Genomic DNA, 123,327 nt, shown 5'->3' on the forward strand with positions numbered 1-123,327 from the left:
TAAAATACAGGTAAAAATATGCGTGAACTTTCTCAGATATTTGTAAATCATGACATGATGTCAAGATTTCGGATGTCATGATTTCGGATGTCATGAAAATATCAAAATATTCGCAAAATTTTTTCAAGAAATTTTTTCGAAAAAATTTTTTTAAAAAGGAATTCTGTAATCAACTATTTGTGAAATTAAATTAATTTGTAACAAAATTTAACAATAATTTTGTTATGTCGTGGTTTTCCTTCGAAATATGTCGTATATTAATATGCGAAATATGTAATGATATTGACCTGGGAAAATTGGTTGACTGAAATACCTTAAATGGAACAAACGAAAATTGCCCCGACCTTGCCTTGGTCTATCTTCACAACCTAAAATTGAAAAGGCCAGTTCAAAAAGGGACGAGGTATCCTCCCCTTTCCTCAAATGGTAAAATCGCCAAATAACATAATCATTCGGCCTCCCCAATTCTATTATAATTCCATTTAAAACTTATGATGCAAAATCGTAAACAAATCAATCGTTGACTAGCAACCTCATTCTTATCATTTAATTACACATTATTAAGAGATTCACATTTAAAAGAAATTTTAAAATTAGGTCTAAACCATGCCTAGTAAAAGACCATGCCGGTACAAAATCGATGCCAACTTAAATTCGACTCAACACACTATTTATGTACATTCCACTTGGTGTTTTCTCATTCCAGACTCTCTCGATTTGAACAACACTATACACAGGGTACACGGTACACAAATACATCCACCAGGCACTTGGTGCATGAACACTGAATGATTACTGCAGTTCCGCCTCCTCGAAGGCGGTGTAGGCGTCGTTTAGCTCAGTTTGTATTGCTACAGATAAGTCTTCGTGGTCTGTTCCGATTTGCTGATATGGAAGAAGAAAGTTAAAATCGGTAGTACTACAAAATACCTCTTACAATCTGTGAAGAAAGGGAACAACTGCGGTAAATCGAGACTAGGTAAATCGAGACTAGGTAAATCGAGACTTGCAGTGTAGTATTAATTGGGGTGTACTATAACTTAAATTAAGCAATATTGATAACTACATAATAATATAAAACAAATATTTATTTATAAGAAAGGGAAGATTGGATAGCAATGAATACTTGTAGAACAATAAATCAAACAGAACAATAAATAAAACAGAACGAACCTTGTCAGGGTGAACAACCCGGCTGGCGTTTCTGTACATTTTCTTAACTTGATTTGGTTCTATCATGAGATGCATGCCCGGTTTAGGCCACCTATCTTCACCGTCCCATAACACATCACCCAGCGTAGATAGGAGAGCTCGGATATTACCTTCTTTTCCTCGCAACCAGTCCATTATCTGCCAAGAGAATACGTTAGAGAATACTGTTTTTATAGGCCAAATAGATAGAATTTCTGGGTAATTAACAGCTATTGACCTCCATTTTGGGCCGTGGTCCTGTGCAAAAACCATAAGCAAATTTGTATCCCAGCCCTAATGTGAAATCACAAATTGTACCTTAAAACATGAAACTCGCACTAGATGTAAACGTAAGCTCAATGAAGATGAGTACGGAACGTAACCCTACCTTTAGCTTGACCGGGTCTGTCGTCCTCTCCAGTTCTTCTCTCCTTTGTTCCATGAGAGTTGCTTTAGGAGCGGCGGCGTGGGAGGTGAACTTCTGTCCTGATAACAGGTCTCCAAAAGCATCTTTTGAAGCAGATGAAGTGTGCTGTTGCCAGGGCTTTTCGTTACCGAATACTGAACCTATGAGGAACATTCTTCAGCTTGATTGTCTAAACAAATGTGTACTTATCTTATTGCATGTGTAAATTATTTAGTTATTTGTTGTGAACCTGAATAAAGATTCCATTACTAAGCTGCTTGAAAATGTAAGCCGTAAATCTGAAAAATGTAAAGTCCAATATTACTGCATCTGGTGGTTTGATTTTGTATGCGAAATAAGATATACTTGTGTGTATCATGGACAGTTGAAGTGTTCTTTAAGCCCACACACCAGTTTTTCGTTAAATAACCTGTGATGTGATAAAACTAAACAAGAGTATAAACTTGAACCATACCCCCTGACAAACAAAACATAAACTGACAGTCTTCTTCAACACTCAACAGTGTCAAACTAAATTAGTGGAGTTCGGTACTCGGTAGATCAATCATTTGATTCGATTTGACTGCAGCAATATATGTATAATACACATTTGTATTGAAATATTTCTACCACTACCACTACTACATGTACAGTAACTTATTTTCTGTTTTATGGCTCACGCATCTCCTTGAGTCAGCAAAATCAAAAGGCAAGGACAAGGCTATGTCAAATTTTCCAAACAACGTTGGTTGTGAATACTTTAATCATCACAGCCACGGGAACATAGAGATAATACTGGAGGATGGGGAGAAACTGAAGGTGAACTCAATCGTGCTGGCTATGAACAGTCCAGTCCTAAAGGCAATGATAGAGGAAAACCATCGAACCACGATAGAAATGGACGATTTCGGATCGACTGCCTGCCGAATTTTCATAAGAGGATTTTATGTCAGACTGAAAGGATTTTATGGGGGAGTTAAGTCTATTACGAGGGAAACATTCAGAGATTTGAGCAAGATGGCATATACCCTTACAGTTTACTGGGTTCAAGAAGAGTGCTTTGAATTCTTTTTGGAATTAACCAAATCACTCAAAACCGCTGAAGACGAAAAGTACTTATTGGAAGAAGCAATAGCTGCCAAGATTTACGACAAGGATTCCAGATATTTGGAAACTCTGGTCGAAAAGAAGGCGTCTTTGCTTGCGCAGAGCTCACAAAATTTCGAAGGAATGCTTGAAAATCTGGAGAATTTGTCTTTAGATCATCTCGATTTCCTCATAAGGGTTGCCAATAAAAGTCACGGAAATTACGTCCATATTGTAAGATACCAAGGGTACAAAGAATATCGTCTGTTTATTGTAGAGAAGGTCACAGAGCACATAAAGAAACTAGAAGAAATGGATAAAAACACAAGATATACGTTAAAACATCTTAAATTTACTGAGTGTGACAACTCTAAAACTGAAGTTGAAAGACATTTCCATTATAGCAATAAGGAAGGTTATACCGAGGAGTGGCCTCCATTAGAAAGCTCTAACATAAATCAAGGTGGACCAGAGAGAGATCGATCAAATGTTTTCAAAGAGGCTGTAAGAAAGATGTTTACAAGACTGATGGAGATGAGTGATATATCAGCAGAAGATCTCAAGTTGGTCCTGAGACTATCCTTAACGTCTGGTATTTAAGCGTGAAATATTAAAGATATGCAATTCAAGTGATCACAAAGAATATGTGGATTGGTTAGTTTTTACATGAGTCTGCGACTCTGCATTTCGGTAACATTTTTTTTCATTAAAAAAAAATAATTTAAAAAGCTTTTAATAAAAAGCTTTTAACGTTAATTGTTATTCATTATTATTATAGGCTGTTAAACATATTATAAGTTGTAAACATAAGCTTTAAAAAGCTACTTAGCATTAAAATTGCTTTTTACTCGTTAAAAATATGAAAGTATGCATTCGTAGATGCAGCTGCATGATAAATCTTGCAGAACAGAGTGTAGTAGTTCAATAACAAAGTTTAAAGTTAACTTCATGTCAAATTATTGCGGTCCAGAATGATTGGACACAAGCTGCGCGCGACTAAGAAACATATTACCACATACCAGAAGCATGAGTTGAAGCGAAATAATTAGGACGAGAGGAATAGGAAGGCTGATGTGATTGGGTGGTGGGTCTGGGTTGTTGGTAGGGTGTTGGGTTCGGAGCCATTGGTGTGGTTGAGGCCGCTGGCTTGTCGAAATGTATCTGTAGTTTAGTAAGGTTTAGAAACGTGAACAAATTGAATAAATTGAAACATTTTACAATAGTTGCGATGTATTGTTAATTCAAAACAAGTTCGATCATATAAACCTTTAAACATTACGGTTGTGAGATGGTACCTGGGCAGTCTTAGAATCCAGACGGAAGTCTGAGAAAGGGTCGTTAGTCTTGCGGTTGAGACTGGGTGAGTTACGGGGGGAGACGTTACGAGATCTGCTTCCGACCGGACTGCTGCTCCCACTTAATGATGTAGCACCTGCAGGGTGGAGAGAACGTGTAAATTAACTTTTAGAGCTCAACTTGTTATTACTGAATAAGCATTAAGCAGAAAAGCGGCGATATTTGATGTTAGATTAACGGTTCTTGGTTAAAATCTATCAATAATATCGATGGAAAACTTGATACTTGATACTGCAACTGTACTGGAGTCTGAACTAACCGAGTTTCTGAGGGCGAATAGGAGAAGGAATGTGGTTAGATGTGAAGCTCTGAGACTTTGGTTGAGCGGGGGTTAAGAAGGGGTCTTGTGGTTGCATGGTTGGTTGTGGGGGTGCCGAGGCCATCGGTAAACTGGCTCCGAACGGATCAAACATTTGCATAGTTGGTGCGGCCTGTGGGGAACAAAACAAATCAGATGTAAATGAGACAGTGATTAATTAATCGTCATCGCTGTTCGTGCAGCTATAAATCATTAATACGGGGAGTGCTTCAAGCCTGTCAAACTGAAAGGAAAAACTGTTGGCAGTGTTCGAGCAAAACGTACGGCGGGTGTAGGTTTCGATTCTTGAGCGGCTACTTTAGGCCTTCCGAGCATATCAAAGCTGTCGATCAAATCGTCAGCATCACCCTTTATATCCATGAGATTAATGCTCTGGTTACGTTGGTGCCCGGGACTTGGGGCGGCTTTAGGTGCTGAGGGTACTGGAGCTGGAGCTGGAGCTGCGGCGAAGAAGTTCGAGAAATCGTCATTATTAGACGAGACAGTTTGCGCTGAAAATTGTTTTGTTATAGCAACTGGTGGGGAACGTCCTCAAGAATAAATCAGTCGACGAAGTCCACATAAATCTTTGATTTTAAATTATATAATAAATATAACAGTAATTGAACAGTGTTCAATTACACCCGAAGACTGAATTTACTGACTCAGATTTCAAAAAAATAGGAGAAACCACGAAATATACTCAGTCCTTACCAGGTGCAGATGGTCTGGCCGGAGCTTTACCTCCCATCTCAGCTAAGTTTGGGGCACTGTTACTCTGAACCATACTGGTAGTTGCAGAGGGAGCGAGGAAGTCCAGTAAAACGTTATTCTCGTGTTTGCTGGGAGATTTTCTTGAAATTGGATCAGACATTGGGGTTGGTTTGTCTTCGGCTACACTTCCCATCAGGTTGATCAATTTGTCTTCACTGTAATTTTTGAAGGATTGGAGTTCATAGATTTTTGAGTTTTATTTGTATACTTTATCAAATAATTTGACGTATCAATCATAAAATATTAATATAATATAATTATTATATTAATAATTAGTTGTTGCTTGGTTTCCCAAGGAATGCTCAACTGCAAATAAACAGGAGCATTATATTTCAAACAAAGAGATACACTCAAATAGGCGGGTATACGAGCTGTTTCATGATAAAATGTAGAAAACAATACCTATCATCAATGATGATTGGTATTGTTTTCTACAATTCTACAATTCATGAAACGGTTCATATGCCCGCCTATTTAATTATTATATTATAAATATAAAAGGAGTACACGAATATTTGAATATACATCTTATATTTAAATGCAATCTTGGACTCAGAATGCAAGGACTCACGTTTGACTATTTTCATATTCATCGAAAGAATCTTCCAGTTCATCTTCATAGACGATATCCTTAGGTTTTGTCTTAGCATTTACACTTGACACGCTGGAATGTCGAGAGTCCGCCTTTTTAAATCCTGCAAAAATAACCGACAATGTCACATAATTCTATTAATACATTTTTGAATCCAGCGACAAATATCATACAACTTTATTTGCTATCTATAATAAATTGGGGTCCTTTAAAGGTATAAATGGTGGGCACGAATAACAAAAACATGAAACAAAACAAAACCACTAGATCTCCCCGATTATAATGCAAAAATCAGGTATGGTGGTGGTCTGATCAGGGAGAATCTTCATAAATAAAATATCTTAAATACTGTAGGAAACAAACTAAGGAACAGTATTGTGATATATTTGAAAATTTACCTTTGTCGGCTGTCTTGCTCATGATCCTATTGAATTCCTCATTATTGCTACAACACACCGGCGGTTTTATACCCAGGGACGAGGTGTTTATATTGTACGGTTTGTCACGTGACGGGCTGTTCCCTTGAACTGATAACGATATTGAAACGACGAAGGTTTCCTCAAATTTAGATTCGTTTCGTCCTATTCCATCCAGTCGGGACCTGAAAAGAGTTGCATAGTTTCTACATTCCATTTTATATCCGAAACATTCCTCATCAAAAACCTGTCAAATGTTTACAGGAAATTCCAAAATAACAATGAAAGGAGACATACTTAGGCAGTCTCAAAGAAGCGCACTCCGGATCCAAAAAGGAAGTATTGAAACAGATTTGGAACATCTTGATGGCAGACATTTTTCCTCCGATAAAGTTGCGCGCGTGGTACACGACTACTCTGATATCTCCACTAACTCCCATGTTTATAGACAAGTCTATCACCCCGTCTTCTGGTGAGTACGTCCTGGAATAAGTGATGTGTAGTTACTTGTAAACAATAAACATCTTTATATTATAATCAGTTATTCTTCACCCGGAAGCTCGATCTTACTAATTTCATACAATCGACCATCGTGAACAACTCATCATGCCAATATAATTATACCAATCACCATTTTGCAGGTCTATTTACCTCATGACATCAGGTTCTCGCAGAGTTGATAAAATCTTCTTTCCGTTTTCAAACACCTCCAGAAAGGGTTTGCAGTTCGACCTGTAAATAAAAAGTGGACATTACCGAATCAATTTGAGAGCGGCACTGGATATGTAGCCTGTGAGGTCATCAGGTGGCTGAATCTATTTTGGGACTAATAGTCGGTTGTGCTCCTACCTTTCATTCGGCTCCTGGAGCCGCCGTCTAATATAGTTAGAGCAGCACAATCTTTAAAGGGATAAACCATTACATATTTTGTAACATATTATTACGGTCCCCTCACAATATAATATACTGTTAAATACTGTACCTGTTTACACTGAAGAGAGGGACGGAGGAAAGGGAGAGGTCAACAAGTATAACAGTGCTGGTGTGAGTTTGAAGAGTGGTGTTGTACAGCATTGACTCTACGTACTCCACGTACCTGGAATATCACAAAGGTTTACTAATATTTCATTTAATTTCTAGCTCGAAACTTGAACTTAAAATGTACCTAGAGTACAAAATTGTCAGGACCAACTTTTATTAATTGAACTTCTACCTCGACAATTATAGACGGAGCTTTTAAAATGGAGTGATAATAATAATTTTGTTGAACATGCTCAAATGCTCAATATGTAATTACGTATAAATATAAGATTGCCAGTACCCACCGTTTCTGACTAGCACTGATGATACCCCCAGAGCTGGGATTAGCCATGTAGCGGCAGTTAGCGTAGTACTGAAGAGCCGACACAGACGATTTGTACAGACCACATGCCAGGAAATATGTTGCTAGTAGTAGGGCGGTGTTTCCAGTTCCATTCTGGAAAATAAATTTGCCTATCAATTACCGTAGGTGACGAAATAGAAGCACAAAATGTTCCAACTACATTTCCCGTGCCCGTTATTAAGAGTCGTGCATATGGGATTTCAAAACACTCATTAATAGTTGGTACACCAATGAAGAATATTATTCAACCATGCCCTTTGCAGCTATTTCGGCCAATCGATTTTATCCCTAATTTATTATGGTAGCGATTAACATAATGAGTTTTAACTTTTATCGAGAATTGAAAGAAAGAAATCTTACTGGACAATGAACGATGACAATGTTCTCAGGAGCAACAAGAAGCCATCTGTCCATGACATCAACCACGTGACACAAGGCCTTCATGGCTGGTGGGAATTGTGGGTTCCATCCAGCGTTCAGCATCTGAACGGAGATTAAGTCTTAAATTTCAAACTATTTGGTACAATAAGAAGTTATTGTGGGCTTATTATCATACGATTAAGGAAACACAAAAGGGGTTTTTATTGGTTGTAAATAAATGTAAAATTTAGTACTGACCCTTCCGCCGAAACTCTCTTTCATATAATCGTTTTCAGTGAGATTAATAAAGTAAGCAGAGTTTGCATATCTTTGCCTGACCATCTCCTCTACAGTCTCAATGGTACTAGGATCAGGGAACGAGATAGCCATGACTCGACTCGTTACTTGGGTAACTATGAGCTGTCCCTCGTCTATCTTATCGCTATTATACATACTGCGGCACCAGGTCATTAGTTTTCACTGACTTCGGGCTATTGGCCCAGTTGGTTTTAAGATTTAAAGTTATATGTCACGCTGAAGTTTTGTGAACTTAATACAATTGCTGAACAAACCTTGAAGCTTGCACAACTGCTCCAACGACTTTTTCTGATGCGGACTTTGCTTCCTTCAAAATGTTTTCCGCCCCACCTTTCAGATATCCAATCCAGGATGACTTGTTGTTTCCTGGAAATAATAACTTTCGTGTTATTGTGCAAAAAGTATCTTTGTTGTTTTATATTGTTAGAAAGTTTACATTACATAATCAGCCACTAATGACGAATCGTGCTTTGAATCGATCATTGAAGGGTCACTTGTATTGATATTTCAAGTGCCGACAGCATCTATTTGGAATGCGGAAACTAAGTAAGATCGCCTTTATTCGGTAATCCCCACTTTCCAACCAGTGCTGGGTATACCGACTTAGCCAATAATAATTTCATGTATGTTCACTGCGCGCGCGCGTATTTGTGACAAGCAAAGCGCCACATGGATGTTGCTCTTGATGCTGAAGATAAATCAAAACTAGCAATAGCTTAAGTAGACCCCGTGGGCCATCTGTTCACATAATCTTACATGGTGTGGTATTATTTTACCGATAAGTAAAGATTATAAATACCAACACATTGCTTCCTATCACAAATTCACTTTATCAGTACACTCTCTAATTCTTAAATGCTTGTAGCAACAAGGATTTCGCTAATACAAGATAATTAAAAATATGCCATATGGTTGTGAAAATACCATAAACATACCCTGTTGGATCGGTTCAGTTGGGATGGTCGGGGCTGCGCTTACTGATATTCTGCGTCTGAAATCTTCCTGAAATTGTTTTGCAGCCTGGTTAACTAGTTGCTACGATCTTTACTATCGATTTTTCTATTGACGGATACTAACTAGTAACTATTGCAAAAATAAGTTGTAAGTAATCAAAACACTAATAAATATTATAAACGGAAGTACGACTTACGAAGGGTGGTTTGTTAGGATCGAGTCCTTTATCTTTGCCAATATTATCCAGCAGACATATTATCTGCGACACGGACGGTCTGGCATCAGGATTTGTTTTAAAAACACTTCCTGGAATTAAAGGAGAGTTAATTTAGCAAAATCATTCCGGTGAATCGAACTAAAAGATAGATTTGACACGTTGCAACGCTTTAATAATAATAATGTTAAAAGCTTGTAACTTAATCTCTAACTTACGAATGACCGGGAGGAAGGGAGCGAACATCAACAAATGTTCGTTGGGTGTCTTATACTTGGCATTCACAATCGCCAGCTTATTATCATCATACGGCAGGTCAAAGTAACATATGAAGTAAAGAAAACACCCCAGGGCCCATACGTCTGATTTTGTACCAATCTCGTGGTTGGAGTAGTAGTCGATCATCTCGGGAGCGCGGTAACAGGGGGTTGTGCTGCATTGCACCTGGGTTATTTGATACTGTCTTAATGTTAGTTAACAGTGATGCTGTGTATCATGTTGTATAATGTGGTATGTAAATAAAGAGTGTTAACTTTTTAACAGTGAAGTGGAACTTCAATTACATATTATGTTAGATGCCAAGGAAGTATAACAAAGTTAATTAAAACTTATTGTGTTATTTTCTAAATCTCGAGTACTCGTACCATTTACATCACGTACAAAAATATCTGAAACTATGAGATCACGTACTGTCATTCTGCTTTCAAGGAAAAACAATAAAATAAAAAGAGCGGTTATCAATTGCTCGAGAATTCAGCCAGAACTGAACAGATTTAGTCGAGGTTAGACGGACCAGAAATTTGTTTTTGCGGAGGCCGGAGAGTCCGTTTGTTGAAATCTAACTAATAACAGTTCATACTTCATACTATTTTGCACATGTTAAATTGTAACTCGATATTTGATACCGTAATCTAGCAGTTACAATACTGCATCTGTAGTCTGTACCCATGTTACTTGTGTTACTATCTATCATTTTTTACATCTTACTCGTTAACTTATAAAACAGTGTGGGCTGTGTTTTTCAGCGGTTGTTAACAAAATATAAGTACACTAAAACCCAGATTTACCGTTAACCCCGATTCACCACGGCCATTTCTTTCCACCAAAAGAGGGCTTAACAATCATTATGCGAACAAACATTTACCGCGGATGTGTTCATTCCCCAAACCCCGCGGTTACGAACAGTTTCTTAAATAAACATTTTTTCGGCAGTTTCCAAGTAAAGGTAAGAGGCAGAAAACTTTCTGTATTGAAAAACATCTGTCAGTAAACAGATTAAAAAAAAGTTTTAAACGAACAACCATTATAAGAAGATCATATGAAAATGGTCTTAAAATTGGAGCGGGTATCACAGTCATCCAGTTTCTAAGGAATAATGTTTCCTGATACAAGTAGATAGTATCGTGTAAAGAAATAAAACTGATTGGAAAAATCAGACGATTAAAAAAAGGGTTAATTATTATAATATAAACCTCATCCTCGAGAATGGCTCGCTGTTGATGCGACCAATCCTCGGTGGGCCGCACAGCTTTGGTAGTCGCACTGCCGTAGTCGCACAGCTTTACCACCCCACTGGACGATAGGATAACGTTCTCTGCCTGCAAATATTAACCAGGTTATTTTTATTGAGACAATTCAATTATCATCATCAATGTTATACAGGTAACAATACAGGTAACTAACTATGTAACAAAATAAGGACTGAGAAGACCTGTATATTCCTTGTTATGTGACGGATGGTAACAATCAGCGCCCCCCCCCCCCCCCCCATCAGGGGACATTAATACACCCACATCATCAGAGGACTAATCGGGCAATAACATTGAACACTATAATAGTTAGTTATTAAGTTATTATAATTAATTACTTGTTAGTTTGTTAATAGTCGTATCAGTTGTTCAACGGTCTATCTGCTAAAAGACATAATAAACATAGGACATATTCTATGCGGCTAATATTACGAACAATCGTCATTTCATTCAACTTCATAGTTAATTGTATCACGCTATATTGTGCTATATTACGCTATATTGAGCTATAATACGCTATAATATTGCGTGACCTGTAACAATTTATATGAAGTACAACAGTCGGGTGCTTTTATTCTCTTTTATACAAATTACACTTTTCTGGAAATATTTCCGCGTTTATCTAAATAAACTCAGACTTATTCAGATATATATTTGATAAATATTCATTTACAAAGATATCAAAATTTGATCATCGTAAGTCAAATATGGTACACGTACTTGAGTTTGACACGCGCTAAAGTTTGACACGCCCTGAAGTTCGATTCTGTAGAATCAGACTCTAGGCTACCTGGACTCACGGTATCTGCATAGTGCATTGTGTCCACTACAAACTCATTTGCTACCCATTCTTTAACAAAGTTGTCCGAGAACACTCTCTAGAGAACACTCTCTAGAGAACACTCTCTAGAGAACACTCTCTAGAGAACACTCTCTAGAGAACACTCTCTAGAGAAACACTCCCCCCACTGAGAGAAACAAAACTTCCTCTAGAGGGCCCGCCCTTGCTTCCCCCCCCGCCTTTTTTTTGGATTTTTAATAATCAATTTATTACAGTATTATTAATCCCCGGAATCCCGTTATAATTTTTTTCCCCCTATCTAAGGCCCCCTACCCTTATAAAATAAAATTCCCCTTGTAAGACACCAGAACCCCTTTCCCTAAATGGTCCCATAGAACAAATACCGCCCCTGGAAAAGTTATACCCCCCAAGGTATGCTCAAAAAATGGTAGGAGAAAGATTCAAGATTTTTTAGACTCGATTTTCCAGTTTGCCGCGATTGGGAAAAATTTCGGTATTCGCGCAATAACAAATTTTACACATTATAGAAGCGCCTGAACTTTTTGACCCGGCCAAAATAATGTCGGCACTAGAAAACAATTTCAAAATTTTTTTTCCCAATGGACCCAAAAACCCAGCCAGCTGATTAGATATCAACTCCCACTTCCCCCTTCCCTATCAAAAACAACTACTTAAAAAAGTAAATATCCGAGATAATATTTTTTTTTCATAAAGAACCCCCCCCCCATATCCCCTCCCCCATTCCCAGAAAACCTGTTTCTGATTTGAAACCCTTATTCTTAACCTTAGTGGGGTGTCCCGCAAAAATCCAGCAAAATTAATAACAAAGGTAAGAAATGACCCTAGAAAAAAAAATTTTATCAAAAGCCGCATCATTGTCCCCCCCCACCCCCCCCCCACCAAGGGATTCACATATAGCAATGGTCCCAAGAATGTACACCTCCCTGTCCCCCAGAAGATTTTTGGATTTGGGATTGATTAATAATAAAATACCAAGGGGTTCCCCCCACAAAACTTTTTCAAGCAAGATTAGAAAATAAAGGATTGCTAACCGCTTCCGAGCCTTTTCCAAAAATCCTCCCCACCCCCGAGCACACATAAAATATTGCCCAAATTCCAACACCCAGCCTTGCGGTTGCTGCCGCCGTTAAAAATTTGTTTTCTTTACGGGGTCACAATCAAATAATTTTGTTTTAACTTTATAATCCGACCCGTTTTAACGAAACCCTTTTTCCCCCTTTTTCCTTTTATAACTAGTAATTCCTCCTATAAACTAAAACTGAAAAAAATGTTATGTAATATATAATTCAAAAACAGATAATGGCAAAACTATGTTTGCCGCACTGTGGGAAACCGTTTAAAATCCAAAAATCCGCTATTTATATAATAGCGCCAACTAAGAACTACTTTGATGAACCCCCCAGATTTTTGAACCACCCGTAGTGGCTATGTCATGCGGGTTCATCTCCCGCCTTTTTCCAAATCTAAAAGGCAAGGGTGTACACACCCCCGATTTTATTTATTCAACATTTTAATAATAAACTAATCGGTGCCCGAGAGGGGAGGGGGTTTATTTCCCCAAATGGCTTTTTTTAGTTAAACCCCCTCTTTTTAGCGTAGAAAATACTAACAATTTGACAAATTATTTAATTAAAATTCAAATTCCACCCAATTTCACTCTGATAGTGAAATAAAAAATTTTAAGAAAAAATTTTTTTCATCGATTATCCGACTAATTGAGTAAAATCTAGTTTTTTTAGAAGAGGCTGTGGGGGATTGGCACCGGAATATCAAATCATAAATTATATTTAATTTCCCCCATGAAAAAATTCCTCGAGGGGAGGCCTAGGTCCCCACCTGAAAAAATATTATTTCGGCCTAATAAAATGAATCCAGGGTTGAAACCCCCCCCCCACTCATGAACTTTTTTTATGATGAAGAAAAAAAGTAAGTTATCCAGAAAAAATTTTATCGGCACCCCGGAGTTTTGTTTCCTCGATTACTAAAACATTGAAGGCCCAAGAGATCACCCCTCCTACCCCCGCCTTCCGAAACTCCGTAAAATGCTTAAAAAAAAAACCAATAAGCATCCCCCCTCATACAAAAATCCCCGTTATTCCCCCCCCCCCGGTATTTGTACATTGCGTTCCCTTACAATACAAAAATAGGTAAGGATAATAAAATAATAAGATAACATATATAGCTAAGAAATAATTATAGCAAAATAAGTAAAAATATTAAAAAGATAAGAAATGATTAATATGATAATATATTAATTAAATTAGAGTATTACCATCAAAAGAATGTAATTTAAATTTTAAATATATATAATAAAATTAAAATAGAAAGATTAATAAGATAATTTCTAGTTAAATCTTTAACATTCCATAACTTTATAATACTTTTGGGGACACAAATTTAGTTATGTTTAAAGTACACACCCCAAGCCAGCAATTTAACAAAACAATACCACGGAATAGCACGACAAAAATATTTTTAGCACTTACAGGCTTTTGTTTTCCTGAACCCCCTCCCTTAAAAACGACCCCCCCTATAAAATCTTTATTTTTTGATCCCCCAACCCAGATAACAACCACCCTCTGGTGATTCGAAAACCCCCTTATATCCAACCAATCGAACCCTTATTTTAGGGTAAACACTCCGGGAAAGATTTGTTAAAAGGAAATAAAAACCAAAATGGCACTTTTTTTCCCATTTTGAAAAATTTTTTATTTTTCCTTTTCACATCCCTATTTTGAAAAAAGGGCGCCCCGAATAAGTTGAAAAAAGGTTACGAAAAATGGAGGTTTTTTTTTTGCAGAAAAACGTTGGAATTTAATTTTATTGAGAAACCGAATATAGGTGGGTTTAAATAAGTCCGGTGGGGGTGTCCTTTTCCTCCGTTATTCGCCCACCAATGCTAAAACGAATAAGGTTAGGGCCGGGCCGCCGCCCCCGCGAGGAATTGCATGCGGAATTGTTTGGGAAGGGTAATAAATTACCCCTTGTGGATCCAAATGAAAACTGCCTGCGGGGGCGCGAACTTTGTTTTATTTAAATGTATAAATTAAGCCAAGATATAATTATAAATTATTAACTAAAATTTAATCACCAAATCCCAATTTGTACGTAGGCCCCACGCTGTAGAGGTAAATGAGACATACAAGAAACAGAATACAATTAAGTTATATATAACGAAGCAAAATTTGAAACTGAAAAAAAATTTTCAAAGTGGTTTCCCCCGTAATTTTGAAAAAATGCATATTATTAACAAAATTATTAAAATCAATGAAAGAATTTGAACTAGTGAACTGGATTTGGATCTTAATACCTTTAAATTTATAGTAAAATGGTTGAAAATGGTAAAAATCTTAATAAGCGGGTCCCCCCCCCCCGCCCATAACTACGAAAACAACGGTGGCGCAATATACCCCTTGTTTTGAAATTCCAAAGTGGGATTTAAGGGGTTTTTTTCGTCCCGCCTCCCCTAGATAATATATCTTAAAAGATAATCATTTAAATTCCCTATTTAATTGAAAACAATTTTGGCCCAACAAAAAATTTATCCTTATGGAATAACTTGAGCCAAGTGGGAAGCGTAAAAAAAAATTTTCGTAAAAAGCATAACAAAAAAAAGGCACCCAATTGAACATCCCAGCTAGATATTTCCAGCTTTCCAAAAATTTATCAGTTCAACTAAAATAATCCTACAAACCTTAGTATTTGTCCCCCAGATAGTTTTAGGGGAAAAAATTACTTAAGTTAAAATATAATTTGTCCCCCCCCCAATTCTACACCAGTACAAATTCCCCATAGTATTTAGGCAAAATATATAAAATGCTTAACAAATAATGGTGTGGTTAAAAATAACAGAGTAATAAATAACCAATAATTGAACCCAAAAACGGAGTTTTAATGTAATTTGAAAGTACAAACCCTGATTAATTAACAATAATCGGACCAATCTTAAAACTATATAATAAAGCGGAGGACGATATAATAAATGGTTTATATTCCCCCGGTGCCCATTTTTTTACTGATAACCCAATGGCAAATTCCAACATAAAAACGCGACTTTTTCCGCAAAAAAACCGTTAAAAAAAAACCCCAACTGAAACTTTTCGACCTTGAGGGTCCAAAAATGCTTTAATAAAAAATTGGCTTTTTTTCAAATACAGCAAATTGAAAAAAGTAAAAAAAATTCGTTGGCCAAGAATAAGAAAGTTTTTAAGTGGCCCAACAAATTTATTTTTGGACCATCTCCCAAGGTGGGGTTTTGTCCAAAAACCGCCAAATTAAAATAGGTCATAATTAAAAGTTTAGTCCTTCTCCGGAGACCCCCCATGACCCAAACCCACTTTAGGGTAAAGAAAATACGGTTATATTAATCCCTGCTAGGTGTTTTAGATAATGCCATTTGGACAAAGAATAGATAATCAATAATTTTTTTTATATTGCCTTAATTGGCCGTTGAAATAATCCATAAATTCCACCCAAATTTAGTTATTAAACGTTCAGGGTGGCCCGCCGTGTCACCCCCCATAAGAAAAATCACGTAACGGGTCCACCCAACTCGTATTCGCGGACCCACTCATTCGCAAGTCCCCCCCCACAACATAGGAAACCAAACACCGGCACTATATTTTCAAAGCCCAATCATAACCCCCCGATCCCCTACTTTTTGGCATTTGCCCAGTATCTGTATTTTCGCCTGTTTTAATGTCTGATTGTAGTGTCTTTAAGAAATCTTTTGGGTACAATGGTTGGCCAAATGTAAAAAGTGTTGCTGGGGTGGGATCCCTGAAAACATCAAAGCCTGAATAAAATTTTTGCAATTTCCAAAACAGCGAATTGTTATAAACTTGCTGATTGTGGCCAAACAAATTCCCCAATTGTTGGATTCATAAAGGAATAAACTACTTAACCTGTGGCCCAACGTTTCAAGAACATATAACTTTTATAATGAAACATATGCCTACAAGAACAACGGTCTTGAACACAACCTAAACCGCCTGTTCAACTGAGAGCTAAAGTAAAATTTTAACCTGGAGAAATTCCCTTGCCCACATAACATATCATACATTTACAGGAAAACTAATTAAAAAAAATTCACGCTGAAAATTTTGGATGTCCCCCCAACCAAAATAATAAGGATTCTATTTTTCAAAATTTCTACTATCCCTGGCCCCAAAAATGGATAAACTTTGTCCTGTACAAATCGACTCCCCCCCCGTTGCATGTGGTTATTAGAAATTATAATCCCCACAGAACTTTCCTGTAACTCCTCTAACGACAAATTTTGGAAATGAAAATTCCTACATCCCCCCCATTTTATTCGAAAATTAAATTGATGCCTAGAAAGATGGGAATAATAAACTTGCGAGCGCACTCCGGGATCTTCCCAAAAATTTTCCAGACTTTTTAATTCAGCCCAACAAAGTTATCCATTAAAAATTTCCCCAACCATAAAAAAGCACTATTGCTTAATCCCTTCCCTCCCAAAATCCGAGGATGACCCCCTAAAAACCATGGTAACTAATTTTTAATTATATCTCAAATTCCACCCTTTACATCCGGTAAAAATAACGGAGCCTTCAGCCGCTCATGATATTCCCTTTCCCTCCCGTCCCTCATCCCTCCTCTTACCTCCCCCCCCTCTCTCTCCCTCCTCCCCCCTCCTCACCCACCCACCTCTACCACTCCCCCCAACTCCTCTCTCTCTCTCCCTCCACACCACTCCCTTCACCCACCCTCCCCCTCGACTCACTATCCCCTTCTCTCCTCGCCTCCTCTTCACCACTGCTCCATCCCCTCTCCCTTCTCCTCTCTCCTCTCTCTTCACTCGTCTTTCCTCTCTTCTCCCCTCCCTCCTCCCGATCCTCTCCGCCTCACCTCTCTCTCTCTCTCTCTTCCATCCCTCTCCCTCTCCCCTCCACCCCCTCCTCTCCTCCCTCCCCCTCTCCCTCCTCCCCTCCTCCCACTCCTTCTCTCTCTCACTCCTTCTCCCTCCTCTCTCTCTCCTCTCATCTCTCCTCACCTCTTCTTCGTTCACTCCATCCCTTTCCTATCCCCCCCCCAAGAGAATCCTCCCCCCCCTCTCTCCCTTCTTCACACCCTCTCCTTTCTTCTTCCTCTCCTCCATACCCCTCTCTTCTCTACCTCTCCTCTTACTCTCCTTCCTCACTCCTCCTCCCCCCTCTCTCTCCTTCCCCTCTCTCTCCCCCCATCTCACTCTCTCCTCTCTCTCTCTCAAAGCATAAGCAGTGGCCTCGGCACTTGAAACAAAACCTCCTCAAATACCCGCCCCCCCCTGATTTTTAATAACAATATTGAATATGGTTTTGAATCTGAGGGCTGCCCGGTAAAAAAAATAAATATTTGTTTTAAATAAAATAATATTGTTATATATTGTAACTAACTTTCGAAAATCTGTCATTTATCCTAAATACTGGAGAACAATAAAATTATTCCCCCTGTGTTGTTGATATAGAAAATTGCTGCCTATAAACTGGGGGAGTAAAGGTGATTGCTAGTTTTTTTATGAACCCCTAACCACGTCATGTGCCAAGCCCCAAATGTGACAGTCCAAGTACCAACCAACAAATAACACTTCTGGAAGGAAACCAACCCTCACAGAATATAAAAAAACGACACGATTATTTTGGAATGGAAGTGTCCGAAAAAGTGAAACAATCCCGGAAAAAAATGTATTCTATAGAAAAAAAATGGTGGGGGCTGGTGACTTGAAGGTATAAGAACCAACCAAGAGTCTACATCCCCGGGACGTAGGGACATCTTAAACGGTATCTTTGAAACCCCATTCTAACAACACCCACAAGTTCCCATACCCTTCCCCAAACAAAAAACAAACACTTTATTCCCGAGAAATTGAAAATCAGCCTCATTTGCTGTCAACTCGAATATTACTGACACAGAATGCCTGTCCGTTAGATCGTGACCAAAATAATAAATATGGGAGAAAAAAGATAAATCGAATAGGGATGAAAAATCAGAAAATGAAAAATCCTATGGTGAAAATACCTAATCTTTTAATCAACCGAAAACCCTCATATTTAGAACCGAAGATGCCGGGATAAAAAAGATAAATGGGGGATCGAAATCTAAAAGCTTGGGGAAGGTTAACAAAACACTAACGGGTTTTATTTAATTTAAATAAAAATTGGTTAAAAAACTTTAATGATAACAACCATGAATTTTGAATATTTATGAAAAACTTTTTACAAAACTAAGCAAGAATACAAATGTAACAAGCACTACGAAAAAAACCAAAACATAAATAAAAATGGGCCCCCGAAATGTAATAAAATGCCTAAAAGAAAGGCGTGGTATCCAAAGTGAAACACACGTAAAAAAGAAATGAAAGTGGACAACATTCAGAACCAGGATATAATTTTTTTTTGGGGCGCCCGCCCCAAAAGGGTCCTCAATAACATCAACGTCCACCCTAGTTAATCATAATAGGACACCAAAAAAATTTGATTGAAAATAATCGAAATATACACGGTAAGGTGTATCAAGTACTTTGGGTGGCTAGTGGGAATCAGAATCCCTTATTGGCAATGTTAAAAAAACCATTGATAAACACATCTGGGGAACCAAATTTTGAAGTTTGATTTTGGGAACCATATTTGTACCCTGAAAACTTTGTCCGAAAAATAAAAGACCAATGAAATTCAGTTTTCCTTAATATTATGAAAAGCGTTATTTTATTATTTATTTATAAGTAAAGTATTATTAACCAGTAAACGACCCTTCCACATCTCCCCCCACAGATTTTCGGAAATAGTCTTTGCCGTTATGTTAAGGTGGCCCAGTCAATCTTACAAATAAATAAACCGCGCTAAATACCCGCATCCAAGGAGCCTTTTCAACACGAAAAAGAGCCAATAATAACGAGTTGTCCCACATCGCAGGAGGAAAAGAATAAACTAGAAATGGTTTCCCCCCCCCTGAAAAACGTGAATCGTACCAGAAAACAATGTGGTTTTTTGGGGAGTTGGACGAAACCTTGATGATCGTAAAATAGATACCATGATGCTGTAGGAGTTGTTAAAAATGGAAGGAAGAAAAAAACCTCCTAGTGAAAGAAAAACCGAAAAGGTGTAGTTTTTAAAAATTTCATATACAAACCATTAATCAAAATCTAATTCATAAAAATGTTATCAGCAAAGGTTAATAAATTCTCGAGCAGAAATTTATTTCCCCCCATGATGGAAGCGGACACAGGAGGAGGTAACCCTTTTAAGAAATAATCCCAACTTTTTCAGAAAAGCTCGTATTGCACAGAAATTAGCATGAATCAGCAATAAAACGTAAAAAAATTCCCCTAAAAACATCTATCCCCCCATCCATGGGTCCAATTGGTTTCCATCATTGAAACCTATTTAATTTTACTTTCTAAGTTTGGGGTGACAAGCGGGTAAAGCTATGTCCCCCTCTGTATGACCTCCCCTTAAAAATGTATACCCCCCCAACTCCATCCAGCTCAAATCTCTTGGAATCGTTAAAAACCTTTATCTAAAAACTTTCCCTATTTAAAACTTATACCACCCTTTTTACGTAAATTGGAAGAAACTTTAAATAATACTACCAATTTTTTTTTAAGTCCCCCCCCGCCCATAAATTGTTAGTATGACAAACTAAATGAAATAATATTGGGTTTCCATAACTAAAATATGCCCATACAGTAAATTACCTGAGATCTTTTAAGGGGGCCTTAAGCATGTTATCATTATTAACCTATTAAAATTCGGGGAATGTATTTAAATTAAAACCCACTGCTTCCATTCATTTTTTAAAAGTATTAATTTAATAAAACTTCCATTATTAAAATATAATCAAATTTACCAATGTCAAGATTGGGCTCCCATAAAATGTTTATTAATCATCAATATAAATGGTTTTTTGAAAATTTTTTGAACATTTGGTTTTTCAGCATCTTATAGACCTTTTTTATATATGTACGTTTTTTTTTTTTAGCGCATATTTTTTTAGAGTTTTTTCCCCATATACCTTTTGGAATACTAGTTTTGGAAAGAGTTTGCCAATTTAATTTGACAATTATGACACGTAAAAAACATTTAAATAAAATAAATTTTTTGATTGGTTATTTTTCATCACCTAATTTTAATAACTTCCATAAAAAAAAAATTTTGGCAATTTCCCATTTTATTTTTTTCAATAATACGAGCAGTTACCTGCCGGCACTTCAAAATTATTAACAACCCTCCTATGTAAAAAAGCACTCCCATTGGAACATATAATGTTAATTTGATAATCATTATTTAAAACAATAAAAGTTATTTTTTCGAAATTGGAAGCCCGAGGGGTAACCATGAAAAAATATATAGTGTTATAAATAAACTTTTCACGACGTATATAAAATGGGCCCAGAATTTTAGAGTAGGCAATGGCTCAAAATCTGCCACTAAAACGTAATGTATAAATGAAGTAATGGAATGAGGGAACCCCACTAAGTAATATGTACTTTGGGCCAAAGTTTTTAAACAGCATTTCAAAAAACTGTTTAAAAATACCAATATGTAAATAACAAAAAATCCATTTTTCATAATTTCCCATAAAAGGAAAATCGATGAATCATAAAGACATTTTCCCTCCAACAAAGTAAATACTAATGTTAGAAAAAAAAACTAAACATTGGTACGTTTATAAGATACCATCACGGCTTTGTAAGTAACAACAAATTGATGAAATGAAAAAAACCGTAAAACTGCTGTTTTATTTAAAATCAAAAACCTTCAACTTACAAAAACCACTTTACACGGTTAACAACTTTGGACAAAACAATAACGTTTAGAAAAGGGGGTGAAACTGTGTCCAGTAAACAATTTTATTGCACTCTAAGTTGATAATATATCCTCTAAATAAACAGTATTCACCAACACCGATGCTCGAAATATTGTTTAAAACAGTAAGTTTTTTAAAAATATAAATTCCCGTGTGAAATAAAATAAAATGAACCTGAATTATGTTGTAACACTCCTCAATCTCCCACTTTTTGAAATTAAACCTATTTTAAATTATAAAAACAACTGATGGAAATCACAGTAAAAACTTGGTCCCAATTCGAATATGGTAAAAAGATGATAAATTTGTTAAAACACTATTCACTAGTATAAACTTTGTTACGTTTATAGAAATACCTAAATGGGAACGTTTAATACCCACAAGCTATTAAAATATTATTATTTTAATATAAATAATAGTATTAAGTTGTATTGTTGTAAAACTGTAAAACTATTTTGGGTTTTAAAACACTCCCCAAAAGGTGGGGCAACCTTAAAATGACACCCCTCCCGCCTATGGTTAAATAACAGGAGGAGATGAAACTGGGTGGAGGAAATTTTTTGCCAGCCCCTGGAAACAAAACCTCCAATGAACTAGCCCAGGACCTTCCCAAAGAGAGGAAAAAAACGTTTTTTCGGGCCCCCAGCCTTATGCCATGGAAATATACTAGAAAGAGGGAACATGAAAGGTGAGAAATAAAAGTTGTTTTTAGCTCACAAATTGGTATAATTGCAGAGTTTTTTTAGTTTTAACTGTGTATGATAATGGTTAAAACATAAATTTAGTAACTAAGACCAAAACCAAAAGATCCAAGATCCCGTTGAATTAAAAGAACTTTTTATAACATGAAATAGTTCAAATAAAGTAAAAATAAACAGAGTGAAAAAAATAAATAATAATAAAATCCAAATTATGTTCAATATAAGCATAAAAATACCAATGCGGCAGTTAATTCAAGAAAAATTAGGTATTCAGCCAAAAAAAGCCTCCACTTACCTTCCGGTTTTTTCCTGGGTAAAAATAAGAAAATGAGCAGCAAAACCGGCTTGAAATGAAAACGACATAACATTATGGGTAACCAGAAAACCTTCCCCCTCTTGAAAATGAAATGATCACCACCTTGGCCAGAAATTCCCCCTCTTGATAAGCACTCCCCCTGCAGGTATACCCAAAACCAGAACGCAGGAAAAAAGATATGGGTATGAAGTCATTTGAATTGCATTAAAAGAACTATAGTTTCATAAATTGATTATTACAATTAATACCATTTTTGTGGGGGAATCAAAAAAAATTCTCTTCCAATAAATAAAAAAAAAATAAAATGTTTACCATTCATATTTTACCTTAAGCAAAAAATTCCATAAATCCCCATCCTTTGAGGCCCCTTTAGTACAAACCCATAGACATTTAACCACCAAAACACCACCTGCAATGAAAATGTTGTATTTATTTTTTCCCTTATTAAAATTAAATCAAAACTGATCACTGAAAAAACATGAAAATAATATAACAAAATAGTAAAGCTAATTAAAAAGGTATAATAACGGGTGTTTTTTTTCTTGGGTTTTTAAAAATTTTTCCTATTTGATCCACGTTATATTGGATGGATGACAAGGAAAAAAGGCTTCATAAATCCCACGGAAGGAATTTTTCCCCCCCAACGTCTATTTCTAATGTGAAACAAAACCTATCGAATTCATCATATAACCCAAAAAAAATTTACCACAAACAATGCCGACCCCACCAACATCATAAATAAAATAATTCCAATCCGGGAGTTTTACATATTATATATTATATAATAACAGGTGATCGCAAATAAACTCTGCATACTACTTAAAGTGCATTTTGTAATTGTGCCCTAGAAAATACTGAATTCCCAAGTCAAACTTACCATCTCCAATGACAGCCTTTATGTTGAGTCTTTGAGTTTCTATGTCCACATTATTGCCAACAAAACTGTCAGTTTCCCCACCACTTAAGTAATTTACAGCATTTTTAAACAGCTGTGACATAATTATTGAATTATATCACTCATTCCTATGTCATTCCTCCATCTTATCGACCTTTTCCATCTAGCTGAGCATAATAATACTATTAGTGAAGATAATTATTTGATTTAAACAGAAAAATACAATTATCAGTGCACACCTACCACCAAAATGTAACTATAACTCAATGGAACATATCCTCCATGAAGTTCCCTCACTGTAACCAAGGGGGATTTTTATTCAATATTTTTCAAACATCAAATATGACCTACAATACTGATATAATGTGCGATTTGTGAGCCATCCTTCAATTTCATACAGAATGTTAAGCTAGGGGTGTTTCACTTTGATGTGGAATTTGAGGGGCCTCCCTTCACTTGGATGTGTAATGTAATGTGGATGTATGATGTAATGTGGATACTGGATGTGTAATGTAATGTGGATGTGGAATGTAATGTGGATGTGGAATGTGAGGCACAAAATATAGAAATAACTTAAACCTGTTAAATTTGTTGTCTGCTCAAGATTTAAAGTTCAATCTGCACATTCACTTACAGAAACTTTGAAAACTTATCAAGACATTTCTCAACCCATTTAAGGCCAGGGGACATACACCAAAACCTTTTTTTGCAGAGATTCGGGATTTGACTTCATATTAAGAAAGTATAGATTACAACTGTAAGATTTGAGGCAGAGATTTGTACATTTTACCAATCACACAGCCTGTCCCAGGTCATGAGATATCGCTTCAAAAATTCTTGTGAGTGTAGCTGATGATCATATCCAACTTTTTGGCACAGGATTTCTCTCAATTTTAGTTTCAAGGTATAAAATTTGGCCTCAAAGGACTAATTAAAATTCAAGATCGCGTTTGATGAAGGCTAGATCTCAAGGGGAAAACCGAGTGGTTTTTCCTTTTTGGAAGAGTCACACGCCCATATCCTGTGAAGACACATTTTTGGCCCAGAACACAGTCCAGTCCCTGCACCTAGCAGAATGATTTTATAAAACTAGTAGCGTCCTCGAAGAACTAACTAACCAGACAGTATGTACAATATGGGTCGAATGCATTCACAATTAAGCACAAGTGGATCGACCAGATCAAAGATTAAGGTAATCATTAGGCTTACACTCCACCAGTGGCGTAACGTTGCCTGTTGGCGCCCCCCCCCCCCCCCCCCCCCCCCCCAAAAATTTAAGTAAAGCAAAATTTAAATTTTATTGCCATTACAATGAATAATGATATCATAATAAATATAAGTAGACATCCGATAATAAACTTGTTACATCCAGTACAACCCAAGATGTCAGCCGACGCGACTTACAAAAATAAAGAAAGATAGCATGTTCATTGTTGATAGTTTTTCTAATGAGCATACTTAGGCTGTACGGAAATAGTTTTAATTCTACGTCATATTAAAAACATTACATCATTTTTACTAGATACAAACATAAATTTTAAAATAAATAACTCTTTTGCTGCTTAGGCGCGGCACCGCGCTTGATCCACATGCTATACAGCGTGTAGCAACACAGCGCTGTATTATTTATGTCTGGAGTTAGCTTCATTCATTAATAACAATATCAATATAATCAATATTAATATCAATATCAGACTAAACTATCAAATAAATAAATTATCAAACATCAATTATTAATTCACTCTGATTAAAAAGTTATAAATTAGGATATCTAATATTTAAGAATTACAACTACAAGTGGTTAAAAACGCCCAAATCGATCTGAGATAACACTTTGAGGACTTCGCCGCTTCGACGCGCCGCGCGAACTAGCATTCTTGCTTCGCATCCGTCGAGATCGTTGCTCTGCGAAGCAGAGCAACGATCTCGACGGATTGACATCGTCAATCAAAGATAACACGCCTAGCGCCAGTAATCAGTAAGGTTTATGGTGGTTGAAACGGCACAATTTCAGTCACAATTATTATTACTAGGTAGTGCGCCATCGACAGTGAGCCGCACGTGCCGACTGTAGGATGGTTTTTTAGCGCTAATTTCGGCCAGCACAATTTTCTTCAAACAAATAGATATTAAGTATCCTTCCCGACCTCCGGCCTCTGATTGCAACAAAAATTGGTAAGCTTACTCATAGACTTACAAGGAAAGTGTCCGAAAAGTTTAAAGCATATCCAACCATCAGGCATTATGTTACAGCTAAAAGCAGCGTATTTTGCTCCATTTTGATCACTATATCAACTCCGATATCCACCAAATTTTTCGGACAGTTGTGAAAGCCCTAATGGAAGGTCTTCGCCAATTTTCAGAATGATCTCATTCAAGGAACTGAAGATATATCCAAATAATACGACAAAAATCAACGAATTTGGTCAAATTACGCGAGTTTTACAGCTAATTTTGCTCCAAAAGCCGCGCACCATCAAATATGGCACCTAGGCGAAACTCACTGATCTTTCCAAAAAAGGTATGATGCAAATTTAGTATTGTGAAAATTCTCACAGTCTCTAGAAAACAATAGTACAAAAAAATTTAAAATCCGAGCAAGTTTATTTTTATGGTGCACATGCACCCCCTATTATTACCTAGCTTGCTAATCCATAATCTCTTGCTCACTGCTATCACGTTGTATCACGTCGTGACCCCCACGGTCGTTTCTTACGATACAGGGGGAGCCGCGCACTTGTCACTTGTGCGCGGCGGGTCTTACAACGTATGACAACTTTCACGCTGTTCATGAGATTTGAAAACAGCACCGTACACAGGGATTTGTAGGTTTATAATGCAATGTTTTACGTACCAAAACGCGCGCCGAGTTGGACTTGTAGATGGATCAGAATATATATATATATTATACAAATATTTTTAAAGTATCCTGTATCCTGCAAACTAGCATTCTTGCTTCGCAGAGCAACGATCTCGACGGATTGACATAGCTATAGTCAATCAAACTGCTGCTCACTGCTGCTCACTGCCACCTGCCATGCTCAATGCTACTAACTGCTGCTCAGTGCTGCTTGATGGATGTTACTCGTCTAAATTTCTTCGAAGTAGCGCGCGCTGCTTTCTTCTCGAAATGTTATGGCACTGCACGAGCTACGAAGTAGCGCGCGCCGGGCCAGATCATTAACAATAGTCAAATTGCTGCTCACTGCTCCTGTCGCGCGTGCGCCCATTATTAATTTCTAACAGAAAGCTAGAATGTAGAAATTTACCAAAATGTCGACTTTGTTCAAAATTTATTTTTATGACCATTCCTTCGACCTAAAATTGCACGAAAAATCGATTAAACTTGGTTTCAGAACCAAAAACTCAACAATTAAATTCTTCCTTATGCCTTAAAATCCATGTTTTATCGATACAATAAACATTTCGATCCTGTTGATTAATTACTAATACTATTAGTAACAGGTAACAAATACACAAAAACAACCATCACACCTACTTTGCATTCTTTACGGGTCGATTTTGAGTGACCAATAATCGTCGTGATGATACGTCATGTGTTCCTAATCATCAGCAATCAAGAGACAGGAGCGGCGGTTGCTTTCAATCAACTAGTAGGAACCCGTCTAACCCTAAAGTGGTGTCAAGACTCGAGAGACTAAAATAAATATTACCTATTTAATTTGCGTTTTTGACACCACTTGAGAGTCCAAATTTTGGGCACTAAAATTCCCCAGCAAAATTTACTGGCTGGTGGTGGTACTACAGTTGGTTTAATTTAAATGTTAAACAGACGGCTTGACCTCGCGCGCGACATTAAGCATGATTTGCACGCGTGGCGTATTCCAATGTTCAAGCAGCTATAGCATGTGACACAATCCAGCCAATCAGTGTACAGGAATCCGCAAAGTTAAAGTTGCAAACTTTTGATCGGCCCAAAATAGAACTTTTCTGGATATTTTGAGATAACTCAACAACAACCTTGTCTTAAATTTTCCTCCTGGGGAGGTAACGTTACTTTTACAAGACAGTACAAACATGTTACAAAAAACTTGACACACGCCATGCAACCCCTTTTGATCGCGCGCCGCTGCAACCCCTTTTGATCGCCGGCCGACCGGCGTGCACGCGAAGCGTGCACGAGAGGTATACAACGTGTAGCAACAAAAAACCGAAAGTCTCTAACTCTTTTACTTTCAAAGTTAGGCCCCATCCAGTATAGTGTATGTACTAAGAGCGCCAACTTGTGGGTGAGATTTTATGTCTCAAAACCCAACTTATTATACACTATTGGAAAGGTCTCATTGAGTAGAGTCATATGGTACCAAATTTTGGGGAAATGGGCTGCTCTTCTAGCGAAAGTTATAGCCCGTCAAAGTCCCAAAATTGTCACTTCAGAAAATTGGGCGGACATCGTGTTTTTAAACTTTTTGACGAATTTTTTTTACATAATATTGTTAATCACATTTTTTTACACGAAGATTTGCTGTATGCCGGTAATTTTTATTTTCCGATATTTGAATCAAAAATAATTTTTATTTGGATTTTCAAAGTACGCGCTACGCCGCGCAGTTAGGAAATCGCAATAAGGAGATTTTAACCAAATTTTTTGGTTTACGCGATTTTTACTCTCATATCAAATATACGTGCTCATGGTCGCATTTCGGTTTGCATCTATTTAGCTGACTCCATAACTAAGTTTAGAAATGATCCCACTGTGGAAAATTGGTTTTGAAAGTAATAACGCTAAATTAGTAGTTCCTGGATAGTGATAGTATTATACAGTTTGTAAGAAGAATCCAGGTTTTTCCCGATCCAGTATGTCGACTGTTCACACAATTGGAAGATATGGTGGAATTTACTGTTGTTAAGTTTTAGTGCTCTGATGTATCCAATGAAATCATGATGGTTGGTATCTATCTAAATAACATATATACTTTGTAATGCAATTCATTTATAGAAATAAAAAATGCAAAAGAAAATATCAATAACAGTTCTATCTTTCTAGAAAAGTAACTAAAAGCTATACTAGAATAAGCCCTAAGCACAGTTACAAAGTGAACACTCTACTCACCATAGTAAGGTCAGTAGTGATCTGCTAAAGGGGAAAGGAGAGGTTAGAACATTTAAGATCCTCCGTAGTCCTTTATATTAGGGATGGGGTTTATACCAATTTATCCTCATTCTGAGTGTCCCAACGATCTGAATGCCCTTGCAGAGTTTTCTGAGGGGTTGCTGGGATGTTTTCTGCTTCGCCTAAAAGTGTTCATAAATCTTTGCCTCTCGAAGTTGACCGTTGTTTGGCCCACTTTCCGAAAATAAACTAGTGGGCTGTTGATCTTTCCTGACAGCGGCCAGTTAGTCCATCTGAGATGTGAGTTTCCAGGGGAATTAAGAATTCCTGCAATTTATGTTTGTGGAGGAACACGCAAGTGTGAATTTTCCTTTGTCACAGAGTGTGGCCCTAATTGGGAAAAGGGTTCTGTCCTATGGGATTTGGTTGATGATCATCCCTTGCGAATTCGTCCGCCAGTTCTTTAACCGTTACTCCTTCATGTCTGCTGGAAGATCTCAAGTTTCCTACTTGATGTTAATTACGCCTAGTAATTGAGTTTGGTCCTAGATTCAGAACGAAACTGAGTTAAAACCTGGTGAGTTGAGTGCTTTAAATGCGAGCCGGAGGAAAAATCTGAGAGGAATTAAAGATTGGAATGGGATCCTATGTTATCATTAGTCCGGAATACTTTCCCTGTGTAAAGCAAATAGTGGTACATTATCTCATGTGAACCTGAAGGAGGATTGTCCCTGTCCTGTATTTTTTACCAATTAACGTTTGAGCTATACAAATTGAATCGCAAAGTTAATAGTAATGCAATTCGTTAAATTTTCGATGTGATACTATTTTGCCAGCCCCTGAAGACCTTAGGGCATTGTTATATAATCCCTGTCCGGTTATGCTTTAGTGAGCTATGAAGTCCCACCAGGGTACTGTAGATCTAAGGGTTCCCGAGTAAAATGGGACAGGCTTTGATAAAGCATCTCTGCAGGATGGTCCGAGATGAAACTTCAGTTAAACAAAAAAAAATTTGTTAGTCGAACTCTTGGCTGCTATTAGATGATTGTAAGCGTACCGTTCACACTTAATGAAGTCTTACTGAAAAGACCTTGAAAAGGTGGTTACTTGAGGAGAAGTGCATACTACTCATGTCCGAGTTCCTTTGTAGTCAGAATGAGTCGGAATTGGAATCCGTAGCTCTGTGTGGGTGATACTTTCGTTGGACCTAAATGCCGAAATGAAAATTAACGTGGTGATTAATGCTCTAAGCTTAGGTACTGTGTCCCTAACGTGTCGTCATTGTGCGTGTACTATCTTGGCATCTGATATCTGAAAGAGAAATTTTCCTGTGCTTGGGTAGCTGTTAGTGGTGACTTCCTGGTTCCATGGTAACTGTTGAGTTTGGCAAGCTCCCAACCGTTGTACTCTACAAGAAAAGCACCACCACCCTTTACATGCCAACCAGGCAGTTCCTGGAGAAGATATCGTACCCCTAAGACAAAGTTGTTATATGACCCAACCCTTTATCCCACTTATTTTGAGATTATCTCTGCTTCTGAAAGAGCTAAATCCTCGTCTTATTGCATTAAATCCAAACTACTTGTTTTTCTTCTTAATTTTTGTTTTTCTATTACATTAATGGGGTAAAGCATGGTTTTTAGATCTTACAGACATCCGAGTTGTTGCGTTTTTTAGTCAGACCAACCATTTTACACTCTCACGAGCAACGATTGACACACCTTTAAATACAAAATATCTTCAGCTTCGATCTTTGATGGTGAAATAATGGTCATCTTGTCATTACAATGTTAGGAATCATCTTAATCGAGTAGAACAAATTGCTTGATTATTCGTCATTTATACATAGGTTGGGGCCGCCATCGACCTTAGAGCATATCTTGATTTCAGGTCCTAAAGTAACAATAAGATAGTGAAGGCTTCTAACATGTTGACAAACCATGAGTAAAACAAATCAATGTTGATTGATCAAGTTTGATTATGTTGTAACATAACCACATAACTTTTCTTTCGTGAATTTTACAGTCCTTTCAGAGACTACTTTTCAGCATTTTTGATGGACATTAGGAACGAAAGATAATGTCCAGATATGTAAGTACGACAGAACGTAAACCGCTTATTGTTGGTAAATGAATGGCTGATAATTCTAGACATAGCAAAGAACCCTCCTTCCATCACACGTGAATCAACGGGAAGTGACGATAGACCTTCATGAATAGGATGGAGCGGGTTTTTACTGACGACCACCATTCGATAGCCAAGCTTTTTGAACGAAATCAAAGCAAACCTTTCACCATGCATGCAGAAAACGTATTTATCAGACGAAAACCAGAGACCAGCGAACCGCGTTGGCCCCCATTGAGCGGCAGCTTCTCAATTAAACGAGGAAGAATATCCAGCAAGAACCAAGCCCTTCAGATACCCTAGAAAACAGCATTGATTTTAGCAGCAGCAAGCAATCCAAATGTATTGCTTACCGAAGATTGAAGTAAAGAGAGTGGACTTGACCAATACGACCCTCGTAGTGGAAGCCAAGCCAATGGACACCAGGGAAGACGGCTTATGAAGATGATGATCTTCCAAGCACTCCAACAACGTCCATGTCCACTTACGACGAGTGGGAGCAGATTGAGTACATTGCTTGCTAAGAATAGAAAAAGGAAGGAATTTATTTCCCCGCACTCAGCTTTTTAGTTTTGTTAATGAACTTGAATCAATCAACTATATCCAGATAGGATACAGAAGGAACCCAAGAATTTGTCTCACAATAAAAAACATTTTTGTCTTCCGTGAAGCACGCAATTGGAGCAGAAATTGTAATTGAACATGATGGCTGGGGGCTGTGGCGTTATGTCATGATCTTTGGGCAAAAACAAAACCGTTCATGGTATTCATGAAGCAAGCCTTTGAGAAGAAGCAGGCAGTAACTCTAAGTCATGCGATCTCAAACTTGTTGCGGAAACTCGAATTGTAAAACTGCACATCAGCTGTAGATTTTTCTGCGGATCATTTTCCGAGAACAACATAGGAAAAAGTTTCTGCTCCAGTTGATCTCGAAAGACGGTCAGCTACCTGTGTGACGGGGTAACTGACGTGGAGTCATTTGATAAATTTGAGTATATCAAACTCAATCTATTACAATCATCGGAAAAAACCTGATGTTCTGGAAAATGGTAAGTTTACATTAGAATAATTCGTTGTAATAGGCTTCCATCACTCCTGTAAGGAGTAGATGAATATGAAACTATAACAAATTGATGTTCAACATCTTATTTGCAACACGACCGAAAAACTTTCCATAAACAGTATCACCTAAAATACATCCGTTTGTTCTGACCAGCAATTTAATGAACGATTCAATAGTTTCTCATTTACTTTCATCCAGGATCCATTGTATAGAAGGAGGGCTGCTGAGCACGAGACCAGTACAACTCATTATATGAGTTTGAAGTTATACGGAGACACTCAGCGAGCTTCCGTCATGGATCCTCTGACGCTACTGACAGGTTAGGAAGTCTACATTTTAATTTGCTATTTCGTTTCAATGACCGCATCTTTAAACGATACCGCGTATGTAGTTGGATTGACCACAAATAATTAACTTTGTAAATTTTTACTTTAATAAGAAGCTGCATAGCGTATATCGATATATTTTATTTAATTAAAATATTAACCAACTGTAAGTATTATTTTCATTTTCAGGTATGCCATTATAGGAGAGATAGGAAGATGGTCATATCCTTGCAGAACCTCTCAGCCAAGACTATACTCTAATATAAGGTGGGTCTCTCCATTAAACTGTCGGCATGGACTGTTTTCCATATTCAACAAAAGACAACTTGACTAGCAAACGTCCCACAGGATTGCATCTGACATTTCCACGGAACATCATGTCTGTTTTCCAGTATCCCAAAGCAAGGAAAGAAATTATAATGAAGGGAATTCACGGCCAAAATTCATACATATACCTGAATAAAAGTTGGCTTTTATAAGAAGTTTTAAAACAACGCGGTACGAAGAGCCAACAATATTCTCCGAAAGATGAGACCGTCAGCCGCTTTTGACCCATGATTTAAGTAGCCCTCATGCGTAATTTGCGTAACCGTTATGGCTATTATGTTTAAAACTAAATAATAGAAATGTATTTATTAAATTTGACACCTGTTTTTAGATAAATTGTGGTACCACCGGGGACACCCATGGAAACAGCGGAATATGTTGGAAGAAAAAGAGGTAACAACACCTTCAACCTGATTACTTTTCCTATGATCCCCTGTAAAGAAACGTTTATACCGAAAACATAACCAAACTTGATTCCGTTCAACGTGGAGAGTGTCGAGAATTGAAACACAGAAGCAAAGGGTATTGGTAACATAGTAAACATTTATCAAGACGTACATATAAAGTATACATTAAAATATATAAATTAATATAGTATCTTGTGGACATATCTTGTGGATTATTGTGAGGGGGCAACATACGAAAGTGGAAAAAATGTTTCCGAAAATTTGCCTAAAAATTCTTAATGCGTGGAAAATTTGACACATAGTGCGCTTGAAGAGCGGCAAATATTTGGAAATATGCGGCGAATTGCGAACCTGCAAACGAATTGTAAGCAGATATTTCTGTGTGTTGGAAAGCTACCCCACAATTTATTGCAGGAGGGTAATTTTAATAATTCTTTCTAAAAATATGTCAGCCTTGAAGTTTAAGAGCTATTAGTATAATTTGAATAAAAAATCAAATAGATATACAGTCCTCAATAGTATTGCTTGCTGAATGTCATATGAAGGTGAAATATCCCCTGTTTAGTGAAAACGTTTACCTTTTATACTGTAAGGATCAGACGGTGGCGGTGCAAGACGTTTGATAAACGATCCATAATTGAAATCAATTGTTTAAAGACAGTTAATTGGGACATAATTTGTAACTGATTCTCCTTATTTTGAAATTTACCCAGAATATAACGATAGATTGAACTTGTTTTTATAACTTCAATTTTGAAAAATGTGCCTTAAGTGTGAAGCACTGAAGCTGTGCCAAAAAATGTGAGAAACGACTGATACTGCTAGAAACGGCTTACAGTGGGAAAACCGCTAAAAGTAAAATGCGAGTCTGTAGCCGTCTCATTTATATGTTGCCTCTGATCATTTTACCCTACTTTAATCTTCTCGGAAGACGGACACTTAATACTGAAGGATAAACTCTAGTCGAATTGGTGATGGTTTTTACCCCCGATCCGCTGGATACGTCTTCTCACGCATCTCCAAATTTTCATTTTCTTTGTTACTTTAAACGATTAACTGTTGCTCCCAATCAGATCCAGGAAGCTCGAGTAAAGGAGATAGCTTGGTTGAACTCTGTGTGTGCAGCATCTGAAGATTCTAACGTTATCACTTGGGGAGTGTTTCACTCTCAAACATCAAGCGCTCCTATTAAAACCATCGTTGGGACATACCCCCTACAAAAAGAATCTCCGACTTCTCACACTATGATGAGACACACGATCGATATTGCCAAGTATGTTCTTTTTGACAGAAAATGTCTGTCTAACCGAGTAACTGTGTATTGTATTATTATTTGTGCAGTATATATATAATATATGCACTTTGGTATATCTTTTAAGTATAAGTGGTACAGTGAAATTAAGTTCATGAAATAAAGTTTCGTTTCAAGAAACAAACATTATATTAACCCAACTTAACCAGGAAACCTTACAGGAAAACAACGGCCTTCTTAAATCCGGGACAAGTGACAGTTGACGTATCTGATGAGCCACTGTATGCCCGATGTAAAGAGATCCAGTGGTTTTACCCGCAGCAATACGGGAAATCTACTTACTTTCCATTGATGGGCGGCTTTCATATCGAGAAGGTAAGATAAGAGAGTTTACCTTGTTTGCCTATTTTGGTTTCATGTCTTTGTTTTTATATTCAACAGCATTTTTTCCACTGAACACTGCCCATCACAACACTGCACGATCAATATCGATAATATCATTAGTCAAAAATTGTTATTTAACGCTGCATATCTTTTCTCTTTGGACCTTACTATATATTCAGATGGTCCTGACAATGTACGCTCGTCTTGTCGAGGGGAGTGGCCTTGTTGAGTGCTTGAACAATGCTAACATGACCCAGACTGGAGCTGGAACTGCTTTGATCTCAGTGTCGAACAATGTATCCCGATCAAAGTATATTCTCCAGGTAATAAAAAATTATTGAATGAGGGGTAATTATATTTGGCGATATGCTTGATTTAATTTTGCATCAACGGTGCATGATATCTGATTCAAACTAAAGCCTGAAGTGCATGACATAAATAAAACTTTGTTAATTCCATTTCAAAATTTGCAGCCTCATCTTAGACAAAGGTCATCTTCTCAAAGATCCGTAGACCTAGGAAAGATCTGTAGTCTGTACATGTATCTCTAACATATTGTTAATATGTACAATATGTACAATATGTACAATATGTATATCTTAAGCATGAGCACCCTAATCGTGTTTTTAAGCATTTCCAGAGAAAGTGTGTTTATATCAAAAAAATTGATTCGTTATTTTTACATTAGAGTGTTTTATTTCAAAAATTCTATCATCAGGTTGTGACTGTCTCGCTTTACAAGGCTAAGATTGCTGCACATGAATGCAATCATGGAAGAGACTGGGATGAGTGGGAAAAATCTAGCCTCATAAATTCAGACATGTTCCACTATTGGAATATGATCTTGGACTTGGGGATATTATACCTTCTTCTCGAGAGAGCATCGAGAGAACGCGATTTCGCCTTGTATTGTTCAGTGCTAGAAAGTATTCTACCCTACGCTTTCATGCTGGATAGAATAAACTATGAACGATGGTTGGCTGTGCATGTAGATGATCTTCAGCAGCTACAGTCAACAAACCCATCTCTGTATTCAGAGTTCCTTAAAGGACATTTCGCCGTATCGGTGACAGGAAGACCCTTCTCTTCTATAGCTTGCGATCAAGCTCACGAACAAACAAACAAACTTATCAAATCCTACAAGGCAGCATTAGGTAGTGACATCGGCTCCATCTGGAATCTAGCGTGTCCAGAGCTGATAAGAGTCGTGGGAGAGTTTGAGGACATTATGGGTATTTCACGTGAGGACGACTATGAGCATCGTCATGATGACCATACGTCCGTCCAAACAGCATTTTTGAGAAACGTAAAATCAGCTTATGAAAGCATCATACGTTCCACAAACCCGTTCAGTGCTGATCATATCTTAATTGTCTTCCTCCATAATGGAGAATCCATGAACTCTTGTAAGACCATGACGGAAAATCTCAGATCTTTGGTATCCAAAGGAAAAGAATTATACTTGATATTCAAGGAAGAAAGATTAGTGAAGTGCACTACAGACTTCACTGATCCCGTTAAAAAACACTCAATGCTCCTCCCTGGAGATAAGGAAAAGCTCCCGCCTATAGTAGTAGGACTAACTTCTTATCAGGAATTAGCATTCATTCAGGAAATTAAAGATGTTGTTTCTGATAGGTTTGATGAAGCTGTCGAGGCGTTTGAGGATGAGCCATTTAATGTTCCTGGTGCCTTTACTAAACACGGAGAAAGTTTCAATTCTTCGAAGAGCGCCGTACTGAAAAGGATTCACAAAACGTCATCATCTACTAAGGAAGCAGCTTTTGCAGTTGATGGTGCACTTATTGTTGACATCAGTTTCGTGGTGATTCTTCTTGGAGCTGCCGGAAAATATGTGAACTTTTACAGCTTCTGTGAAGCTATCTGGAAATATATATCAAACATTGGACGCAACAATTGTCGTATCGACATTGTGTGCGATAATTATACTGACAAACATTTGCTCAAAGAAAAAACACGGAGTTCGCGGGGTTCTGGAAGTGATATTAATTTTTCATTACAATCACCGTTCCCCAAGGACTTCGTGAAAGATTTATGAAAAACATTAAAAACAAAGAGAAGTTTTATGACTTGTTAATTTCTTTTCTCTATGAGAAATCATTATTATTAAACAGAAAGTATATTTTCACGAACCGCCGAAAGGTTACTTCAAATCATATCTCAGAAATGGAAGATTGTAGTCACCTTGAGGCGGATTCCCGAATCGTACTTCATATTGTTAGTGCGATTCGGGAAGGACTGAAGAGAGTTGTTGTTAGGAGTAATGACACTGACGTTTTAATCATATTGATTCAGTATTATAATCACTTCTGTGAAGTGGCCAAAACCGACAATTTTAACATCATATTGATGTCTGGGAAATCTGCTACTGGCATCCTCTTCATTAACATTAACTTGGCATCCAAGTCGTTTACTCCACATCAGCTACGAGGATTACCCCTGCTATTTTCAATGTCAGGGTGTGACTATGTGGAGTCATTTTATGACGTTGGACAGCTGTCATGGCTCAACATCTATTTAAAAGATAATATCATTCCTCGAGTTTTTAGTGAGTTAATGGCGGATCCTCTGAAGCTAATAGACAAATTTGAAGAAGTATGCAATTTGTGTTAACAACCTACAAAGTGAGGAATCCGAGTTTGGGTTGCTCGGTTGGTAGAGTAGATACCTTTAAATTCAAGACAATCAAGACTCTGCGCCAACTGCCACCATCTAAGGCTGCACTCTACCTGCACATGCGCCGTGCTCTGTATGTTGCAACGAATGTTTGGGGCCGAGCTCATATCCCTGATCCTCCCCATGTGGATCCTTATCAGTGGGGTTGGGTGAACTCGAACGGTGCCTGTGTTCCCTTGTGGACAAGCCGCGAGTACGATTTATCTAATAAAACGAGAGACCCTTTTCTTAAACTAAGAAGCCGTTGTTCTTGTGGTCGAAGCGGAACAACGCAACCTTCACTTTGTAAAAACTGTTCTTGCAAAAAGTTGAACATGAAGTGTTGGAAGAAATGCGGTTGTTTTGGGGATTGTTGATATGGTTTTAGTTGTTCATCATGGTTATATCTTCGAAATGATCATATGTATATCATTACTTGATTGTAATTTTGATAATCATTAGTACGACGTTTATAAATAGGATTTTATATTGTTTAGGAATTTACTTAGGAATTGTATTTAGAATTTTAGTTAGGATTTCATTTAGGATTTTATCAAGGATTACTGAATACTGAGTGAAAATGTATTACTGACGTAGATCTGTAGTCGGTTACTAAAATACAATGCTAGGCTGGATGAAGGATGTCTGATTCGCCTTTACAGGAAGTAGAGTTTTGTGATGTGTGCAAAAGTTTAATGGATCCCAACAAAGTAATGGGTATATTTATTATTTATGAATGTTTCAATATGGTTCGTTTCACAATCTCTTGTGTGGGGGCCAAGGACTGTGGAAATAATATTGTTTTGTAATTAATTGACGTTGTTTGGTTATACCATGTTTATTGTATAACATATTTTCCTGACCAAATAAACTTTTTTACGCACGTTCTGACAATGGACAAGCAAGACGAGTCCAATATTATTTATTTATGAATGTTTAAAATTGGTTCGTTTCACAATCTCTTGTGTGGGGGCCAAGGATTGTGGAAATAATATTGTTTTGTAATTAACTGACGTTGTTTGGTTATACCATGTTTATTGATTAACATATTTTCTTGACCAATTAAATTTTTTTACGCACGTTCTGACAATGGACAAGCAAGACGAGTCCAATATTATTTATTTATGAATGTTTAAAATTGGTTCGTTTCACAATCTCTTGTGTGGGGGCCAAGGATTGTGGAAATAATATTGTTTTGTAATTAATTGACGTTGATTGGTTATACCATGTTTATTGTATAACATATTTTCCTGACCAAATAAACTTTTTTACGCACGTTTTGACAATGGACAAGCAAGACGAGTCCAATATTATTTATTTGTGAATGTTTCAGATTGGTTCGTGTCACAATCTCTTGTGTGGGGGCCAAGGATTGTGGAAATAATATTGTTTTGTAATTAATTGACGTTGTTTGGTTATACCATATTTATTGTATAACATATTTTCTTGACCAATTAAACTTTTTTACGCACGTTCTGACAATGGACAAGCAAGACGAGTCCAATATTATTTATTTATGAATGTTTCAAATTGGTTCGTTTCACAATCTCTTGTGTGGGGGCCAAGGATTGTGGAAATAATATTGTTTTGTAATTAATTGACGTTGATTGGTTATACCATGTTTATTGTATAACATATTTTCCTGACCAAATAAACTTTTTTACGCACGTTTTGACAATGGACAAGCAAGACGAGTCCAATATTATTTATTTGTGAATGTTTCAAATTGGTTCGTGTCACAATCTCTTGTGTGGGGGCCAAGGATTGTGGAAATAATATTGTTTTGTAATTAATTGACGTTGTTTGGTTATACCATGTTTATTGTATAACATATTTTCTTGACCAATTAAACTTTTTTACGCACGTTCTGACAATGGACAAGCAAGACGAGTCCAATATTATTTATTTGTGAATGTTTCAAATTGGTTCGTGTCACAATCTCTTGTGTGGGGGCCAAGGATTGTGGAAATTATATTGTTTTGTAATTAATTGACGTTGTTTGGTTATACCATGTTTATTGTATAACATATTTTCCTGACCAATTAAACTTTTTTTACGCACATTTTGACAATGGACAAGCAAGACGAGTCCAATATCACGCTATAATTAAATTGAATCAACAATTTAAAATCCATGAGTACCTTGCATTAAAATTGTTAAAGAGCTTTGACTTTTGAGAAAAATTAGAAATTTTGTAATCTAAGTAAACTATAGGTAAAAATATAATATTAATCATAAGCTAAAATGTACTAATCTTTGTATTCTAAATGGGGAAAAAGAAGAAACATTGTCAGTCAGTCGAGAAAATTGTCAGTCAGGCTATATGGCAGCTTTGTAGATGTTGTGACTATGCTAGTAGTGGTCCCAGGCTTGCGACTGGAATTGCGGTGTTAAATCGATTTAATGGTACCAACGATCCACCTCCCACTTGTTGTTTGGTACTTAGCATTAATAGTGTTAGCTGTAGCCATTTATAGCAAGAATCTTAAAACATAAGGGGATGACAAGGAAAAGAGGAAGGAAAAAGAATAACGGGACAAACAATTAATTAAAGTATTTATAGGAGCATTAGATATTGTAATTACAAGCTTCAATAATAAATCACTGACTAAAACTTCTAATTAAAATGACACTTGGTACGCTCGCCCATTTTCACTGGTCAGTCTGAACTTCGGTTTAGCACGTTGTACACTTATTCACCTAAGTTTCAGAATTTGTTCAGTTTAGCAGAGTTAGTACCCGTGTTTCAATAAATCAAAAGATATCAGGGGAGTTCTTTAATAATGTTACGGTCATCTAGAATACCGAACTTCCTGAAAACGTTATCATATTTCCTCAGACAACGTTTAATGCCTTTAATCAGTCTATCACGGCTATATCCTCTATCAATTAGAATTTTGAATATTTTGTGAAGATGGGAGGTAAAAATATCCAATCTAGTGCAAACATTACCATATCTAAGAACTTGACTTGAAAAAACGTTGTAGCCAACCTCGGTTGGGATGTTACTGTGAGGAAATGTAAGGGATACAACATGAAAATTAAAATCATCAGTTTTGTTATACACTGATATTTCTAGTCCTTCTGTGGAAATATTAATATTTAAATCAAGGTAGTTAATGATTTTATTATTGGAACCAGCTCGCTCCATCTCCAATGAATTAGGATAAATATCTTTAATCAATTTATGAAAGTAAAGGTAGTTAATAATAGATAAATCGTCAACATATCGTTTATTATTGGATAATATCTTTGCTAATCCCATTTTCTTTTCCTGAAGTAAACGTTTCATATAATTAAATTCCTTTTTGCCAACAGTGAGATCAGCTATAGGGGAACTTGAATTTCCACCCATAGGAATACCCTTGGTTTGTATGAATACAATCCCACCGAAGACGACATAAGTGTTATAAATAATAAATTTAACAGCCTCTTTTAGGTCATCTTGACTAAAGCAGGCATGACAATCATAGGTTTTATTGGAAAAGAAACATGTATTACTGTCTCTTTTAGAAATACAAATATATCTATTACGGTCTGAAAATATTAAATCAACAACTTCATTAATCATATTCTCTACTTCAATCAAGTCTAATCTGGTATAAAGAGTAGTAAAATCATAAACTTGTATATTATAAACATCGCTATTTTTGATAGCTTCAAGGAATTCACTTGAGGAATCTATGCTCCAAAACATGTTTATACCGCTGTTGTTGTAGATTGCCTCGCAGTATTTCTTGAAGTATTTCATCAAAAGTTTCAGACAACAGTTAACTTGGACGTTAAGTTGTTTCGTAACGCAAAAACGGGCACCTGCAATGAACCTCGCCTTGTAAGGGTTCTTATGAAGCTTAGGGTTCCAGAAGATGCGTGCTAGTCGCAAGTTTTTATCTTCAACTTGTACATTAAATCTCTCCTTTAGACTCTCAGATATTTTATTGACATAATGAGTCTCGTCTTCGCTACAGGGTTTATATGTATCATTACCTATACATTCTAGAGTATTAGGATCAAAACCCATTTCATTGACAAGAGTTTTTACATAAAACTTTTTACAAATAAATGAAAAATTACCAGAAGCTTTGTCGATACTACAAATAATGTATTTACTTTTCAGCATTTTAAGACTTCTTTTAACATCATCTTTTTCCAGTGTGTTTTCTTTTATTTCAAATGTTTCAGGAAAGTTTTTCTTGTAATATTCAATACGATTGGAAACTATTGATAACACTTTTTCCTTCCAATCGCTGAACTTTACTTCTTTTTGACAGTACTTTCTACTTTTTGATTTTATAAATTTATCGACAGCTTCGGTAACTGACATATATATCTCATCTGGAGATTTAAATGTGGGAATTCTGTATTTACAACCGTAGGAAAGTACTTCCCTAAGTTCAACATTATCAACAATATCTAAATTACCAGTAACTACATGTCCATGAGGAGGATAATTGAAGGGGGAGGAGTGACAATCGCATGGACTACCTAAAATAGATTTAATATCAGAAATAGAAAGTTTCTTTAAGAATGAAGCATAGTTACAAATAGAAAGACTTATAGGATCATTATACTCATAATAAATCTGTAATGGTGTAAAAGACTGAATCAAAATGGGAAGCAAATCAATGACTGAAGTGTCAGAGAAAATAGATTTTAGGTTAAGATTATCAATGAATTTGCAATTAAATGGAACAATTATAAATTCTCTATTACTGGATTCAGATTTGTTCTGATGGTATTTGGGGGAAAATGTTGAACAGAAAGAGGAACATACGTTGTAAATCAATCCTGAATTATTTTGACTCAAAGAGTAGAGAGTGTCTAAATCTGATAAGCTATAACATTTTAATGTTTTGTATATGGAATGTTCTGAAGAGATGTTATCTTTCAGCCTGTTAATATCAGACTCTATGGTATCCAGAGACTTCTTAGGCTGAACTTTCTTCTTTCCATTCCCTCTGCCACGTTTGTATCGAGCAATCTGTCCACTAAAATAATTCATAACCCGATCTTGGGAGATGTTGCCCGTTCCTTTCTTCTTGTCATTAAGACCAAGAGGGAATGCTGTCCCAAGCTTCTCTATCCAGTAATCCTCAAGGAGAAGTAAATCATTTTTGACATCGGTGGACATGTCAGAATCAACATAATCTACAATCTGTATGGAAGCATCTGAGAAGACGTGACCAGGAATATTAAAATGTTCATATAAAAATGTGGATGATTTGGCTTTGACACAATTTCTGTGGCCATTGACTCTTTTATGAAGTGGTTGAGTTGTTTCTCCAACATATTGTTTTTTACAGGTAGAACAGGTAATAACATAAATAACATTATTAGTTTTACAATTAAATATAAAATTTGTATGTCCAAAGATAAAATCATTATTAAAAGTACTGCTCCTAAATGTATTAACAGGATTAAAACTGTTGCAAGTGAGACAACCTCTACCATTGCAACATCTAAAAGTGCTAGAAAAGACATTACTAGGGGTTACCCATTTATTCAAGGATTTTGAGAAAAATTTACCATTACGTTTAAGTCAAGAAGGTAACATCATCCCTTTCGGCGTTTCCGCCTAGACCCAACGACTCGAGATAGGCCAAGGACAACGGGTCGGACATCAACCTATTGTCATGGGGCTGCCATGATTGGGCGGGCGTTAGATGTCATGAACCTAAATAGTTCTCCCACCGACGCAGTGTAGCCTGGCGAGATTCTTCGCGACCATAAAAATCTCTTAGAACCGGATCTTGCACTGCCGCTGTTTCTCGTACCGTAGCATGGCGGACAGCTCACGCCAGAAAATGAAATAAACAGGTAAATACAGGATAAATCAGGAGATGTATGTACAACAACAAGACTTCAAGGAGGGCGCCCAAGAAAACAAAGATCAACCAAATCTCGGAACCAATGGCCGGGAGAGATATAAATGTAATTATAGAGCAATATCAAGAAAAGCTATCAATTATGTATCCAACGGGGCGGAATACAGTTCTTGTTTATTAGCAGGGATGACGTTTAAAAACGCTCAACGGCAGCCTTTTGTTATTAAATTCTTATAATTTAAGTTAACAGTTTGTCTTATTTTACAACGTGTTCGAGTGGCATGCAAGAGCTATTAAAACATTTTAGATAGATGAATTATTGCGATTAAGAATCGTTTCTTTTGAAAACCGAAGCATCTCTGCTTAAGAGAAATAAATTATGGCTCGATGTTTGTCACAATACAGTTCTGTTTTATTTTCTCTATCATTGAACTACTAAATGTCACCCCAAAAGTATTTAAAGGATAATTTTTACATACACAAAAATCATACTAAATATTTGTTTGCTTATCTGCATACTGCGTTATAATATTAATAGCAGCTAAATGTGTTTGTCTCAGAATAGAAAAATGGCTACTACTCTAAAGAACATGGAACATTTGCTGACATGTAAGGTCAGTATTGTGCGAAGCATATTTTATACCAGATTATGTTGATTGATGCTGGTTGTTCTTTTAATAAAATATTACTGTCCTATTAGAAGGACCACAGGGGGTTTTAATTAATGCAATAACAATTTAAAATGCATAACTTTCCTTCTCACCAAACGTGAAACGAAGGCAAATCTCATGTGAAATATTTTCAGGATTGTACTGATTCGGTGACCAGATGTCAGGGTAGGATTGAGTTGACAAAGCTCAAGATGAAAAGGTTATTCAATATCAGATAATAGTGATTTGTTACATTTACCTAGAAGCTAATTATTTTGGAAATATACTGTCTAATAATGGTTAGTAAGTTCTAAAAACAGTGAACTAAAGTGGACGCCATCCTTTGAAAAAATGTAAATTTGTTGCCTTCCTAATCTCGCTTTAAACGGTGCGCTAGAAGGTCACTGAACTGCCTATGAGGTCATTTGATCTGGACGGCACAAACCACTGTTTTGGTGTATGCTCCCTAAAGGGGGGCAATGGATATTTTGTTGTGAAACTTGATCTCGAGATAGCAACAAACCAGGACAAGTGACCGAACTTTTGAGGGGGTCCCCGACCCCAACCCCCAAACGGTACCCGCGGGGCAGCCACGCCCATATTTGGTCCAAATTAGGCCCAATTTAGCCAAATACCCTGAACATGGGAAAATTTTGTAATTTGGTCGCCAAATTTTTTTGATCAAAAATCAGTTCTCAAAATAAGGTGGAAATGCGATTTCGAGTCGATTCCGAAAATTTCATGGAAAAATTTTGAAAACTGATTGAGTTGTTACAATTTTAATGAGATCAATTCCGCGAATATCGCGAACCAAGATACGGGCAATTTAGTTCATTTTTTGTGGTCTTTTCGCCTTAGTATCCACATTTAAACAGACATAAAGCTATAACTTACAGAGAATATTTAGTTTAGGCTTACCTTTCATATAAAGTAAGTTTAATTCAAAAATATTGATATTTGACCAATTTATGAGACGAAATCTACCAAAATTGGTGCGTATGCCCAAATATGGGCATATGTTTTTTGGCTCATAACTCAGTCATTTTTTGTCCAATCTTGATGAAATTTCATATACGAGTTCAGAAGACCACTAGTTACAAGTAGAGCACCTAAAATCTGGGTTTTGGGCATGTGAAGGGTATTTGGCTAAATCGGACCAAATATGGGCGTGGCTGCCCCGCGGGCACCGTTTGGCGGTTGGGGTCGGAGACCCCCTCAAAAGTTTGGTCACTAGTCCTAGTTTGTTGGTCAACTGCTATCTTAAAATCAAGTTTCACAAAAAAATACCCATTGGCCCCTTAGCTCTGTATGATAACAAGCATTCGTTCCTGGAAAGAATTGGCTTAAGTCTCATAAACTAACGATGAATATTTCAATTCAATTAGGGTACGAAGATTAAGAAGCACAAGGTCAACTCCAATACTTGTAAGAACTGGAGAAGAAAGTACCACACCGTACTCGAAACCCAAACGAGATATTATTGATCTTATTGACGAGGAGGAAACGATAAAAGAACTGCAAGAGCTTTTAGATAGCTCTCCAACAAAAAGTGCAGCCAGCACAGACAGTTTAGAATATGCTGAAATTATTCATAAGAATTTTTTTGCCTCATCGCCCTAAACGATAACCATTAACCATACATATTAATATCTCCAAAATCATTATCTAGGACGTTTTATTCGCATTTGGATGTAACTTTTCCACACTCGATAAATCTGTCGGAAGTCCGAATTTATCTTATTGCAATCTCTTGCACTATATATCAGTTATCTGCACTTATCGGCACACGGCCGTTATATTATATGTATTAAGCGGTCTCGCTATATTCTGTACTTGCCGAACTTTTGTTTATTTAAGGCACAGTCATATGACATATTATAAGAGTGAGTTTCCGGGAGCACACGACAGTATATAAAACAGCAGACGACATGGCGCCAATTTGGGGAGTACCAACTCCATTTTAACGGATCATACATCTTGCATGATTATACAATATACATCTTATGTACAATGTACATCTTAAACGTCGTTATTGGCTTTTTCGATTTGGTCCATTACATGACGGATAATAATTGTACGTCATGTTCCCAGTTATGATAATCCAGGATAACTGCACTGTACTGGTAAATATATAGGGAATAAATGTCCTTCTTCCTGAACATTTTAAAAGCTTGCTCAAACCGAGGTAATTTATGTAGTTGAAGCGGATACCACTCGAACTACCGTTATTTAATGCACTGAACGGATTCAAAATCTTAAATACGTCCTTTGAGGTCGCATTTCACAGGACAAAAAATGCCTACCCATTTAAATATTATAAGTTACTAGAATATTAATAATTATCTAACTGAGAAGGAAATCTGCTGTTTTTTTGTTATAAATTTATTCGAATCATAGTACACTTAATGAGTGATGGTTTTTCAAATGTTTTTTATCTGATGATGTGATAAACTTGTTTATGAGAAAGAAATGTTACATAAATGCTAACCAGTTTTGAGTCGTACAAATAAGGAGGACTTAAAGACTGTACATTTTTTACCGTTGAATAAATGCTTAAATCTATGGAATGATTTTAAAAGCAGCCGCAACCTTGCTATTCAGCAAGTCTTGTTGTATGAAACAAATATTATATTGACTGCTAGTAAAATAGACATTATAAATTTTAAATTTTAAACTGTATAAGGATCTCTCGATTCGATTTAGAGCTGATTTTTTAGCTTGACTAAATGACTGTTAATCTATATTTTAATTGAAATAAATTTCGATCAAATGCTCCGTTTATTTTTGTTTTGAAAGCACAAAAATAACAGAGAAATGCCCTCTTCCATTAGACATGTAACTTAACCTTCAGTTTGACATCTGTACTGCTGTTACTCCTACAGCTGATGCTAGGGAGGCGCTTATTACACTGACTACCGTGCGAACATGTGCGTTGCTGGGTAAATCTGATATTGTAACGCGCGAATTAATAATTTGTAGACAAACTAGCGCGCCGGGAACCATGCGGAATACAGATTGTCTCTTTACGTAATTCAAACTCTGATGACAAAATAAATTGATTGTGACTGTAATAATGGATTAAAAATTACGGCATACAGCAAATCTTGTGTAAAAAAATGTGATTAACAATATTATGTTAAAAAAATTCGTCAAAAAGTTTAAGAACACGATGTCCCGCCCAATTTTCTGAAGTGACAATTTTGGGACTTTGACGGGCTATAACTTTCGCTAGAAGCAGCCATTTCCCCAAAATTTGGTACCATATGACTCTACTCAATGAGACCTTTCCAATAGTGTATAATAAGTTGGGTTTTGAGACATAAAATCTCACCCACAAGTTGGCGCTCTTAGTACATACACTAGTAAGGGTTTCTGGGTCTTGTTCCTTGGCCTATTTTTTATTTTTTCATGCTGATTTGAAGGCTATTAGTATTAAAGCATTTGACCCAGTCAAAAAAGTTTCAACTTTAACTCGGAAAGTTGAGTTAAAGTTGATGCCGTGATGTCAGTAAAATGGCACGGATCCATCCATATATAATATATATACATATTATATATCGTCTCGCTTTATATATAGTAAGATAATGGACGATAGTTTAGTCAAACTAAACTGGTTATCTGAGACATAATAATTTCGCAATGAAAGCTCCGATTATAAGATTACAAGAATGCCTCTGTAGTTAACTCGCCAGTCCAAACGCTCCTATTCTGGACTAAAAATGTTTTTCATGAGAGCTAAATACCTCCTCTACTGCAGACTAAACAGCTCTATTCAAAAAGTATCACCCCTCCAGATGAATAGTCCTCAATGCCAGCTCGTTGCTTTTAGCCATTATAAGGCTTAGCAGATCAACACAGGTTATTACCTCCTCAGACCTTAACAAGCTTGGATGATAATTTAGTGAAACTCAACTGATGATCTTAAACATCATTCTTTCTCAATGATTATTAATATTCGTTCATATAAGCTGACATTGAGGACTATTCATCTGGAGGAATGACACGATTTGAAGAGAGCTATTTAGTCTGCAGTAGATTGAGTATATCTCCTGTTAAATACTGTTCACGACGCCTAAACACTATTGTTTTGATACTTATATGTATATCGTCTCAATTTATACTATATATATAGTAAGAATAAGATGGTTTACGGTATTTTTGTATTTCTCTCAATCACTTTCGATAAGACACAATGGAAATTCTTACTTCCATAAGATTCGGAATTTGTTTTAACGCTGAAGAATATTGGAATTTTATAAAATCTAACAGTTTTTACAAAAAAACAACGAATCGTATCAAAGTCCATCAGCAGTTTGTTCCAGAGTAGGGATCAGAGCAAAACGAAGGAACATAATTTCTTGCGGGAATCATTCCTGAAATATTGTCGACAAGTTAAAATCTACTAGCAGGAACCCGTCTAACCCTTGAGTGGTGTCAAGACTCAAGAGACTAAATAAATGATTACCTATTTAATTCGCGTTTTTGACACCACTTGGGGGTCCAAATTTTGGGCACTAAAATTTTTATTTCTTGGCCAATTTTTTATTTTTTTCATGCTGATTTGAATGCCATTAAGACATAAGACCCAGTCAAAAAAGTTTCAGTTTTATATCTTTTACGGTTTTTGCGGAAAATCGTGTTAAATTTGATACCGTGGTGTCAGTAAAATGGTACGGATATATATCGTCTTGCTTTATATATAGTAAGATTGCACTTCCGTCACTTGGGTGTGGGATATAAAGCATATGGTTGTTAAAGGCCTAAATAATACTATATTCACTTATATGGCTAATGTTTAGTCATCTTACTATTTATAAAGCGAGACGATATATATATACATACAGGGTTGCCCATAAGTGACTACCCACACGCAACCTCTTAATAACTCACGTAATTCGTCTCCAAATTGCACCAAAATTTCAGAGATTATAGATATGGGTCAAACTTAGATTTCCTGAAAGTTTCGTAAGCCACGCCCAATTACAGTGGGCGTGGCGTGACACTCCCTCTTTTTCACTATTGTCTTCATAAAATGAGAACGCTTTAAGCTAAGAACTCAAAATTTTTTGCACACATTTGGCTTGATAATTGAAAACCTTTCCCAAAGTTTCAAGTTCATTGGTTAAAATATGGCTAAGTTATGACCATTTCAAAACTCATCAGATACGTGATCCGAGCACTCAGTCAGTGATCTCGTCACTTGGTTAATGGCCTGTTTGGCTCACATGCACCGCTTGATTGGTTGCAGCCTGCTTTTCCTGAAAAGGTCACGATCTGGTGTGTATATATTTATCCGTGCCATTTTACTGACACCACGGCATCAACTTTAACGCGAATTTCTGCAAAAACCGTCAAAGATATACAACTGAAACTTTTTTGACTGGGTCAAATGCTTTAATGGCCTCCAAATCAGCATGAAAAAATAAAAAATTGGCCAAGAAATAGGAGTTTTAGAGCCCAAAATTTGGTACCACAAGTGGTGTCAAAAACGCGAATTAAATAGGTAATAATTGTTTTAGTCTCTTGAGTCTTGACACCATTTTAGGGTTAGACGGGTTCCTGCTAGTATTTATAATATGGCTAATGTTTAGTCATATTTAATATGTGATCTGAAATTAAATTAAGCTACAGACGTTTTTGTAACGTAACAAGAAATTATGGTTGAGCTAACACAAATTGTGTTAGGAAATACAGTATATCTGATCTATTGTACCTTTACTTCTTCTGCTTTTTCTTTTGCTGTCTGTGCTCTGCGACAGCAATTTGTTGCCCAGACTTCCTATCCTCCCCTACCACCTTCTTACCACAGGTTGACATGAGAGCCACTTGCCTCTCAACGGCTTGGTTGTTGTTAAAAAATGTCGTTTTGAGAGGCATTCTTATATACCTTACTCGGGAATATTATAGCGGGTTAATTTATGAATGGGAAAATTAATGACCGGGAAAAATATGGCGGACTTTCCCAAAACCCGCCAAATTATCCCGGTCATGTATTTACCGGTGGCCGACCTTTCAAGTTTTTTTTCAGAGGTCAACAAATTTTCAACCGAAATTTCTGTTTTTGTTACTTGTTAAAGAAGTTATTTCAATTTACAGTTATTGATATTACTCAGAAATAGAAAAAAAAGACACGTCTATTTAAAGGAAAATAAATCTAAGCAATAATAAGTCAAATCTTACTATATATAAAGCGAGACGATATATATGGTTCCGTGCCATTTTACTGACACCATGGCATCAACTTTAACGCGACTTTCCGCAAAAACCGTCAAAGATATACAACTGAAACTTTTTTGACTGGGTCAAATGCTTTAATGGCCTCCAAATCAGCATGAAAAAATAAAAAATTGGCCAAGAAATAGGAGTTTTAGAGCCCAAAATTTGGTACCACAAGTGGTGTCAAAAACGCGAATTAAATAGGTAATAATTGTTTTAGTCTCTTGAGTCTTGACACCATTTTAGGGTTAGACGGGTTCCTGCTAGTATTTATAATATGGCTAATGTTTAGTCATATTTAATATGTGATCTGAAATTAAATTAAGCTACAGACGTTTTTGTAACGTAACAAGAAATTATGGTTGAGCTAACACAAATTGTGTTAGGAAATACAGTATATCTGATCTATTGTACCTTTACTTCTTCTGCTTTTTCTTTTGCTGTCTGTGCTCTGCGACAGCAATTTGTTGCCCAGACTTCCTATCCTCCCCTACCACCTTCTTACCACAGGTTGACATGAGAGCCACTTGCCTCTCAACGGCTTGGTTGTTGTTAAAAAATGTCGTTTTGAGAGGCATTCTTATATACCTTACTCGGGAATATTATAGCGGGTTAATTTATGAATGGGAAAATTAATGACCGGGAAAAATATGGCGGACTTTCCCAAAACCCGCCAAATTATCCCGGTCATGTATTTACCGGTGGCCGACCTTTCAAGTTTTTTTTTCAGAGGTCAACAAATTTTCAACCGAAATTTCTGTTTTTGTTACTTGTTAAAGAAGTTATTTCAATTTACAGTTATTGATATTACTCAGAAATAGAAAAAAAAGACACGTCTATTTAAAGGAAAATAAATCTAAGCAATAATAAGTCAAATCTTACTATATATAAAGCGAGACGATATATATGGTTCCGTGCCATTTTACTGACACCATGGCATCAACTTTAACGCGACTTTCCGCAAAAACCGTCAAAGATATACAACTGAAACTTTTTTGACTGGGTCAAATGCTTTAATGGCCTCCAAATCAGCATGAAAAAATAAAAAATTGGCCAAGAAATAGGAGTTTTAGAGCCCAAAATTTGGTACCACAAGTGGTGTCAAAAACGCGAATTAAATAGGTAATAATTGTTTTAGTCTCTTGAGTCTTGACACCATTTTAGGGTTAGACGGGTTCCTGCTAGTATTTATAATATGGCTAATGTTTAGTCATATTTAATATGTGATCTGAAATTAAATTAAGCTACAGACGTTTTTGTAACGTAACAAGAAATTATGGTTGAGCTAACACAAATTGTGTTAGGAAATACAGTATATCTGATCTATTGTACCTTTACTTCTTCTGCTTTTTCTTTTGCTGTCTGTGCTCTGCGACAGCAATTTGTTGCCCAGACTTCCTATCCTCCCCTACCACCTTCTTACCACAGGTTGACATGAGAGCCACTTGCCTCTCAACGGCTTGGTTGTTGTTAAAAAATGTCGTTTTGAGAGGCATTCTTATATACCTTACTCGGGAATATTATAGCGGGTTAATTTATGAATGGGAAAATTAATGACCGGGAAAAATATGGCGGACTTTCCCAAAACCCGCCAAATTATCCCGGTCATGTATTTACCGGTGGCCGACCTTTCAAGTTTTTTTTTCAGAGGTCAACAAATTTTCAACCGAAATTTCTGTTTTTGTTACTTGTTAAAGAAGTTATTTCAATTTACAGTTATTGATATTACTCAGAAATAGAAAAAAAAGACACGTCTATTTAAAGGAAAATAAATCTAAGCAATAATAAGTCAAATCTTACTATATATAAAGCGAGACGATATATATGGTTCCGTGCCATTTTACTGACACCATGGCATCAACTTTAACGCGACTTTCCGCAAAAACCGTCAAAGATATACAACTGAAACTTTTTTGACTGGGTCAAATGCTTTAATGGCCTCCAAATCAGCATGAAAAAATAAAAAATTGGCCAAGAAATAGGAGTTTTAGAGCCCAAAATTTGGTACCACAAGTGGTGTCAAAAACGCGAATTAAATAGGTAATAATTGTTTTAGTCTCTTGAGTCTTGACACCATTTTAGGGTTAGACGGGTTCCTGCTAGTATTTATAATATGGCTAATGTTTAGTCATATTTAATATGTGATCTGAAATTAAATTAAGCTACAGACGTTTTTGTAACGTAACAAGAAATTATGGTTGAGCTAACACAAATTGTGTTAGGAAATACAGTATATCTGATCTATTGTACCTTTACTTCTTCTGCTTTTTCTTTTGCTGTCTGTGCTCTGCGACAGCAATTTGTTGCCCAGACTTCCTATCCTCCCCTACCACCTTCTTACCACAGGTTGACATGAGAGCCACTTGCCTCTCAACGGCTTGGTTGTTGTTAAAAAATGTCGTTTTGAGAGGCATTCTTATATACCTTACTCGGGAATATTATAGCGGGTTAATTTATGAATGGGAAAATTAATGACCGGGAAAAATATGGCGGACTTTCCCAAAACCCGCCAAATTATCCCGGTCATGTATTTACCGGTGGCCGACCTTTCAAGTTTTTTTTTCAGAGGTCAACAAATTTTCAACCGAAATTTCTGTTTTTGTTACTTGTTAAAGAAGTTATTTCAATTTACAGTTATTGATATTACTCAGAAATAGAAAAAAAAGACACGTCTATTTAAAGGAAAATAAATCTAAGCAATAATAAGTCAAATCTTACTATATATAAAGCGAGACGATATATATGGTTCCGTGCCATTTTACTGACACCATGGCATCAACTTTAACGCGACTTTCCGCAAAAACCGTAAAAGATATACAACTGAAACTTTTTTGACTGGGTCAAATGCTTTAATGGCCTTCAAATCAGCATGAAAAAGTAAAAAATTGGCCAAGGAATAAGAATTTTAGTGCCCAAAATTTGGACTCCCAAGTGGTGCCAAAAACGCAAATTAAATAGGTAATAATTATTTTAGTCTCTGATCGAGTCTTGACACCACTTTAGGGTAGACGGGTTCCTGCTAGTCTTCATTAAAGCGTATTCTCATTCTCATTATCGCTAATGTCCCCTCCATTATCATTATTGATATCCTCCTGCTGCTGACCGTCAAATTCGAAGTTGTATTGTTGTCTTAACAAGACTTTCATTTTTTCCGCTAATGGGGCTACTGCTCTGAAGGTCAGCCGGAGCTTAATTTCCTGCCCACCGCTTGGTATTGGGGAACGTCTTAGCTTTGCATCTTCAACTGCTCCAGTAATTAATCCACCGTGGACCATGAAATAGTGGCACAGTTTACTCACTTCTAGCGGGATGTGGCCACAAGTTGGCCTGAAATCTGATTTCTATAACCAAATCTATAACCAAATTTCTATAACCAAATTGTGATTTTTATACCGAAATTATGGTAGCAACCGCCAATAAAGTTACAGCCCTCCATCCACTGCTTCAAAAGTCTTCTCTAGCACATATGAGACTTCAGGTAAAATATGATGATCACCACCCCCTTGAAACCCCATAATCTGAGTCGGCGGGTTTTTTTTATGACTGGTAAAATTTTTGACCGGGAAAAATATGGCGGAATCTTCCAAAACCCACCACTTTATCCCGGTTATAATATTCCCGAGTAAGGTATGAGATAATAGCGGCTCTCGTCAGACCATGTAGCAAGGGGGGTAGGGTTACCAAAGCATACTCCTTCTTTGCTGAGGATAATTGTGTTATTTTGTATTTACATCATGTACTGAGAGTCGAGACTGAAGCAACTATAACTTAACTCGAACACATTAGTCCTAGTTTAATATGTTCAATAAATGATTGATTAAGCTTGGTAACATTTGACATAAATTATGGTATCTTTGATAATAATTATTATTAATATTACCAACTCCCGTCTTGTACCACCATCCACAAGAATCCTCCTTGTAGATGGGGAGCTCGGTGAACTTCCTTGTGGTCATGTTCTAGTCTGGCTTGTAAAAAACCCTCATACGTCGGGAGGGTGGCACCTTCTCCTCCCAGTCAAGGATTTTCAGGCAATCGGCCACATCCTCCCTCCGCACATCTTGTTCATCATCGGCTGAAATTCATCATCCAATCAAATTTAAAAGATTTCGTAGAAATGAATAATATGCTTATTGTTCTAAATTTCATAGCTGCACGATTCCCAAATACATAAACTAATAAAGTGCGTAGGACACAATGACAAAATGAAAATCTGATGGTTATAATTATACAATATTATATATGTTTTTGTATATAATATATAAGTTTCATGAATATTTTAAAGAATACCGGTGTTATAATTAACTGACAATATGATTATAGAGATTTACATTGTGAATTTCACAAAGAATAGAGTCCGATTTTATGCTTTTAGTTTTATGTTATTGGTGGGATACATTATGAAACTTTTATGAAACATCATTTAAAGGCTGTGCTATGGTGTTAAATAAATACCTAGTTTAGCCAGAATGACAGATTCAGGGTGCCCGAAATAGCTGTTATGACATACACTACTTCACGCTCCTTCCGGGTCAGTTGTATCTCAGTGGCAATTGCAGGTGTTTGAACAGGTGCACAGCACCATGCTCCTAACCAGGCTGTAACTTCACATCCGCATGAACCTGATATCATAATCATCAATGCATCTTTAACCATAATGATATTGATAACCAGAAGTAAAGAAAAACAAAGCATTTTTAGGGGGGGGGGGGGGGGCCAATGGATATTTTTTTGTGAAACTTGATTTCGAGATAGCAGTTGACCAACAAACTAGGACCAGTGACCGAACTTTTGAGGGGTTCCCGGACCCAGGGGCCAGGGGTGTAGGAAGAGGGGGGGGGGGGGCAGGGGGGTGACCGCCCCCCCCCCCCATAAAATCTGGAAAAGGGGCCAACTTTTGGCTCATTTGGCCTATCCTGTCTAACTGCAGTCTAACTGCACGATAGTTGCCGATTTATAAAATTCAGAAAACATTGCTAGTTACTCTTCTGTACCGTGTTCAGTATCTTCAAGTAAATTAGCAGGATACAATCCAGCTGTGAGGGATGATGATTAATCACTCTATACTCGACTGTCACGTGACTTTTTAAACATGTTCTGATGGTGGCCCTGAATGACTATTCGAAATCATAGCCCTCTAATCTGATCCCAACCCTAACCCTAACCCAAGATAACATTACTGATTATTCTTTTTTGCCGTTGGAGTAAATTAGGAGGACACAGTTTGCCCTTGGCCTTGTAGTCCAAATTTACATTACCTCATTGCTAGAATGCATTCCTTAAAACAAATTTTCCAAGAATTCTTCCAATTTCTCCCTCCTTGCATGTTGTACCCTTTTTGAGAGTAAGACCTATTCTCTCTCTCTCTCTCTGTTCTGGTCAACGGTTTCTGGCCTCTTACGTTAAGATGGAGGCCTTCTCACCGTGCCCACAGAATGCAACTCCTGCTAGCTGCACGCCAGGACTCCCAAAGTATATACGAAATCATAAAATAATAAATATCAATGCAACAGACCCCTGGAGTCTTGAAGCTGTCACTACCTGTCTCAGAGCAAACCCACTTCCGTTGTAGTACTTCTGCGGGCAGACAAGGGACTTCCGAGCAAGGTCAAAGCCTGGGAGATATGTCTCTATGCAGAGATGGGCCTAGGTTGCGTTCCTAGTATGGGATTTAGCGAAAGTTCCTGGCGAAGAATCCTAGGAGGTTACCCAAAAGGGTTTTCCCTATCCAGTCTTGTCGACTGTTCCACAAATTTGAAGATATGATTGTAGTTTACTGTTTTTAAGGTAGAGTTTACCAATTATCCTCATTCTGAACGTCATGATCTGGATGCACTTGCAGAGGAGGTGCTGGGATGTTTCTGCTTCTCCTGAAAAGTGTTCACAATCTTGCGTCTCGAAGTTGACGTTGTTTGCCACGTTCTGAAAATAAACTAGTGGGCTGTGACCTATCCTGAAAGCGACCATGTAAGCCATCTGATGTGAGTTCCAGAAAAATTAAAGTTCCTGTATTTATATTTGTGGAGGAACATCTCAAGTGGAATGTTCCTTTGTCACTGAGTGTGGCCTAATTGGGAGGAAGGGTTTTGGTCCTATGGGGATGTTGTTGGATTGATCGTCCCTTGCGAATTCGTCCGCTAGTTCTTTACTGTATACTCCTTCATGTCCTGGAGTTCTACTCGATGAGAATACCTAGTGAGTTGAGTTGGTCTGAGATGTTCAGAACAAACCTGGAGTTAAAACTGGTGCTGTTAAGCGCTTTAAATGCAGCCTGGGAATCTGAGATCCTAAGTTATCATTAGTCCAGATACTTGCCATGTATAACGCAAATAGCGGGTACAATTTCCTCGATGAACCTGAAGATGGAATATCTGTCCTGAAATGATACCATGTATCGTCGAGCTAAAAAATGAATCAAAAGTTCGAGTAAATCGTTAAACGTTGTATGTCCTATTTGCATCCCCTAAGCATTGCAATGATGTTTATTCCTGGTCCGGTTAGCTTTGCGTCACAGAACTAAAGAAGTCCACTATGCTTTAGTGAGCTATGCTGTCCACCAGGGTACTGTAGATCTAAGGGTTCCCCGTGTAATGGGGCAGGCTGTGAAAAAGCATCTCTGCAGGATGTCCGAGATGAACTGTTTTCGACTGTTGAGAACTTCCGCTGTAGAACTGAATAGAACCAGTTGCAGTAGGGGTGTCAGTCAAACACTGCTGGCTACTAGATGATTGTAGAGCGTTCAGTCACACTTCAATAAAGAGTGTGGCAAAGCTAACCCGGTCCCCTGAAAAGTGGTTACTGGAGGAAGAAGTGCCAGGAATTCTCGCTATCAGTGTGTCCCCGTAGTCAGAGTTGACATCCCTAACACTGTCTTATCACGAGCCTGTGTCTAGCGTGTGTCAGCCCTAACGCATTAGCTGTCTTAACTGAAAAGACCTGAAAAGTGGTTACTGGAGGGAGAAGTGCCAAGACTACTCATTATCAGTGTGTCCTTGTAGTCAGGATGAGCGAATTGGGATCCCTAGCTCTGTGGTGGGTGACTTCGATGGGACCTGAAAGCTGAAAGAGAATTTCCTGGTGATTTAATAGCTCTTAGAGCTATGTATCTGTGTCTAACGTATCGTCGTTTGTGTGTGTACTATCTTGTAACCTGATATCTGAAAGAGAAATTTCCTGGTGCTTGGTAGCGGTTAGTGTTGACTTCCTGGTTCCTATGGGAACTTTGAGTTGGCAAGTCCCAACCTTTGTACTCAACAAGAGAGCATACCACCCGTTAGTGCCAACCAGGCCACACCACGTGGAGGTTCGGAGAGGATTTCGTGACCCAATTTTTCGTAAGACCTATTACTGTAAGCATATTTTTCAAAATTTGCAGGACTTTTACTTTGACCCTTAATTAAATTGGCACAACAAAATCTTTCTGAATTTATCATTTCACATTGCTAGATTTCAATTCTGGAAGCAAATTTCCTGTAATTTGTTTCGAGAGAATGCAAAATGCACCCCTTTTTCGAACTACACTTATTTCGCAGGAGCTGCTTGCAGGCCCTAATATGCATTTAAGATCGTGTTATTTTAATCGTTCTTGAAACTGTGTTTGAAAATGATCTCTATTGCCAAATTGTTCAGCTAGGCCTTTTACACGTTTTGCTGTTTTTTAATTCAGGCTGTGGCCAAAGCGTGTGCTAAATTTGAAAAACTCTAAGATTTTGGCCCCCTCATGAAGAAAATAATTCCTACACCCCTGCGGCCGGACCCCAACCGCCAAACGGTTATTGCACCTTGCATACACCCCGACACCTTGCATACACCCCGATCACACACTTCAAATTCACATCATTATTCCTATTTACCGCTGCATACCATGTATTTTATGTTCATTTCATGTATTCGTGACATTATCATGAATGTTGACATGAATATAATATTGTAATTACATTGAACAGTTATCTTTGCCTGAAAAAGAGCAGTTCCCCGTCCTTTTTACAGACTCATCATAACAATATTACGACGCATAAATAAATTTAGTGTCCGGAAATTACTTTAATATAGAATGGGAGTGAGTATTACAAACCTCGGGTTAGGTAACGAGTCAGAAAACTTTCCAAGGACCGTGAATCTTTTGTCTAATTCAGCCTGGAAGTTGGCGTACGGTGTGTTCAGTATTGTCGCGACTTTACAATCGTGGACCTTCCTCATGGTCGCGTGAAGCTTCTTCAGTTTTCTAAAGGTAAAAGATAAATGAATAAAATCTGCCGAAATAATTATAGTTAGAGGATCAGCTGACAAATTTAAATGTTACATAGGAAAAATGTTACAGCACAAACAAACAAAGTCCGTAATTCGCTGATACGTGCTCTATGTTCAAACTCGCTCCCTTCTTAAACTTCTGACTTAGTCTACGGATATTGAACGAATTGTAACAAAAAGAATCAAAAATTCACGTGTAAAGTTACAAGTAATAATATATCTAATAGCTGGATAATATATTCAGCGACAATATTTATAAGGGAAACTGAAACTACATACTTGAATATGTTAGCTTTGCTGTTCAAAGATATCAAAAAGTCTGATTCGGCATAGACGGTAACGAGCTCCTCAGCTACTAGAGTCAGTACCCTGTTAATAGGCAGCCTGGGGTGTTGGTCACTTCTAAGCAGTAGCAACTGCAACACTCTCCTACTCCTAGTAGAAAGACTCGTCTGAGGTAACTCTAGTGGCTCTCCGACTAAGGACGAAAACTTCATTTTTGATTGAAATGTGACTAGCTAACTGTTATAATGAATTGAAAATGTAACGATTAAAATAACGCTTCCATTTCTTGCGTATTTTAGCAGCCTTTTTTAGCGTAATCTTAATTAAAACTGCTGCCATTGGTCGATTTCTTCTATCAATAGAATAAGCTGTTGCAATTGGACACAAATTGCTAACTAATGCACCCGACTAACGCGTGTCTTACTCCGCAAAACCATCCAAAATCTATACAATAATCCTACCTAATCTTACACTCAGCTCTTATGGCTATTCTACACTCAGACTAGAACATTCTAAAAGATCGATTATTACGCTAAAACCCTGCTGTAAACAGCTTACCAGATTACACTAATATCATGTTTAAACTATCAAATGTACCTACTAGCTATGATGTTTTATCAGTTCTCATGAGCTTGGCAACAGTGTATGACTATGTGCACGTAGTCATATATGTGTGAAAAGATGCCGATAATACTTCCAGATTATTTCTCGAATAAATTCATAAGTAACCTTATAAAATAAATCATTTCTATAATTACTCACGTTCAAGTTGCATGACCACTGACTAAAAATGTTCAATTAACTCCGATATTAGATTAACATTATCTTTTACTTGAACAGTGACAAATTTTAATTTAATTTAAATTTATCACAGATCATAGTAACAGACTGAAGTGTAGCAAGTGTAAATCGAATTAAAATTTGTCACTGTTCAAGTAAAAGATAATGAGAACCAACCGTTGACCGTGCTTTGGATGACATGTGAACACTGAACCCTGCTTGATTCAGTGTCAAGGGCCGGTTCACATCATCGCAAGCAAATCTGTGTACTGTTATTAGGCAAGTTTCCATAAACGATATTTTATTATCGGCGCCAATAATCGCTTATTGGGCGCTTTCTCGGCGCTTTTTTTTTTAAAACCGTTTACAATCGATTTTTTTACGATTATAAACGGTTCAAAAAAAAATCGCTTGTAAACGGTTAAAAAAAAAGCGCCGAGAAAGCGCCCAATAAGCGATTATTGGCACCGATAATAAAATATCGTTTATGGAAACTTGCCTGTTATTATGCAGTCATATGATCTGGTAACCATCATAATTTTTTCACGAACACCTGTTCGCGAACAATTGTTCACGAATAACTGTTCACGAACAACTGTGCGCGAACAGGAGTCGGTCTATCTGGATACTGCCCTTCATAGTTCATAAGATGGCGGACTCTGAAGATCTAACAATACAATCGGGAGATATATCGAGCAAAGAGGAGACACCTCTGATCGAACAACAGCAGTCTTGGACAAGAATGGACAAGCTCCTGTTGGTATTTTCCATAGTTATGAATCTGGGAGATGGTGTGGAAATTTATTTACCTGGTAAGTAAAATGCGTCATTTTATTTCAAATGTAATTTTGACGAACCTAACTTCAGTACTCACGAAAACTAATTTGTGGGCACCAAACAAGCTTGCGGGGTTGGTGAAATTGAACGTTTCGCCATTTATGGAGGCCGATTTCCGTGATTTTTGAATCCTCTTGTACGCAGCAACAAATATAATATATTACCTCATTATTATCATATTAGGATAATTCAGAGTTCCATTTTATTTCAGGTTTGGAACGCGAAAGTTAACCCTGTTCTCTCTTTATCTGAGTGTTATCAGTACAGTGGTCTGCGCTGTAGTGGCTGATTATGCAACACTCCTCCTTTCTAGAGCCCTCATTGGGTTTTGTGTTGGGCTCAACTTATGGATTCACAATGTTATAGTCACTGAGTTGGCCTCAAGTAAGGAGGTTCTGAGTAATATATCGTTGATAGGGAACACCATGTACACATTTGGGGGAGTCTGGGTACCAGTATTGGGATCCATACTGTTAGATGTGGTAGAATGGAGGGTGTTCATACTTCTCACATCATTACCTTTCTTCCTGCCACCAATTTTCATGCTTCATTTCTGTCTTGCAGATACAGTAGGTTCACAAATGCAAGAAAAACAGAATGAAGTACCGAAAGTTGAAACAGTGGCCGTGCCAAACCTTGTTGTCAGACTCACTAAACTTGGTTTGTATCGTGCAGTGCTCATGTTTCAAGGCTGGCTCACCATTCTCCTTGTCCCAGCCATGATTCAGCTGATCAATATAAGAAAAGCGGGACTGAAAAGTGACTGCCATGAGACTGCAACTCAGGGTATAAAACTTCTGATACTGGCTCTTGTCACATTTGCAGCTATACCTGGAAAATTGTTCGGAGGTTTCCTCCATAAAAGAGTGTCTTTTCGCAAATCGCAGGTGGCAGTTGGGATCCTCAATGTGGGCATTTTTGCAGGGATGCTTATATTACAGGAAAACTTAGTGGTAGTTACTGTGACCAACTTCGTCGTCAAGTTCTAGTATGGCGTCAGCGGCATGGCTACCTATTACATTCTCATCGATAAAGAGTTCTTCGGAGAGTCCAAATATGCATCGGCCTCCGGTGTTGCGTATGGTATGGGCCTGGCGGGAGGAGTAGTTGGGACGGCCACAGTCGCTTTTGCACCGACATTACATGTTACAATCACTGCATTAGTCCTTAGTGCACTACAGATTCTGTTAGCGATTTCCATGACAGAGGTTGGAAAAAGCGGTACGTCAGAAAGTTAGTCGATCTCCCGGGATGAAATTGAAACATACGAAGGATATGGTAAAATCATGAGACTCAATAACACTACACGAATCCACCAGAATTACGAAGGATATGGTACGAAATTCTGGAATTCTATATTGCTAATCGGCGAGGAAACTTTCTGGAAATATGCGAGTTGGTGGACTTATTACTACTCAAATGATAGTTTTTGTGAAAATTGGTTAATTAATTAATTTATTTTTGATTTTGAACAAGCATGACCGATCAAGAGTTGTCTAATTTGTTTGTAACGGTCGGGCGGGGACAGGGAGATATCTCCACATCATCAATTTAGGCAATGATAGTAGAAAAAGGTTAACTTTAGTAAAAGTCTCAAGTGTCCACTACTCTTGGTTTAGTGGAGGTACCACGTGATGCCCATATAGGGTTTAGGCGCATCGGATCTCACACCTCCGCTGGAAGATTTGCTACGCCAGAACTAAAGCTCGTAGAGACATGAGACCTCAACAAAATTTACTTTTTCCTACCATATACATTAGAGTAGCATAGTTTCAGAGCTGGGACAGTTCTAAATTTATGAAAAACCGCCTACCTTTTTTTGATCTCCGTGATGTCCGAAGGCCGAAGCCTTAGTATTTGATTTGAACAGTCATTTTTCATTAATCTGTCCCAAAGTGTGATGAAATGAAGCCTCAGCACTTCGAAAGCCGTACAATGACAAGTTTTCCGGGTTAGCTTGATATGAAGCATTACTGCTCAAGTAGTATATCGTGAAGTAGCCCTTGTTCAGTGGTTGTATGTTGCTATTTTAGTAAATTTGGTTCACATTACATGATCTTGTGACTGTGTTGTTGTCCATATCAGAAACACGTCTTCTCAGTTCTCCAACACTATTAATTGTAAACAGCAGTGTTGGGATATGAAATTAATTCCATTGGTATTTTGAAGAGCTCATCGTCCTGCAGCCTCTATATATCGTCATTTTACTCGACTCTTTAAAATGGCGAGGTGCATAGCAGGTAAATAGGTCCAACCTCACCGCATCAGCTAGTGCATGGGGTTGACCTTGAGAAAAAACAGAATAATAGAGCTCAACTGATTGTTTCATTTCCATCTTCTGAATTGATTAAGCTATTCTGATTTCTAATTGACTATCAATTAACTCATTTGTCGAGCCTCTAAGCTGTCTTACAGCACTATAAATACATATGATTATATTTATATCACCATTCTTTAAGACTCTATATGTATGCAGATGCTTAGCCTAATAATATTAAGACGCAATGAACCTACCGGACCACAATGTATGGGGACTTGCCACCCCTGGCAACATTAAAGTATATCGACTCTGTTACATCGTTTCCTCAAATTATTTGTTATAATTATATAGTAGTGTTGAAAGTATTAAAATATAATGGTTACGTTGTTGGTTACATCATATCTGAGGCACGATTTATCTAGTATAGTTGAGCAATGCTAATCAAAATCGTATCACTATGCACGCTACTTCACCGAAAGTTATTACAGATTTCAGGCGACACTAACTGAAGTTCTCTAACATTTGGCTTCCGTCCAACTTCCACAAAACATCATTGCATGTCGTCCATTGTTAATGGACTGACATCCGTGAACTTTGCATGCAATACAGACAGTGACATTAATCAGTCCCCTTGTGGCTTGTGCTACTAGACGTGGTCTAGTGCCACGCGTGAGTATTTTGGATATGATACCCTTCTTTACTCTTTAGTTTATATTGCTAACCTATACGCCATATTACGGTTAGAAACGCTAAACGGCCATAAGTTTTGGCCTTTACTTCTTCTGCAACTGATCAGAAATGTTGGGTCAAAGAAATAATGATATGAAAGTAGTCATTTTGGAGAAAGTCGAACACTTTATCATTGGTAAAAGTTTGAAAGTTCTTTATATAATAACAATAATTAAATTTAGAAACATTGTGGACGTAAAGGCAAATTGTGTTTGCATTTTGTGCTTGTAGGTTTACAACCTACCGACCCGGCGCAGTTGTGCTTGCAGTTGATCGGTAAGCTGCGTGCGATATTTTACGCCCACTGAGATATAATATGCGTTACTAAACATATTACATATGCAGGGTGGCCCAGAAGTAACTACCCACACGCAACCCTTTAATAACTCACGTAATTCGTATCAGAATTGCTCACAAATTTCAAAAAATATAGATATGGGTCAAACTAAGATTTTCTAAAAATTTCGTAAAATTTCATCGATTACAGAGGGTGTGGCACGCCACTCCCTCTTTTTCACTATCATCACCATAACTTGAGGACACTTTGAGCTAAAAACTCCAAAGTTTCTAGACACATTTGGTTTGATAATTGAAGTGCTTTCCCGAGATTTCAAGTTGGTTGTTTACAACTAAGCCGAGTTATGACCATTTTAAGATCTGTATGATATCATTTTACTTTTAAAATAAACTTTGGATTTTGGGGATACTATTTTTTACTGAAATTTAAGTACCGTGCAGTGCCAAGTTTTGAAAATTTATCTACAGTGAGCTTCTTCTCCTAGGGCGGGTTCGCCGGAAAACACTAAGAATCTGCAGTGCCGTTGAATTGTCACCAATGTTATAGTCACACTTTACACTTTGAAGAAGAAATGTCGGGACGCAAAAGTGGCACGAGTATCGGATGAAGTGTTAGACAGTGTTAGAAGTATGTTATTTTTAGAGATTTTTCTGGTGGGTTTTTTTCCAGAACAGATTGCCGACTATTTCAAAGCAAAATAGCTTTATTATTTGTATGACGACGAAGGGAGAGGCCGCAGGAATGGAGCGTCAAGCGAAAACGTTTCATTAGTGCCGACTGCCGAACATTTTTGTTTGAAGGACGTATGTTTGAGAATACTCATCGGATTTGCTGTTTATATATTGCTCCTGGTTGTTGATAAATATTTGAAGCCAAGTTTATCGGATTAAAGTCCTTACTATTTTTGGCATTAATTTGCAACTATCGGTCTGTGTTTTGGTAATAGTATCTTGTGTTTTGGGAATATCACCCTACGACAAATAGAAATGAACTGATCGAATAAGCTCCATTCACCAATGATCTGATTAAGCTCACATCCTGTTCCCAATAAACCTGGCTCTCTGCCATGTCCCTGGTTCCCATCTTTTACCGGACTACATTTTTCTCATGTTCATTAAGTCATTATCATGATCCCCGCGATGTTAATATACCCGTCTCGATGACATTTCACCGCTGTTCTCCAATCTCCGCATTTCTTGTTCCTATATCTCCGTATACTTGGCTCAATTAGTTTGTATTTGTATACTTGTACAATGTATGCTTGTACATTGTATAGGTACGTTTTATTGTGCACACTTTGAATCGTACCTTGTTCTTTAGAAAGTACAACAAAAAGTGAGCTGTCCTCCGTACTTTAGTGCATTTTATAACTAAAACGAGTGGTTGCCACCGCACTCTCCTTACAGCAGCTGGGACTTGATCCTAGAAGAGGGCCCGGTGCAGGGAGGGGCTGGGGGGGGGGGGGCTTAGAGCTGGGCAGGGAAGGAGGTAAGAGGGGCTGAGAGGGGTAGAACTGGGAAGTGGCAGGTGGTGACAGACTATAATATGCCGCACCAATAAACAACACCACGTATTGAGTATTCTAAACCGTGTAGGTATATTTCTGAAGAATGAAAATTGCCCTCCAACTCATGTCTTCATGTAATTTACTATACTGGTGGTACTGGTACCTACTAATACCGACAGTATTCTAATATTCTAATACCCTAATAGCTCCACCGTATGTGGGTAGTACCTAATAACTCTACCGCTCTGTGACAGTGTTACCGTCTGGAGAGGAGGGACACTTTATTTAGGGGAGTCATAAATTAAGCTCTCTTTAGTCTGTGCATGTTTTTGTGACGTCACTTTGGAGCAAATGGCGACAAATCCCCGTTCGATCAGTTTCGAAGTTTCTTGAGTCTCACTGATATTTCGTATCATTCAAAAGGTGTTTAGGTGCAATGTGCTTAGTAAAGATGTAACTTTCGGCACTTTATATTTCCTTGAGGATACATATTTCATTACAGTGTCGCAATGCTGGATGATGTAAGGTAATATTTATATCTCGATCCTTTAATGCCTCTTAGATTTTTAATGATGATGCCTGTGATAAGTTTGTGCTTACTTGCCCATCAAATTTAATTCTTCCTATTATCAGTCATCAGGTGGACCAACTTTCTATCTGCACAGTATTTTACTTTGTAACGTTTTTCCAATTCCCCTTTAAAGCTTATATTATGTATTATAGTTAATCGATAGCCGGGATATCAAAATATATGACAATTCAGACAAGTCCAATACTTCATGATTAAAGTGATGGAATACCGGCTATTTGCACAAGTCCGAAATAAGTTATCTTGTCCGGTTCATTTTTAGTTATAAGTGTGCCATGAGTGTTGTTGCTCAGATTCTTCAAACTATCTTCGGCATATGAGAAATTATCCTGAATTTAAAATAACTAATTAACTATCTCAGCTGCATTTCGCGCCATTTTTCATTCCCTGGTACTGAACATATGATATGAAGAATATTGATATATTATCTGGCCAAGGTCCTACACTGCAGTAGGGGTCTCATAACAAGTTTACCTAACTACCAATTACTGCTCCACTTTTACAGCACGTGCAATAAATCTGGTCCAATAGTTAGCTGCCGGCAATATCACGTGGTAGGTAGTTGTCTGTACTTCAAGATTTAATAAGTACTGTGGGGGTGGTGGGGGACCAGTTCACCGGTACTTTCACCTCGTACCATTGTTTTTGTCGTTTATCTGGACCGTATAATGGTATCTGTAGCCTCTGTAGTATATAGTGCACTGTCTCGGTTATTATACTCCGCCTAATGGAACTCACTAAATGTCACTACTTAGATAATAGTAATGACTATTATTAAAACATTGGGCTTCATTATCATGGTGAGTATTGATAAGCTTTCTCCATATGAATATACTTATCTTTTATTTTCCTCAATATCTCCAGTGTCCTTCCAATCAGCCTCGTGCCAGGCGGCTCAGCTCGAAGATTAAATACGTCTTCCTTCACCCCTCACCCCGTAAACAAACTCCCAAAAATAAGGTGATTTGGTAAAACTTCTGCAGCTGATCAGCATGTAAACTGGTCGTGGCTATCTAGCTGTACTCTCAATTTCAGAATATTCTGAAGTTCAAAGAACTTCTACTATAAGCCCGTTGACCGTGGTAGTTACCGTTTTCGGTATAATTGTACTCCCTTGTTGGGGACGAACTAATTCTGACTAAAGTTAGTGTCCATGTTTCAGAGCCACGTATGTATAGCATGATATGGACCGAAATAAACTCCACCATTAGTCGGCGGTAGCAACAAAGGAAATTACTCATCTTATTGGCACCCCTCCCTAGGTTATACTTCCGGGTCTTTATCTTTAGTGTCAGTAGCTTCTATTATTCCTTATCTTCTTGAGATCTAGATTAACCATCCTGAACTAAAACAACGGTAGTTATATCGAATTGTGATCTTGATTTATAAAGATTAAAGTGTGGCTAATGTTTTATAGACATCAACAGTTTAAACTTCAAAGAGTAATAACAACATGCGCTGTCAAAGCCCAAAATAATGGTTAATAATTTCCAAATCCTATTTAAAGATCAACGAATTAAGCTTTTCTCACCTTCTCCAGTAACGTTAAATTACAGAGCGCAAAATCAATAATGTTCAGTAGATCTCTATGCTCTAATTTTGACCCATATACTTTATGAACCGGACAGAATTAATTCGATCGTTTTAATTTCGACAACTTTCATCTGACAAAATATTTCATCGTCCGAGACTTCGTTGCATTGAGCAAAAATAGTTTAGTACAGACCATTGAGTTTATCTTGCTGGTGAAGGTTCACTGGTAAATATTTACTGGTAACGGTTCACTGAAAATTTTCCCCCGTTCGAGACTCCCATAATATGATAAATAAATGTCAAATTGTTTATAATCGAGTTTAACGTTGCAACCATCTTAATTCCGCTTAACCAATTAGCACTGCTCCAAGTTTCTCCAAGTAAAAGCATTGTTGATAATAAACACCTCAACTTATTGTGAATTATTGAGTTAACTTCTATGGGAATATCCTGTAAGGGGAGTAGCTTTGTGTCTTTTCCAATTTATTGGCACCGACCTTCAAAGTGCTTTATCGACAGGTTTGCTGATTTTTTTCTGCCATTGCTAACTGCTAAGAGTAAGTAATTAGCATTCGACATAATGCATCGCTATTTGCAGTACGTGGACCAGACACTCCCAACCTTCATAATTCAAATTACATATAATAGAGTTCCGTTTCCTTCAGAATAGTAATACGTTTGAGGAATACGTTAAACTTTTTGAATCTTGATAGCGGTAATCCAAATTTGGGCTATAAAATTAAACATCCGATGCGTTTTCTAACTTCTAAGTACCTGTAATTTGAACTGGATTTGATCGTGCGACACATATATTACTATTTATAATTGAGGTTCATTTAGTTCCATCTCGTAAAGGTTCCATGACTAGTTCCCCTAACCTTGTGACTGTGACCACAAATACCAGGCCACTAATCCTAACAATGACCCTCACTATCAGTGACTGTCTATCACTATCGTACTCATGATACCCAGGTCCCAGGGGCCAGGACATCAAATGATGCAATCTCTATATTGATAACTTATAACTACCCGGAGGTCGTTCTGTACAACGATCTGGCATCGCTACAGAGCTTGGGTACCACGATTTGGGTTGTTCCCTGCAAGTGCGGATTTATGATACCAAGTACTGAATTGTTCCTATTCTTCATTGTATGGGGAGTTGACCGTAGACCTAGATTATCACGAACTGGGACCTCCTGGAACCCCCTAGTCCCATCAAGTGCCGGGGTAACAGTAAGTTGGACAGGAGATGGGCAGAGACCGCACAACTGTGTAAACTGTTTTAAGGATTGGGTATGTGACATGCACTAAATGAAGAGTTTATGTAGCAACTGGCAGTCCTTTGAACGCGTAAAACATGATCGGATTCAGGATTAAAACCTACAGGCTACGACAGACATCTTTTCACTCGTTAATCGATTACGTTACGTGATCACCACTCAGCTACTGTCACGTGGTTGCGCGCGCGTTATACTTGCACGTCTTAAATACTTTAATAAGATCGATGTCAAGATACGCTTCACACTTTTCCCGCCGCATCGTTTTTAGTTTAGTCTCACGTCCCTCCTCCCGACCTACCATCTCTGTTCTCATACCTCATCGACTCACGACTGTTTATTAAACTATATCTTATGATTTCATGGCAGGAAATTTCACGATTTCGGCATATCGGTATATGTGCTCAGCGCCAGGAATAATAACGATATAATATAGATTGTTTCCTTTCTGAGTAATTATAGTAAATTGGCTTAGCTACTAAGTTTTCTTAAGTCGTCAAATGTTTAAGGCCTAACTAGCAGTTTGACAGTTTGGCTAATTAAGAGATATGGCTGTTGCTAAATCTGCACCATTGTTCTCTTATTGTTTCCTGCTTTTTTCGGCGCTTCTATTATAGTAGATATTGTCATAATTTCGTAGTATGTAGTAATGCTTTGGTGAAAGTCTTATCCAAATTATTGTATGGACCACTCTGTTCAAACCAGCGTTATTTTTATAATCTTGGTGTTACTGCTACTAGTAGGTTATTAGTAAATGTTGACAGCTGTTGAAAGTAATATCGAATTTTATTATGTTTCACTTTATACTCGTCCGAACTTCTCAGAGGGCACTTAATACTGTAACAACCTTTTTTCACGTGCCCGGGACACATCTGTTAAACTTGAATTAGCTTTACGGGGTTTAAGAAGTATTACTATTAGTAGCTTAGCGATTGGTCAACTCAGTAGTCAGTACTCGCTATGCAAGTACCCTATAAATTGATAATTATAAGTTAAAGTTATTGCATTATATAGTCAGTCATACCTGGTCCAGCTCAGTTAAGTATATATTTACACTTCGCTGACCTGGTTTCTCAGAACCCCAATTAACTGCAGCTGGACATGCTGATTTGCCCTGATGGTCCAATGCCCTTGCCTTTTAAATATCACTTTTCGCCATTCACTTTTTATGCTTCACCTAATTCAGATAATTGTCCGCCCGCGCTGAAAAATATTTTGCTGACACGGTGTTTTATTTTCCCGTTTAAGTGGACCACTGCACAGTGTTTGTTGCTGCCGACTCAGCACCTCAGGCAGCAATTCATCTTGCTCTCTCCCGTGTGGTTAGATCAAACTGTAACATTGTAAAAGCTACGCTTCTGGCAGCGTTCCAGTAAATTCTTTAAAATAAAACTGGACTACTGTTTTATGACGCCTACATTCCACAAGCTCGTTAACTTCGGTTAAATTCAATAAGATGCTTACAAATCGCACTGCCTACTCTCAAATTTAGTGGTAAATTCTATAATGATTACACTCTACTATAGCCTCCATAATTTCCATTTCGCCGCAGTAACTGTGACTTACAGCGCATGATCTGGAGGGACAGCGGAGTTGTAAGCTGATATGCATTGTTATTTAATATTAGCACCTGCTGCATTTCACGACTACTGCTGGTCGTATCCTTCGGAGAGACGATCACCACATGCTTCCATGTTATTTTAGTGAAATAGATCTTTGCGTAAATTATAGAGGCTTTTGTACGAACTTCCGGGCCTTATGAAGCCATTATTCTGTCAAAATACCGAATTATTTAAAGTTTACTCGTATCGCTTAAACATAAGGCCTGATATCATTATCACGATGCAACGTGCCAACCCCCGACCGGTTGGCAATGATAACCGTCAAATAACGTCGTTGTTACAGAAATATGGCTGCGCTAATGCCGACTGTCAGTCAATTTATGGTAAATTAAGTCTGGTTAGATATCCCATTACCAACATTTTATTATTAGTAATAGTAATAATATAGTGGGTGACAGACACGGGTCAGCACTGCTGACGAATGACCCATAAAGTAAAACTGAGGAGGATTTATCGTGACAGTCGTGGACTCACACACGTGTCATGCCGGTCGTTTTAATGCCGTCAAATTGGAAACTTTGTTGCTTCTTTATTATTAGTGCTGGGAGTGTTTCTATTGGAAGTTTTGAGAATTCTTCATGCAGTACTCAGTCATATTTCTAGTTGTATGCTTCGTTGTTAGTGGAGTTGACCCTAGAAGTTGCAGCACTGCATGTCTAATGTTTTTTAAAAGTCTCTTTTGAGTCAATAATCGTATCGAAAGTATGGGTCAAAAGTTTTGACCCATACTTTCGATACGATTATCGCTAATCCTAGTTTAATAATATTTTCCGATACATTTCCACTTGTGACATAGACTAGACAACAATCATTGTTGTTAATTTAACTGATTTGATATTAGTTATTATAGTCCTCAGCCAGATTAATATGACTGGAAATAGGGAAAATTAACTAGTTTCTTATTCAACCAAAATATAAGCTTTACAGTTTACTTACTATATGTAAGTCATTTATTTTAGGAAAACGAACACTTTGGTTTATGATTAGATTCAGTTGAAGCAGACGAATTTTAAATATTGCGAATTTTAACAGAGTCATACTTTTGATACAATTATCATTAATCCTAGTTTATAAATAATTTCTAATTTTCCGTTACATTTCCACTAGTGACATAGACTAGACAACAATTATTGTTGTCAATTAATTTGACGTTTGTTATTAAACGACACTCGGTTGCATTTAAACAAAAATGTATCTAAAATCAATTTTCAAAATCATCAATTTTTACTGAGAGAATTCATAATGATAATTACTTAAAAGTAGCTGTTCACTCCGCAAGCTATACAAAATACAGGATGGTCCTGAATTTGCTGCACGTGATTAGTACCAAGGTACTCGGGAACAGTATCTCTAAAAATCTTGTCAATATCAAGAAAAAAGTCGGCTATCTTTGAACTGTATCCAACGTCTTTTCACGTGGAGTGTATAAATGTGGTCCACCCTGTATGTCATCTATTACATTAATTAAATTAATAATTAAATACCAATATGGCGAATCATTCACTCCACAGTTGCAGAACAATAATCAACTTTAATAAGATGAGTGGTTAAACCTATTTTAAGTCCTGATTACACTATTTGTCAGCATGAATTCTATTAGGCCCGGCTGCACCAAAGCATGATATTTTCCGTTTTAATAATAATCTTCCTGCATTGCATATACCTAGACTAAAAAGAACAGATTTTCTCTCTTCAGTCTATCCGTGTCATAGATTCTGAACATTTCATAGTGCTGAATTCAATTTCAATATCTGAAGAGATGATTAAACAATGTTTCTTCGGTCCATAAGATGCAGAATATCAGAGACGCTGCATGTCACATCAACAAACTGGATAATAAAACATTTTCCAATTCCACAAAATATACATCCCTCTTACAAGAATGATCAAGTTCAAATCGCTGGTTTTTCTGATACTATATCGTTCGTAACGTGAGCTTCCCCCTGGGTTGAAATAGCACTTCACCCTATAATTAGAACAAGAACAGCAAATGATTATCACATCGCACACTGTCCTAATCATTTGTTCTTACGTCAAATCCATTTCCATAAAAGACTCCATGAGCATAATCCTCAGGCGCTCAAAATGTCTACTTAAACACTGAACGATCTCCTCTCCAACCGACTCATCCTCTGCCAGTAGCTGCATGTTAGGACTGCCCTGTGCTTCCCGCGTCTCTCTGTCACAATAAAGCGGGTTGTTTTCATCTAAATCGGCCTCTGTTAATTTCCGGGTCGTTACCGTGACCCTTCGACACACCTCCTTCTGGTCCACGTACGCACCAAGTCTGGCGTACCCGGGTTGGTCCTCCTCGTACGACGGAAGATCCTCCTCTACAGAGTCCTCGTGCGGGAGAGTGACCTGTTTTTTTACTCTGCGGGCTGGCTCCGGACGGTTGTTCTGCTCTAGCTTATTTTGTTCCAACAAATTAACGAGACTTCCATTACGTCTCTGATCTATTGAGTCTGATTCTTCTTCTTCAGGGTTAAACATTCGGCTGACCTTTTCATTTGTCTCCATAAACAAATCACGGACCGAGTCAGAATCAAGGCCGTTCAGAGACGACTTTACTGATTCAGTCATCTCGTTTGCCTTGCTGTTAATCGTCTCAAAGAGGCTCAACATATCCGTTTCGAGACTATCTAGAAATGACATGGTTACAAAAATTACAACCGGGTACAAGTTTCACGACTACTGTATACCAAACTTCCGATGTGAAGAGCTGGCCGACCTCTATATGCAGTTCTAGCTGGAGATGAGTCTGTAACCGCGCCGATTAGAGGGGGTGGTTAACCACACTACCTTGTATAATGCTAACACTGCACAATATAAACTGCTTAGTCCACGTACTGAAATCTCCTTACAGGGAGCTTTGTGTATTTCTCTTCATTTCATGACGACACGTGGAGCTTATGATACTAAGTACAAAGGAGTATACAATTTGTACACAAATTATGTATACACAATCTTCACAACGAAGCGCCAAGCGGACGTTTATTATATCAAAGAAGGCGAAATGTGCTGCCCGGAACTGTAAACATATACCGGAACTGTAAAGATATACTCTAGTGCATTACACGAGATTACAACTCACTTACCGCTTTTCTAATCTACAAGCTGCTGTGAGGCTTGACGTAATGAGCTAATTAACTACTTAAATCTTTGCTGGAAAATCTCAGAGAAATAAACGTACGTTACTCCGTAGGTATAGAGGAAACGTGTACGTAACTCCGTAGGTCTAGAGGAAACGCGAGATGATCTGTGATTCTACAGACCGCAAACAGGACAGTTCATATAATATGATCATTAGAAGCTTGGTATACAGTGAATATCGGTTATCATAATTATCCATGAGTATAATAAAGGATAGATCAGTTACTATTAAGTACAAGCAAAACGTCGACCACACTCACTCTGACACTAGGCTGATAACTCCTCCGCAATCAATCGTGCTTGATCCGAATGGTGTGCAGTAAAACTAAATTATAAACTGCGATGCAAATGTTGGGTGTTTTGTGCAAGGCGGGAAGCTGCGTAATGTCTAACTCTCTTCAGCCATCGAGTAATTTATGCCAAGATGATTAAGCTAATCACGTGTTAACTCGACCTAGACAATAATCATTGACGGAATGTGTGACTGGTTTTGAGTCTTGTTCCCACCTCAAGGTAATTAATGAGCGGACAACATATGAGCATACATATGTAAACTATTCAAATCGTCTGGCAGTTCAGTGTGTGATCTTGGCAGTAAATGTTTAACTTTAAGTATAAGAATCGTTCGTATTCTCTGCGATCGATCAAATGGAAGAAATGATGGCAAATTACGAGATGATCGACAGTTATATCCTCCATAATAAGAAGCAATTGTGTAATTGGAAGAAAGATTCTGTTACAGAATTGAGCCTTCTTGGCGGTTGCCATTGTATCATATTGCAAGTTTATATCTATAAGATAGCCTACTTAGCCTACTTAGCCTGATTAGAACTTGTTTTGAACCGTCCACATTGTTTACTGCATAGTGACCACTCCTTTTATATGGATAATTATAGAGACCGGAATCCTGATAAAAAAGATAATATCGTAATAACGGTCGTTTGAATATCATAAAAACCGTGATTTAAGATTTTGGAGAAATCATAAAATCGGCCGAAATGATTTGTATAATACTAGACGTGTGCCGCCAGACTGACATAAGCACTCTCCTAGATGATACCCAGATAAGGTAGTGCAGTAAGTCGATCTAAGAGTATACGATATAACTTACGATATAACTTTCGTGGAGGACACCCTGGTCAAAGGTAACACTGGTTAATAGGAAAGTTCGCAGTCACAATCCAAATTCAATGCATCTCTCAGTAGTTTTTCAATTCAACTTATGTAAGTATACTGATGAGTCTCTTTGACGAAATTTATTTTAAGAAATGGGGGAAATAATGCTGACACAATTCTGAAGTTTGCCATTTTTATAGTTGCAGACCATTACCAAGTCTTTATCAGGCTGGCCGATTATCAATACAGGATGTCGTGCTGAGCTTCATATTTAAGGCAAAAATTAACAACAAGAACATGATAATAACATGATAATGGCACGAATAAGAACATGATAATAACGATACTACTTAGCGTGGTCTCTCCTTCAAACTTTCAAAGTAGACATCCACGACTAATGCTGGAAAACATTAAAATAGATCTGGCGGCAAAACCACGGTTATAAACGGGGATCCGGGATATTTTATTCGTTGTTGAAAAAAACGAGCGTGGCTGTAGATCTGAAATGAGGTTAATGACAGACTTACGCTAATCACAATTTTTAGCCCATCATTTAATCTCCCTGATTATACATAATAATTTTTCTTAACCATTTAAGTCGTTCTAAATGGATTTACAAAAAGCTTGAAATTCTTACACGTAGCTAGTAGCTACAAAAGACGTCAGATGGACTGTAAATTAAAATTAGTAGTTTGTTAAAATTACGAATATTCGACAAATACTTACAAGCAAATAATTAAGCCGATTTATTGAATTATGTAGGATTATAGGAATTGTTCATAGACTACCACATTGCACACTACAAGTTACATGGTGTTGAAGCTTAAACACACGAGTTGGTTAATAGTGGAGAAAGTTTATCCATAACCAATCAGCCTCCATTTTTCAACCAAACGAATGACTAGAATTACTGTTTTGAGTCAAAATAAAACGTAAACAAGTTTTTCAGTTACAGCTGAATCGTAATTTTTCACAGAAAAAATCATTAAGCTAAGAGAGTTAGAATTAACCCAAATATCAGGGACACGAATGACTACTCCAGGATTTAAGAAACTAAACTTTCAACACTGAAAATGTTCAGATTCTTGCCAAATATATTTCGATTGTAGTCATCTCCAGTGACATTGAACCTAAAAAATGTTAAAAATCATTAAGCTAACATGGTCAGTAAACCTAGAACTATCCAAATTCCACAGTAAACGTGTCAAAAAGGTCACTTAAGATATTTTAACAACTCATTATTCGTCACTGCTGATCGCATTCATAATTCACATTACTTTATCGGAATCCCTTGCGACGCCAAAGTAATTTAAGCAGAACTCATCCCCTATTAAGTTAACTGTGTGTTCAAATATTGCGACAAATGACGTTTACAAAACATTTGGACATGGAATGTTCCCAGTAAAACTTCTGAACTGACTAGAAATCCCTCCAACTATACCGCAAACAATCGTCCTAAACGACACAATTGCTTATCTGAATTCGATTAAGCTCATAAAATGGTTCATTAACAGTTTAACATCAACCCGTAAACCTCAGCCCGTGGACGAATTCAACTGGTTCATACAAACTGATTCTAAATCAGCTGCGAAACCCCTACCAGAACCAGTGAAATATATTGATAGGTCTCTATAATCAGTGTCGTATCGATAATGGACCACAATTACCCTGAGCGAAGACATAATTACAGAATTACAACGCTGTATTGTCATATGATAACTGGCTGTATTATATTCCATTATATCCTTACCTAACAGCAGCCAACACTGCTCAGCTGCGATCTGGTATCACGGATAGCTTATATAATATATATATGTAGCTGTTATAATCTACTGAGATACGGGTACTGCTTTCTTCAGAAACGTTTATATTTGCATACGTAGACTCACGTCTTACTGTTACAAGAAAACTCTTACAGCTGCTGTCAGAGTAGAGATAATTGTACTAGTGAGACTGGGATTTAATTGCCAACTACATTGATAAGCCACTTCTTAAGGCTGCTGAAATCAGGCCCATCACCCACATACTAGACCCATCACCCACAAGCTATACCCATCACTCACATACTAGACCCATCACCCACATTTTAGACCCACCACTCACATGCTAGACCCATCACCCACATGCTAGACCCATCACCCACGTTCTAGACCCATCACCCACATACTAGACTCATCACTCACATACTAGACCCATCACTCACATTCTAGACCCATCACTCACATTCTAGACCTATCACTCACATACTAGACCCATCACTCACATACTAGACCCATCACTCACATACTAGACCCATCACTCACATACTAGACCCATCACCCACATACTAGACCCATCACCTACATTCTAGACCCATCACCCACATTCTAGACCCATCACCCACGTTCTAGACCTATCACCCACATACTAGACCCATCACCCACTTTCTAGACCCATCACCCACTTTCTAGACCCATCACCCACGTTCTAGACCTATCACCCACATACTAGACCCATCACCCACTTTCTAGACCCATCACCCACTTTCTAGACCCATCACCCACATTCTAGACCCATAACCCACATACTAGACCCATCACCCACATGCTAGACCCATCACTCACATACTAGACCCATCACTCACATACTAGACCCATCACTCACATACTAGACCCATCACTCACATTCTAGACCCATCACTCACATTCTAGACCCATCACTCACATACTAGACCCATCACTCACATACTAGACCCATCACCCACATACTAGACCCATCACCCACATACTAGACCCATCACTCACATACTAGACCTATCACACAGCTAGTATCTGTAAGTGTTAGCGTGTTTATATGATTACCCTGGCAACGCAGCTTTGAGCCTTGACTACGAAGCTTACCACGACATTAGTCGCCAAACATTTTAGAGATTCGGTCTCATTTATATGAATACAACGTCACAACTTACAAGGAACTTAGCTGCTTTTTTGTGGTAACAGGCACTGCTGAGCCTTCACTTGAACGTTGGGTCGTTTACTAGGTACATTCTGAAGAATGATTTACACGGATCCGGATAAAATGCTTATCTTGAAAGAGCACAGGTTACCCCAAAGTTTGTTCCAAGTTCTAAAAATAGCAGTGTCCAAACTTCCTGAATATTAATGACTGAAAACTGCACTCTTCAAATGGCCGGCCAACCATTTTTTTGAATACCTAGACGTTATATTTTGGTTTCAACCACCATGCAATCCCTTCGTTGCCTTCCGTGGAAAACGAAACAGGAAGTGATGAAGAGAATTCTGATTTTATGCGACTTTCATATTACTGGTGTGCCGTAAATATTCAATCCCTCGCTGAGCAACAATAACCTAACTCATGAAAGAACGCAGAAATATTTCCATGCTAATCGGAAGCTTTTGACACTTGAGCCAAAGGTGACAAGCTGCTATTACTACTATTCGATGCACTTAGCACTCGGTGCGACGGGTACCGCAGGGCGTTTAATCAAAATAGATTCGTCAACTAGATAAATTCCGGAGGATAATTATCACAGATCAGCATTCTACACGATGCGCATTTCGGTATCTTGAATATCAGAGGAAGCACCTCAAGCGCATCCTACACATCTATTGGCCTAGCTCAATATCTAACAAGGCCCTCTACGCTCGTACCCAGACCAGGCCCCTTTCCGAGAGAGTGGAAAAGGCTCGGTGGACAATGCTAGGTCATGTTCTACGCAGTGACAACGACACGCCTGCCTACCAGTCTCTGATATTTGCTACACTAGGATGTCAAACACTAAAGGGACGAGTGGGTAGACACAGGACTAATTTGTATGATATTATTGTGAAAAAGGACCTATTTAAGAGACAAATTTATTTGAAAAATGAAGATGTTTTTACCAACTTAGTGAACTTAGCAAGAGATAGAGTAGGATGGAGGAGTTTATTTACTTTGAGACATATTGAACGAATGAGTCTTCGTAAGCGTAAATAGGCCAGCACTTTGCTGAGCCTCTTTAGGTGCTCTTTTGTTTATAGATGTTATTATATAGAGGGCAGAGCTCCTTCCTCAGCACAACACCCCATGACTATTGACCATATAGATAAGTTAAAGGTTTTTATGGTGTATAACTACGAGGATTTGCTGGGTTATGAGTGTTCGACTAGGTAAACTACACACTGACAAAAGAAACACCAATCATAAACTCTACAAGCTGCGACTGGCTAAGTGAATCTATGACTAGCCATAATGCGACCTGTCATACAAAACACCAGTATTTAAAACCCCTCTTCCTTGCAACACTCATGAAGTTGGGTTAAAAATAGTCAACAAAAATAGAAATCTCGGGAGATCCTACTAGTGTAAAATCATGAGGCTTTTACTGGATCGGGTCTAATAATAGGAGATTCTCAATCAATCATGAGTAAAAAAGAAATGAGCATTTATCCCCGCTATCTCACTTTGCAGAAGTCTTAAATTATCCCACATTGTCACAAGCCCACGACAGTGTCTCAAAACATCCCACAATTCTCCAAGATAGCTCAATTGTCGGATGTTGAAATATTTAAAGTTTTTATAAACGACGTTAGTGCCAAATAGTGCGTACGACACTTTACACGTTGAAGAGTAGTCTTGTATACACGGTATCCATTCTAAACGGCCGGTATCGGTTAATGATCAATTTATTCACAGTTTAAATGTCATAATTGAATATATGTGAGCAAAGACCTATTTTTAATAGCAGAAAATGTCTATGTTATCAAGCTCGGCCTGCCCTAAAGGCCTAAATAGTCATATGTCTGCGAGTAAGAGGACGAAAGCCTTGTCTAAATAGCTTTTTGTTTTCCATAATTCTAATGAAAAATCAATGAAAAATCCTACGGAAATGCAAATATTAAATATTAAACATACATGAATAACGTCAATAACCAAGAAAATGCGCAGCAGTAAAATCGAATCGATGAGGATCACTGATGATCAGTCTAAAGCCAATAAATTTAACACATTCTTAAGAAACAACTTAACGAAACGATTAGTGACCGATTACGACGGCACAAAATTTTGATGAATGAGACAACAAAACTGTAAATGTGGACAACAGTAAACACAATTAAAGCGGATGTAGAACTGCCAGCTCACTAAAATTAAACCATTAATCGTTGAATTAGGACGGTTAGCTTGAAGCGTCCGTGTCTGCAGCTTTAGTTTAATACCACAAGAGTGAGAAGTTTAAAGCGGAGCCCAGTCGAGTTCTGGTAGTAATTTTGAAGTGCGAGCTAAATTATCACTGCTAATTTAGATAAATGATGTCGAAGGTAATTTACATTGGTTAGCTCTGAAGCTTATTCAGTGCACTACGGTATATACCGTAGGGAAATGTGACGGGATTCATCTGAACTCTGCTTTTTTACCGCCAATTACAGTCGGAGATAGTGAGACGTGTAATTGATCTGGTATGAGTCATACCACTACCAGACCAGATCAATTACATGTCTGGTTATTTAACACAAAGATACATTATAATGAGACGGTTTCCAATCTATTATACGCGTCTCGTGCTGTCCAGTTAGCACCAGAAGCTAGATAAAGAATCCCGTACAGATTTACATAATCACATGCAGAATCACATACAGTTTAGCTAGCGTCTAATAAGAATCTGGATTCTGAAACTTTAAAGTGGAGATGTAACCGGGAATTGCAGGAAAACTCGGACACTCCCAAAGTCTATAATGATACTCATAAACCACTAAATGTCTTACTTAGTAAATCATATGGAATTACAACTAAGTATTTTTTGTGTCACAGATCCTACTTTAATTGCCTGAGTTAGGCTGAAAATTGGAGAATTGGACATTGTCCGGACAAATTTTTGAAATACTGGATTTTTCCGGACAAATTTTCCTATCATTAAAGAAGCATTTGAGTTATCTGTACTCCATACATGATCAACATAGCTGCACGCGGAGAATTGAGAGACCAATAAATCTGTGGACACAGGCATCCCTGAACCCATAAAATGATACTCTTAAGCCGTTAAAACTTAAAAGTAGAAATAACAAACAAGGATCGCCAACTAAATAAAGTGTATAACTGTTTGTCGGTTAAAGCATATTGGCACTGATAGACTGCAGTAAACTGGTAAATGTTATCGCGGTATGTTTTACAAACTTGCCGGACCATGCTTCCTCTGCAAAGAGGAAATACAGATCCATATAGATAAACATGGGTATATATAGATCCATCAGTACTCATGAGTGCTCCATAGTAAGTTCTGTTCGAAGACCAGACAGACTGGTCGACTAACGTGACGTAAGGAGCAAGGCAGTACATTGTATAGCTTGTGAAGTGAGCCGGTTACCAACCACTAGTTTGGAAGAAAAAGTTCGTTTCAGTCTTTTCCTGAAACGGACGGTTGCCATCCAATTATTAATTGTAGAGTGAGGAATCATAATACATGGTAATGGTAATTAAGACAAAAGTGTCTAGATGAAGGGCTTAGATAAGACTACAATAGGATTAAGATAAGACTAAAATATCTTATATCAGGAATTAGTGATCACGTAAACAATAGCACGACAGGTCTTTTGCAACAGGTCTTTTGCGTGAAATAGCTGGAAAATTGGCCATTGGTCGGGTTTCCAGTGTGACTCGGTGTTACTGTAAAAAAAGAGCAGATCCCTGGGATCAATAATTGCAGTTTACTGCTTATGAGTAAAAGCTTTTGCTCTCAAGCTTGTGTTTTCAAGACTATACTAGACAGTAAGGCAAGTATAATGCTTCCATTTAAAGAGTTTCAGTTAGTGAGGGTAACCTGAAATATTTAAGAATAGCTTAAAATAGCTTTAAAAATAGGTTAACATAGGTTAAAATAGGTTAAAATGATCGAGGGCATAAATACTAACAGTATGAGTAACACATCCACAATTCACAACCTCATATTAAATAGTAAATACTGTATGTAATATATAATAAATAATATATAATATGTCATCCGCATTATAAATAGTGTGATGTTATTTAATATATTCGGCCAGTTGGTAATTTATCTAAGCACACTTGGGGCACCTTACCCTAGTAAGGTGAACTTACTAGGGTATTATCATCCATCTTATATTATTTATTATTACTTTATTGTGCGTCTCCTTGCCCAATGCCCATTGGCCTTGGTTTAAAAGTTACATCACTAGGCTACATCAGTAGGCTCTATAATAGAAGGAACTTTAGGATTTCATCCTGAACAGAGTCTAAAAAACTCGACAATGATTAATACAACAACAACAAACAACAACTCAGTCGTTGCTGTAACTATCGTTAATGATAATTAACGACAGTTACAGCAACGACTGATTTCAATTATATATAGATCAACTTATCAAATGGAAACTGTCGGATTCATAAATGATACCAATGAAGTCAATATTGCCAATTGATGGATAAATTCAACTGGGATGGTCAACGGTGCCATTGTTCTCAGGCCATAAAGATGGTATCATCTAATGCCTACGGGGTTCATCGGATTCACTGAATGGTGCCTATGACGCTGACGAGTGTGGCACCATTGGTGCGAAACTGATATGCGGCCGAAATTTCATAATTATATGACGCATGACATTTCAATTTTAACAGAATTAACCTGGAAATTGGTGATTGCATACAGTATATATATATTATAAACATCAAAATGTAATTTTAATTTGGCATATATTTTATCATATAGCATATGTCATACATATATGATATATGTATATGTTATATGTATGGAAAATGAGAATTACATATTTGTTTCAACTGAGTTAAGTGTCTTAGTTTCAACGAAGTCATGATATAACCAAAATGAACTAAACTCTTTAGATGTGGCTACTTATTGTTGTTGTTTTGCCTCTAAGATCCTTATACTGAGCAATATATCTGTACATATTTATCGCTGCAACCACCAAATGTCTGATGATTACGTGCCTTTAATTACTATTATGTACTTATAATTACCATTTAATGGCCAGAGGGTTGATTATAAACTTATCAAGGACACAACAGTCTTAGCAGCCTATCTCAGCAGTATAAAATATTGAAGTTCTGGGCAAAATGGGCAGATGGTGAACATGTACAGAGGGTCTTCTTTCTTCTACCAATTTGTTGTTCTAAATATAATATCTAGAACTAAGATGAAATTAGGGTCAGTTTCATACAATGCTAAACTTTTCAAGCTTCTTGTTAGAGTTCTTAAAGAGTGTTAAGACAAATGCAGCTGTAAGAAAAAACTCATAGAAATCGGAAAACCGCATTTATGAGCACTGAAACAATTTGTGATGAATATGATCTTACCCATAACGCAAACGATCCTTAATCACGAACCGGAACACAATAATCGTACAAGTGACAAATAACCGACTAGTGCATTTAAATTATGTCCTTTGCTCGTTTACATTAGGTTTAACGCTTATAGAGCTGCTTTACTCTCACATGTAATGAGTCATAATTATGTGATTTATACACAATTTATAATGATCCATGATCGTGATTACTCTGGGATTTATAGTTGTAGGGTGACGTCACTGACAATTAATCAATATAAACTGCATACCTTATTGGACGTTATTTGACCGGACATTGCGCAACCAGGCTTTATTTGAACTGACATTAAAATGAACGCTAGGGCCTCCAGCGTCCAATTTATGTCCGTTCAAATAAAGTCCGGTAAGGTATGCTTCAGAGGCAATATAGTGTGATCCCGCACACTATTTACAAAATTCGCGGCAAATTCGGAGGGAAAAACCACGATTAAGCTGAACAATTCGCCAAATTCTTAGCCTTTAGGTACTCTTAGGTTGGTTTTTTTTCAGTAGCGTAGTTTATAACTTACAAGGTTAATGTATTAGTATTACACCGAGAGACAAATCAAGATGTAAAATTCTAGGATTACCCTCATAGATGCTCTTATAATTATATGTCATATATGTCATATATATGTAATTATATGTCATATATGTAATTATATGCCATATAATTATATATGGGTATGATGACGGTCGACGGGATTAGTTTAGCTGGTGATGAGCATAATTGAGACAAGGTATACAATATTGTAATTTTACAACATGAGATTCCAACACTATGTGTGTATAAGCTAAAATGCCTGCAAATTATATTATATAAACGTAACATTTAAGTGACTTAATTTCAACCGGCTAGGGATTGTGATCCAGCTTGAGGAGTTAGAATTAATTTGCCTTAAGATTCATCCTCTTTTGTTTTTTCTTTATTATCGATAGTATTATACTGGCCGTCTGATATGCTTTCTTTCCGATTTTTTGTTGTTACGTTATGAAAAACGTTACACCATAATCATAGTTATCATGGTTATCGGCATGTCGAATGTCGATCTTTTCTCATTGTACAAGTCCACAAATCTGATAGAACACGTATCGGCCAATGGTGCGGAAAAATGCGGTATTAGGTCAATAGTGCGATTCTGCACCAAGGACAAAAGAAAATCGCGATTATTTTGGCAAAAAATCGCGGCGCCGCGACAAGCGGTCCATTGTTCAATAACAAGCAAAACACAAATCAATAACTATAGATCCGACGACGTTTATGACAAGTATCTGACAAGTGACAATCAATAACAACACTGATTTCACCTATTGCACGATTTCATAATCCATTGTATGTCTAGTGGTCAATTTTATGTCTATAGTGGTCAAGTTTTATAAGTTTAATGGTCAAGTTAATGTCTAGTGGTTAATTTTATGTCTAGTGGTCAAGTTTTATATGTCTAGTGGTCAACTTTATGTCTAGTGGTCATGTCTTTGGCCAACAAGGTTACGTCAGCACTCAGCAAGCGAGTGGGAGTGGGTTAAGAAATGCTTGTGAAAGTGGATTCCTGGAAACCAATTTTCTCCACGGTTCATACAGAAATCATGCTACCCTGATCATTATGAGCCTAACATTTTTTGTTGGTTATCTGGTAATGTTCAGGTAGTTAATCCTGTCTAGTAGTAGTCTAGATTTTATCATGTGGGGCCTGACTGCTATGATCGCTGCCTATAAATCTGAAAAGAATGTGATACATCCTGGTTCCTTTATACATTATAGCGTTTATTATTTTATTTATTATCGCACATTGAGCTGCTGAGTGCTGTGTTAACTATTGCCGATCGGGAGAGACTCGAGGATCGAGGGACAATAGTCTTACATGTTCTGGAATTGCCGTTCACACACTACACATTCTTAAATGAAATCAAGTGTCTAAACGCACTGATCCATGCCATGTGATGGTTCATGCTACCCTGATCAATATGATCGCCTAAAATGTGGTTTTTTCGGTTTTCGGAAGCGGGATAGGAGCTGTGCCTTCAGAGTACGTATCGAGGATGACTCGGACCGAAAATTGTATAAGTCAACATTGTTTCAAAGTTTTTCTAGAAACTACTTTTGTTCACGATTCATCTATTCATGCTACGGTACCCGTACCCTGATCAATAATAGCCGAAAATATCTCCGCGATTTGTCGCGGAGAACTTTTAAAATCGCGAATTGTCGCGAGGATCTGAGAAAATTACGATTTGTCGCGGCAAACGTGAAAAATCGCGATTTGTCGCGGAGAATGGGAAAAATTGCGATTCCGCACGTGCCGCGATTTCCTTTTGTCCTTGTTCTGCACCCACCACACTTATATGTTGCCTTTGATATGTTTCAGCTTGGTGTGTGATACTTTATTGGGGTCAAGTTGGAGTTTAAAATGGTATTTATTTTAATTAAATAAAAAATGTTTGACTCTCATTGCAAGCAACTCAATTTTCAGAGGGCATTGCTTAGAGTTAAGTTTTAAGCACTGTAAACAGTAAAAGCGGGTAAAATATCAAACTCACGGATAACTTCATATAATTATAAACATGAAAAATGTCACTGCACATGATGAATGTCGGCACAATTATTCTCAAAAGCCAACATGAATGCCTGGTGTGAGGTGTGGCCAAGCATTTATAATTTTATTTGGAGGCAATGGTTCTTTAATGATTGTTGAATTTGACATCTAGCGTCATCTAGCGCTATAAGATGTCGAATTTAAAATATCGGTAAAGAAGCGTCGCAATTTGTGAGATTCAAATGGAGTATACAATTACATTTTTACAGTACTGCCATTCTAAATGAAGCCGTTCATTGTAAATTTAACATCTTTTCACTCAACCAGATGTAAGATAATTGTGAGATGTGCTGTAAGAGTCGTAGTTTGTAGAGCTGAATGTTAGATTCTCTCTGATGAGACTAGTCCGAAAGTCAGGAGTTATAGTTAGAGTTTAGTTAGATCTTAGTTAGAGTTTAGTCAGAGTTTAGTTAGAGTTTAGTTAGAGTTAGCTCATCTCTATCTCTCACGACCGGATATGTACTACTATACTGATTACTGATGTATATTGAATAACTGTCACGATCACAGTCCCTTTATAGCTGCCCTTTATTGAACAATCGCTTAGCTTATATAGCTTATAATATAGCTTATAATATAGCTCTGTTATATAGCTCTGTATCCCATATCAGCTGTTATACGTCGTACATTAGCATATCCAATTTGTCATATCCATTATTCATCATATACTGTCTGATATAGCCTCACCTTTGATAAAACGACGCGGGAGGTTTGAACAAAAACATCTGCACCTTACTAATGCTCTACCACTCTTCAAGTTTCCCACTCTCCAAGTTTCCAACCGTTTCTAATGATGGTAACTTTCGGTACGTGGGTACTGGGACCACTTTAAATGTGAAACTTCCTGTATTTCTGGCTGTGTGCCTACTGTTTGCAAGGTGTAAATGAGGGGTGAACTACCTACTGTCACGCGTCCACTAAATGATTTCCCTGTTGTTACATTTCAGACGTCATTGTAGTGAGTGCATTAGCCCATTTTGAGCACTGTGGTAGTCTGGCGGGTGTCGAGATATCATGCTGCTGTTGTTCGTTTCACTGCAGTTTTATTGATAAACAATTGGTGATTTTTTGGCGGCCGCTTGCGACACTTTCCGAAAACATCCCATCACATTTCGTTGTAGTCATCTCCTTTGCTTTCTAATGAGAATTAGGAAGGTCAGTTTCAAATCTTTTCACTGCTTTCTCTTCTGATATTTCTTGTTATCAGGTTATACCCCACCGAGTTATTCTGTCTGGTTATACACTTGTGCTACGAAGTTTCGACCAACAATTAAATCTGGTATTCTATTTAATTTCTATGACACTTGTACAACATGATATCCACATTTCTGGTTGGCCCTCGACAATAGATTCATCATTCAGTAAATGAATTATTATTAAGAAACTGTTTACACCATTAAAATATTCAAAACCCCTAAAAGAAATCAAGTCATCCTAAAATGGTGATCAGTACAGATCAAGACAGCTAGAGTTAAAATTTGTTTCTCCAAGCAACTCTATCATCGGCTAATATCTTAAGCTTATTAAGATCATTCAAAGAGTTAAGTTTTAAACCTCTACGGGTCAAATCATTCACAATAATCTTGAACAAATTCTTACGATGCGCACCGACGCGCCCTTTACAGTTTGTTGTGACAGCAAACTTTAACGCTAATGCAGCGGGGGAGTCATCAGCACTACGCAAGATATGACCTAGGAGCTTCCACCTTGCTTTAGGGACACGATCTGATAGCTTAACTGAGTTACATCTTAGGTATAAGTTTGCATTGGATATTGTTCCATGAGGCCAATAAATGTTCAGTAATGATCTAAGGTGTTTTCTATGGCAAATGTCTAGTTTTTCTAGTGACTTTGCAGTAGGACACCAACTACTGCAATTGTACATGATGATTGATACAATTTGGGCTTCGTAAACTGCTATCTTTCTGGTAACGGAGATATTCTGCTGAGACCAGATCTTGGTGAACTTATAGAAGGCATTGTTCCCAGCAATGCATCGAGCAGCTATATCACTTTCACTACACAACAATGACCCAAGAATCTTACTCTTCCGCCAATCTTCATTTCCACGTAACATGGTATCATCACGACCAGGGATTGTTTCTCCAACAGGAGCGAGGAAAACATGGGTAAATTCTGTTTTCTCTGTGTTAATGAACAGGTTAAACTCCTTGAAGACTTCCTTAGCTATTGGTAGGATAGCTTCTAAGGATTCTTTTTCCACGTTCATGAAGTTACAATCATCTGAATACGCTGACTCCAGTGGCATACCTTCTTTTGAAATAGGGGGATTGGGTATGTGTGGGGGAGACTCTGCTAGTCGATGGCGTAGTTCTATAAGAGCTCCTGCTAGGACAAGAGTGAAAAGCTTGCCGGAGAGACTGTCACCTTGAAAGGACCCAAGAAGACTCTCGAATACAGCAGATAGTTCTCCTTCCACTCTGACCTTGAGCATGGTGTTGGTTAAGAGGAGTCTTACTAGCCTGAGGTCGTCGTCTGTGCATCCAGCTTTGACAAGAAGGTCAAGTATAGTCTGGCGTTTGATTGTGTCAAATGCTCGAGACATATCTATGCCCATCTTGTGATACTGGAAGTGTTTACGCGTGACAACCGATATCAACATCCGCTCAGCCCACACTAGATCACCACAACTTCTACCATGTTTGTACCCCGCCTGCGTGCTACCAGTGAAAGCATCAACTTTGTCTTCAATTCTCTTCAGTACAATCATGGATAATATCTTACGAGCACCATTTGATAGACATAGAGGTCGTAGACTAGTGACAGGACCAGCTGGTTTGCGAGGTTTCGGTAAGGGGGTGATGATGGCTTCACCTATAACATCAGGAAATGAATTGGTCTCCAATGCGCAATTGATGATCTCGGCATATTTTGACCAGAATTTTGTACCAGCATTTTTCAACCACTCGTTGTAGACTTTATCTGGACCAGTGGCTCTGTTGTTCTTGAGAGATTGGGCGGCTTTCTTTACTTCATCACATGTGATGGGTATGTCTAGGCAGCGTCCATCCCCTATAAATGCTTGAAGTGGTTCATCCTCACACGTGAACTGCTTTTCGTAGTAGTCTCTGATCACTTGAGCTTTACCAGCATCTGTGGCAACAAAGTTACCTTCTTCATTGTGGACACTGATAGTAGATTTGGGCTTAGTGTCAGCTAGAGTACGCACAGCTTCAAACATCTGCCTTGTGTCATCTGTTGACATGATGGTTCGAGCGATGTCATCGGCACGTGTGTCAGCAAGGTTCTTGAGATGCTTACGGATGTCTTTCTGTAACCTGTTGATCCTTGTACGGACTTGAGTTCTGTCAGCAACTTGGTTGTTACAGTTAAGTGCAGCTTGCAGGGTTTGTCTCTCTTTTACAAGGGCTTCAACAGTTGAGTCACTACTGAAGTTACGGTTTCTGGAGCGTGGTAGTGTCCCAATTACTTCATCAGCAGTTGTCTTAAGGACATCCATCAGGTTAGTGAGATCATCATTAGGGTTTGATGTTACCTGAGAGTTGTTGACTTTCTGTTCGACTGAAAGTTGGTATTTGACTTTGGTGGGGAGGTCAGTGGTGAGCAGGGAGTTGTTATATCTCTTAACTACTGAACTTATCTTTTTTGTAGGAAAGATTTTGTAGTAGGGGGCTAGTTTGATCTTACAAGCAACGAGTCTGTGGTCTGAGTTAGTAGCAAGACCGCCATATGCTCTACAATCTTGGAACATGAATCTGCTGCGTGTTCTGCACAGAATATAATCTAATTGGGCAAAGACTGGACGAGTAAGTTTGCTACCTTTAGGGCGACCTTTGGCAGAAATACACATAGAGAAAGTAGTTCGATGTCTACAAGGATGATCAAAATAGGTATTGGTAGCAAACAGTTTGTTTAAGCACATGAAGTTTAATAAATGTTCACCGTTGAAATTCCTTGTACCCATTCCAAACTTGCCCATATACTCTGTTACACCATACTGATAGTCCAAAGGAGATAAGGTTCCCAACTTACTGTTGAGATCACCACAAACAAACAATTCATGAGATGCAGGAACTGAAATAGCATGGGTGAGTTCTCTGTAGAACTTTCTAAGAAGGGCAGGGTTTCCTTCTGCTTTAGGATTAGTCGGGCCATAACCGTTAACAATTCTGATATTTTTAGGATGGGATGAGAGATTAGAAGGAATGACGACATTAAGATAGGAAACCCGGTCTGAGGTATACTGATAGTCTGTGACATAAGGTAGTAATCTAGGACTTATGATGAAACCTAGTCCACCATGTCGTCCTTGATTTTGCTCCATCATGATCAATTTGTAATTGTTTCTGAGATATCTAGTGGAATGATTTTTGACTTTTGTCTCTTGAACGCACAAGATATCAACACTATATTCAAAACAATCCGTTCCGAGTTCTTCCTGTTTCTCCGTCTTAGAGAGCCCTTTTGCATTCAATGATGCTAGGCTCAGTAAGGAAGTAGAAGAAAACTTTGAACTCATAACTGTCTCTTTCTGCTTTAACGTCTGCTTCGTCACACCAGTTTTCGCTGATGCTTGTGTCACGCGTCACGATGCTTGTGTCATGTGTCACGCGTCACCGTGTCATACCAGTAAATGAATGAAATTATAAAACTGATGTTTAAAAATAAACGCCATTATGGCCACCTGTTCTTGTGTTATATTTTACATGATAATAAATTTGTTCAAAAGTCCATGTGATTTACCTCTAGAAACGAGTATGAATAAAAATATTATTGGCTGAACTCCAATGATATCTTCCTTTGTGATTATTTTAAAGAGGGGGACGCTTTTCACTTTTAAGAAAAGACATCAGCTAAAAAGTAACATTTTACGATTTTAAAATTTGATAAATTTCACCATGAACAGTTGCTACTTCATTTCTCAACTGAACTATCGCAGCTTCGGCTTCAATGATTATATTCTAATAATATCACTGAGTTAAACACTAAAATTAGCCGCGACTAAAAATAAAGGCCCCCCTCCATTTATATAAATAATCTAATTACCTGCGAATGGTGGTACGGGGTGAAACCCGAGACACTTCATCCCTCTCATTCCTAGTGCATATGTTAGGAGGGTAGTACGTGGGCCATGTACGTGTTTTTGTTGTACATGTTTTTTTTTGTACTAAAGTGCTGATCTATATGTTTTGTTAATTGTGTATTTAGTAATGTGTACCCGGTACACTGTTATAGGTACAGACTACAGAGTAACCGTATTTTGTGGTCATCGAGGGGAGAATTCACTGCACGAAACATTGAAAGCTATAAATAAAAATGGCTAATTATTAACATTAAAGGTCATGATCTGATGATCTCGTCAGACTTCCTGACAATGAGTACTTACTTTGGTTACTTTGGTGTCCTTCATAGAATCCTCTATCGGGTCATTAGATTTGCTGACCACCCGGACAGCGAGATCGCTGCCTTTATTCCACCCAAGTCCAGTAACGAGTTTCCATTTCGACAGCTGTATCCTGATTCCTGCCACTAGAGCAGGAGTACCTATAACCGTATATTCGGGTGACTTACAGACTCGACCCCAGTTATATCAGTGATCAGTGTTACACATAACTGCAGAACCTGCTGTGGTCGATACAATAGTGCCTTTGCCGAAAACAGGGTTTACTTTCTATGATTATGCGATTTTGCACAATAATTAGGTACTCGCAAAATATTTCGAATGTGCAATTAATATTAATTTGAGAGCAGATCATATTGATATTGCTCCACTTGCTCAAAAATAGGTAATTAATATGGCAGATAAGGCAAATTTCAGGCCGTTACTTAATTTAAAACTAAATTTAAATAATCAAAAATATGGTTATTGCAATTTTGTAAACCAACCACCAGTACTTGCAGCTATATGGAGATTAGAGCCTATTAAAATAAAACAAGACCTCAAGAGCTAAAAGATCCGAACACGTGACGAACCAATCAAATACCACTCAGATTGAAAAATCTAGCGTCTAAAAATAGATCATTGTTCTGATCCCAAACACACGCGGCGAACCAATCAAAAACCACTCTAATGGAAAATTCTGACGTCTAAAAATAAATCATCATCAAAGAGGGTACATAGCATAATTTAACATCAACCCTGCTCATATCTTGACATACTGTACCATTGAACAAGGCTTTCACTGATCGGTAAAATAAGCTTTTCGTTTTATTTTGTCGTTTGACGTCATATCATTTCATCTGATTTTGTTGGATGATGATTAATCACTCTACACTCGACTGTCACGTGACTTTTTCAACCCGTTCTCTAGCTGGCCCTGAACGACTGTTCGAAACCATAACCCTATAATCTTATCCTAACCCTAGCCCAATCCTTAACAAAAGCATATGCTGAAACCCTAACGAGAAATTAGACCAAATTCTTTATATGGTCATATCACGTGATCGAGACAGTTTTACCCCAATATCTTGCCAGGGGAGCATTTTAACCCTATGTCATGGAGGTGATTCGGAACCAGCGTCCGAAAATACATCGATTGACGTTGGTGTCAACTGTCGGGGGGGGGGGGGGCTTTTTTAAATTGATTTAGCACGCTCGGATTTTGTTTTACAATTTGTAACATATTTCAAGTGGATAAAAAGGTTTTAAACATGATTGTAAGATTTTCTGACACCGAATGTCAATGACGTTAAAGATTATTCCCAAAACTTTTAAAACTTTATAACTTAACTTACTATAAACTTGTGGAACCGGAAAAACGTTGCACTAGTTACTACAAGAAATAAATATGCTAATATGCTAAATTTCAGAATGTTTGAACTTCAGTTCGATTTCGTTACCCCACTTTTTTGGTGTTCTTTTTTCTTTTGTTCGCTCAGGAGAGCAAGACAAGCAATTTTGCCATACAAGGTTTGAATACAAAATGTTGAAATATAGATATTACTGTACCTTCAAAAAGATTTGCTCCAAACTCTATGATTTATATTCTAATACAACATAACAAAGACTGTGATTTTTATTGTAATACAAAATAGACAATACCGCCTCAACGGATATTTCCGTGCAGCCTTTTTGTCTTTACTTCTTTAATTTTATTAATTTATAGCGGTTTGTTATTATAAAATATTAAACCGATCCCATACGCTTCTCTGAGATTACCTAGTACTCCCAAGTCTACAATTTGCCTTTTTTCGTATAATCGACCAATAACTCTAATGAATTCAGGAACGACCGGCCACTGTAAAAAATTATTTCGCATACAAGATAGCTTCTACAGAAACACATTTAACATGAAGTTGAAAATGTAATTCCATAATCGATTATTATTTCATTACTCTTATCACAAAATTACTGAAATCTAATCGGTGGTGGTTTTTTTTCTCTGACTTATTGATTTTTTCTGAGAAAAATCCTTCGTCACAGCAGCAGTAACACAACAGAACTTGTTTAATTGATTGCAGTCAAATAAGCCCTATTGTTACATATTATTAAGCAACAACATTACTACACAACTTTGTCCGGTATTGTTTGTAATTAATGTCACAAATTATCCAGCTTAGCTTTAATTGTTATTATTAGTTAGACCTAGCTTTCAGACTGACCGGCGGTTCAATTTTGCTGGATTCAAAAGATTGGTAAGGATCTGCGCTAAATTGGATTAGTAGATCTGTACAATGATTGTAATAATAAGCCGCGTTGTAAACTTATTGTTGCAAGTAGTGCAGCGTTGTGCAAATATTTTCTGCTGAGTATTGCTAATGCTGAGTATTGATAATGCTGATTACATTAGTATCGGCTTGGACTTTGATTTGTTTCAGCGGGCTTGACTTCTTAGAGTGGGCTGAACGAATCGCGAGTCAACGATAAGTTTTGCTACAATTGATTAACAGTATTTATTTGAAGTTTTTCTTTTTGCAGAATGAATTCTCAGGGGTAGCATTATTGGTTCGTTGTATGGGAATAAAAATCATCTAAATAACATACAAGTTTTACTTAATCTTGATTACTTTTATTTTATTTTCGACTAATCGTTTAACCTAGAAGCCTTCGTCAAAGTTCCATTTGTTTGTCCCAAAAGCACCTGTTAGATATTGTATATTGGGACAAACTTAAATTACATCATAATAGGAAATATACAAAAGGTCTCTGCTGATTTGCAAGTTAATAAGCCTTCAGAAGTTCAGACATTGGAGGTAACTCCAAATTTGAGTTGACTCTGTCCAGTCAAGAAGGAAGATTAAACCGTTTGGTTTGTTGACACTTGGTTGATTTGTGGTTCCTATCCCTCTACCTCTGTACTAAGTGTAGACCGTTGATCATCCTAGTAGATTGTGGGAGGAATCATAATCTATACTCTGTCACAAACACTAAGGGTCCATCTACCACATCACCTGGGCACTAATTTTAAGATGGTCATTGGAAGCCGGCGACTCGACTGTTACAATCACGCTAACGCATGAGACAGTAGAACTTGATAAATGACCAGCACGCTAACGAGTAACGCGTTAGTAACGCGTGGATCATACCCTAAACGTAAAGCCATCGCAAAAATTGGCAAAAAAGCTGCAACCCGTGCAGAACAGCCAGGTTGCTACTTTTAATGGTAGTTTACCGGTATATTGGCTGGGGAAATGGTTGACTCCCTGCACTGAGACAAAGAAGGTGTGCCTCAAAGGAACCGTAATTACCAGCAAAATTTCGCAGACACGTTACAGTTTGAGTTATAAAATCATTGAGTGGGTGGTTAGTGGTAGTGGTATAAGGTTGAACATTTAGCGGTACATGTCATAGTCTAGCTGATACTCTTGTTCGCTTCATAACTAGAAATGGTTGGAATCGAATGATGACCGCAGTCCGACAGTTTAACGGCCTAGCCATTTCGCTTGGAACAGCATTCGACCATCCATATCCATTTTTAGCGGCGGATTCTGCCCGATCAATACACATTGAAGCCATACTAAGACATCATTTGCATCACTTACTAACATAATCATATTCAGCTAAGTAAGCTATGATTTTCACCGTCAGCTCAGTTTCTGCTCATTTCCACCATGGCTATGTGAATGAAAGTATGTTTAATCAACGAAACTCCAATCCTAGCCACCCAATGACATTAACCTGTCACCTGGCATCATCCTGAAACTCTGATTGGTAGACAAGAATTTTCAGTATATGTTCATCTGGGGCCGATATGTTTCTATATCTAGAACCAGCGTCCACCAGTGTCCAGTGCTGATTGGATTAGATTTGACAGTGCACCTAACACGGTTTAAATAAGAATATTGCTTGAAGTAAACATAGATTCGGCTGATTTAATGAATGCTATTTCTGCATTGACGCGTTGGGAGCTAGATATAAGTCAGGTACCATATATAAACTCAGGTACCATCTGAACTGATTTAGAAATTTGTAAAATCCCTACTGAAGGAGCTCATGTGTAATTTAAAAAATTAAAATTGTAAAGTCGCCATAGCCCCATTTTGTGGCTCCAACATAATAAATAAGTATAGTTAGTGTAACGCACGTGAACGTTAGTGGCACAAAATAAGAGCAAAATGATCGTAATCTATGCCGTAGCTGTATTTTGACCAATTTTAACCTAGGTAAACTATTATTCCATGTTCATTTTACAGTCCGGAATACTAGATACTAAGATAGTTAATATAATCAGACGGAATATCTAATAATAATTCTCCCGTTTTGTAGTATCTGAACCGAGCGAGCGCGGTCGGAGAGTTATACTTAAGAGCCACATATTCCATCAATTTGTTATACTTTAAAGTCTGTTCTTGGCTCCTCAGCTATAGGGAGTGGCTGTGATGTTGTGTTGTGGTTAAACTGAAAGTTACTATGATATCTGTGCTGCCGATATAATAACAGGATGGTATCTCCGTGGATTAGTCTGTACACTATATGAATGTTTTAGTACTCGTTCTGCAATATTGTCAGTATTCCTGCTGTGTTTTGAAAATTAAACTAATGTTGCTTGCCAAACGTAAGAAATAAAAATGTTCATGTTGAATTTGGTAGTAGTCAGTTTGTCTTTCCTTGACTCCTGTTGGAGCTTGCTTCCTTGCTTCCTTGCTTCCTTGCTTCCTTGCTTCCTTGCAGGCGCCAGTATCTGCAAACTTGTAATCGTACTCGTATAACTAGACTTCAGAATTTAAATTTGTTGAGTTCTATTGTATTTACCATGAATACTGGCTGCTTTAATTTTAATATCTTTATTAAACTCGGATCACTTTAAATTTATAGACCTATCAAGCAGCATTTCATTCGTATTTGATATCGATTATATCTATCTGGGGTATTTATCGTGCAAGTCTTTACCACTATAATTTAGTCACTAACGTAGCAAGGATCTGATCAAACAAGAATCCTAGACATTGAAGCTTTGAAGGATTGGTTTCTGGTGCGTTAGCTGTCCATTTCATGATTTGTTGAACCCACGACTGAACTGATTATCAAATTGACACTTCATATTTCATAATAATGATAGCGAATAATCTTGTTTTATAGAATCTTGACATTTAACGATTTATTTCTAATGCGGTTCATCGAAACCTTGACTGACATTATCATTAATCTGACGCGTCTGAACGCCGGGACAACTTCATAGATTGCGAATCTAAAGATAGAGTGCGAAACTTGTCACTTTATAAACCAGACCGTTATAAAACCGATGTCTTTATAGGCAATGCACCGGGAACGACTCTCATTGTAGAGTCTGAAGAAGTTATATCAGACGATAGATGAACTGCAAACCATCTTATCAAGATGTGAGTTTTTTTTAATCAAGTCATTAATTTTTTTTATTTTCGTTGAGAGGACATACCTCTAAAAATTTCATTTCTAAAACTTATGATTTAGATAAGATCATAGATTGAAGATCTTGTTATTCGGTATACAGACGAGCAGAGCATGTCTCATCTTACGACAATATTAGGGCTTTGATCACTGATCAGTGATGGTCGAGTGGATTGGGGTGGTCGGTGGACTGCAAAGTATCCTGCTCAACACTGCAAGATATACACAAAACCTACTCATTTCAGGAACGAAACAGGCGAATTTTCACTCAAAGATCTTCCACATAATGTAATCTTCTTCGGTACAACTGAGGCTCCCGATCCTCGGGATCATTTCTCCAGCTTTCAGCTCATCATAATGCAGGTTTATTATAATTTCTCTTCGATTTACTTTAAAGAACTCTCATGATCATTGATCATTGCTTCAATTTTGAATAATGAATTCCAAATTTCAAACGCCTCTGCGACATGGTAAATAAGCCCTCTTCATCAAAGCTTTAAATAGATAATTAGAAAATCTCCTTGAAGGTGATGATCTCCCTAGTGGCACTAGCAGGAGCGTTAGGAAACCTCCTGATCGCCGCTGTAGTCCTCACTTTTCGACGGTGGAGGGTCCCTACCAACATCTTCCTCTGCAATGTGGCCGTAGCTGATCTTATCATATGTCTCTGGACTCTCCCCCTAATGATTGCTAGTATTAATAAAGGATGGTAAGAATGTGTAAACCTTTCAGTTTATTCATGTTACAAAATTTGTAAAATCTAGTTTTGCTTTAAATTTGGAAACATTATGACCATTTCTACATCACTTTTTGACATCATGGCTCAATATTCAAACTGGTATTCTTATTGGTTATCAAAAAGTTTGGTTGCTACTACATAGTACATACTAGCATTCTAAACCTAATCTGATATTTTACCTGTAGGTGGCCGCTGCCTATCTGGTTGTGTTCTCTGGGTGGATTTCTTGACAATGCATCCTACGTGTGTTCGGCTTGGTCTCTTGCTTTCGGTAAGTTGGTACTTAACCGTGTCGCTGACTTTGGGAAGTATGATTATGAGTTTACAATAAAACTTATAATCACACACATAAAGTTATGATATATCATTTTCCTGCCGATATCGAATGGCTTAGAATTTTGTATTAAGTTAACGTAAAACGCTCAAGTTCAAGTTTAACTTCAACACATGATAACATTTATTGTAAATGAGTTCACCGCACTGACCTTTCAACGAGTTATTACCATGTTGACACATGCTGACACGTGCAGTCGCGGTGCACGCGCGTTACTCTTGATCCTGATATCCCGTGCAGGATCTTTGGAGAGGTTCTACCTGGTGCTATCTCGAGGAAAGAACAGAGAGACTATGAGCTATTCTGTTGCCATCCTCTTCTGTGGCAGTATCTGGATATTCAGTATTATTCTTGCGGCTCTTCCTGTGCTAGGTTGGTCAATTAACTTTTGATATGCTTCGTTAATTTCCGGTAAAAATATTGAATAATTCACTATCCTATCAACCTGATGCAGGAAACGACCGGTTTGGTTCGGGTTTCGGCTGTTGTTGACCGACTGGGTTTGGTTCCAGTTCGGCAAACTTTTTACCGCACCTTTCTTCAATTCCAAGGAATGAAAACTGCAGTAATATGCTATCCTGGGCTTTAAAGTCCTCTTTTCTACACTGCAGAACACATTTCTACACAATAAAAATGTGAAAGTACCGCGTTTTAATATTACAATACGGGGAAATTTCAGTGGAATGTTCTAGAACGCTCACACGCGTGTCAATTCAGCCACATATACAAGCCTATAATAATAAGCCCTGATATAAGCCTATTAGTCTATAATCACTGGCTGCAAATATGTTCAAAAAGTACGGGTCGGGTTCGGCAAAAAATTCCTGATTTGGTCGTTTCCTAATCTGATGATAAACAATATTTTATTATTAACCTTAGATTCATTATCCAAATTATTAATTCTTCATCTGCATGTTTTAATCTTCATCCCCTTTTAATTATTTCCGAATTCCCACGCCAGGTTGGAACAGATACGTGTACAGTCCCCTGACCTTCAGCTGTGCTATTAATGGGTTTATGAAGGGGATACACAAATATTACTTCATCACTTTTCTAATTCTTGTCCTGCCAGGTATTGTGTGGTTCATCGACAAATCCTTGTTAGCTCTGTAAAGCTTAAAATGAATTGTCTACGCTCTCTGTATTTTTTTAAAGAATGATACCAAAAATAAGAACATCGCATTTTTTTCCTTTTCTGAAACATTGAGGTCACACTTTATTTTCAGGACCACTACTGATAATTTTATTCAACTACTCCTATGTTTTCATCTTTATAGCGTAAGTTATTTTACCATATCAATCCCAAAGTGATGCCTTTTTATCATTGCTTGATGGAGCTTCATTTCTTTTTTCTGAACGTCAAAAAAGTACCATCATAACCACCCAACAGATAAAAAATGCTAAAAGTCTGCTTTCAGGAGACTACCAAAACGAAACGCGGTAGAACGAAACAACCATCTTAAAGTGGTTATACCACTTGTTTTAATAACTGTAAGTTAATTTCGACGAACGATGTTTCTTAAAAACTTCTGGATAGTGATTGTGATAATGATAATATAATGATAAGCGAATATATTTTTTATACAACACCGGCAAAAAGTTGAATTATTAAGATGCAACTTTTACACTCAGCCATAATCATCGAAATCATCATAACTTGGTCTTATGAACCTCATAAAAACATATCCTTGTCCCATTACGCCACTGACCAGTATTAGATTATAAACTAATATAAATATTAGTAGCGTAATAATTTTTAATCACAATAACTGGAACAATGAAAGACAAAAAGTAAAGTAAAGCTAGCACAACACATATTGATGTGGAGAGTCAGGGCACACCTTCAAAATATGTTAAATATTTAGCAGCAGACTAATCACAGATAGACTGTATTCCTTAATTAATAAAGAAAGGTTTGGTCTGGTGTTGTAATAAAGCTTACTTTTACAACTATTGTTGTCCAGGCGTGCTGCTCAACAGTCAACCCTGATTTCAGCCCATAAACTGGACAAATATCAATTTTTTGAATGAGACTAACTTAATAATATGAAAGGTAAACAATATATTCTCTGTGATATGTAGGATAATGTTTATCGAGACGTTGAAACTACGGGTATATGCCTCACAGAATGGCTAGCCTCACAGAATGGCCAAATTTGTAAATGTTTTTGTAACTAATTTTTTATATAAGACTGGTAGGTTTTGTGGATACCATATGAAACAAAAGTCTTCTGGCAACACTTCCTGTGGTGAAATCATTAACTAGGACCACATTTTCTGGCATAAATATGACTGTTTATGTAGAAATTTTGAGCACTGAAAATTTGTTTTCAAATTTTTGAACTAAGTTTACATTTTGGTGAGAACTTCTGGCACCAGTATGACAGAAGATGTTTAAAGAATAGTATTCATCAAACAAAACGAACATTGTTCAATATAGGAAGAAAAAATGCTAAAATGGCTACACGCCTCACAAAATGGCCAAAATATGCCTCACAAAATTTGTTTTCAAATTTGTGAACTAAGTTTGCATTTTGGTGAGAACTTCTGGCACCAGTATGACAGAAGATGTTTAAAGAGTAGTATTCATCAAACAAAACGAACATTGTTCAATATAAGAAGAAAAAAATGCTAAAATGGCTACACGCCTCACAAAATGGCCAAAATATGCCTCACAAAATTTGTTTTCAAATTTGTGAACTAAGTTTGCATTTTGGTGAGAACTTCTGGCACCAGTATGACAGAAGATGTTTAAAGAATAGTATTCATCAAACAAAACGAACATTGTTCAATATAGGAAGAAAAAAATGCTAAAATGGCTAAACGCCTCACAAAATGGCCAAAATATGCCTCACAAAATGGCCAAAATTTAAAACTCCTTTTATTCAATGAAACAATAAGTCTAAAGTATTCACAAGCTATTTATCATACAATAACACCCCAGATGGAGTGTTTTTACAGCCGAATGAAGGTTATAAATCATGAAATCAGGGAATATGAACAACGCCACACAAAATGGCCATTTTTAGTGTAGGAAATTATGCCCTTTTTATTCAGTTCTAAGAAATTTCACCTATATGGGGGTGTTAACAAGGCATATTTATACCAGCAGCATGCCTGAAACAAGAGCCAAAGGTTTTAGAAAAATAAAATTTTCTCTTTTTCATTTTTTTTGGCCATTTTGTGAGGCATTTTTTCTTTTTTGTGAAATAATTTTTCACAGCTCAGTTTTTTCGTGAGTTTTAGGTTATTACCCCATTCCTTAATAGGTTTTCTAACAACGTGTGGTGATAGAAATTTAAAAAGTATCTCCATCAAAAAATTATAGAAATTCAGATTTGGCCATTCTGTGAGGCATGTTTTTTTGGAGGAAGATTTTCCGGCCAATTTTTCTCAAAGAAAAAATGGTTATGAGATTAAATCAACCCCCGGGAAGAAAAATATGAGTGTCAACTTAGCTTCTTATGAGATAAAAACTGGGATAAAGTGTGTTTTGTGATTTTGAGAGAACTTCCTTTTTTTGGCCATTCTGTGAGGCATATACCCGTAAGGCAATTAGACCACCAAAATTAACAAAATCTCGTAGGTGTCTTCACTCAAAAACCTAATTCTTCTACATTTTTCAATATTTTCCAATTATAAAACACTAGCAGGAACCCGTCTAACCCTAAAGTGGTGTCAAGACTCAAGAGACTAAAATAATTATTACCTATTTAATTCGCGTTTTTGACACCACTTAGGGGTCCAAATTTTGGGCTCTAAAACTCCTATTTCTTGGCCAATTTTTTATTTCTTCATGCTGATTTGAAGGCCATTAAAGCATTTGACCCAGTCAAAAAAGTTTCAGTTGTATATCTTTTACGGTTTTTGCGGAAAGTCGTGTTAAAGTTGATGCCGTGGTGTCAGTAAAATGGCACAGATAAATATATATATATCGTCTCGCTTTATATATAGTAAGATGAGCATAGCTCACTTTTTGCTTACAATTTCTTGAATTACAGATAAAAATTAAGTTCTACGACAATTGAATTGAATCACAAGTGTTTCCCTATTTAAAACATAATCATAATGTTCATACTTCATATTATGAAGTGAGCTGAGTAGAGCTTGTAGAATTGTAGTGAATGGAAATCTAGCGTCCGTCACAACAAAACAACGGGCGCAATTCTTGTAAATTTCGCCCTTCAAAAAATTGGGCGGCAAAATTTCGAAATTTTCCGGACAGAATTCAGACTTTGTCCGTCAAATAGTGAACTCGTATAGTTTGCAGTTGTGGTGGTGTATGGACATGTGAACGTACCTTATCGGACCTTATTTGGACGGACATTACATGAACGGACATAATTGTGAACGGACATTAATATGAACGCTCGAAGGCATTCAAAACCATAAAAAATCCGAATTTTTTTCAATTTTTTGACTTTTTTTAAATTTCAGCAAATGATTTTTTAATCCATTTTTCATACAGTAAGTAAGAAAAGCAGTCATTATGATTAAGCAGTAAAAATGTTAAAATATGTGTACATGATCAGTGTCTAATATCGGGTGGGCGACAATTGACCCCCCGACAATTGACCCCCCGACAATATAATTTATTACAATTAACCCTGACCCTGACCCTGACCCTGACCCTGACCCTGACCCTGACCCTGACCCTGACCCTGACCCTGACCCTGACCCTGACCCTGACCCTGACCCTGACCCTGACCCTGACCCTGACCCTGACCCTGACCCTGACCCTGACCCTGACCCTGACCCTGACCCTGACCCTAATCCTGACCCTAACCCTAACCCTGACCCAGGATCCTGACCAAGGACCCTGACCCTAACCCGATCGATTGACCCCAGTTTAATTACATGGGGGGTCAATTGTCGGGGGGTCAATTGTCGTACTAAACCCTAGATTTCGCGACAATTGACCCCAGTGTAATTACAATTTACATATGGGTCAATTGTCGGGGGGTCAATTGTCGGGGGGTCAATTGTCGCGGTACCCTAATATCACATATCATCTTCATTAAATGGGTTTTCGTGCATGAAATAGTCCATGCTTAAACAAGCATCAGTGATTTCTAGCTTTATGGAAATCTTTTTTTATCAAACTACCCCGGTCCTGCATTTCATTGTTAACTTTTACAAGCCATTCGGCGTGAAGTGGTTTTATCTTAGACAACTTTAGGTTAACCTTAACATCACGTAGAGCTTTCCTAGCACTGTTTCATTACCTCCCCTCAGTAATATGAACTATAACAACGTCGGACAATGTCCTTGGCAACACGATTTACCGTAATATCTAGAGGCTGGAACAAGTTTGTCATTTTGGCGGGGACTAACTCATGAACTATGTTGTTGAGTGCCATAATTTTGTTGACTTTTTCCCGCCAAGTGACCCTTGAAAACATCATATACTAGTAGAGTTTTCTGTGCCTCCGGCAGACCAAGGAGAACCTATCCGTCGTTAACTTACGGCACAATAAAGTTCTCAAAGTTGTCATATTCTGGACAAAAAGTTCGAAATGGAAAAATTTTTGAAAAAATTTCAACGGACTTTAACTTGGACGGACATTAATTGAACGGACTTTATTTGAACGGACATTAAGATGAACGCTAGGGCCTCCAGCGTTCAAGTAATGTCCGTCCAAATAAGGTCCGATAAGGTAACCTCCCTCACCCCAGTGTCCTCCCCAACTGTTTTAATAGCGAAGGATTCAGCGTTGTATCCAACCATGGTGACAGCGTGATTTGGCCATCCCTTGCAGGTCGTGTCCTTCACTCTAGTACTGCTTCATCTTGCTAGTCACCTCCCAGTTCTTGAGTAGTAACTTGCATTTGAGGTGGTGCTGCTCGTTCAGGGGTTAATTGTGTTCGTCGAGTAGACATTCTCAGCATGATTTGGGAAATATTAAGCTTTAAGAAGTTTCTAAAACTCTTAACTGTAATGGAATATATGAAGAAGTTAGCCATTATGTTGAGGTACTGCACTAAAATAACTGGTCGCCACACTCCAGTGCCATGCTCTGCTCCGAGGAGACTGGTTATAAATGCAACAATGAACGGCAGAGTGGAAAGTAGCAAGACTCCCACTGTTAGCAGCACTGTTATCACCCCCTCCCACCGTAATGTTCGTCCGTGCTGCGAGCTAGCCTTTTTGGCGACAACCAGAATAGCAATTGATGTGACCGTGATAGCTACGTAGGAGAGGAGAGTAACGACAGGTAATGTTATCAGAAGATACCATGTGTACCATGATGGAAGATTTGGTGAGTTGAAACCATAGTTACAAACATAGTCTTCATAACTAAAGTAAACAGCATTTCTTAAATAGATTATCTTCACCGTAAGCGCTGGAGAGTAAACACCCACCGCTAGAAGCCATACTGCAGTACAGATTTTATGTCCGAACTGTGAGGACCAGATTCTGGATTTCAAGGGGTATTTCAAGATTATCAGCTTAAGGGTTGTCAGAGTGCAAGTTTGGAACATGGTCGCCTGTGCACATATCCAGCTCATATTTTCTGAAACTTCACAAAGTAGTTCTCCTACCACCCAGCGGTCTGTGATGAATGCCAAAGTGATTGGGAATACTTTGAAAACAGTTTGTAAAAGGTCGCAGATAGCCATGTGCTGCATCACCGCTATGATAACCTTCTGAAGTTTGATGGCATTGTATCTTATAGTCGCTACTAGAATGATGCCGTCCCCAATTAGGGACGCCATAAGAGTAATAAAGCTCCATAAGATGAAGATACATCGCTCCCGGTCATCTGTTATTACGTAAAGTGTCTTGTTCAAGTCTGTTCGCATTTTATACGGAACTAGAATACATAACTGAAATGATTGTTGTAACAGAATTGAAGCTAGTCATAATTTGTGACAGTAAGTTTTTACAAATTCAAAAAAATGTTCGTCAGAACCGAAAATATATATTTTTTAAATCGTACTACTAGTTTCGGAATAGCCTGTAGCGAAAAAATTAAAAAAATGAAAAGGTAATTACTGAAAACATAATTCATTAATACACGGTATTCTAAAACGAGCTAAACATTTCCCGGTGTTGGTACTTATCTCCTATTCAGTAATCCTAAGCCACTCTGGTCTCTGTGCCAGGGCACTTTACTAGTATACTAGCTGCAGGGGGTTAGTCCTACGAGCCAAGGAGTGTATACCACCAGCCATCCGCAGCTTGGTGTCTGCATCTGTGGTTAAAGTAATTAACGTTAACGCAATATTGCGGGGACTGGTGACAGATAATGACGAAAGATGACAAAGCATATCCAAATTTCGGTCCACCTTCAAGAATTCTAAAATAAGCAGAAGTCAGGAAAATTTTCGTTGTTATCCATTAATAGACGATGTTAAAGAGCGAGTCCACTTAAATGAACATTCAACTATTGGGATTGGAAAACCATTGTTTGACATGATATTCATATTGATAGAAACAAACAAATTTTCAAATTGTACAAGCTTTGCTTTTTGACATGTACTATGTTTCAGCAAATGAAAACGAAACCATTTGATTTAACGTCAAATTTTGGACAAGTAGGTCACTACCGCTCATAAAACTTTCTCCTTCAAATAGTGAACTCGTATAGTTTGCAGTTGTGGTGATTTCGGGATATGTGAACGTAACCTCCGTCACCCATCCTTGTGTTTAACAACTTCTCTTTCAGATTGCCTTTGTGTTGTGCTCCCTACCTACAACCGTGATTTTAGTGATATTACTGTTCACCGAGGGGCACCAACTGTCAGCTCTGACCCCCTTCCACTACAACATAATACACTGGGTCCTGTTACTAGATTCCTGTGTCAACCCTATGATATGCGCTTTTCTCAGTAAAAAGTTCAGAGGTTTGGGTCCACTTTCTTATTTAAACGACCGCTGGTGGAGCTTTGAATTAATTTTACTTCACGTTGGAAAACACTTCAATTTAGCTTGAATGACTGCAACCTCTACTTCATCAGAACACCTCACAATCCCTCTTTTCCAGGAGCGTGTAAGCAACTGTTAGCAGCAATCAGTAAGAGCACAGCGGAGACGATAAGACACACCTTCACTGCGGAGGGTGGTCTGGTACACAGGATCAGACACAGTGTGGCTGATTACCTGACCCGGTGTGCTCACAGCATCAGAAAGGTTAGTACCACTAACATTTAGGAACATGTTAATTAAGGCTTATTATTAGGACCGTGAACCGACTATTTGATTGTTTTATCGCAATTTAACGAAGACATGCGGCATACCATCAAAATGTTGGCATTTAGCATCAAATGCTTACCATCAGGTGATAGGAAAATTATAAATTCCAGGATGTGAAAGCAATGAAAAAAGCTGTGACTAGTACAATGTGTCCTAAAATATTCCGATCTGAGTCGGAAAACTTCGTCATCAAAGTCACCATCAACAACAGATCAGGTGAGCTTAAAGTCTTGATAATTTATTTTTGATAGATTCTGTTGTAATGACGTCTAGCTTACGGAGTCGGCTGAAAGTTTCAATAATCGTGCGAGCGTCTCAGAAATTTACCTCTATCTACTATTTTTTCCGAATTTCAAAAATGAATATTCATGGGATTCCAATAAGATTTTTCAGGGCTGTCGATGGACCCTTTACTGTCAGCTACCCCACAAGATCGCTGTATTACTCAGCTGACTTCCATCGCTTCTAGTAAAGATACCGACTCCGTCAAACGACAGGTAAGAGGCGACCACAGGACAATCCTTTGATAAAAGTTATACCTGTAATTTAAGAATTGTCCTATTTTAAGAAGTACTTTGTTACTTTATTACTTATCTTCTTCGCAATTGAACATGTTCTCATGTCCTAGTAATCTATCTTTATCAAGCTAGGCTGTAGAATATTTCCATCTAAAATCATATCTTGATTTTACTAGTTTTAAATCCTTGCTTCTTTCAGAGCTCCACAGACTCTAGAAGAACAAGTCTAGAAGGGTTCCAAGCTGGTGCTGCTAGTAGGAGAACAAGCGGGGACAGGAACCCTGCCGGCATTTTAAAAGATGTGAGTTGCTTTATAATACTGTATTTTTATCGGTACGACAGTACTCTGATTGTGTGTACTCATTATTGCTCATCCCTTGAAGTTTAACGCACGTCATGATATCTTAAAATTTGAAGGTAATGAATTTTGAAAGACTGAAACTTCAAAGAACAGAGTTCTTTGATGGATACATAAGAATTATGGCATAAGTGGTTTGTGATGTGTAGAGTGCTCTAACTTTGACAATCAAAGCGAGCTTTTCTGTAAAAATAGATATCAGGAGTAACGGTTGAAAGTTTCAGAATTGATGTTTATCATCGGTGCCAAGCGGCCAAGCTAAGTTTCATCAAGCTGAGCGATTCTCATGTACTTCATGATTAGTTCATATTGCACAGCTAACAGCTTAGCTTGAGACTGACACTCAACATCAAAATTGTGAAACTTTTAGGTTTCCGTAACTCCAATTTCACTTGTAGAAAACTTAGAACACACAACTTTAACCCATTGGAACTCTTAGTTTCCTTATTATTCTGAAAACTTCGGTCTTCGCGTCGATTTAAGTTTTCTCCCACCCTGAAATGTAACAAGTCTCTCTCTTGAAATATAAGTTTTCCTCGTCATACAATTCCTGCTAGGTTCACACCCCCTCCCCTCTAGGCCTGTCAATATAAAGTTAATTTTAACAGCAAACTAATTTGCAGAATCATTAGTCACCCCACCCTTTAATCGTCAATATTAGCTAAATAACATGCTCGTTATATTTCAGGTCATTATAGAGGAAGTGGAACCTATCTTAATCTGGTGCACGTGCGGCATGAACCGTTGTAGATGTATGGGGATACCGGCAACTCCTGTATAGAGTCAATAGAAGCGATTAGTGGTCTCTGATGTGGAAATAGGAGTGCAGGAAATTCTAGAATATTAAATATTTAGTCTCCTATACTTAACGAGATGAACTCCGATATGAACGATATAATGAACAGTGAAAACTACTGCTAAGTCAGTTAGGAAAACTTATGGTTTATAACTTGAGAATGTGATTGCTTAATGTTTATCGGATGGAAAATTATGGAACTAATAGGACGTGTTATGTATTTGTGCTGGCAGCTAATCAAAAGATGAACTGAAAAAAGAAAGAATTCTTAGAAGGAATATCCCAAGTTATACTCTAATGTAAATCTAACATGGAAAGCAGATTGGATTTAAAATTTGTATGTAAAATGTAAATGCTGTTTTGTGTTTACTTTTTGACAGGAGAATAATATTAACAATTTAAATTTCATTTTGTTGAAAATTCAGTTGAAAATCTTCCAAATTTCCTTTTTGGATTAATACTTGGTTGGTTTTCTGCCCTTTTCTGACGATTAATTATCTTAATTGTGGTAAGAAAGATATAATAGACGATTTAGTGAGGCCGATTCTCACTGGCGAATGGTCACTGTAATTGATGCAGCATATGATTTAAGAACTTGGAAAATAGCCTTTTATCTGTTCAATCACTTAATTAGATGTTCTGATCCGGAATCTAGCTTTTTGATGATCACTAATTATTAGTAATTGCACTAAATTAGTAATTGCACATAATAGATATTTGAAATGTAATATATACATTTTATAACGTTTAAATCTTTAAAAATCTTTATTTAACCTCAGTTTGAAAACAAAATCTACTGATGGTTTTTTACAGGTACTTATCAAAAGTAAGTAAGAATTACCATCGTTCAAGATGGTTTTTATGTTTGTATGTTTTGTTTACATATAAAACTGGGAAAACTCTTCTCAAATTAGAAGAGACGCTTTAAAATCAAATTTTGATGATGACAATCTAACTTATTGAACTTAAAATAAGTTAAATTATTATTTGTATTAGGGTAGCTAAATGTTTTTTGTTAATATAATCGCTTGGGCTGCGATATTAGGAGTTGAATTTGCTGATTGGGCTAAATGCGTGTCCTGATTTCCGCATGGTTGATTATTTATTGCATAACTGTAATTGGAATGGTCGAATGTAATTGAAGTTGTTCAATGGGTCGACTCAATATTCAGATGTGAGTGTATTGGTCAAGCGTTCGAATCGAACTGCTTACTAGTTGTTTTTAACTTTAAGGAAAACAATTCCTGTTGTTTTTTATTCTAATAGTAATTGTCCAGCAATAAAATCTAAAGATATTTCACATAAGTTATCTATTTAAAAAAATTCTCTATTAAAAACCATCATTCATCAGTCAGTACTATCGTTTGTTTGAAATTAAAATAAATAATTAAATAAAAATAATTCAGAAAATATATTTAAAGATAAAAACTGTTTTTATTAACCTTTACAAAAATTTCATTCAAACTAACAAATAAAAAGAGTTCCCATACTATCACATCACACTATTAAAACGCTATATAACCCAGCACTATCCTTCACTGTCCACTGTGTCCAGTACTCTACACTTGAACACACAAAACTTTCAAAGTCTATTCCAAGTATGAATGTGCACGTGACAGTGTGGACACTTGTGAACCACATCCTTGCAAGAGTCAGCAAAGAAGGGTATGATACAGCACATGAACCAGCCTCCGACCAGCAGTATAATACCCACTATCAGCCATGTGAACGTACCTGAGGGTCAGAAATAGTTCCAGATTATACTTTTCAGAAGAACAGCACAAATACCATTTACATATTGTATCAGGGTCATTCATCAGTTCGTCGACGACAATTCCGTGACTGTACTGCAAGATTACTGTGACTGTACAGCGACTGTACTGCGACTGTACTGCGACTGTACTGCGACTGTACAGCGACTGTACTGCGACTGTACTGCGACTGTACTGCGACTGTACTGCAGCAGAATTGTAATCATGATCACTAAGATATTCCTATTCTTAAAGCATTCATAGTAAACCTGTAATAAACTCGATCTGAGTTAGTATAGTGTTTTGGCAGGTAAGACAGAATGTATGGGTGGGATGCTTGCTCCAAACTATACTCTGTGCCGGTATTACTACAGTATTAGTAATAGTAGGGGTCTGGTGAACAACTTCAGGGTGCGGTACTCCCACCAGGGGCGTCTTTTCTTGGCTTTCATACTCTGAACAGTGTTAAAGCTTTATTATTTATGGTTTACACTAATTTCAGACTGTTCCAGTTTTAATAAACAACCAATATAATCGGTATAATTGCATGTGAATTCGGGAGTGTTCAAGAAGTTATGGCGCGTAACAATTCTAAGCACCTGCCAGGGTAAATTCTTAACAATTCTAGGTACCTGCCTGGGTAAATTCTTGGCAATTGTAGGTAACTACCTAGGTTTTTTGTTTGTTGTTTGTTTACTACCTGGGTTGATGGGGTACTGATTTACAGGGTAGCCAGCTTGAGCCGGGTATGTGGCAGACTGATCAGTACCGTACCCAGTTGGCTGACTCACTTGTGGATATAACTCCTGAAGCATGCAAAGTGCGTCAGATTCAAACAGAAGTTGCAACTTTTTGTATTTGGAGAGTTAATAATCATTGATATAATCAACGATTATTAATACTGGTTGACCGTTGGCTACATCAACATGTATGTAACAGTTATCATGAACTTTAAACTAAAATATTTGCCCAGCAGTGAAGAAAATGAAAGTTGTACCTCCGAAGGTGGAGCAGCTGGAGCTGTTCCAGCCTGGTCATGGTACGGTCCCTCGTAGGGTGGTGGTGGAGTTGATCTTTGTTGCTGATCAGCCATACTTTTGTAGACTGTTAAGCGTTCAAATCGAACTGCCTACGACATACTAGTTGTTTTTAACTTTAAGGAAAACGAATCATGTTGTTTGTTATTCTAATTTTGCAACAATTAAATCTAAAGAAATCTCACATTGATTGTTTTTGTCAAAAAACTAACATTCATCGGTTAAAAACTAGCATTTGTCAACTAAACTATCATTTGTCCATCAGTGCTATCGTTTGTTTGAAAATCAGAACACATACAATTCAAATCAGGAAATATATTGAAAGCTATTAAATTTTTTTATTAAACTTTAAAGTTCAGTTAAATTAAGTATTAACAAAAGATGTTCCATACAATCACATCACACTATTAAAACGCTAGATCACTCAGTACAATCCACTTGTACAAATCAAAGTCTGTTCCACGTGTGGATGTGCATGTGGCAATGTGGGCACTTGTGTTCAACGTCCTTACAAGAGTCAGCAAAGAAGGGTATGATACAGCACATGAACCAGCCTCCAATCAAGATTATTATACCACCTATTAGCCATGTGAACGTACCTGAGGGTCAGAAATATTGCTCGATTATACTTGTTTAGTAGAACAGCGGTTCCATAAGTTAGCATTATTTTCTACACTTATCAAAACCAGTAATAAGTTATTAATCAAGATATTCGTATTACAGGATAAGGTCCCTTCCAGCCATTGTCACCTGCCACCTAATTTGGCAGGTTTTACAGTAAGGCTGATAATCAATTTAAAGCCTTAATATGATTCCCGTAAAATTAACCGCAATCCTGCCTATTTATTTTATACGCGCAGAGATGTATCTCACGTGATTATTAAATTGAGTTGTTGATTATTAGAAAAGCCTGCAAAATTAAGACAAAACCTGCCTAACCTTTCCCCTACCCACAGCAGGTTTGCTCTATTTAGGCAAGTTTTCCGTTAAATATAAAGTCGAATGCTGCAGATTTAATGCAGATCCTGCGTAAGCTTAAATAATTCGAATCAACTTGTTGCGTGATTAAACCTATATTGGCAGGTATTTGGATAATTTGAGTGTACAATGTGGAATACTGTAATGATCGTATAACTGTAAGGAATAGGACTGAGACTTGGGTTCCGGTTGTGCAACTACAGAATACTACATTGTACATGGTTCTATAGTTTATACGTCATGTAGTCACTAGTCAGTGGCGAAACGACCGCCCCGGCTACCCCTGCTATGCGGGAGGGGGGCGGCCTCTTAGGTACGTTTCGCCGCTGCATATTAGTCCACTGTTACCAACACGGGGGTCTATGATAAGTTTGAGTATAAAAGTATAAAAACCGATTATTATTGGAAAATAACTGTTTGCTTAACTTAAGTTCTTATATTGCCATTTTAGATTAGATTGCTATGTTCTTATGTAGTGAGGACAGCACTTTTTCAGTTGCAGTGCAACTACCAGTACAGCTGTTCAGTGTAAGATTGTAGCAGCTGAACATAACCTAAAAATACACATGTTTTATCGTTTTACTACCTACTTTATTACATTTAGTGAATGCAGCTGCAGGTATTTTTAGATTATGTGATATTTGATCGGAAATTGGTGCATATTTTCGAATTCAATAAATCGATGATAACTGGTGTTGTCAGTGCATCTTTTTTACACAGAGGTGTATCTAATCTTCATACATCATATTGATTGATACTTTGCACCAACATCGTTTTTCAATTCAGAGGAATAACGGTTCTTTTGCGATAGTCAAAACGCGACAACTAGCGCTGGATGGCGACAACTAGCGCTATCCAGCGCTAGTTGTCGCCATCCAGCGCTAGTTGTCGCTATCCAGCGCTGGATAACGCTGGCCAGCGCAAAATATATATGTTCGATAATTGTCGCTATCCAGCGCCAGTTGTCGCCATCCAGCGCTAGTTGTCGCCATCCAGCGCTAGTTGTCGCTATCCAGCGCTAGTTGTCGCTGGCTATGCGACACTGTCGCACGCGATAGTTTGCGATGGCCAGCGCAACTGGCCATCGCAGAAAACAGTTCGATAACTAGCGCTGGATAGCGACAACTAGCGCTAGATAGCGACAACTAGCGCTGGCCAGCGCTAAGCGATAGCCATCGATATCCAGCGCAAAATTTTTGCGCTATTACTCGTCAGCTAGCGCTGGCCAGCGCTGGCCAGCGCTAGCCAGCGCTAACCATCGCTAGCCAGCGCTAACCAGCGCTAGCCAGCGCTAGCCAGCGCTGGCCAGCGCTAGCTGACGAGTAATATCGCAATTATATTGCGCTGGCCAGCGCTGGCTGACGAGTAATACTAATATCGAGCGTGCTAAATCACTCTACAGTCGATCTTCGAGATTGTTCTGAAAGGGCCCCCGATGGTTGTAACCAACTTCAATCGATGTATTTTCGGACGCTAATTCCGAATCAACCCGCATGGGCCCATGACATATGGTTAAAATGCTCTCCTGACGAGATATTGGCGAAAAACTGTACATGTATCGATCACGTGATATGACCGTATAAGGAAGTTAGTCTAATTTCTCGTTATTATTAGGGTTTCAGCATATGTTTTTGTTAAGGATTGGGTTAGGGTTAGGGTTGGGATCAGATTAGAGGGTTAAGGTTTCGAAAAGTCGTTCAGAACCAGCTAGAGTCAGAGAATGGGTTAAAAAAGTCACGTGACAGTCGAGTGTAAAGTGATTAATCATCATCCGACTAATATCGCAAGTATATGATTTTGATACATTGCGCTGGCTAGCGCTGGCCAGCGCTGGCTAGCGCTGGTTAGCGACAACTAGCGCTGGCTAGCGTTGGCTAGCGCTGGCTAGCGCTGGCTAGCGCTGGCTAGCGATGGTTAGCGCTGGCTAGCGCTGGCTAGCGCTGGCCAGCGCTGGCCAGCGCTAGCTGACGAGTAATAGCGCAAAAATTTTGCGCTAGATATCGATGGCCAGCGCTGGCCAGCGCTAGTTGTCGCTATCCAGCGCTAGTTGTCGCTATCCAGCGCTAGTTGTCGCTGGCTATGCGACACTGTCGCACGCGATAGTTTGCGATAGTGTCGCATAGCCAGCGACAACTAGCGCTGGATAGCGACAACTAGCGCTGGATGGCGACAACTAGCGCTGGATAGCGACAACTAGCGCTGGATGGCGACAACTAGCGCTGGATGGCGACAACTAGCGCTGGATAGCGACAATTATCGAACATATATATTTTGCGCTGGCCAGCGTTATCCAGCGCTGGATAGCGACAACTAGCGCTGGATGGCGACAACTAGCGCTGGATAGCGCTAGTTGTCGCCATCCAGCGCTAGTTGTCGCGTTTTGACTATCGCAAAAGAACCGGAATAACTGTTACGAAAGGCATTTATTTCCATAGAGTTTTACGGTCAATCCCAGCTTTTCTCATGGCCAAGCCCAGTAAGTATATCGATTCATGACGATACTGGAGACTTCTGGGGTTTACAAGTTATCGTTATTTAATGCTATAATCATATTAGGGGGGAGGCACTAGGATCATTGCGGTCTGTTTAGACTGTAGAGAGAGTTCATACTTTCATACGACAATGTTATGCGTGTTTTCAAATATAATAGGCGGGTTTATACTTTTGCATTTCAACTGCGATAGTGAAGTCCCGGCCGTTATAGGCACGGGTTACACTAGTGGATTTAAATAATTTTATTTAGGCAGGAGTGATGATATCGCAGACTTCGCAATTAAGTAGGCATGATTATGGTTAAATTCGCAGTGGCACTGGATGGAAGGGGCCTTACATACTAAGAGGGTAGTCAATAATAAGATATTCATATTTCTAAGATCTTTATATTAAACCTGTAATATAGTTGATCTCCGTGAGGATGGTATTTTGACAGTTAATACAGACGGTCTGTATGGGGTGCCTACCCCAAACTATATTCTGTGCTGGTATTATTATTGTGTTCTGTTGAACTACTCCGTGGGGCGGTGGGCCCACCAAGGGCGTCTTCTCTTTGTTTCCATACCCTGAAAGGTAATAATCTTCATTATTTATGGTTTACACTTACCTCGGCCTGTTTCAGTTCCAATGAACAACCAATACAATCTGAATAATGTATAATATATGTATAACAATGTATAATAATATGTAATCGCATGTGATAATGTGCCTAATGTATAAAGCGCACAATAAATCAAGGTACCTACCAGGGCTGGCAGGGTACTGTTGAACTGGGTACTGTTGAGCAGGATATGAAACAGACTGATCAGTCCCGTATCCTGGAGCATACACTTGTGTTGGATACTCCTGAAGCTGGACAATGTGGTGCGTCAGATTCCAACAGAATTAGAGAGTTAATAATAATTATTAATACTGGCTGACCGTTGGCTACATGATAGTCATCATGAACTTTTAAAGAAGGATTTGCCCGGCAGTTATGCTGTTATGGATAAGAAACTGAAAATTGTACCTCAGGAGGTGGGGCTGTTCCAGCCTGGTACGGTCCGGCCGGGTACTCGTACGGAGGCGGGGGAGTTGTGCCTTGTTGATCAGCCATACCTGTCAGTCAGCTGACTTACACAGCATTTTAGGTACTTTTATATCATCCTGGGGTGGGAATTGTTAACTTTTAAGTTAAATTTAAATGACGATTATTATTGAACTTTGACACCGTGACAGCTGAGGTCCACTGTGCACTACTATACGGCGGTAATTAAACAATTTTCGAAAGCCTCGTAACTATAAATCTTAATCGTAGATCAGATATCTATGTTGCAAGACCTACAGCTGCACACTGATTGTAGTTTGTGCGTCACGAATACGTGCAGGTGTAATGGCCAGTGGGGTATATTCACGTACCACAAGCTGGACTTACACTTACAGCAAAGATAAAAGTGTGAGTAACCATCAAGAACAAAAGAAAACGAATGCTAGCTGCCTACCAGTACGGCGGATGTAATACGGACAGTGAACAAAAAGACACAATAGTAAATTTTGAGTACAAGTAAAACGTTAGTACAGTGAGCACATAAGTAAAAGAAAGACATATAAGGCAGTCTTACGCTTACTTAAATTGTCTTTATCTTTAAGTTTAATCTCTACGGTAGATAATTACGAATCATATAACATACAACGTTATATGCACGTAAATGGATGTGCAATTTGCAAATTTGATAAGGGATCTTTCACATATTACGTAATCATTTTTTGGAACATTTTTACCCCCCCCCCCCACCCCTCCGTAATCAGTTTTACACATAGATATTGTGTCAAAATTACACTATAGCCGCTAGCGTAATCATTCGGAAACGCCCCGCCCTCCCCCCTCAGCTGATTACGTAATATGTGAACGTCCTCTAATCATACAAATATAATATCATACAAGCCAAAACGGGTGGCCAAAAAAACCTTTTACTAAACAAAATATCAACACATGGTACCAAGACAGAGTGGACACAACGATAATACCAACTTCGACGACCTCATTATCTTTAGCAACATTGTACACACCCCGTTATAATAGAATATAGAACGTGTATACTTGATACAATGTACTCATTATACATTTAATACAAGGTATGCAAGGTCACATCGAGGTGATAATATTGTGATAATAAGGGCCAATATCGCGAATTAACAAAGGAGAAACACACGGACCTTACACAGAAATAACGAGCAGGGCCGTATTATTCGGGGTTATTTAAAAACCTTTTTACGATTTAATTTTGATGGGCTTGAAGCTATTGCATGATACATTTTGAAGAGACAATGTAAAAGGGCTAGCGGAAATATTGCTTTAAACAATAGGTTGTCCAAAAGTGATGTGAAATTGTATACGTGTTTTACAGTCATATGTACTTATACTTGTAGCTAAGGAACTGAATTCAATTTCAATTGTATATATTACATAACTTGCTGCGAACAAATAAAATGGCTTAGCGTTTTGCTGCGACAAACAATTTGGTTTTTCAATTTAGTCACTTTAGCAAGAACCGTTGATCTTACTGTTATCATTCATCTAAAAGAGTTTGGCTGCCCCATTGCCACTAAACTGCCACGGTAACAATGATTTCATGCACAGATTCGATTACAATGTCATCGGTACTGTCAGGTGACCATGATAATTTCATATCACAACTGCACTGTTGCGTCAAATCGGCTGACAAAGTTACACGCAAAAAATGAATCTATAACCGAATAAAGTTTGTAAATCAAATTAGCACCATAACGTGTGCTAAACATGATACTCAAGTGAGCGCTGCAGTAGTATAATAACTATAAACGACATGTGGAAACTCAACACAGCTTCAAACACCTGTTAGATTGTAAAGCTAAAGTACCACTACCTACCGTCCTAATAAACCGAGCGAGTGTTCTGAGGAACACACACTTAAAGTCACTGATCACTGGGTGTCACGTTACATGTTGGACGAGATTGTAATGGCAAACGCCCACGTGGATTCCACTTCTTAGTGCAAAACGTTAGTTAGTAAACACGGAAAACCGCTGAGTGATAGTTGTGCCTTAATAATGCCTATTGACATGGTTGTTAAACATCTGGTCCAATTATTGGCTCCAACAATCAACTCATATAATCTGACGAAACTATGAACTACATAGTATGAATATTATTTCGAATCAAGAACGGTATCGAGTTAAGAATCCTCATAGATCCACGATTACTCATGCAGTTAGCAGTGAGCTTAATCAATTATGAAACAAGTGCACGACGCGAGTCAAAATTAGGTTTGCCAACCGATATTATCGGCCGATAATTATTGGCGATAATTTGCCAAAATCTTTATCGATTATCGCGATAATTCTCGAGAATAATCGCGATAATCTACCAATTTTTATTAAGGGAAAATAGCCTAATATAAATTTAACATATTTTTCTAATCTGTTTCTTTGTTTGTCATGTTAAACCCGACTGCTACCATAATAATTGCAATGTGATGGTATGCTGACGTGCTATGTAGTCGGTATAAGTGTTTATAAAGTTGCGGCAGTGAAAATTTAAATGTCGTGTTATATTATCGCATCTTAGTTAGTAACTATCCAGTTAGTTACTATCTAGTTAGTTATGAGTTAAGTTTGGTAGTTTGGAGGTTGTATGATCAGAAGCAGTTATTTTGGTTTGTTGAAGCACGGAAAGAAACTCATACTGCAACGAGACTGCAAAACCTGTTCGAGCTTGCTATGTAGTGTGTAGTATGTTGAAGAGATATGACCGGATAACTGATGCAGTGAACGAAGTTGTGGTTGACTCGGAGCTTGGTAATCTAATACGGAATACAGGAGAGACTGAGTCAGTTAAAGACACCATTAAGACTGTGTTAAAGAGACAACAATCTCCTTCAAGCAGAATTAATTGTTCAGTTTATTAATAGCAAGCTGGAAGAGTCGAGAGATAGAATCACAACTTTCTCGAACCCTTCTTGATAGGATACGTACACGATATGTCAGGAGAAAGAACCTTAACTTCGTATGATCGCTGTTAACGTTCTACTTAGCTGGGGTGCATCGGCAGAGTCAGGATTTAAAAGCGCTTATAGGCGCTTATGATTGCTTTTCTACCGCTTTTCCTATCACCCATGGCATGGCCTGGTTGGCATGAATTTCGTAGGAGCGACTCAAACGCGCAAGCTGGCGCAGTTTATTTGTTGCCGTTTTACTATCTAATAACCAGATTTTACAAGCTATCTCAGCACGCGCGCGGCTTTTCTAGCGCGTATACATTACTTTTTTCCTATTACATACATCCTGGGTTTAGACCAAGAGACAAACTAAAAGTGATTTGGTCACTGGTCAGATCACTTGTTAACAATGAGACCGACAAATCTAAAATAAAGTTTTCAAGATGTGTGTGTTTTGTCTGTGTGTCCGCGTGTAATTTCCGAGCGGCTTAATGTTAATCAAGAAAACGGTAAGAGTTACGGGGCTGGTTTTTTTCGGTATAGTGCCGACAAAACTTTACTGGGCCGCGCTCAGCCTGTCATTCCGCCAAATCTTTAATGAACATAATAGCCTGGGGTCCTCAGGTAAACAAAACTATGACATGAGGAAGCCAAATGGTAAAGGTTTTTTTAAATCGGTCGGTGGTAAGTGGTTTAATTGATGGTTTAGTTGATGGTTTTGTACCACAAATGTTACTTACTGGGCGGCGCTCAGCCTGTCATTCCTCCGAATCTTTTTTGTTTATAAACATAATAGCCTGGGGTCCCCAGGTAAAAATGTTACATAAAATAGCTTTAGCAGAATGGCAAGAGTTGCGGGGCTCTCTCTCTCTCTCTCTCTCTCTCTCTCTCTCTCTCTCTCTCTCTCTCTCTCTCTCTCTCTCTCTCTCTCTCTCTCTCTCTCTCTCTCTCTCTCTCTCTCTCTCTCTCTCTCTCTCTCTCTCTCTCTCTCTCTCTCTCTCTCTCTCTCTCTCTCTCTCTCTCTCTCTCTCTCTCTCTCTCTCTCTCTCTCTCTCTCTCTCTCTCTCTCTCTCTCTCTCTCTCTCTCTCTCTCTCTCTCTCTCTCTCTCTCTCTCTCTCTCTCTCTCTCTCTCTCTCTCTCTCTCTCTCTCTCTCTCTCTCTCTCTCTCTCTCTCTCTCTCTCTCTCTCTCTCTCTCTCTCTCTCTCTCTCTCTCTCTCTCTCTCTCTCTCTCTCTCTCTCTCTCTCTCTCTCTCTCTCTCTCTCTCTCTCTCTCTCTCTCTCTCTCTCTCTCTCTCTCTCTCTCTCTCTCTCTCTCTCTCTCTCTCTCTCTCTCTCTCTCTCTCTCTCTCTCTCTCTCTCTCTCTCTCTCTCTCTCTCTCTCCCATTACTGTATATGTGGCTGCATAAGTAGCGGCATAATTGGGTTAGCCCGGTAAGATTCGCTGTAATGTTATACCCTACGTTTATTAGGGGAGGGGGCACTGTTAGTGTTTGGGGTCTGTTTTGACTGCAGAGAGAGAGTTCATACGACAATGCATGTTATGCGTGTTTTCAAATATAATAGGCGGGTGTGGTGCGGAGTTAACAAGGGTTAATTTCTATAACGATACAATTGGAGAAATGGGTCACATAATGCAGGTTTTGACTCAGTAACTTAATAACATGATCTCTTTTGCCAGCTCTACTACACATTCTAGCACTGTGAAAGTCTACTTTAAACTTGGACGAAGGAGCCAACGAAGCACCATTAGGTCACGGGTCAGAACACCCTTTACAGAAAGACCAATAACTTGAAGCGAGACTCATGTGATGTAAGTAAAACTAGTACTCGTGATCTAGTAGGAAGGATAGTAGCCGACAAGCCACTGATAGCAGACGGCAAATGGTATTAGTACTTGAACACATAACATTACCCCTATGAACTCAGGAAATCAACATCCCAACAAGACTACTGACTAACAGAATAGTGATCTTTGCCTTTTGTGTTTACTTGCTCGGGAGCTGAGAACCTAGTCTAACACTAGCGCTCAACAGTTTCTTGCTTTCAGTTTGTAGAGTTGTTTCGTGTGATTCAGCTGCACTGTCCAGTCCGAGTACTCCCCCTCCGCCATAGTGTCCTCTGGTTTTAAAGTGTCCTGTACCTTGATGGCAAGCCTCGAGAACTAATGTTTGTTTTTCAGGTACGACAACTCCGGTCCGTAAAATAATAATAATGGGGAGGGGGGGTCGCTATAAGATGACACGGCAATCGTACATGATTCAGCCTTGTAAATTTCAAGATATATTAAGTTCGTTAGCAAGATTCTATTAAACTATTCCTATTACAGAAATGTTTATTTGCTTGTTGGTTGTTCCTTCCGATGGTTACGACATGAGACAGAGATTATGCTGCAGTTGTTGAGATTTTAAGCCTTATCAATAGTACATTAACTTAGAGCAGGGTCTGTTGGAAAGTTTCCTAGTCCCGTTATAAAGCTTACAAGTACTCTGTCAGTGCTCATGCTCTGAGCAACTCCTAGGGGTCCAACTTCCTTAAGTTTGTAGTAATGTAGCAGCTAGAGATCTATTTAACAATAACATTAACTTAGAGCTGGTCAGTTGAACAGTTTAAAATTCTGGTGGCGAATCTCTTAAACAACAACATTAACTTAGAGCTCCACTATTGGGTGTTGCCAAGCTCGCTTCGGTTCGGCCACTAACCTTTAAGATTACAGTTCCTAGATACTGAAAGAGTTACAGGCTTGTTGTACATCACGGCCACTAACCTTTAAGATTACAGTTGCTTGATATTGAAAGAGTTACAGGCTTGTTGTACATCACGGCCACTAACCTTTAAGATTACAGTTGCTAGATACTAAAAGAGTTACAGGCTTGTTGTACATCACGGCCACTAACCTTTAAGATTACAGTTGCTAGATACTGAAAGAGTTACAGGCTTGTTGTACATCACGACCACTAACCTTTAAGATTACAGTTGCTATATACTGAAAGAGTTACAGGCTTGTTGTACATCACGGCCACTAACCTTTAAGATTACAGTTGCTAGATACTGAAAGAGTTACAGGCTTGTTGTACATCACGACCACTAACCTTTAAGATTACAGTTGCTAGATACTGAAAGAGTTACAGGCTTGTTGTACATCACGACCACTAACCTTTAAGATTACAGTTGCTAGATACTGAAAGAGTTATAGCCTTGTTGTACATCACGACCACTAACCTTAAAGATTACAGTTGCTAGATACTGAAAAAGTTATAGGCTTGTTGTACATCACGGCCACTAACCTTTAAGATTACAGTTGCTAGATACTGAAAGAGTTATAGCCTTGTTGTACATCACGACCACTAACCTTAAAGATTACAGTTGCTAGATACTGAAAGAGTTATAGGCTTGTTGTACATCACGACCAATAACCTTTAAGATTACAGTTGCTAGATACTGAAAGAGTTATAGCCTTGTTGTACATCACGACCACTAACCTTAAAGATTACAGTTGCTAGATACTGAAAGAGTTATAGCCTTGTTGTACATCACGACCACTTACCTTAAAGATTACAGTTGCTAGATACTGAAAGAGTTATAGGCTTGTTGTACATCACGGCCACTAACCTTTAAGATTACAGTTGCTAGATACTGAAAGAGTTATAGCCTTGTTGTACATCACGACCACTAACCTTAAAGATTACAGTTGCTAGATACTGAAAGAGTTATAGGCTTGTTGTACATCACGGCCAATAACCTTTAAGATTACAGTTCTAGATACTGAAAGAGTTACAGGCTTGTTGTACATCACGTCCACTAACCTTTAAGATTACAGTTGCTAGATACTGAAAGAGTTATAGGCTTGTTGTACATCACGACCAATAACCTTTAAGATTACTGTTGCTAGATACTGAAAGAGTTACAGGCTTGTTGTACATCACGACCACTAACCTTTAAGATTACAGTTGCTAGATACTGAAAGAGTTACAGGCTTGTTGTACATCACGACCACTAACCTTTAAGATACTACTATAGAAAATTATGATCCTTGCCAGAACAGAATCTTTTATTATTTTATACAATCTCTCTTCTGTGTTGTAAAATATTTTTAGGGACTACGGGTGAAAGATGAATAATTAAAATTCCAATGGATAACTGAGGTCAGTCGGTCCTATCACGTGACCGCTGATCCTATCACACGTGACTCACTTTGATTCGTAAATACTCGGACACGCGTTCTCATAAGTAACGTGTCGCATACCGACTAGGATAGTCTGCATACGACTACGTCACCAGAGCTCAAGCTACTTGATCAGACCTTACATGGACTAGTGTATCGCGTGTAATTGGATTCAATTATAGGAGCTGTGCAACTTTATTGCAGCATCTTGATCTGGTATCACCTTCTGAAACCAAGCAGGCAGCTGGGCCAGAGATTTTAAAATAGAAGGATTTTTTGTTAATGAACATCGAAGCGAAAATCATGTAACCCTATGTTTTCGTCGTTGCCAAATAAAAGCCATACTACATGGTACAGAGCTAGATGATGAAGAGAAATTAAAACATATCATATCTGATTTTTTAAATTTCCTCGAACAAATCTTTCAAGATAATAATGAAATAAAACCAAAGTGGAAACTATTAAAGTGTAAAACTTCATGATTCGAGTGGTCAATTGTATTCATAGGTCTGCTTTATAGATTGAAATAACCTTTTATTTAAAACAATTGTTCCATTATTTGTCTGGGACGAAGTTATGGCACGTGGTCAGTGGTCACATCTAGCAAATGTTGAATAATAGTCACTAGCCGCATCAACCAAGACGTTGTTATGTACACGTGCTTATAGCGTAACGCGAACGTTACTATTTGTCACCCACAAACAGTTGGACTTGTATATTAATGTCTTAGTAATTTTCATAGTAGTGGCTTCTTCATAGAACTTACGATCATGATAATCTATTTTTCAAAAAATCTAAAAGTAATCATTAGTCGAAAATTGGGAACAATTTTCATCTGCATGAACGTTTCTTGGAAAATTATCCCCAGCTGTATGCTTCGGCAATGGTACTTTTGCTAAGCATACAGCTGAAGACATGATTTTCAAAGACAATAATTACGGCAAAATGGAGAGCAAATTGTCGATTACGATTTTTCAAGTCGAGGCTCGGAAAATTTACTCGCTTAGTTTCTTACTTCACTCCTAGAATTGTGCTCTGCAGGAGATAATTTTGTTTGCAGACTGCGCCTGATGTTCGAATTTTCCACTCAAGTGCACGTATTGTTTAATCAATTCGCAGTTATAACCCGTTACCGATTTAATATGTATCGGCAATCTCGTATCAATATCCTTTTTAAACTATTTTCACAACTACAATTAAATACATTTATTGAGGGCTTATGTCACTGAAGATGACGCCTTGCAACATGTTTGACGATAGCCTGTAGATTGATAGTTTGATCTCAGTATTTACAACAATTCATCTAGTTTGATTGATTCAAAGGGAAACAAATTCCTCTATCAATATCTAACACCCTGTATATATATAAAGCGAGACGCGATATATATATGGATGGATCCGTACCATTTTACTGACACCACGGTATTAACTTTAACGCGGCTTTCCGCAAAAACCGTAAAAGATGTAGGGACAACTGAAACTTTTTTGACTGATGCTTTAATGGCATTCAAATCTGCATGAAAAAATTGGCCAAGAAATAAGAATTTTAGTGCCCAAAATTTGGACGCGTCAAAAACGCGAATTAAATATGTAATAATTATTTTAGTCTCTCGAGTCTTGACACCGCTTTAGGGTTAGACGGGTTCCTGCTAGTTCATATAACAGGAGCGTCAACCTATCCGTAAGCAGCCCTAACACAACCCTAAAATATTGTTAGTTCATCCTGAAAATGCTATGAAGACTTGAAAAACTGCTTAAGTGCTTATAGAAGTCCCGATAAAATCCTTGGTAGTCCTTTTCGATTTTGGTTGATATCCGTATTCGTTGATCTTAAGCAAATATTTGGAAAAATGTCTTTCGTCTTCTGAACTCGAGATATTTCCTTCATAAGCCCTATCATTAGCTGAGAACTAGAGTCATTGTTTACAATTACTGAGATTCGGCAGAGAGACCGGTGCCATCCGATAAGCCGATAGCTTATAATATCATCTATGACAGCCAAGTGCATTTTAAAGTAATTTGCCCTTGAGTATGATAATTATAACCAGTTTTATTTTGTTTAGCGTCCTCGAAAACATAGGGTTACATGATTTTCGCTTCGATATTCATTAACAAAAAATCCTTCTATCTTCAAATTTCTGGCCCAGCTGCCTGCTAGGTTTCAAAATCAAGGTTTACGAATCAAGGTCACGTGATAGGATCAGCGGTCACGTGATAGGATTGACTGTCTCGTGACCTCAGTTATCTCTTATATAGTTATATGGCACAAGTAGCTTCGATTGATCAGCTCTTAATTGGGCTACAATCCTTGAGAGGCCTATAATTACCCA

General features: G+C 37.8%; 4 protein-coding genes across 5 annotated transcripts; 1 reads left to right on the forward strand and 3 right to left on the reverse strand.

The window, feature by feature from the left end:
- Positions 1-298: 298 nt before the first annotated feature.
- Positions 299-11,696, reverse strand: LOC134821095 (cyclin-G-associated kinase-like). The gene is made up of 22 exons (XM_063831763.1): positions 11,679-11,696; positions 10,822-10,947; positions 9,568-9,793; positions 9,332-9,441; positions 9,117-9,183; positions 8,436-8,547; positions 8,122-8,317; positions 7,864-7,986; positions 7,445-7,596; positions 7,102-7,215; positions 6,771-6,851; positions 6,417-6,602; positions 6,102-6,304; positions 5,683-5,806; positions 5,052-5,266; positions 4,623-4,849; positions 4,299-4,470; positions 3,979-4,115; positions 3,703-3,844; positions 1,580-1,758; positions 1,174-1,350; positions 299-885 (listed from the first exon to the last, which is right to left on the reverse strand). The coding sequence occupies exons 1-22, from the start codon at positions 11,694-11,696 to the stop codon at positions 793-795; spliced, it is 3,180 nt and encodes a 1,059-aa protein (XP_063687833.1). The 3' UTR covers positions 299-792.
- On the forward strand, positions 5,325-107,851 carry LOC134820545 (pinopsin-like). 2 transcript variants are annotated; one of them, XM_063830978.1, is made up of 15 exons: positions 5,325-5,337; positions 95,563-95,647; positions 95,921-96,038; positions 96,203-96,384; positions 96,600-96,685; positions 96,989-97,120; positions 97,710-97,820; positions 97,975-98,026; positions 98,167-98,239; positions 104,419-104,596; positions 104,737-104,882; positions 105,056-105,161; positions 105,330-105,442; positions 105,663-105,764; positions 106,510-107,851. In XM_063830978.1, coding segments are annotated over exons 2-15 (1,494 nt in total). In that variant the 5' UTR covers positions 5,325-5,337; positions 95,563-95,645; the 3' UTR covers positions 106,603-107,851. The 2 variants fall into 2 exon arrangements, with proteins under 2 accessions (XP_063687048.1, XP_063687049.1); XM_063830979.1 differs by having other exon boundaries at positions 105,339-105,442.
- A 30-nt stretch (positions 107,852-107,881) lies between these two features.
- LOC134820546 (cell death-inducing p53-target protein 1 homolog) lies at positions 107,882-109,503 on the reverse strand. The gene is made up of 4 exons (XM_063830980.1): positions 109,366-109,503; positions 109,069-109,174; positions 108,638-108,823; positions 107,882-108,351 (listed from the first exon to the last, which is right to left on the reverse strand). Exons 1-4 carry the CDS (start codon positions 109,459-109,461, stop codon positions 108,200-108,202), a joined length of 540 nt encoding a protein of 179 aa, XP_063687050.1. The 5' UTR covers positions 109,462-109,503; the 3' UTR covers positions 107,882-108,199.
- Positions 109,504-109,542: 39 nt separating this feature from the next.
- Positions 109,543-114,024, reverse strand: LOC134820547 (cell death-inducing p53-target protein 1 homolog). The gene is made up of 4 exons (XM_063830981.1): positions 113,886-114,024; positions 113,623-113,728; positions 113,272-113,442; positions 109,543-110,004 (listed from the first exon to the last, which is right to left on the reverse strand). The coding sequence occupies exons 1-4, from the start codon at positions 113,970-113,972 to the stop codon at positions 109,853-109,855; spliced, it is 516 nt and encodes a 171-aa protein (XP_063687051.1). The 5' UTR covers positions 113,973-114,024; the 3' UTR covers positions 109,543-109,852.
- Positions 114,025-123,327: the final 9,303 nt, after the last annotated feature.

Source organism: Bolinopsis microptera, chromosome 9 (assembly GCF_026151205.1).
Source record: "Bolinopsis microptera isolate Bmic1 chromosome 9, MBARI_Bmic_1.0, whole genome shotgun sequence".
Lineage (NCBI taxonomy): Eukaryota > Metazoa > Ctenophora > Tentaculata > Lobata > Bolinopsidae > Bolinopsis > Bolinopsis microptera.

Bases quoted from the DNA above. Each gene is read 5' to 3' on its own strand.
- LOC134821095 (XM_063831763.1), bottom strand. The intron at 9,442-9,567 runs GTAAGTTAGAGA...CTTTAATTCCAG, and splicing joins TCCCTTCCTCCCGGTCATTC to GAAGTGTTTTTAAAACAAAT. The intron at 886-1,173 runs GTTCGTTCTGTT...CTTCCATATCAG, and splicing joins GGGTTGTTCACCCTGACAAG to CAAATCGGAACAGACCACGA.
- LOC134820545 (XM_063830978.1), top strand. The intron at 97,821-97,974 runs GTATTGTGTGGT...CTTTATTTTCAG, and splicing joins TCTAATTCTTGTCCTGCCAG to GACCACTACTGATAATTTTA. The intron at 104,597-104,736 runs GTTTGGGTCCAC...CCTCTTTTCCAG, and splicing joins TCTCAGTAAAAAGTTCAGAG to GAGCGTGTAAGCAACTGTTA.
- LOC134820546 (XM_063830980.1), bottom strand. From the start codon at position 109,461: ATGGCTGATCAGCAACAAAGATCAACTCCACCACCACCCTACGAGGGA. The intron at 109,175-109,365 runs GTACAACTTTCA...TGCATGCTTCAG, and splicing joins CAGCTGCTCCACCTTCGGAG to GAGTTATATCCACAAGTGAG. The intron at 108,352-108,637 runs GTTTACTATGAA...TCTGACCCTCAG, and splicing joins TCAGATCGAGTTTATTACAG to GTACGTTCACATGGCTGATA.
- LOC134820547 (XM_063830981.1), bottom strand. From the start codon at position 113,972: ATGGCTGATCAACAAGGCACAACTCCCCCGCCTCCGTACGAGTACCCG. The intron at 113,729-113,885 runs GTACAATTTTCA...CACATTGTCCAG, and splicing joins GAACAGCCCCACCTCCTGAG to CTTCAGGAGTATCCAACACA. The intron at 110,005-113,271 runs GTTTAATATAAA...TCTGACCCTCAG, and splicing joins GGAGATCAACTATATTACAG to GTACGTTCACATGGCTAATA.